This window comes from Cebidichthys violaceus, unplaced genomic scaffold (assembly GCF_023349555.1).
Source record: "Cebidichthys violaceus isolate CVI_PGR_0920_01 unplaced genomic scaffold, fCebVio1.0.p SCAF_4, whole genome shotgun sequence".
Taxonomy (NCBI): domain Eukaryota; kingdom Metazoa; phylum Chordata; class Actinopteri; order Perciformes; family Stichaeidae; genus Cebidichthys; species Cebidichthys violaceus.
In genome coordinates this window covers 8612406-8756584 of record NW_027176594.1, presented here as the reverse complement: position 1 = coordinate 8756584, position 144179 = coordinate 8612406, and the positions used below count along the sequence as shown (strand labels likewise).

Below are 144179 nucleotides of genomic sequence, written 5' to 3'. Positions count from 1 at the left end.
TGCGAGAGCCGGTCCTGACAGTCTTCCAAAGTAATGAAAATCATGGTTTGGTTGCACACACAGTCAAGGTGACTTGACACTTTTTGAAACACCTTGATGCACAAACATACTCAACCTACATTTTCTCTTCTGAGTAGTTCCAGGATGGTCAGTGAATTTATAAGTGGCTGGACTAATGTGGTGAGATGGCTTTTCATTTACACTTCCTGCTCTCCATATCTCTGCATGACAGAATTCCTCTCTCCTTTTGACTGATGGTTTCCCCCCAGTTTCTCTTCTGTCTAATTCATAGGTCTAGTTTTTCAGCAGCTGTGCTACAAACCTCATCTGCAGGTGCAAGCTAGCGCTAATGGACAGAAGAACTGGGGTTGATATAAAATAATAAGTTGTGTTGGAACCATCATGACGCTAACCTGTGCCCTATAAGAGTTGCACACTGGCCAAACAAACATACTCTAGTTTCTTCAGATCTATTATTTATTTCATCCTGCCAGCACAATGAACGTGTATAGTTCTAGTTGTGTAGTTAAGCTAGGTTGCCAATGACCCTTTCTTGTGTCGCTAGGAATGTTAGCAAAAGTTAAAAAAGAGCACATGTGGACTTTATCATGCTAACTACTTTATAATGCATACTGACATCATTCACATGTGTTAATGAAATAACCACATGCATTTGTCACACAATTCACATAATAATACATTCAGTTTCAATTAATGTATTAGTTATATTCCGTTATCAAAATGTTTGCCGTAGTAATTATTACCTGCAGGTTTAGGTCCAGACTGTCAAACAGTCAGGTGGAAAGACATTTTATTTTACCGTAAATTCCGGTATATAAGCCGCTACTTTTTTTCACACGCTTTGAGACTGCGACTTTTACAACGATGCGGCTAATTGATGGATTTCCACAGGCTAACTAGCTTCCCGCCGCCAACACATTTAACCTCATCATATCAGACCAATGAAATTACCGAACAGGTCACAGTGGACCAATGAAATTGTTTCGGCAAACTCACTCACACTTAATTCTTCAGATCACCCATTTTGCGCTTCGTGCACGCACCCTCATCATGGAAAAGACACGAAGAAATGCATATGATGCGGCTTTCAAGTTAAAAGCGATCCGTTTGGCTGTCGAAGAAGGAAATAGAGCTGCTGCACGTACGCTCGGCATCAATGAATCGATGGTGAGACGCTGGAGACGGCAGCATGAAGAACTGACTTGCTGCAAAAAGACGACAAATGCTTCCTGTATTTTCGCCGAGAAAATGTGTGACAAAGTAATTACATACCTTCAGGCTGTTCAATTCCGATACTGAAGAAGACAACTTTAGTACTGTTAAAAGCACTGTTCTGAAAAAAAGCATTTGCGGTATGTATGTAGTTGTGGATGTTACTGGCATTTATTTAATTAAAAGTTTTAAAAAATCTTTCCTGTAACATCTTGCCGCGTTAATATCTCATGTTTCAACGGGGACACCTGCGGCTTATAGACAAGTGCTGAGATAGCATGTTGTCTGTGTCACAACAGGTGGACAGGAGAGGCATCAGCCCGTAAAGCGGTTTTCCAACAATGATCGACAAATAATCCCAAAATGTCCACGAAGACATTGTTGCAGAGGGAAGAACATTTTATGAAAGATGGGAAAGCGAATACATGTTTGTGCTTCAAGGAGAAAAAACAGTCTGTCTGCTATGAGGCAGTGTCGGTGATGAAGGAATACAATTTACGTCGGCATTTTGACACCATACACGGAGCTAAATTTTACCTCTAAAAAAAACATAAAACTGTCCAAGAATTAAAAGGCAGACTGCAATCACAGCAGAATATATTTACAAAAGTTACAACCCACTGCATGCTAAAAGGTATGTGAGCAGGTGTGCTCCGACCAGATACAGACTTTTAAAGTTTGTGAAGAAACACCATCGCAGACCGAGTTCAGGAACTAGCAGGCAATCTAACAACACAGCTAGCCGAAGAGACGAGCAGGTATTTGTCTTCTTCATTAGCTGTTGATGAAAGCAGACAACATGGATACATCATACATCTATCAGTGTTTATAAGAGGCTGAAGGCAGACTTGACCATCAGTGAGGAGCTCTTAGATGTAGCTGCATGAATGGGACGACGACGGGGAGGAACATTAGTGATGCAGAGAGAGGACAAAAATAGCTTTGAACAAAGTTAATGTAATAACTTGTGTTTGATGATATTTGTTTTTGTTATTTTCTTTAAAAGTTTGATCTTTGATAGAGTAATGTGGGTTTCTTAACCCTAAATTAAAAGGATTTATGTTATAATAACAGAAATGTGCTTAAATATAATTTTACATTTATACAACTGCATGTATCTTTTTACACTTGAATAAACAATAATCAAATGCAGAGACAGTTATTTAACAATATGTTAGGGAGTAGTTACAGTTGTACAGTCTTACAGTTACAACCGGCCCTTTGAGGGCGACCATGATGCTGATGTGGCCCGAGGTGAAAATGAGTTTGACACCCCTGCCATAAAGGATGTAAAGACTTTATAGGACAAAATGAAGAGGCACTTGAGAAATACTGATAGTGTGTTTGTTTTGGGATGGACATTATGCTGGTAGAAAATACCATTAACAAGTCCAAAAAAATATTTTTTGAAGCTCAATATTTATTTACCAGTAGCTAATTTCTTGAAGTCTTATATATGTTTATATTTATGTTGTAGCCTCTCAACAGTGGGTTTATGGCATTTTTCTCATTTCTGTTTTAATTGTCCTCATCCATCTTGATTTTCCCAGCTCAGTTCTGTCCAGAGGTTCCTTAAGTAAATGCTATTTATTTGTCATTTGGCTGTCACAGGTGGTGATGCATAGCCAGAATTCAACACTGTCAGCGCAATTTTCATGACACACCCACATTATGAGTCAAGCAACACGCCATGCTGTAAGAACAAAACAACAGGGCATTATCAGACAATGGCACCAGTTTACCGCCATTATACCATAATGCATGTTGTCTCTTTCAGTCCTTTCATCCCACTTGTCCATTTACTCCCAAAGCAGGGGCTGTGAATTTCCCTGAAACTGGAGCAGAAAATTCTGACTGTCTGCCTTATAGCCCTTATCCCTCCGACTTCACTCTCAAACCTGCACATACTCTTTTCTTGCCCTTGCCCTTTAAGCTGAAAATAGTGTGCGCAACATGAGTGTGATACAGTTTGTGTGTGTATGGCTATGTGTGTGTGTTTGTGTGTGTGTGTAAGATAGAGGGAGGAAAATGAGGACATATGGCTGTAAATTCCCTGAGATCCCACCTAAAACACTGCAGTATTCAACACATAAATCATCCAGACTGCTGAAACACACAGGAAAACTCTGCGCTTATGTTTATGCATCCGTGTGTGTGCACGCACATGCACCTACACACACACACACACACACACACACACACACACACACACACACACACACACACACACACACACACACACATGCACACACATGTGCACCAGCCTGAGAGTATTTCCCCACAAGCACACTTTGGTCAATGTGATGATCACACACATTCATTTGCATTTACGTGCCTGCACACTTGTAGGGACATTATGTAGCGTCTGTGTGTTCATGTTTATACGTGTGCATGATTTACACACCAGTGCACCATAATGGGGCTGCTCTACAAATCCTGGCCTCTAGCTCTGGTCCACCCTACACCCGCTCTCTCCCTCTGTCTCTTTTTCAGGTTCAGCGCAGGTTCTCTAATGCTATCACTCTAACCATATGGTGGGAGCATCAGTTAAATTGCTGCTGTTTCAGCGATGTCTGGCCTGCGTACAGATCAAACACGCACACACACAAACACACACACTCACACATGCGCATACTTTGGCTGGCATGTGCACAGATCCAAACAAAGCCATATGGCCCTTCTCTTTCTTCATTTACCTCATTTACTATATGTAACCTGTATGCAGCTGAAGGACAACAGGAATCAGAGACACCTGTCTTTGAACACAGGAAGAGGGGTGACGTAAAGTGGTGCACACGGGACCTTCCGTTTGGTGCGAAGTCAGCCTAGGTCCCTGCTCTCCTGCTGTCCAAAGCCACTTAAGCTCCAGCTATACAGGAAGACTGTATGAGATTAAATTATGAGACTAAAAAGTGCATCTACAGTGTGCTGCAGATGCACTTTTTAGAAGTAGTTTAGAAGTAGTAGTGTAAGAAAGGTCAGAGTTCTGCCGTCAGAGTTTATCCAAGAGAGGACAGAACAACAGCATATCTAACTGTCTTATCTAATATCTGTGTATGTGTGTGCATGCCTGTATGCATGCATGTGTGTCTGTTTTGTGGGAACATGACTGTGGATGTTTCCTCTCCTCCTAGCCATTAGAAGGGGCTCATATAACCAGCCTCTGGGCCTCAGAGAGACACACACTCTATAAATACACACCACTTAAGGGCCTGTGGGGGACTCGGTACACACATACACACATCACACAAGTACTAGTTCCACGACTCCCTATTAAGCCTTCAAATGGATGTTTATGCTTTTGCTTAATAGGAACAGGCCTCAAAACTATACGCTCTAAAATTCAGCAAGGTAGAAAAAAAACAAAAACGTAATGCCCCTGTTATTGCTTACCTTACCTATTTCACACTGTTCTCATTTGTGGCTTTGATTAACTAAATGAATAAAACTTGTCATTCATAGTGGGCCTAGGGGAGTTGAAACTTTTTTTTTAAAATAAGGTTAGTTGTTTCTCTCTTCATACATCACTGTGCGCCTTTGGAACATTCTGCTAGTAAGGAGATAAAACTGTGGAACAGATGTCCCTGTTGTCCTTCTGCCCTGTGTGTGTGTGTGTGTGTGTGTGTGTGTGTGTGTGTGTGTGTGTGTGTGTGTGTATGTGTGTGACTGTACAAATCCTTTGCCATTAGTATTTTTTGACTTTTAGCACCTTGTTTTGGCAGCATGTTCACTATTTTTATCTGGTATCTCGATAATGGCCCGAGCAGTATCAGGCATGCACAAACACACACATACAGACTACACTACTACACACATTACCACATGTGCACCCCCACACACACACACACACACACACACACACTGGTGTATGAGCTAACACACACACATCTGCATATTGAGTCCTTCCTCATGTCGATGGTCTTCAGAGATACGACGTCCTCTCTTCACCTGGCCCCGGGCACCACAGCCCCATTTCTACATCAGAAAGTCAAGTCTGATCATTTTTTAGCCTGCCCATTTAGTGCATCCCAGTAGAGTTTCTGTCTGTCAGCTTGTCTGTTTGTCCATCTCATCAAAGCTCGCTTTTCCTAATAGAAGCACCATCTGTCTGTCTGTCTGTCTGTTCAAACTGTCTGTCCATCTGTTTGTCCACGCGTATGCATGCCGTCTCTCTTTGTCCTCGCTTTCTCAATCTTTCTCTCCAGTCATCAATCTTGTTGATCTAGTATCTAGATATCTCTGTAGATGCTGTGAATGCACAGGTCATTACACACTGAATGGCTGATATGGTTGGAATGTATAGATGATTTGTCAAAGTAATATCCATAAAATGTTATACAAAATGTGATTTATTTTGAAACTAGATGAAGCTATAAAGATCCCCATGGAAATGTTAGGTTACTGACACCGTTGACAAAATGATCTACGGAATAATGTGGAATATTTGTAATAAAATAATATATTGATTATACCAATAACTTAATCAACATTAACACAACTGGAGATGATAGAAATGTGAGGTCTGCATGTCAGTGTCTTTTTGTTAGATTTTGTAAGTAGATGCTCTGGAATGAATCGCTACCTTTTAACATAGTCAGAAATAGGCCAATATGGAATGTGTAGATATAGCAAAGATATGTAATATTAAAAGGTTGATTATTGATATATAAATAGTGTAAAAATGTGTTTTGATCATTTCCCATAAATCAAAACTAAATACTAAGAAAATGAATTTGTAATGTGAATATTTACTGAAAAACATCCCTATTGTAGCCACTCACTGGTTGGATACACTGAGTGACCAGAGCAAGTAAACCAGGACATTTTTACATACTGGTGTGGATACTGTGCTGTCAGTTACCTGTTTCAGTCTGGCTGGCGTGCGGCCGAGTGTTCTTGGCTGCTCCTCTCTCCCTCTCAGTGAATGCAGCCGTCACCCCAGAGACACAGCCACAGCGAGCACATTGACCTGGAAACTCTCCTCAAGGAAGAAGAAGGCCCAAGTTTATCACTAGGCTTGTTTGCAAAATAAAGTTGCTAAAATCTCAAAATTCAGCACCACTGTTGCTAAGTTGGCAACACTAGTGTATATTCAAGGATGCCCAGTTTGGTTGCCTTGAGACAGTTCCTCATTGTGTGTCAGTTACCCTTTGTGTTAGGTAACGGAAACATTTAAATAAAAAACAAACAAATGGGAAACACCCTGAACCTTTACAACATGCACAATAGCAAAGACGCTCCATCTTCAAACACTATATTTGGCACATTTTCATTCTGTTCATCACTGACAACGTTTTAATCTAGATGAGTCACGATAGAGGAAACGTTATGTATCTGTACTTTAAAAAAAGTATTGATTTAAAATGTGTCCATTAACTTAGAATATAATATCTGTAAATTTGACTTGAATACATTTAAAAGACTTTTCAAGGATTAGCAGACATCCTACTCTCTGTTCAGTACTGTGTAACATTGCATAAGGAGAAAAGATGGCTTACCATTTATTGAATTATGGTTATCACAAAAGGATCTTTCTATACGCAAAGAAATACCACAGCAGTTAAATGAATGTCAAACAATTTAAATTAAAAAAAATGTAGTAAGAACTTAAAGCAAAACATTCAAAGATTCAAAGACAATCTTGCAGTATTCAAGTTACATGTGCACAGATCTATGCACCTTCTAAAACAGACAGAGGAAAGAAGCCTTAACACATGGTGGATGGTATCAGATACCATTATCAGATGGAAGAAGCAGAAACTCAGAGATGTACAAACATACTGTATATCCCCATAAGCATTTGCTTTTTTTTAATATAAGTGTAGTTTGTTGTGTATTGCCTGTGTGCATAAATGCAGTTCAGAAATATTCGAGCACAGCAACAGCACAGAGCCAACAGAAACAGTAATAGCCCAGAGCAGTTTATTGAGACTGTGCAGTACAACCAGGCAGCATTAATTCATTTTCCATATCTGCTTACTCATTTTCAGGGTCACGGGGGTGCTTCAGCCGATCTTAGGGAATGCAAAAAAACACCTTGGACTGTTTGCTTGTGTACCGCAGGCTAATGCATAAACAGACAAACACATTGAAACCTAAAGGGAAATTCAGAATCTTCAATTTGCCTGACTTGGATATGGTGGTGTGGAAACCAATACAAACACAGGAAGAAACATGCAAACTTCACATAAAAGAAACCAGGGATGAGATTTAAAGCTTGCTTTGAGCTGACATCATTGACCACAGAGTTGCAGAGTCAGGTCACACATTAACCCCACCTTTAAGACAACGTAGACGAGGTCCGCTGTGGCAGGAGTCATTGTACACAGGGATAGAAGTAAGCTCTGTCAGGTACACCTTGGGGTGCACCTAAAGGGTATGACACAGAGGTTTAAGGTGCTTTGAGGCTCTATCAGTTTAGAGTTTAGAGATGTTGGTAGGGTGAGTTCCTCTAGATAGATAGACACCATCCACAATAACTCTTCCTGGCTGACAAAATAGAAAATTTAACTTTGTGTGTGTGTGTGTGTGTGTGCGCTAGCCCGATTGTGTAACTCTGCACGTATATGTGTTAGTGTGTTTAATTCGTTTGGCTCATCCATCCAATTCAACAGATGTTAGAGTTTGAAATCCAGCCTGGGACCATTAGCAGTAAATTACCTCATATGTACAACCTGATTACTCACAAACACTGACGCAGATAGGTTACACTTTACAATACGCTACACAAAGGGTCGTAATTACAAGAAAAGAGTACGGAAATCTGATGATTTAATGATTGTTAATAAGTGGTTTGAATATTAAGACTCAAAATCAAGGACTATATAATGAGGAGTTCCTATAGCACAGACTGGGAGACACAATATTGATGAATAATCAGGTAATAATTACTTTATAAATATTTGTGAATTGACATGCTGATCACTATCTCCACCTTTGTGCCCCCTTAAGTAAAGTAAAGTTTTTGCAATTGTACTCTCTCTACCATTGTCTCTTGTGTTTGAAAGTGTGTCTAAGTGTACACATGTGAGTGCATTTTTTCTGAAAGTGGTGATCCATTACTCTGTCAGCTCTTGCCCATGATGGTTAACAGCAACAGGAACATTGTGTCTGGAGAAAATGACTTCATCCTCTAGAAGACAACACTACCTCATTCCTTTATTTCCCCCAGACTGCCTCTCTCTTATTTGTTCCATCATTCTGGCTCCTACAGTCTACTGTATACTGGTGTCTGTATCAGTGTCGCCTCTCTACCTTTTTTGGATCACTTCTGCTCTTGCTATTTCCTGTCTATTACTTCCTTTTCTCTCTTGCTGTTTCTCTCTTTTCCATTCTGGTGCTCACTCTGTCTGCTTTAAAGATACTCAGTGTATTTTTGTCTCAGATGCTGTGGAGATACGTCTCTTGAGTGAGGGATGATCGAGATAGCAGCTTCTACATAATTGTAATGTGACACACACACACACACACACACACACACACACACACACACACACACACACAGTATTCTTTGTGTTTTTCCTCTTACTGAGTCTCTTTTTTCCTTATTTCTCCCTTTCTCTCTCACACATGGAGAAGAACATTTATTTTGGTATGTTAGAGTGATTAGCATCAACCCTCTCACTTTACTATCCCCAAGTTAACTGACCTTGCACACCCATTTTCATGCAAGTGAATACAGCAGAGTGTCCAGGTTTATACCATTCGTACATGTCCCAGTATACGAGCTATTTAATTTTCCAGTATATTTCATCAATACATTTCTTTTTCAACTAAGTGTTTAATTGATATTTTACAAATACACCCGAAAAACTAAAATATCCATGGACGTCATTTCATCATGCAATTGCAATAACCAAAGCAATCAGTGTTAAAATAATGCAAAAGGGGTTGTTAAAGTGGAATACAATTGGGAGGGTGTGGTAATCAATGAAAAACATCCGAGTCAATCATATTACTTACTCTCATGTTGAACAGCTATGCAAAACTCAACAGAGCATGTTGAGAATTGCTCACACAGAAAGTCTGCACCTCCACAAATTGACTGTGCTACACAGGAGACTGTGGCCAAAACATCCTCTCCCTGCTGCAACACATTTTCCCATCCTTAATCTAACCATTCCTTTTTTAATGGAACAATCCATTATTAATGAAATTGTTAATAGTGAGCTTTTGTAAATCATGCCGGATTTCTTAAGTGTTAAAAGTTTCAAATTGTAAGGACACAAATTTCTAAATACTAAATATGTTGATAAGAATTTGTACATACAGTACAAATATTATTCTCAGACTTACAAGCTTGTTTTAAAAAGTTACAATATGCAATCCAATAAAGATGAACGTATAAGTGATTTTCTAATGTAGTCTTTTTTATCGAAATGTCTTTTTTATAATATACAATTGGAGTTTTCCGGTCTACACATAAAAGAAACACTTTTACATTACGTTGGTTTTTTTTGTCAGTCATAGACAGAAAGAGTTTTAGTGATCTACTTTTAAAAAATACGTACAGCAATCCTTTTTAAATGTTTGTTTTCTGATTAATAAAACGTACATTTAGTCAAACACAGGGGATAAGGGGTGTCCCTTGAGAGGACGTAGTGACAAAAGAAAATCGGGACTGTCCCTTGTCAATGGGATATCTAATCACCCTGGCACCCTAAATCTGGGTGATCCCATGGGAAACGGGATACATGATCTACATTCATTAGTCTGCCTTTTGAATGAGCTGTATGACATTCAGCTTTACAACTGCTTCAAGGAAAGAAGGAAATATTGTGTAAGCATGAATTACTTTATCCAAATCTAACAAGGCTGGGAAAGAATGTCTCTTTGAGTTCTCAGTTGATAAAGTATCAATCCTTACTACTCAACCTTTAAAAATAGTAGGTCAAAAAATAGTATTATCCAATATGTTCAGACGTTCACACCATTTCTTAGTATAATTGGCCAAATCTGCCAAAGAATGATAAGAGAAACCATCAATATGAGGGGTATTCTTAAGAGAAAGACAAGTCAGATGGAAAATGCTACCCCTGTCTCATTGTTATCAGGGTGTACACATGTTGTTTTAATGTCCTCTTGTTCAAGAAGCATTTTGGGCAGTCACCCGTGTTAAATTAGTTTTAAAAAGGTTTTTGATTGCATTCTGTCTCAATGGTTAGGGTTGTCATCTGCTTAAATATAGAGCTAGAGGGAGAAACATGGAGTTACCAAATGTCCTGCAAACATTATCTGCTGAAATAGAGGAGTTATTCCTTTATTCTTTAGTCAAATCACTGTCATAATTGTTCTATGTTCATTTAATTTGGCTTTATTATGAAGGGTTGATTGATTATGAGTGAATCCTGTTTTAGCATGCTAGGGGAAGCACCAAATTAGCTCTAGATGCCCTAAGGATAGATATGGTCTTTGGGGGCTCTTGTTGCCATGACTTAATTCACACACAAATATCAACATCTTGCCTTGTAATACCTCATTTATATCCAACTCATTGTATTTGCTGCCTTCCCTCCCAACAGTTGAATAGGACAGTGCATATCAAGTTCCAACATGTCACAGAAATGATGGACTGAAGTCCAAGAGTTTCTGCTACCTTTTGAAGGTTCAAGTGAATGATAAAATAATGGATTGTGACGTGTAATTACTGTGCGTACATCGAATGAAATGAGTAGGAATTAAATGGACCTACATTAATGGATTATAGCTTTCACATATCAAATATATCTCTGGAGAAGCTAATTATAATTTTACATTACAACAGATAAATACAGTTTTTTCTCGTATATCAACTTTGAGAGTCATTACAATCCAACTGAAGCCTCATTTGTTTTTGTATTATTTCTTTACTACAACATCTTTTTTACCTTTTGCTGCATGAAACAGACAAACAGTCTGCAATGATTTGCAGCAAATGAGCTGTATTAACATATGTTCATGGTTCATACGAACCTTTTGAAGTGACACATTTTGTTCCTGCTCCAAGAACGTGGGGTTTGCCAAGTTTGTGGTTTTCTGTGTGTGTGCACACACACATGTGCAACAGTGTCTTCTCTCTACAGTATTTTCCACACAATGACATCCCATTCAAATCCAATTAAATCAACACAGAGGGCTTCACAGCATCATTTATTCATCCGTCACTCATTCTCTCTCACTGTCTCTCTCTCTCTCACACACACACACACTCTCTCTCTCTCTCTCTCTCTTTCTCTGCTGCCTGTGGATGACTGGGTGCTAACTGGGTGGGAGAGCTCTAACTATCACTTCCTCGTTCTCTCTCTGTTTTCTCCTTTATACTTCCTGTTGTGAGCTGACACCTCGGGGTAAATATTTTGTGTCTCGGCATGACGTCAAGATGTTTATTTCACTAGAAAACAATATATGTGCTTCTATGTTTGCAGATGTGTTTGGATTTATCTTCATCCTGTACTGTCATGTTTGGGTAGTACTTAATTTTGAGCTCACTATTAACTGTAGCATTAGTGAGCACTATATCAACAATTAATAAATTATTTGTTACACACTACTACACACTATAATGTAGTTCTTCTTAGATTATTTCTTTTTAACTTGCATTCAAACAGTTTATTCATGCTTGACACACAACATTGAAATTATACATAATGTCGTTAGATAGATAGATAGATAGATACTTTATTCATCCCGCAAGGGGAAATTTGTTCGCTACAGTAGCAAAAAATATACATAAGCAATCAAAGTAACACAGTAAAAAATACAAAATATTAAGTATAAAAATGCACAATATATACAACAAAAATAACAGAGTAAAAAATATGAAATATAAAAAATGCACAGTATATACAATTAAATAGAACAATATTAAATTAACTAACTAAACAGCAGTGCAAAGTTTAAATTAACTAACTAAACAGTAGTGCAAAGATTACCAGCAGCAAACAAACAACAGTGTTATAGTCTTGTGAATTATTTGGCCAGAGGTGATTTATTATAATGTCTTATTGCAGTGGGCAGGAATGATCTCCTGTATCTGTCCTTGTGACAGCGGAGCTGGATCAGTCTGTTGGAGAAAGTGCTCCGCTGTCCCTGCAGTAGGTGGTGGAGAGGGTGGTCCGAGTTATCCAATATGGTTAATAATTTCCTCAGTGTCCTCCTCTCCACCACCTGTTTCAGATAGTCTTGTTTACAGCTGATGATGGAGCCGGCCTTCTTAACCAGTTTGTTAAGTCTGTTGGTGTCTCCGGCTCCAATGCTGCTCCCCCAGCAGACTACGGCGAAGTACAGTGCACTGGCCACAACAGACTGGTAGAACATCTCCAACATCTTGCTGCACACATTGAAGGATCGAAGTTTCCTCAAGAAAAAAAGTCGACTCATCCCCTTCTTGTACACAGCGTTGATGTTGATCTTCCAGTTCAGTCTGTTGTCAATGGAGAAACCCGGGTACTTGTACTCCTCCACCATATCCACATCCTCTCCCAGAACTCTCAGCGGTTGTGGAGCAGTCGTCTTCCTCCTGAAGTCGACCATCATCTCTTTGGTCTTGGCCACTTTCAGAAGCAGGTGATTTCTACCGACCCACTCCACAAAGTCATCCACTACTGCCCTGTACTCCTCCTCCCGTCCGTCCCTTATACACCCGACCACTGCAGAGTCATCAGAGAACTTCTGCAGATGGCGTGACCCGAGTTGTATTGGAAGTCAGTGGTGTACAAGGTGAACAGGAAGGGAGACAGAACAGTTCCCTGTGGAGCTCCAGTACCACTGACCACCGTATCAGACAGCACACACTTTACTAGTTTAAAACACATTTAGAAACACTTTGACAAAAGATATTAACTAAAGGCTCACATAGTGCATTTTCTCAGTTCTTTCAAAACTACCACAAACCAATGTTTCATACATTTATAAACACCTTTTAACTGACCTGTGATTTGTACATGTGTTTAAACAGTTAATACATTCTTTATATAAAAGTAGTTGAAGTTATAACACACTGTAGAATCCCCACAAGTAAATCAATATACACATATTATTATAATTGGTTATTCATAAATCATTAGTCATTTGGAAGCAGTTGACAGCATGTTTGATGATGTATCATCTATGTTGTTATTTTTGTTATAGCAAAGACCCAGCTCCACATCCAGGACTTACCGCTCTCAAAACAACAATGGTAACGTGGCACTGACAGGGTGTCTCTTTTGCAGACAGACTATGAACCGCTCCTTCCAAGGACTGCTACACTATCACCTCAAAACAGAAGAATGCCCTGCTGCCAACTGTCACCTCTCAGCCCACATGTCTTGGAATTACAAACCTTTTTAAGGGCCACAATCACACCATCCATTAGGGTTAGGTACGTTGCGCCACCAGGATGAACATTGACATATGGAGAAATTAATCCCACAGCAACAGCAACGATGAAGCAAATATGTCATCCAAAAAAAAGCCCCAATGAGGCCAAGCAGACACATTTTCTGTGAAAATCCCACTTTTCTGTGAAAATCCCACTCTTCTGTTTCCAACTAAAGGCTGACAATGTTGTGATCAATTCATGCGTTGACCTTTTCTATTTATGTGCTCTTTTTTATTATAGCTTTATATTTAATGCAGTCATGAATACTTATTTTCTATTGTTGATATGCATTTCTCTAAAATATAGAAAGGCTTTAAAGCAATGGTTAACATTTTTTCTATGACTTTACACAACACATAAACAGCTATTGTACTGAAATCACACGTTTCAATTGCGTCGCTTGTGATTTGTGTATGTTAGCATCTGACTGCTTGGTAAGCATTTATTTCACGTGTATTTCGACAGCCGGGTTGATAAAACTGTCTGTGTGTGTGTGTGTGTGTGTGTGTGTGCTGGGGGGTGCACTGCAGGGAGCACTGTTTCCATTAATGTCTGTACTAAGATGCAACTCAGCTTTCTGAATTATGTAAATAAGGTGCTGTAAATTCATGACAGAATCAATGGCTTTCATTTTTATCAAATCAATCAGGCCTCCATCAGTCCACAAACTCCACACTGGAGGACACACAGACACACACAAACACAGCAAGGCCTTATATTAATCTTGCCAAGACAGGCCTTAGAATAATGAGTTTTGGAATGATGTGTATACGGTCATAAATATAATTTTTACTTTTAACCATCAGCTGATTCATGATAGTGATGTGTGTGAGGGAGAGAGAGGGAGAGAGAGCGGTAGTAGTGCGGATTTTGTGATGAGTCAACTATTGGGAAATTACCAAATGGATCTCAGCCTGATTCACTTTAAGTCAAGAAAGATGAAGAGTTTAGACAATTTACAAAAGTACTGCATGCAAACACACACACACACACACACACACACACACACACACACACACACAGTCGTGCTTTTATGATTTTTTAGGACATCACTTTGACTTGCCCTAACCCTGACAATTACGGCAACTGGCCCAATAACCCTTACTCCAACCTTAACCTAACCTCACCCAAACCGTCAATTCTTCACCCTAAAATGTATTGATTTACAATATGGAGTCATGCATTTTTACCACATAGGGAAGGCAAGTCCCCACAATATGAATGTGTAAACAGATTTATGTCCCTACAAGTCATGAAAACAAACCATCCAACATGCACATGCACATGCACACACCACCACACACAGTCAAAACTGCTCCTGTTTCCAGCATAGTACCATAGAATAAGTTAGACTGAGGAAAGAGAAAAACAGCATTAAAACCCTAAAACAGCAGCTGACAACACAATGCTGATGGCCATGTGCAAAAGGCTCCAAAATCTATTTGTCAGTGAGACCCTCGTCTTGTCGGTGCAGCAGTCTCCCACAGTCTGGGCTTTTGTTGACACATCAAGATTGCCACTTGTTCATGGAAAACCAGAGGCTACAACTGCTAGCCTCATCTTTCACATGTCTTCATACCAGCATACACCACAAACCAGGAAGTGGTAGGTCCCCAGACAACAAGAGCTGGCCGTGACTATCGGTACATCCCTCGCTCCTCGATCCTCAGTTGAACTGGAAGTTGTTCTGCGCCGCCATATGATGGCCGTCCCAAAGCTCTCTTTTCTGCACTCAGGAGTGACGATCGAGGAGTGAGGAGGGATCTCTAAGGAGCCATGAGCGAGGATGCAGGAGAGCAGCCTTCCAGGAAGTGTTTTAAGGCCCGACACGCCCCCTTGTTGTTCATCAGTTACTTGAATGGACTCTGCAGCTGATCGGTTTGATCAGATTAATCTCAACATCCCTGGAGTTCAAACCAGAATGATGACAGATTAAAGATCAAACTCAAGTTTTATATTTTATTTGTTTTTTGAAACAAACAACATGTTTTCACCATTTGGTTTAAATATATGTTCATTATAGGTCTGAACAACAAAAGAACCACAAAGAACTTTCTTAATTTCTTAATTTCTTAATTCCCCCAATAAATGTCATTATGGATACAATTAAAGTCAGAGAGAGTGGGAGTGCCAAAAAACTTTTGACATCATTTAATGTCATTTCCATTCAGTCACGTGCGGCTGATAATTCCTGAGTGTCGGGTTTGATGATTATATAATTTCAATTTCCCACAAAACATTGAGCCTAATGAATTAATTCCAGCTAAATTCCAACTCAATGAACAACATTGGACCGCAAAAAGTGAAAAAAGTTCTCGAGGCTGTTGTCTACTATATCAAGGTTTAACCCAAAAGCCTTGTTTAAGGCAGCCCAGTCGCCAGGAATAAAAGGTTGGCATTCGTTTCTACGAGCGACGCAGAGAGCCATGATGTTTTATATCAAGAAGCCGTTGTTGAAAGTTACGGTATAATAATGAGAAGGTAAAGTTTGAGGGATGGTAAAAGGGTCAAACAAAAAATAGGACTTTCAACCAGGAGACTGCTGTTCGTGTCCTGTGACTAAAAGTAACCGTTAACTTTATGTTTCTGACCTAATGTTTTTAAGCTTGTTACATAAGAAAGCCAGTTAAAGGTGGTTGTTATTTAGTTATGGTAGTTACTTAACGTTATTATTTCAACACTAACCAAGATCTTTTTTCTAACCTTAATCAAATAGTTTTGTTGCCTATAGGGGCATCCCGAATAGTCCACTATTTCACAACACGATCTAAGGAGGCTGATTCGACCACCAATCTCACAGTAAAAGTTTCATTTTTGGTTAAACAATATCCAGTTAGGACTCCCTTGTTCAATTTCTCCCCCTTCGTTGCAACAAGAAATAACTTTTACTCTTATCTTCAAAGCTTTTTACACATGCAAACTACAAAAATCTGCCATGCTCAATCATCCAATCATCCAATCATTGGTGTGCTTTCATAGGACAAGCATCTGCCCACATCAGTCAGCCTCTTGTGTTCCACCACGTCACATTCTTCTCCCAAGTCACATCAATATCACATTCCCACTTCCTTCTTATATCAAATAAAGTCCAGTGAGGGTTTTTCAGCACAACCTTGATCTGCCATTGAAGGCTCACTTCACTTGTCTGTCTCATCATGTTACACAAGCATTGCATTTCACTATACCTTACCTCATAATATCAAACTTTATATCTAACTTCACCTTCAAATCTATATCTCTTTTTTAAGATTCTGTGACTCAGTTCTCCCTCTGTGCTACTTGTCATTTGTAATGTTAAGCATTTAAATGTATTTACTGTGAGTGTTACATTCGGAGCCCATCTGTCGGCGCAATGGAAAAAAGTCAAACCAGGTTTAACAATTGCTGCAATGCAACATCATCCAGCAATTACATACTTGTAAGAGCACATTCCTTTTGGATTCATTTATAAAGAGAATTTCTGTTGTACTTCTACTGTTTACCTCGCCATCGTTGTGATGAAAGAAAAAACAACCCGGTCTCACTCCCAACTCGTCAAATACTGACGGCTGGTCCAATGTTAACCCACCCGGGTTATTATTAGACAGCCAGAGCAACTCACGTAGTACAAAGGGCGAGATAGTCCACACAGGGTAGGTGGGATGACAGGTGGATAGGTCAAGCAAACAGAGGACTTTTGTGCAGGAGACTGCTGTCCCTTGCGAAACTAAAAGTACATTTTGTCATTTGTCACTTGCTTGTCTTGTGTGTCATTCGTCACTTTATAGTGACGTGAGTCGTCAACAACACTTGCTTTCCTACACCTAACTAAAACGCAGTGGTGGGCCGTCAGGGCCAGCTAAGCCTTCTCTGCTGGCCTAAACAGAATCACAAAGTTATAGCTATTTTATAATTTAATAATTTTTCACAAATACACTACATCTTATCATTTTTTTCCCATTATCTTATTTTCTCATTGCACAACTCCTGTCTTCCTCTATTGCTCTGCTTCCAGCACAGCTTGTTTTAAGGAGAGCTTTTATCCAATCAGATTTCACCTCTATGCTCTCTCTAGGTAAGAGGAGAGGCCCGATGCCCGCTAGAGAGCCTTTGCAGTTTAAGTGAATGGGGACGTTATTGTTGATCGTCATAGTTATCTTCAACCAATCAGATCATTAGTTTGACATGTTGGCCGTATTCTTTGACGTGCCAGCGTAGCGAGGTAGCCTGCTAAGTACGTCTGCATTAACGTGTGCCGTGATTGGTCAGTAGGCCAGAGTGACTTTAGTCATCAGAAAGCTATCTAGCAGATCTTAGTATTTAGTAAGAGTTCAGGTTGAAACATATATAAGAGAAGTTATGACATTTTTAGCCTTTTGCTTGGTTTAGATTATTTTATTTTTTTACCTAGCTTTGTTTTTTTAACACTCAATCGCTGAAGAAGGAGAAACGGATTTCTCAAGGAGGATTAACCGCAGTATTAAACTCTTTGTTAACAAAGAAAGGAGGATGGACTTTGACTTTAAGTGAAGGCAGCTTTGATAAGTGAACTATTTTTGTTTTTTTACATCTGCAGTAGCGTTACTGAGTTAATTTGTCCATCGTGTCGTTTTTTATGAATAATATGAATGGCTCGTGCTCTAGTGCTGCAGTGTTGCTGGGTTGATTTGTCAAGAACCAATCAACGCAGGTGTCTATATCTTCGTTTACAAACTTATGCGTTTACGACCGTCCATACTAGTTGGTAATCCCAGAGTTTTCAAACTTATCCGTCCTCGGGAGAGTTTTCAAACGTATCTGTTTTTGGTGCTCTAAAACTCCGGCGTAGTGTGGACACTCGTGTAAACGAAGCAAAACATATGCGTTTTCAAATGGAAACGTAGTATTGTGAACATGGCTTAAGTGGTTTTGTTGCTTTAACCTAACTTCCTATGAACCAAAGTGTATTTGTAAAAGACTCTATGCATGTAACAAGTGGAAACTCAAACGCTGCACCTGCCACTTGCCACTTCCAAATGTAACGTAGAGGGGTACCAAGAGCGTCGTAGCTTGAAGCTCAGGGTCACCATGGTTTTTGACAAGTTGGGAGTGAGAATGTGTTGATAAAACAGGTCTGATCTCTGATCACTTTCCAAGGTATTAAAATCATGTCCTATACTTCATTGCCAACGCTGGTCCCTGTGCTGTTTTAATGTTAGCATGGATTCAGACTGAACAGCCTAAGTTTCCAGCTTGGCTGCGTCATTATCAGTGTGGCTCGTTAGTTTAGGGATATGATTCTCCAGGTTTCAGGTGTGAGTGGCGCTGAGTTCTAATGGATGAATTCAGTGATAAGCATGTGTGAGGTCGTGCAGCAGTAGAGTGAAGTTTGTGTAAAATTGTGGCGAAGTACCCAATGTCTCAATGTCTCTAAGGGTCAGCTAAGAGTAGGTTGTCCAATCATTGTTCGATCCCCCATGTTGAAATGTCCTCGATACACTACATGCTAAACTTTCCCTGATGGTTAAGCCAGCACCTTGCACGATAGTTTTGTTGCCATGTGTATGAGTGATGCGTGATTGAAAAGCAAAAGAAAATGAAGTCCTATATAAATGCAGATAATGCTTCAAGGCTACTGTCTACTGCTGTATATCGGATACTCAGACTGAATGGCCATTTCGATACCACTCAATTTAAATGTATTATTTATCATCTTGGCTGTATTATGGTGACTTTCAATGACTTACTTACTTCTCCAATATGGGCAACAGCCATTCACAAGAGCAATAACACACCAGCTGAAATGTGGATGGTGATTCAGAGGTCTGAAACCTGGATAATTGCCATCTCAACTTACCACAGTGTGCAATAAATAAATAAATAAATTAATAGATGGTTTAATTTCATAAACTCAGGAATTGTCTGCATATGTATACTAGCAGAGATTCAATAGAGTAAAGAAGTGGCAGCTGCAGCATTATTAATTAATCAAACATTATTATTTTAGATATGTTGAGATGATCATGTGTTTGCTTCACTAATGTAAATTATACAGCAATTTGACACACAAGGTCCGATTAACTTGCTGTGTTTCCAAAGCTTTCAACTAGAAATCATCGCCATTTTCAATGGCGGGACTTCTCTTGTGTCATGGAAGTGCTTGAGAAACAACAAGGAGGTTGTACCTTGTGGGCTTTTGTTGGTTATTTTTTTGTTTACAAAGTCTAGAATAAATCTTCAAGCCTAAATATGAAAATATGTGTTGATTTTATGAAGTTGTATTTCAAGTGTGTGTGTGTGTGTGTGTGTGTGTGTGTGTGTGTGTGTGTGTGTGTGTGTGTGTGTGTGTGTGTGTGTGTGTGTGTGAAAAGTGCTGTAGGGGTGGAATCATTTCCTGTCTCCTGGTTTAGAAAAGATGTTGGCATGACAACATGACACTTGGGAAGAGTTGGAGGGTAGTAATGCAGGGAAAAGAGGAAAACAGTGCTCTCTCTTACTCACATAAATAGACAACTGGAGGTCTCATGCCAGCTTTGAGAAGGAATGAACTCCATATCTCAACTTGCAACTCAACCTAAAAATATCTCTGAAAAAGTTGGAAAATGTATGTTATTAAAAGCAACTACAACAAGACTATATAAACATCATTTTTTTTTTATTAAACTATACTATAGTGCATATACAGTATATATCGGCATTGCAACCAGCACATTGTACCTCACTTAAGGGAGTCCATGTCTTTGTGACAATGAATGTGTGTTTGTGTGGAGAGTTTTTGTCCTATGTAAATCTACAAATTAGCTTTATGCATTTTCTGTCTCCTCGTTTGTGTGAGGCTAAGCCGAGATCAGCGGTCAGTACGAGACATTCAAGTCATTGAATACTGCTTGCATATTGATCCTGTCTATCTGTCATTCGCTCATATAATATTCATGAGGAGGAACCGTACTTCATTCCTCCATAACCACAGATACCAGCAAATAGCTTTAAACACTCGGGTGTGCCTTTACTGCTTATTTGAGCTCTTTGCTGAAACTTTGTGAAATACGCTTGAAATCTGCTGTATCTTTTGTATGTAGCTGTATTAATGTTTCACTTAGCAAAGAAAACGACCAGTAGAATTTCCACTGTGTGTTGTATTTTGCATTTACCCTGGGATAATAGAAGAAGGCAGATATAATTGTTTATGATACAGTATATGTGTCTGTTTTCTAAAGGCACCTAAAAAAATTAAATTAAAATAAATATACACTGTAAAAGAGAGGAGGAAGAGAAACTGGGGATGTTATCACCTGAATTATTAAACATGATAATTCAACTCCCAATGACATGAATATCTATCCCTGCACCGCATTGCGCACACACATTTGCACATCTACGAATACATGCATACACAAATACACACACGCACACACACACACACTCATTTGTTCTTGCATATGCACAAGACACTTTTATCTAGCCTACTCGACTGTTATCTCTTTAAAATGGGTCAAGACAAAATGAAAATTGAGAAACTTCTCATTGCGTGAAAGAGATAGACAAGGAGAGAGACTGATACACAGGGGAAGAAAGAGAGATAGGGAGGGAGGGAGAGTTGTTTGATAAGAAAAGTTCCCTTCAAAACTCACAAGATTGCAAAGGAAAGTCACCTCATATTTGTAGATTCAGTATAAATTTCACAGTTTTTTTGACACATAGTGCATGTGTGGGTGGCACTATGTTTGTGGGTGCAATCTTGTGTGTGTTTTGCAGAGAAACAATGAACTCTTCCCAAAACTACACAATTTAAAAAGTGCCACTCACTAGTCTAACTGGTGTTTTATGGATTGGCTTATTTTTCCTGTCTGTTACCAAGACAACCAACATATAAAACTAAGGTTTTGTTCAGCTCCAATTTACCCCTGGCTTTTTTCTTCTCCTAGGTCAAAAGGTCTTAAAGCATCCAGTGTAATATTATTATATGGCTAATGATACAGCAACTTTTTAAAATCCTAAACAATGTTTGCCTTATAGACTTAGCAAAGGGAAAAAGCAAAAAGTGTACCCAGACAACACTGAGAGAAGTAGACAAACAGTGCATCTGACTAGGAGAGGAAGCAGAGGAGGATGTCAGAGCATCGCGGCTAACACCCACAGAGACAAATGCGAGACAGATCATGGTGACGATATGATCTAATAAACATTTGCTGTATTTGCATGTCATTTTCTTTTCTGGCAATCAAAGCTGTTTAATAATCACAAGCTGTGAACCTGCTCTATGTTAACACAGCTATTAACATTTATCAAGGCGTCATACAAACATGCCTCAAATGCCTCAATCATTAATTTACCATGCTGTGTTTTGTTTTGTTTTTGCAGTGCATGCATCTTGCCAGTGTTTTTTTTTCCTCCCTTATTGCCATCGGCTTTATAATAATTACATTTTTATTTTTATTTGAATGGAATCAGGTTGACATAACTACATCACAATGAAAACTGACAAACCATGACAGTGTATCAAAATTTGACTATATTGAACTTCAGAAGGCAAACAGCTTCTGCCCACTATATTGAAGCAATATTTTAATCAAGTTGTCAGGCTTTTAGCTTGTATCAAGACATAGCAGATGAAGGTCATTTAGGACCAAAAGTATAACAATGTTGCTTTGATAAAGTGTGTGAAAGCTGTGCCTTTCATACAATCTGTCTTTCAGCATGCTTTTTGAGTCTTCCTGTGTCTGCTTGGTTTCCCCGTAGAAGGCTATTTTTACCACTGCCTATGAAACGTGTGCGTCTGATGTGTCATGTATAGTGTATAAGTCCTATGGTGCGCCTATATTATCTACATGTATCATCACACTGTCAGGCCTGACTGCTAGCTGAAGGATAACAGAAGCAGTGATGTAGGAGAACATAAGCACAGATTGCCAGCTATTTTAAACAGATACACCAGAATATGTATATGCAGTTCACACTCAATAATACAATGCAGAAAGTCATAACTATAAATGAGCTACAGACTTTCATATTTCAATAGCTAGTGACACCATTTTGTATTTTTTGATGCACTTCTGTTCTATCAAACTTTGCCGTCCTTTACACAGAATGTAAAGATATTTAGGTCAAGTGCACACACACGCACACACACACACACACACACACACACACACACACACACACACACACACACATATGCATATACTGTAGATACTGTAGGTTTAATACAAATACACACAGACACTCACACCTAGTGAGATGCTTCACATCGCCTTGTGCACTTTATTTTGCAGTTCAGTTCACTAGTTTTGGGCGTTTCAGCACTTCCAGGAGAGACAGTCTGAAAATGTAAGCACTTATCCCCATTTTTAAACATGTTTATCAGGCTCCTCTGTGTGACAACCGTTTTTTTACTCTGCCTTTGATTGCGGCTGTTCCGAATGACCTGTTAGTGGGCTGTAGGGCAAAATGTACAGTGTAGCCCCTTTTTACCCCCACCCTACACATCTCCCACCCAACATAGTTAATATACCAACCCTATCACCACACAAGAATGTAGATATGTTAGGTTTTACGATTTCTACAATATCTACACATGAGAACTATATTGTTAAGGTCAGGGAAAGATTGTGGTAATGATAAATAAAATATGGGAAGTGGACTGTACTTGTATAGCGCTTTCTAGTCTTCTGAGCACTCAAAGTGTTTTAACACTACATGTCATCATTCCCCCATTCACACCCATTCATACACTGGTGACAGGGGCTCCCATGCAAGGTGCCACGCACCCACCAGGACTATCTAACCATTCATATCCATTCAGGAACAGCCTGTGGGAGCAATTTGGGGTTAAGTGTTTTGCCCAAGGACACATCGACATGGACTAGCGGAAGGATGATCCTGCTCTACCACTGAGCCACAGTCGCCCTAATATGCTTGGGCTATTTTCTGTATTAGCACTGAACCTTGGCATAGACGGCGAGGAGCAGAATCATCGAGTAGGGAGGTAATTTCTGGGGCTGGTTTATGCTTGTCGGCTCCAAGTTCCCCCTACACAACAGGGGCCCGCTATGCCCACTTGCCTCGGATAGAGGAAGAGAAAGAGAGGGAAACAGAGAGATGAGAGGAACAGATTCTTTGAAGTGAGCTGCATTGCATAAATTAGCTGAATGATCATAATAACAGCACTTCAACATATGTGAAATTTGTGATGCATGATTAATTTGCGGTTTAAGCATCTTCTTCAAGCACATTTCATTTAATTGTTTTCCTCTGTGCTAGCAATATCACGGCTATCACGCAGCAGTCTGTGTAAGTCAGTCAGAAGATACTTAATTTGTCAGCCAACTCTCGCTGATAATGGCATTAAACGTGTAGTCTTGCAACAACAACTTTCAAACCCAGTTGCTATGGGACATTTTAAACACCACAAGGGCATGTGTTTCCTAACTTGCTCTGTTTATATTTGTGGATTTTAAGTTATTATTCCAACATTGTCTTACCAGTCAAAGCAAGAGGTGATGATTATTAGCTATGAAAGTGTAATTGTAATCATGATTCTTTTCATGTTGCAGCTAAATAACAATGTAACACAATAGACATATACCTATATCAAACCTACCTATTTTTTTCTAAAATCTTTCAAGTCTGTACTTGTGCTGAAATATTCTTCTAATGATTGTCATGTTCCTTTCTTTTTATGCCTTTTGGCATTTTCCTCTAAATGTGCTTAAATTGTTTCGGATTCATTATTTTTAGCCCTTCACCCATAGTAATCCTGTAGCATGGATTTGCAGGATAAAACGGAGTGGACCATGTGGAAATGTTTAATAAGAAATCCTTTTGGATTCCTTGACAGTATGTAAATGAATGGAAATCATCTCATGCATCATAAGCTGTGGTGTTGAATTCTTGGAAGGCTTTTTACATTGAGACCATATATAATATAGAATGTTTAAGGGTTACACAAATGCAGGGCATACTGTAGTTTTCTTTAAACATCAGGCCTTTTATAACAACCAGAAAGATACATTTTCAACATTTACATTTATAATTTAATTACATTTTAGTATAATTGGGCAGTTATAAGAAACGGTTTGCTGAGGTTTTCTTCACAACTCAGCTCCAGTTACTTTGTGCATAGTTCTGCTGAATGCCACATTTTTGATATCAGAAATTTCTAAGTGGCGGCAGTGATACTTGTGGCCAACACTATGATTAATTGATCAATTTCAGCTGTTCATTTATCTAATGACTTTAAGCATAGAGCTCATAAAGAGAGAGGAAAGTGGAAGCAACAAGTTATGACTGCAAGATGTTTCTGTATCCAGCTAAATGTCTGCGTAGCTTTATGCTTTTGCAAATTAGCAAGAAAATATTTAGCTTATTAAGTACTGCTGTGTCAAACAGTTTATGTAGTACTTCCTGTCTACCACACACTGCATTAAGAAAATAAACTAGAGATGAGGAGGCTGAAAGCAATCAACATTTGAAACGTAAAGATAATGTGAAAATATAATTAAGATATGAAACAATGATTTCACCAGAAAGCGTGATATGTTTAGCACCCTCAGCCTCAGAAAAAGTATAAAGGGGACAAAGAGGGAAGAGGAAAAACCAGATGATTTAAAATGAATTACCTGCATATTTAAAGGCATGTGTGCTTGCAATTTGTAGCTGTCTAACAGCTGTAGAACATTTAAATGTCAAGAGACATGGGTCGGAATTTTCAAAGACGAGAAATAGCAAACCAGCTTTGTGGATTCATGTTTAAAATCTCTATTAATATTCAATAATAATAATGTACAAAAAAGGAAAACCCTTTTGATGTTAAAGTAAGGTTGTTACTGTTGGTGACAACAACAAAGATGAGAGTCTTAACTTCCTTTTTTCTGGTTCATTTTTTCTTTGGTACTTGGTTTGACTTGTCGGTATGAGAGATGCCTGGGTGAATAATGGAAGATTTGGCTTTTTTTCCCATTGCTGAGAAACACACAATTTAATTTCACATTTCCACAACCCCAAAGGCCAAGTAGTATGAAACGTTAATTAGTTTACAGTTTAGTTCATAGGACAAAATGCCAACAAAATGCCCTGCTAACAGACAAACAATGGAAAGTAAATAAGCTCCCTTCCAAGTAATTATGATACATCAAACATCTAGTATTGTGTTTCACTGAAATATCATTTTTTTCAAAGAAAAAACATATTTGGATTCCAATCTTTGCCTGATTGGTACTTAAGTATATAGCTTTTTCTGATTTTTGTTGTTTATTACCAGTTCTTTACAGAAATGTAAGCTATGATGTATATATATATATATATATATATATATATATATATATATATATATATATATATATATATATATATATATATTTTAGTTCTGGGACTACAGATCAAAAATAGCCTCTTGGCTAACTCTGGCGCATTTACAGAAATGTTTGTATTAATGTGCACTGTCCCTTATCAAATAAACCAATAAATAAATAAATAAAAATAAGTTCATAGTCAAGTCAAAGCTTTGAACCACAAAATGCACGCACGTCCCTGGAAAATCACCTTGGGCTCTGTCTCTAATTGCTTGTCAATCACCTTGCTTAGATCTTTAGGAAATATTTATTTACTTCTGAATGATTCTAAATCTCAAAAAAGTAAATTCTGATTCCTAATTGCAGCAAAAAAACTTTAACAGTTATGTTAACATTTTTTTTACTAAAATATAAAATACATAAGCTGGCTCTGTCTAATTCAATTTGAAATGCCAACCCGTTAACATATGTTTGTGTATTGTTTAAAGTAATGAATTAGAACAGATTCATCTTGGTTTTGTTACCTCAACAAAACTAAATTATTTCAATATTTTAGTATATATATTAATATATACATTACATATGTTATATTACTTTAATACATTTTAGCACTTTCAAAGACTTTAGTCCTCTGGCTCAGGCCACTGCTTGAAAATGGCATGCCCAAAATGAATAGAGTGTATCTCTGCAACTACATGGTCTATTTTAATAAGCTTGGTATCATAACAAAGATTGATAAAATATTTAATTTACATCTAACAAAACTATACAATAGAGGGAATATCTCTTTGGAATTCTGCAGTTGCAGCCCGGAACCTTTAAAAAACCACATCACAACATCTAAACACTACCTGTGCACATATTGATGCTAATAAAGTGAAGCCATTTGGGTACATTTGGGTTCCATCTGTGCCATTTAAAATGTTCTCAGTTGGTAAAACTAATTTATTTTACATGTCACTTCATGTATTCATTTCATTTAATTACACCTGTTCTGTGCTTTGTTTTAAAAAATCAATCAATTAATCAGACCTCTGTTCCCATATAAGGAAAAACATAATGGTGTATTTCACAAGCCCACCGGTATTGAAGGCCAATGTCTTTAGGATGAGTACAGTTCCACAATTAATTTATTAAATGGAGACATAGACCGTGTCTCACTCCTCCATGTCATGCAAATGAATGGACAAGGCTGGACTTTACTAAAAAAATATCCAGATGCATTGTAGTAGCAATAACAGATCACTTTTGATCACAAAACTGCTAAGACATCATTTATGGTAATAAAGTTATGTTTATTTATTATTTTTTTCTTCTAAAATTGCCTATTTTAGTGGACTCGTAGATTCTTCAGGTTCTCTAAACAAAGAAAAAACTTATGAGAACCCCTTGCTCTAATCACCTTTACTGTAGAGGACAATACTTTCAGTCAGGTGGGCTCCTCATGTGGTGCTTTGCACAGATGTACAGTATAAGTGCCTTGGTTCAATGATAGTGTAAGGCTATTGTGTGCGCACATGTGTCTGTGTTGTGTGTTGACTAACGGATACAAATACTGATCGTAATTATGACATGGGAAGTCGTATACATGAAATGCTTGTCGTTCAAGGGGTTAAGTGTGAGAACACCACTGCAGCATTGACACTACTGTCAGTGTCTAGAAGCCATGAGGCTAAATCAGTAAGTCAGTGAGGTGGTAGCGCAATTCAGGAAATGCAAAGGCAGATCTTTTACAGATGAAAAAGATGAGGACATTAGAAATATCAATATCAAATATCAATCTTAGACATATTATAAAACTATATGAAGAACAACTCAACTGCTAAAATGTCAATATATTAAGTGCAAAAACGAATGATATGCATGTTTAACTGTGTTTAGTCCAGTGGTGGGCCGTCAGGGCCAGCTAAGCCTTCTCTGCTGGCCTAAACAAAATCACAAAGTTATAGCTATTTTATAATTTAATAATTTTTCACAAATACACTACAAGTATCATAATTGTTTTCCCATTAGCTTATTTTCTCATTGCACAGCTCCTGTCTTCCTCAGTTGCTCTGCTTCCAGCCTGCAGCACTGCTTCCAGTGCAGCTTGTTTTAACCCTCCTGTCATGTTCGTTTCTCCCCCCTTACTTTAGTGTTTCCGGTCAAATTTGACCGGTCTGTTTTAACTGCTCTTACATTAACACAAAAACCATTAATCATCACCAAATTTTATTAACACCTTTTTAAGTTGTAAACAATGTCTCAGACTAGTGGTTTACATGAATAACTTCTATGAATATACAAATACAATACAATATACAAAAAATGTATCGCTAAATTAAACAAAACTGTTGTAAGGACGTTGTTGACCGGAATATAGGCCTCCCGGACTCCGCATCCCACAGACGTTTTGTAGCCTCACTGTTTGACCGATATACTCCTGCTAGAATCAACAGACCCATGTAGGCTTGGAGGTCTACCTGGTCCAATGCTCTCCACGTGTGCCCAAACACACGCCTCCCCTCCAGGTTTGTCATGTCCATAATACCCTCAGAGCTTCCAAACTCTGGTAAAAAGAGTTGGAAGCTGGACTTGATGTCATCCACACGAGATGTTGCATATCGTGTTGGCCCTGGCGTCATTCTTATTATGTTTTCAACTCTCGCTCTGTCCTGGGAGGATGAATACCAGAGAAAGTTGCCACCCTTTGACAGGAATGTCACCTCAGGTGCCTGTTCCTCTGGTGCCACTTCCTCACCATCTGTTGACTGGTCAGTGTCATAATAGTCCGGATTGAAATCAGGATCAATGTTGTCTTGAATTTCTGAGACATCTTCCTCTATCACCGGTTCAATCTCCTCTTCATCTGGTTAAAAAATTAGGTCCAGAGGCTCTCTGACAGAAAATCGCCTAATCAGTCGTCTACTCATTGTGCTCACAGAGTAAAATGAGAGCAAGGCACAAATAAAGGTTTATATTGGGTGAAAGTGAGAAGATATGAAACATTGTTTAGTCTGGAAGGTGTGGTTCACGTGGGGGGGTGGGCACATAAGCGCGGGATAAAGATGGGTTACCATAACAAACACCTGACTTTTTTGTTTGAAGTGAACAGCTGTTCTTACAAGTGTGTGTGTGTGTGTGTGTGTGTGTGTGTGTGGAAAGGGGAGGGGAGGAGGGGAGGTTGTGGATGTGTGGGTGTGTATGGGGCTGTTTTCCATCTGATGAATGGTCATAATCTAGTGTTTCCCATTCATTTTCTATGGCGGTCACACCATGGGTGTTACAAAGTTCACTAAACCACTAAAAATTCATTGAAAGTGATGATCAGCAATTTTATATGTTCAAATGCCTAGTGTGGAGGATATCATAAGGCCTTGAGGCAATCAGATGTAAAACACAATATTTATGATTGATGAAAGACCCGAACACGACAGGAGGGTTAAGTAGAGCTCTTATCCAATCAGATTCAGCCTCTATTTCTCTATGTAAGGAGAGAGGCCCGAGGTCCTCTAGGTAGACCTTGCAGAATAAAGTATATGGGGACGATATTGTTGATTGTCATCGTCTTCAACCAATCAGATCTTTAGTTTGACATGTTGGGCGTATTCTTTGACGTGCCAGAGCTACCCAGGTAGCCTGCTAAGTACGTCAGCATTCAGGTGCACCGTGATTGGTCAGTGGGCCAGCGTGACTTTTGTCAAACAGAAAGGTAGCTAGCAGATCTTAGTGTTTAGTAAGAGTTCAAGTTGAAACATATGTAAGAAGTTATGACATTGACATGATATTTTTAACGTTTTTAAATGGATTTCTGGAGAAGGACATTTCCAGAAAAGCTGGACATCGTATCAAAGGGTCGGTCAAGTCCACAGCTAGCAGCCCTGACCCAGCATGGAAAAGGATTTGTACAAACGGTGTTTCTGGCTGACAGCAGCGGAGAAGCATTGCACATTTTATGGCTAAGAATGCGTTTAATTTGCAACTGAGCTCTTGGTATTTGGAGCTGTTTGGAGCTATGCTACGCTAACCAAGGCAGCTACAGGACAGGACAAGCATAAGCTACGTGCTTTTGAAAACTTTTGGAGAGACCTGAGTGGACTTTGTCTTTTAAGTGAAGAGCAGCTGTGGTAAATTAATAGATCCCGTCATGCGCGGGGTTATTGTCCGGACAATTGAATCCATTCGGGCTCCCCGCTAAGCTAGTTAGCTTAGCCCCCCTGAAGACACACACACGGTGTCGCAGCCTCAGCTGTTTTTTGTTTTTGTAATTACGAAGCATCCCGTCATGCGCGTTACTGTCTGGACAGTTGGTTGTCGGGTTGTTGTTTCCCCGCTAACTTAGCTGCGGTGCCGCAGCCTCAGCTGTTTTTTGTTATTGTTCTGGGTTCAGAGGTCACATAGCCTGTTGTCTGTTACGTGAGCACAGTCCACCGAAAACATTATATTTCCCACAATTTAAGCTTCTGCATTTTCCAAATGCACTAGTATTATTCAAACGTATTGTTCGGTTCTTAAGCCTCGTACCGAACGGTTTAATACGAATACGTGTATTATTACACCCCTAGAAACAAATAACCAAAGCTGTGGCGTCATAATGAGCTTATTGGAGATGGCTCAAGTCTAGTAGGACAGCACAGAAGGCCCAGGAATAAAATGCACGGTCCGTCACTGGTTTAGTCCAATACAAATCTGTGTGTGTGTATATGTGTATGTGTGTTTAACACAGAGAGAATAGTCATGTGATTAACAGGCCACCACCAAACGCCAGAATTTCTGCACTTCTTTTTTCCTGCTTGTCACAACTTCTTAAACTCAGTGATAAGTGGTTTTCACACACAAATGCTCACAAATCCCCCCCCCCCAACACACACGCACACAAATAAAAACTAAGGCATGCGAGTGCACACAAACACAGCCTGTAAAGCTTATAACACACACTTCATTTGCGCTCTGACAGCCCAGTACATGTTCTAGATGAAAGAATTGACAGTTCAAGGTGATGGCTACCTCCAATCAATCCAGTGTTGCGCTGTGTGATGTGAGCTCTGTGTACAAGATGTGTGTGTGTGCATGATTGTGTGTGTAAGCACACATGTGTATGTCTCCTCTTTTGTAATGTTGGTCTCAGTAGGGGGTAGCTGACAGGTGTCCCGTCTTCTTAGGCATGCAATTTATCATCCCACTGGTTGGTAGGGACCTTTTCTTGAGTCCAAATGCCCATAGAACAAAATTCTCTCTCTCTCTCTCTCTCTCTCTCTCTCTCTCTCTCTCAATAACTAAACAACAAGTAAAACAAGCATTTATCAAATCATTTCAAACCAAAGCCTTACTGATATGATAATATTGCTTTGTTATATCATGACCTCACAATTAAATTCCTCTGTCTGCATTCCCATCTCCCTCTTTCGCTCTGTCATTATCGCTCTGTCATGCACTGACAATGGGAGCGAACATATTCTAACCAGGAAAAAGTCAAGGCATGCTGTGCAACCATGGAGTTTTTAAATCTTTTGTTCTTTTTGGCTTGATAATAACAAGGGTTTTAGGGCTTGGTATGAACCAGCTGTCAGAAATAAAACATGGCTATCAATATAGCTCCCCAGATATCATTATTTTAGTTCTTTTCAATTAATTATGAGAGCGTGGTGAGACGGTACTTTAGATCTCATTTCAGGGCCTAAATTGGTTTGTGAGCATAAAAATCTTTATTGTGTATGCCCTGTGGCACACACATACACACACTGAGACACATGCACACACAAAATAGCATGGAGAGTGAGTTTGGATATGGAAGTTAAATGTATAATTTTGTAGCTGAGGATCAGAACATTTTTCTGGATATCGACCAGCTCATCGTCAAGCTTTTATTGGAAGTAGAAATCTCTCTCTTCATAGTTTGTTCCACTTGATGATTTTTTTCTATTGAAATGCACATTCCTTCACTCTCTCCTTGGTAACACTAGCTTTCTCTGTTGGGGGCCCCTTACCACTATTCCACCCATACCACCCCCAACACCCTTCCTATTCTATTCATCCACTGCTGTACCAAATCAGCTGGGGGTGAGGGCTTTAGGGAAAGCAGGGGGTGGGCGTCAGGGTTATAAGGGAAGCATGAACCATGGTGAACAACACAAGCATAAAGACGGGCCTTAAAGCTGTGATACAGATTCAAGTCCTTGTTTTTTCTCTTTATTTTTTCGCCCTCTTATTTCTAACTCTCTCTCTCTCTCTCTCTCTCTCTCTCTCTCTCTCTCCTTGGCAGTGGACAGAAGGAGTCAGGGTGATAAATAGGTGGTGTCCGATGTGCTTCTCCTCTCCTGTCCTTCTTTCTCTCCTTCTCTTCCACTCTCCTCCTCCCTGGTCTCGGCTCACCGCACTCCGAGCCCAACAGCATGTTCATTCCTGTCAGCAAAATGAGAATCACTGGAACAACCAGATCTACGGTGCACATGCGCAAAAACACACATACACACTTTTGCACTTCACACACGCTCAGATAGACCCACACATACATTTACATCACTAGAGAGAACATAGTAGGGTTGATAAAAATGGGATGTTCGAGTTTCAAATGCACTCTGAGATTCACAAGCAGCCAGGCTCACTGAGCTTACAGTACATGCACAAACACACTCACAGCCAAAGTCTATTAGTGTCCACAATGCACACAGTCTGGATGAATTAACATCATGGTCACCACCATCGACACTGCACACACATTTATCACAAGCACTTTCTCCCTACTTACTGCTGTGTGTGTGGGTGTTTGTTTGGATTATGTGCTTGGATAAAAATCCCAATTTAAGAAAAGAAAGAACGAGAGAGAGAAAGAAAGAGGAGAATGAAGCCATAGCAGGAGAAGGTGGTCAATACCTACCTCAGTCATGATGGATAGCGGGCCTGGAGTTAAAGCTGAATGTAGCTTTATTCCTCCTACCCTCTGGTGACATGTGTCCTCCCAGAAAACCATTATCAAAGTAAATGCCTGTATCTCAAGCAGAACCATATATTTGAGCCTATAAGAGCTCGCAATAGAGCAGAACTCCTTCATCCATTTCCAAAATCTCTTGAAACAGACAACCATCCAGATCGTTTCAGTATATCTTAAATGGGAGCAACACATCATACACTGCATTCAAGTTTATAATAACAAAGCCTGCAGCGTCAGTTTTCCCTCTCAAAACATTTTCAATGTAGTGCACTTCCCTTGACCCCCTGCTAGGTAAGTGAGTGTGTCACTGGAGCTTTATTGAGGAACAATTGGTGTAAGCATCCCCTCAATGCTACCATGCATCACCTGTTGTATAATTGAAGAGGCTGAGTGCCTGTTAATGATCCGCTGCTTGACCACGGGCCTGTATTTGCATTGTTTTTAGCTTAGCACGTGGCTAATAGCTAGCCTGGAGGCCCACCGTCCTTGCTAAGGATCGAACACCAATTTCCTCCATGCCAAGGGCGAGCTTCTCACATCATTTGGAACACAAGAAAAAATATGTGCATGCCTTCACACAAACGCAGGCGCTCGTTCTCTATATTTCCTGCCGCAACACAGAGTGTCATGCACACATGCACACAAACACATTGTATTCCTGAACCTAAGTGGCCAGGGGATGAGTTGAATAGGAACAGTGAAAGGTGCTATTTATTTAACTGATGAGAGTGAACCTGTTAGTGGAGGGTCTGAGGGTGAGGCGCTAACACCTTGTGAGAACTGGCTCTTTCCTTAAGCCGGGAAGGCTCTTTTAAAGAGGTCACAGAGGGTAAAGAGCAACGACAGAATGCTACAAAAGAAAATTGAGCCTAAATGGAACACGGTAGCAAACAGACCCATCCTACACCCCCAGACATTTTTCTGAACATGTCTTTAAATTAGGTTGTAAAAATGTGTATCTCTCGGGTTTAGACGAGAATCCAATCTGCAACAAGGAAGGGATGAGCAACAGAGCAAGTGATAAAAACAAATAAATCAATTTAGTTGCTGGGTTTATTTTCCGATCACAGAGAGCAGTGATAAAAACTGTATCACACCACTGTTAAGCTTCGCTTGCATTTTCCTTTACGTGCATAGCATTTGTGTGCGTGTGTGAATATATTTGTGCAAGACAGTTGACTTCGTCAGCGACAACTGCACTTTTGTGTGTGCTTGAGACAGAAATGCAAGTTCCTATTCACCGAACAGCTGCACAATGTCATAACCAATACACAGTAAAAGCCCACTGGGTTCCATTTAACAACGCAGAAATATCAACTATGGTATGTGCGCAGATATAAACAATGTTATAGCCTCATCCCTGGCCCACTGCTGTCCTTATGCTGTGTCTATACTTTCTCTCTTTATGGCACTTATTATTGGAAAGTCAACAAACATAAAAGACTCAGTGTGAGTAGAAAAGCCCAGCCAATGTTGTGGAGTGTCATTTGGCAGGTGTAGTGGGGAGGATATTGGGAGAAGGGCAGCAAAATTGCCTCAAATCGAAAATCTGTACAGGAAATAATTTACTTGGACTGTATGTCTCTAGGCACTCAACATTTAGAATGGGCTCTGCTACTTTAATTGAAAGGGAAAGAGAGAGGAAAGCTGTTACAAACAAGCGCATGATTTATGAAATCCACCCCTCTGTTCGTCAGAGCGAGCTCATTATGTATGCGCAACAGTGAGAGTGTGAGAAGACAGATGAGTCGTACCGGTGGCGGAGGAAGAGGAATGGTGGAGCTAAACTCTGCCGGTAATCAACTGGTGAAATTAAACATAAAAAAACAGGAATGATTGTGTGCGGCAAAGCGATTTGTCTGCAATTAGCGACCGGTCACATAACTCACACCAAGGCACATATAAACACACTCATGCTTAATGGAACAAGACGTTTCACTGGATGTGTATTTGTGCGTGTCTGCAGAAATACGGCACAAGATAACCATTAAAACAGTAAGTTAATAAACTTGAGAGACATTAACAGGACCTAGGGCAGTTGGTGAACAGTTACTTAATTTGTCAACAGCTCTTATTGAACATTTTCTGAGAAGTAGCTGCTTGTATTTATAGGCTTGTCTCTGTCTCTGTTTATGGTAGTTTAGTTAGAAAGAGGGGGGAGTGAAAGGCCAAGGAGGAGAAAAGAGAATTTTTTGTCTACATGGTATTTAAAGTTTATTGGTGTAGTCACAAGTGTAGGTCACTTGTTACATACCACCAGCGAGAAGGTAAATCAGGTCTTCTCTCCCTTTTGAGATCTCATTTTTAAAACAGTTCATAGGATCTATACTAAATGTTTTTGTACGTAAAAATTAAGAAATGTAGATACACCAGAAAATATTCGGATTTATAAAACCTTGCGTACACCTAACACTAGGCAGTTTTCTATTATAAATCCCAAATCAACTTGTCTTTGTCCGCGCATGGATCAGCCTCTTATCCGGCTCTCTGCACACACACATTCAACCATAAACGGTCAATGAAAGAACCTTGTGAATGTTTGCATAAAAATTTGCCAGCTGATCAATTGTTCTTGAAGGTGAATCACAGCAACTCGGCAAGAGGAAGAGCAATTATAGGCATTTGTCTGACACAGAAATCGAGGTGCTTGTGGGTGAGTTGGTCCCTGAACACTCGTTCCAGTGTCTTCAGTGCGCTCTGGAGATACAGTCTGATACATGCATCAGACAGCTGTTTTCAGTTTGTCTATGTATACTGTATCTGTCCCTATCAAATTAACCACAATAAATAAAGTTGAGTTCACCGCAATGATTTTAAACACAAAAACTATGTGAAAAATAAAATCATACTTGGTGATATATGCACAGAAGCCTATTAGAAGATTATTTAAAGCTATCAAAAGTACAAATTACATTACTGGGTTGAATTATTATGATAACGTAGATCTATAAGTAATGTGTGAAATTAAATGTGTCAGAGGCATCATTCACCACCTCACCATCTGCTTTGCCAATTTCCCCTGTCTTCATAGAGCGTATGTATGGGTCAAAGTCAGTGGCGGACCGTGCATTTTATACCTGGGCCTTCTGTGCTGTCTTACTAGACTTGAGCCATCTCCAATAAGCTCATTATGACACCACAGCTATGGTTATTTGTTTCTAGGGGTGTAATAATACACGTATTCGTATTAAACCGTTCGGTACGAGGCTTAAGAACCGAACAATACGTTTGAATAATACTAGTGCTTTTGGAAAATGCAGAAGCTTAAATTGTGGGAAATATAATGTTTTCGGTGGACTGCGCTCACGTAACAGACAACAGGCTTTGTGACCTCTAAACCCGGAACAATAACAAAAAACAGCTGAGGCTGCGGCACCGCATCTAAGCTAGCGGGGAAACAACAACCCGACAATCAACTGTCCGGACAATAACGCGCATGACGGGATGCTTCGTAATTCAATGCATAATAGTCCAAATCAATGTAACACAATGACAAGAATAACTCACAAGAACCAGTCTCATATATTTATATGACAACAAAGCAACAAATCAATCCAGCAACACTGCGGCGCTAGAGCACGAGCCATTCATATTATTCATAAAAACGACACGATAGACAAATGAACACAGTAGAAACGCTACTGCAGATGTAAAGACTCAAAATCTGTTAATTTACCACAGCTGCTCTTCACTTAAAAGACAAAGTCCACTCAGGTCTCTCCAAAAGTTTTCAAAAGCACGTAGCTTGTGCGTGTCCTGTCCTGTAGCTGCCTTGATTAGCGTAGCGTAGCCCCAAACAGCTCCAAACACCAAGAGCTCAGTTGCAAATTAAACGCATTCTTAGCCACAAAATGTGCAACGCATCCCCGCCGCTGTCAGCCAAAAACACCGTTAGTACAAATCCTTTTCCATGCTGGGTCAGGGCTGCTAGCTGTGGACTTGACCGACCCTTTGATACGATGTCCAGCTTTTCTGGAAATGTCCTTCTCCAGAAATCCATTTAAAAACGTTAAAAATATCATGTCAATGTCATAACTTCTTACATATGTTTCAACTTGAACTCTTACTAAACACTAATATCTGTTAGCTAGCTTTCTGTTTGCCAAAAGTCACGCTGGCCCACTGACCAATCATGGCGCACCTTAATGCTGACGTACTTAGCAGGCTACCTGGGTAGCTCTGGCACGTCAAAGAAAACGCCCAACATGTCAAACTAAAGATCGGATTGGCTGAACACTATGACAATCAACAATATCGTCCCCATATACTGTCTGCAAAGTCTACCTAGAGGGCATCGGGCCTCTCTCCTTACATAGAGAAATAGAGGCTGAATCTGATTGGATAAGAGCTCTACTTAAAACAAGCTGCACTGGAAGCAGCGCTGCAGGCTGGAAGCAGAGCAACTGAGGAAAACAGGAGCTGTGCAATGACAAAATAAGCTAATGGGAAAAAAATATATAATATCTGTAGTGTTTTTGTGAAAATCTATTAAATTATAAAATAGCTATAACTTTGTGATTCTGTTTAGGCCAGCAGAGAAGGCTTAGCTGGCCATGACGGCCCACCACTGGTCAAAGTGTCCGTACAGGTGTGAACATTCTTTTATCATGTTTGTTTTTATAGATCACAACTTTTCCGTTGCCCCATTTCATGTATTATAAATGAAACCCCTGATATGAGTTGGCCTCGATAATAGTCCTCCCATGTCCATGATAGTGGAACAATATTCAGTTATGCAACACCTGTTATGACTTTTGCACTATATTCAGTCTCTCTTGTTATCTTTCTTTCTCTATGCTTCATCGCATTGTTGTAGCTTATCCTAAAAAGTTGATGCTATGTGTATGATTTTGTGTTGTTGTGGTTTTATGATGTAATTTTAAAAAAAATGTACATGTGTGTGTATATATATGTATATACATATATATATATATATATACGTATATATATGTATATACATATACGTATATATATATATATATGTATATATATATATATATACGTATATATATATACATATATATATACATATATATATATATACATATATGTATATATTAATGGTGCTGTTGGATTGCTGCTAGATCGCTTTTTCAATGCAGCTGCGTGCGTAAACAGTAAACAGTTTTTGACCACAGAAAAAAGGTTTTTGAAAGGCTAAATGCTAACAAAAATGGATTGAAGCAAAAGATGTTTGCTCTTGTTCACAAAAATAATGCAAATGTGTCTATTTGGCGACACAAGTCTGCCTCTATACACAGAGAGCAGCCGAACGCAAATTTCTCACGGCTAGCAATCAATCCTTTTGCAAAGGCAACTAAATATAAACAGTACAGTCAACGGTGGCAGGACTGTACCAGAGCAGTTATACCAGCTGATTGATTTGATTTATTGATGTCAACATGCCCTTAAAACAGAGTTTGCTGCCTATACATTGTGGCCACTTATGAGTATTGCAACCTGTGTCTTGAATCCATAGATATTTATGGGTATGGACTTTATGACAATTGCATATATTGTTGTTTTTCTTATACCAATATCGTCAACATGGGAATTACAATATTGCCCAACCTTATAGCAGTGTGCAGTAGATAGATAGATGTATACTTTATTTATCCCCAGGACGAAATTTGTTAAAACCAACCAATTAGTAACCAACACAGTAGTTACAGTTTATTGCAGTTTTGCATTTTTTGTAGGCTGTTCACATCCCGAATTTTAAAAACAAATCCTGCTATTAAAATAATAGTAACTACAAAATATATTGTCATGATATATTGTAGAAAAACATCAAACTTCAATGGCAATTTAATGAAAAACATTACACTTTTTTAACATACTACACATTTGTATAGTTGAGTAGGTTTTTAAATCATGAACGTGGCTCACTTGTTGTCAAGGATTAACTTTGCATGTACTTCACACAACATTCAGTGTGTCCGTCATCTAAAAGGGTCCAATTATACAACATGATTTTTTTTGGTTCTACATTTTTATTCTGTCTTGTGAAAATATTTGCAACAGTTAGGGGTACCAAGTGGGGGTCTAGGCTCAATATTACAGGGGACTGCCCCCCTTGCCCTGCACTAGAATTGCTGGAATTTACCAGTAGTGTTTTTATCAGCAGTAGCGTCAAACAGCTAATACCCAGTGTCAATGCTGAGAGTGTAGCAGGACTGTGAAAATCTCCTCAGGTTCTTTCTCAGGGGCTAAGAAGCTGCTCTCATATGTCTTTCCTTCTATCTAATTGAATTCCCTGTGTATCACCGGATTACTTGCTGTCTGAGCTTAAGTTTGTACTCTTCTTAATCTTTAACATGATTGCCTGTGGTTGTCTCTACTGACAGACCTGTGCCATAACAACCCAAGAGCTGCAGACATACACTTGTGTACTTAGCAACGCAGATTACTGAGCAGATGTGGTCACTGTAAACAATTTGATAAATCAGTGTGTGACGCCCCTCCCACTGTCTTGGAGGCAGTCCTGGCCAACCTTTGCAGGCAGTCGACTGACATGGTCGTTTGCTTGATTGAGCGCACCTGGGTCTTTCAGGCTATAAAAGCTGGTCCATATGCTCACTGGCTCCCCCTCTTCCTAAAGCTCACATCTGCCCTTCATCACCTGCTTTTGGTTTTGCACCTTCACATGCTACTATCATTTATTGACGTTGTTGGTTCTGTATTAATATAGTTTAATTAATTGCCAGTTTTTAGTATAACCTTGTGTGAGCTCTCTCCTTGTCACCTTCCCTGAGCCACTTTGTGAAAGAGAGCTCAGGATCTTAAGTCATATCATATATTAGAGGTTCAATGACCAGGGGGAAATCGGTCGGACCTAACGAGTTTTCTAACTGCTTGCTCACTGTCAGTTAGCAAGCTTGTTAGCTTAGTAAAGTTTGGGAGAATGAGTTCAGTCTATTCAAAACACAGATTGCAACATCAAACATTAGCCTCTTTTATTAAGTCTCATAACTTTCTGCAAACCATTCCTCTGCTGTGTGGAGCAGTTTATTCTACGACACAGAAGGTTGAATAAAAGTGATTTGTGAAACAGCACATGATGGTTTTCTTCATTTTGGACTCTCTCCATTCACATTCACGAAAAATGATCAAATCCACTAGATGTGGTAATTCCATCGGAATTACTTGTTTTTGCCATTTAAATGCTGGTGTGACCGGACAATAAGACCATAGTTTAGACTGGACCCCGTCAGACCAAAGTGACATTGAACTCCCCAGAGCTAACTCTTAACCTCTCACCCTAATATGAGTTAGATTAAGACTGGCTGTCAAATGAGTAAAGCACCAAAACTAGTCTCTTTACTGAGATCGGAAATCTGTTTTCTTTCCTCTGTCCTCTGAACAGAAAATTGCCTTATAGCAGCTCACTGGGGGGATCAGGGAGGTTTTAGCTGTAAATGATTTGTGTGAATTGCTCACACATCGTATGTTGGCCTTTCACCTCATGCTACGAAGCAGGTGAAATAGGGTTGACCCTAACCCATGCTTTTTCACAGCATGCAAAGGAAATGGAATCTGATATGATTCACATGGCTTGATAGGGTTCATCAGATCACACAAACTTGAGGGCCCAATACAAAATCCACACCTTCCAGTGTCTCCTCTTGGACAATACTCACACCTCTCAATATGTATGTCCCCCTGCAGTCTTCAATCTATCTTTTCCTCTTTACCTCTGACCTTTTCATTTTTGAGTTCCTCCATACCAATCTGCTCCTCCATCTTGTCATCTACACTCTCCCTCAGTACTGACCTTTCATTTTTATTCTTCTTCCATTTCTCTACCTCTCCTCTCCTCCTGGTCTGGAGTGTAATTCAGCTTGTTTCAGGGCCAGTTAGGCAGCCAGTGGAGTTAATCTGCCTTTTCAGGTCATAAATCACTGCTTGGCATCTCTCTCTCTCTATATATCGTTCCTCTCTCTCCCCTCCTTGCTCTTACCTGCTGCATGAATGTAGCGCAGACTTTGAGGTGATTGCGTCTGACAGTCAAGGCTGGTGTTCTTTGCATGCGTGTTTGTGTGTGGTTATCACTGTTTTAACACCCAACAGATAGGGAGTGAAACTGCATACTCTTGAAATGCCACAGCCAATAAGGAAAGATTGTTGAAATGTCAAGACCAATCAGAAGTGATGCTCCTCTCTGTGGTGCAGTTTGGATCTCTCTCTCTGTGTCTCTGTCTTTCCACAAACACAACAAAGGCTCACAGTCACGCTAGTAACAGATGGAATCTACTGGCTGAAATTAATTCATTAAACAAGCAAATTCTTTGAACTTTTAGAGAATAAATTAAAGTTGAGTGTGTGTGTGTGTGTGTGTGTGTGTGTGTGTGTGTGTGTGTGTGTGTGTGTGTGTGTGTGTGTGTGTGTGTGTGCATTCTGACATATCTAAGACCTAGCAGGTGCATGGGAAACTGTTGGCCCCTACAACAGACAAAACCGCATCAGGAACTAGAATGGCAGAATTGATAGGGGGGGGGGGAGAAATACAGAAGAAAGAAGGGGAAGGAGAGAAAACAGCTTAGCGTAGCAGGAGGGAGGAGAGAGAAAGAGGGAGAGCGCGGGAGGAGAGTAAAGTTGAATAGGAGGAGGGCGGTAGTGGGAGAGTGGGTGAATGAATGTGTTGTGGATCTATTGTGTCCAGCTCCTGAATGGAGTGTTAGTAAGCTAAGTAGTAACTGGTGATTTACAGCTCCGAGGCCATATCAGCTGAAGTGGTCAAACAATACCCTTTCATAAGCAACATTCAGAAACTAGAAGAACCATGTAGAACTGTGCTTTTCTGGATCTAAAGTGGGGTGAAGTGTTTTAGAAGTCTGTGGTTGTGAGCAAGAAGAAACTTCAGCAGAGAGGAACAAGGGAGATGGAGGAAAAGCTTATGATGGGCAGCAAGAGAGGGAGAGTGAAAATTTAACAAGCGGGGAGATGTTATCTGTCTCATTTTAGCTTTAAGTCTTGTATTGTCTCAGTTAAAAACTGAAGAGGATGGCATTTTCAAGCTGTGATTTTTTGTTTTGTTTGTGAGTGTGGATGTGTTTGGGGGTTGGTATTATATATAATCTCCACACTCTCTGGTGGTTGCAGGTTTCCAGAGATTAGTTCCCCTTCTCCCTTTTATAGAGCTTTAAAGCTTGGTTCAGCACCTTAAAGGACTTCCCCACCATTCCAAATGTATAGACACATGATAGACTTTGATAACAAGAAGCTGCATCAACTACAAATGTGGACGTTTGTATTTGTTAACTATGTTTTCAACCAGTTTCTCTGTCAACCTCTCACTTTCTTTGTCAGCTTATCCCCCACAGTCGGTGAGAAATGTTGAGACGCCAGTCATTATGGGCAGAGCCGCCCAGCATGGGGACCCTGAACGCAGACCTATCCATGGCAGTAGAACAACAAGCCCTGTGACGAATTGGAGAAAATAGAGGAGTCACGCTGTGTGTGTGTGTGTGTGTGTGTGTGTGTGTGTGTGTGTGTGTGTGTGTGTGTGTGTGTGTGTGTGTGTGTGTGTGTGTGTGTGTGTGTGTGTCCGCAGCTACACGTTTGCCATTCTGATTTATTGAGAAAGCGGGAGATTCAGTTGACCATTCTGAATGCATTGCACTGCAGAATTGTGATAAGGGCCACACACACATACGGACACACACAATCATATACTTAATCAGCAACTGCATTCCATACTGCAGTGCCCATTCAGCTCTGCATATAGATTACAACAAAGATTGTCCGCAAGGAAGGTTCTGCAAAAGTGTCATGGGAGTAGGACACTCACAAATACTCTCTCTTGCACGTGCACTCTGAAAGACATCACACACAAGTGCCGCAAGAGCAACAGTTGGCTCTAGCTTTGCTCCCCAAACCCACGAGACCTCCTTTCAGAGACCCCAGAGACCTCAACCTCCTTCCTAATGCTTCTCCATCCCTTTCCAATTCATCCTATCCACTATTCTGTTCCTCCCCCTTCTCTGCCCTTCCCGCCCCAGAGAGTTCTCAGTTCTGACAGAACAGTTAATCATACACTCTGCAGGTCTCATCCTAGGTGTGTGTGTGTGTGTGTGTGTGTGTGTGTGTGTGTGTGTGTGTGTGTGTGTGTCTGTGTGTGTGTGTGTGTGTGTGTGTGTGTGTGTGTGTGTGCATGCTTGTCCAGATGTACACCTTCATTTTCAACAAGACAGAGGATCTATCTATCTCACCTCCATTTTTCACTCATTTCATTTTTTTCAAGTCTTCTTCACCTGCCCTTCATCTTTCATATCTTGCCCATGTGAGTATTAAAAACACAAACAAATACACAAAGGAAAATACATATTTCAATCACCAAAACCCCATTGGGGTAATTTGTGATGATGTAGTGATGTAAAAATTTTGTTGGAGGCAGCCTTATTTACCTCTTCTTTGGTAAATGTTTCTTCAATTGGCTATAATCCTTATACTAATTAACATTAGCACAAATATAGCCAGATAGTGAACATCAATGCAATATTTGTCTCCCACAAAATTAAGTTCCAACACAACTAAAATGCAATCCCATTTGCTATTTGAGGGAAACATATTATCTCCTTGCAGTTTTAAACATGTGGTTAACTTTATTTGAAACAAAACAAAACAAACGTAACAAAACCATATAGTTTTGTTAGTAAAACTTCATGGATGGCTTGAAATAAGTATGATTGTTATGTTTTTTAAGTTGCTGACATAATTCCAAATATGTTAACATTGATTTGTTTGGTTTCACACAGAACACAAACAGCAGTGTCCTGGGTGAAAGTCCAGTGTTTCTTCCCACCAATCCACTCCTCTGTATATGAAATTCTGTGGAAAATTATTAGAAACGTATTTGTGATACGTAAAAATCAAATGTGATGCGGGAGCAAACTCGTTTCTTTCAAAGCATAATCGACAATGCAGTTTTGTTGTAGGAGAACGTAATTTTTAAGAGATCAGGTTGGTTCAAAAGGTCTATAATAGAAGTGACAACCCTTCAAGAAATACTCTAGCAATTTAAAGAATAGGTTCACTATTCTTTAAATAATAATCCTGGCACCCATTTAAACATTGAAACAGGTTTTGTTTGCTGTAATAATTCCTCCTCTACATACTGAACATTTAAATGGTAACTCACTCAAAATAGAAGTGATAAGGGACAAAATCCACAGTTCTTGTGCTGTGTAAAAATGCACTGAAGTGTATCTAAAGTTAAAGGAGAAGAAGAAGCAGATCCTTGAAACTCCAACATCCTTCAAGCTCCTGCGCAAATTTTGCAACACTGTTTTGGAAATGAATTTGTTTTCTCCAATTTCAAAACTGAGATAGGCCACAGAGGACATTACACAGCTGTTTGTCACAGTCTGAATATTACTCCCCATGGCGAGTAAATTGGTTCAAATATGTAAAATTGGTGGAGCGGCTCTTTAATCAGAGGTAAAATGTCTTGAACTCTGGTCCGTTGAGGCTGCTGTTGGTGCTGGTAATTCTGTGTCTGCTATTGTGGATTTCTCCATCTATGACTTTTGTTAGTCCAAAAAGAATTGCTGTTGAAAGTTTGAATCTGTAACTCTCTGCACGTTGTTGCCTTTGCGGTCTCCAGCAATGATGACCGTGTTGTTATGGAAGGTTGTGTGGAATCAGCCATTGCAAGACTTGGAAAATATCTCAGCTAGTGAAGTGTGAACGTACTGGGCTTATGCTTGATTTTGATGCGTGAAACCAGAAGTGTAGTGAGAAATGTGTTGTTTTCAGTGTGCTATAGAAGCGAAAATGAAGAGAAGAGATGGAGTTCTTGGAGTAGCAACCAGCGGGAAGTGTTTTAATGAGCACAAGGCAACATTCAACAAAGTCCAACGTATCAGTTATTACAGCTTACCCTTATAGTCTAATTCACCCCCCATAAGTCACTTTCCACCAATCAGATCAGTTGGCCGAATCACATAAACAAAGCATCCCTGATTTCCAATACGGGGCCTTGCATAATACCTAGTTTGGTCATGTTCTTTCAAGAACATTATACCAAAACATGTTGACAGGATGTTCTGCTTGTTAGCCGGGAAATGTTTGGGAGTTCCCAGACGCCTTTATCTATCACTCTCAGGTCGCTGGCACTCATACTTTCTAAGAAACATTTGTTTATTCAACTGGATTGAGATATCAGAATCAGACTATGGCTTTAGTTTAATTCTAAGTTATATGATGATTTTCTTCAACAGTGCTGGCTCAGTTTTAAGTACCATACAGGACAGGAGCAACCTGACAAGTCACAACTATCTGATCAGCTCACTAGCAGACTACAGTCTCCCTCCAGTTAATTTGTCAACTTGTGTGTTTTATAACCGACCATACAAAATGAATATGTTAACAGATTATTATTTTATAAGTATCGTGGAAATCAGTTTTTAGAGACCGATAGATTTGTAAAAACTATGAATTAATTGCCTTTTAAATTACAAGGTCCTTGATGGACTTAAGGCACAAGTGGCCTATTCCAGATGTATGCACATCTGCAACAAACCATTTCAAGAAATTGGAACCAAAGAGAAGTGGCCAGAGAATAAATCAAAATTAAGAGCAAAGTATCTCTCTGTTGTTTCCTGAAGCAAGCAAAAGTGTGACTTAAGAAAGTGTTGCGTTAAGTAATGTTAATGTTGGTGATAATGATGAAGATGACCTGTAACATTCCTTTTACAATGAAAATGAAAAAACCAAGTCCAGCCTGAGGTTACTTCAGGTAAATATAAGGTAAATGCTCCCATCCATAGCCGTCAATGAATGATCATACATGCCCACTCTCCACCTTGACCTCCAAAACCATATTTTTTACTACTCTCTGCACAAATCCAGCTCTTTTCTCTGCATTGGTAATGACAGTAAATCATGTGGTCCAATCCAATATGAACATCATTTCTAGGATACCTCAGTTTATAGTGGAAATTGCCTTTTTATTATGTTGCTTCGACTGGGTGCATATATTTCTTCTGTTACAGATGAAATACGAGATACAAATTGCCCAGAGTATCATGAGATCACAGCCTTCAGGCATCAAGGACATTTACAACATTTTGGAGGCCATAAACATTTCTACAGACCCAACCCACTCTGCTACCTCATCTTTGTTTGCAGATTGCGATTCAGGCACAGTTTTGTCCCTGGACCATCACTTGTCTGAACACTGCCCACCTCAGCTAACTCTCTCATCACATTTGCCACCCAGCCAGACTAACAGTCAAGGCACAGGACAACCCATGCATACAGTGCTGGATTCAAGTACAAGTACTTAAGTAAATATAACATTAGCAACAAAAAGCTGTGGTCTATGTCTGTCTTCACTTCACAGTGTGTTGTTGTAATGTACATGTATAGACCTACTATCTACTTGCACATATTTATATAGTATTTATATGCACAAGATTGGAAGACATACCATCTTTTTTTATTCAGGAAAAGGTTTTCTTAAAAAGTCAAACATTGAAATATATATGCTTACAACTTTTGTCTGTGTCTTTCTTTCTTATGAAATTTAACACGGGGGCCAACAATTTGGTTGCACTTTGTATTGGGTCGGTTATCAGAATTTATTTATTATTTTATTTTGTATCAGTATTTAAGAGTATTTTTCCCCCTTGACATGAATAATTACGTTGGTGCATATAACGTGTGGAATAGAGGATCGCAATGCTAACTTTCAAAACGTCTTCTGCTCATATTCTTATGTTACACATTTTCAATGAAAGCTGCAGATAAATGAATGTTTGTGTCCAACCATCTTGATTCTCCCTCGTGCTGATATGTTATGCTGATGGTCACATACTCTCCCTTTCTTCCTCACACACATTCACACAACCATCAAGTGTGCATGGAAGTGTGGGTGCGAGAGAATATTACAAGTCAGCAATTTTAAGGTGTGAAAGTTGCTCTTGCTCTCCAGGATACTTTTTTATTCCCTATTAAACATCATTACACTCGTATGATTATGCACTAAAACCACACTCATGCACACGTACACACCTGCACACACACGTGCACACACGCATACACACACACATATGCACCGTGTCTCTCTGTCAAAGACAAACTCACCAAGTTCACACTGCGTGACTGCCCATGTGATGCTCATCCTTGTCATCCATTTCATTAGACAGGGGGGCCGAGTAAGCTATTCTGGGAGAGAGCAGTAACTCTTTGTTGGTTGCTCTGCTGAAGAGACGTCTCCAATAGCAACTGAGACCTATGGCCTACCCCCTGTGGCGTCTAGCTCTCATACTTTCACTTGTGAGTGTCCATGTCTGTCTGTGAGTGTGTTTGCATGGGCTCGTCCCCCTGTGTGTGCGGCCTTTAAGTGTGTACCTGTGTTTTGCATGTGTTGTTGTGTGTGTGTACAGACGAAACAGGATGCGATCTATCACTCATGGATCTATAACGGTGGCACACAGCGAGGGATGAACACGTTAGTGTCAGTTGCAGACGAGGGAGATGAGCAGAGGAGAGGAGTGATGTGACTGTTATCGATCCTGCCTGGTAATTACAGTGCGATTTATTACCAGAGAGAGAGGGGGGAGAGAGAGGGGGAGAGAGACAGAGAAGGTATCATATTTAGTTTGGGGTTGTAAGTCAGGTTTTTGGCGAGAGTGAACAAGGTCAGAGAGAGACAGAGATAGATCACTTTACCTCTCCCTCCCTTGAGTGCTGTGCGATCTGATCACTGTTGTGCTTTCTGACATCCTCCCCCGTCCTTTCTCTCTTCACTCATTTCTATTTCCTATTTTCTAAATCCTCATACAACCATATGATCCTGTGAGCACTTCTTTTTTAACACGTGCAGACTCATTTGCAAACACTCTTGCATACATTTATCCTTTCCGTGGTGTCTGTCAGAAGCATCACGGGGATGAAGTGTTGATATGATGTGAAATGGAGGTGCTCTCTGTCACTCCAACAGCAAGCCTGCTAGTGTTTGTGGCTTATAAAAGTGTGGGAGTGTTGGGTTGTTTACAGAGATGTGTGGGCGTTAAGCATGATTTTGTGGGTATGTGTGCACATTTATGTGTGTTTCTGTTTGTGTGGAGGCAATATTGTTCCTGAATAGATCAAAAAGCAATGTTCTTATTGGCCTACCGCATCCTGTCTTTCAATGAGTCACACAGAAATTTACACCCGTACCAAAACACTCTACTACGATCCTACTCACGTAAATGTTTGGTTGAACTGTAGATACGTGGTGATTGTTGTTTTGTCCTGACTACTTACTGTTTTGCTTTCTGGTCTAAATATTGTTGATTTCATTGTATTACCACAACTAAAAATCATGACACATTGAGTTTTCTTTTCTTACTTTGCTTTCATCATCGCACACAAGCATAATGTCTATGACAGTGAAGATTTCAGTGACACTAAAATGATATTAAAATTGTTTGTGGAGTTATACATACATACACACAGAAACAAACACATACAAAGACACAATGAACACAAAGAGAATTTTTTTTCAAACTAACTGATGGAAAAACAAATGACAAAAACTAACCATAGAAGATAAAATTATTTGTTTCTTAAAGTTTTCTCATTCTTATAATAGTTTTTTCTCCTACTATTATTCTTACAGCTGATATGTTTTATGTATAAATTGTCGATAAATTGGCCACTTTTATGTAAATTATATTTTCTTTGTATTTAAGCAAATAGGCTTGCTATATGCGTATCATATTATTCTAAGGGATGGATGAGATTCAAATTAGAAGTTTATCTGGAACTGCTAAATAAAGAATTGATTTGATATTATTCTTAGCAGAGTATAGTTTGGTGGTGTATGTTGCTATGGTAATCCTGCTTTTGGCAACATTCCAATAATAGATTGATTTGGGTCTGGTTATTCTATATACTAGACTCTTTTTTTCTGTGCGTGGGAGTGTGTGCACGTGTACATGTGTACATGTGTGTGCTGTCGTGCATGTCTATCTTTGCCTTATCAATCTGCAAGTGCCGTATTGATTGGCCAAAAGATATTTCCTCTAATATGCTTGGGGATGAGGTGTAGGAGGAGGGGGGAGCTTTCACTTAGCCTCCAAGCTCTTAAGAGAATATCTATCTATCAACATTTCCAGGCATGGGGGGGGGGGTCAGGAGCAGGTAGGTGGTTCGATTACACACAGAGAGAGTAGAGGTAGCAGAAATCATTAAAATAGCAACAGCATCAAGCAGCCAGCACACCTAAGCAAAGCTTGAGCTTGTTGTTGTTTACACTGTGGGAGGCAAAGAGCTGATGCATCTCAGAGAGCTGCTAGTTTGAGCAATAGATCCGGCTCTTTGTGGAAACCGCCAGGAGAGAAGAGTATCATTATTAGTGCTAGGGCTCAGGGTCTAGTATGTGTTCAGTGCGAGCATGCAACAATCTGTCCAATGCTTTCTTTTGTTTTTAATTAGGGGGGTAAAGCGTGACTGTTGCCCAGTCTGGATGCCTGAGTCCTGGGATGATGTGATGCATCGTGATGATAATGTTTTTACACCCGAGCTCAATTTGCTCTCTTCAGGCCTCGAACGGGACTAACAGAGCCACCATTTAACTCTCAGCAGGGAGAGAGAAGAGGGGGAATCAGTCGCTCCTCCTCTCTTATCTCTCACTTAACAAAAGCCTGTGATGAAGACAACAAGCATTCTCCCGCTCTGTCTCTCTTATGCTCTCTCCCATTTGTCTCTTGCTCTCCTCTGTTTAACTGTCAGAGTGCTAGTTGAACATGGCAGCTCCGACACTTTTCACATCTCTAGTCCTTTGTTGTGTGTGCTCACACATGTGTGTGAGCAGCTGCATCCTTGCGTGTTTTGTCATATAAAGCACAGGCTTGCCTGTGTTTCTGCACTTGTTTGCCAATGTTTGTGCTTTGTAAAGTTGCACCTTGGCCTGTGGGTCAGAATAAAGCTTTCCGTTAGAATGACCATATGCTTATTATGTGTGATGTGTGCATTCTCTTCCTCCGCTTTCTCAGCTGCTCTTTTGTTAGCAACAGTGAATGTTTCCGTAATTATTTTTAGGTTTAATACAAACATGTGAAAACACCTACACATTGTAGCCTACAATGTATATGCACAGCTGTATAGTTTTCATTTCTGGCTTATTGTCTCCAACTAGCGCCATTGCAGAATTGGTTCTTCGCTTGCAATGCGGAGGAAATGGGTGAACAGCCTCTCTAATTACACTTCACCCACTGACACTAATTTACATACAAACACAATCGCACTCCAATCCAAACCTTCATTATCTCTGGTTTCCATTCTGTAGGGCATGATATTTTGGCTGTTATGTTTCATTCAAGCACTGTTTCTCCACACCACTGCTTAGTCATTACACTAACCAAGAGCTACAAATTCCAGTGAGATGGTACTTTTTTTCAAACTAAAGGTAACTAAAAGCAACATGATATAAGTATGAACATGGGTTTCTCAACGCTCTGTGTTCATTACGTGCACTGTGTGTGTGTGTGTGTGTGTGTGTGTGCCCCAACATTACCGTCTGAGAGGTGACAGCACAACGGTGTGTCTGTCTTACTTCGGGTTCATACACTTTCTTCATGCTTCGGACTAGTGTTCTCACTCTCAAACACACACCATATGCACACACATACATGCACACACACTAAATAAACTCTATTGTAATGCCATTACAATGTGAATGAGGGGCCCACCAGCTCCACTGAGATGAGTGTAAGTAAGTGTGTGTCAGTGCAAATAGGTTAGAGAGATTGATGGAAAGTGCGAAAGGAGAAGGGAACACCTAATCAAGTTAAACACACGGTGTGATTGACATGCTGTGCTTGGTTGATTGACATTCTATAGAAGTAGGCTTAATGGGGCTGATTCACGTGTGGGTGAACATGCACTATGTAGGCCTATAGTGAAGATCAGAAATGTATTCCTGTATTCTTTCCCATGGTTGTTACCATTCCAGATTATGTGAAGATGCATTTTTTACAAACGGCTGTAGTCTAAGTGTGTTCCACTTCCTTTTATCCTTGAGTACTACAACTTGTGCAAGGAGCGAAGAGAGAATCAGCCAGGCGCGCCATGAACTTGCACCGGTGAGTATCCGCGCGTGACATCCCTCATCCGACAAACACCAACTAACGGGCCGTGAGCTTTTACCGGGGCCAGTGATCGCTGATGCCCGAGAAAACGGCTGTTTGTGTCAATCAAAACCGAGCCCCCTCCCCTTCTTTTCTTTACCCCCCCCACCCCCCCCCCCCCCCCCCCACACACACACACACACACACACACCCTCCTCTCTCTCTCTCTCTCTCTCTCTCTCTCTCTCTCTCTCTCTCTCTCTCTCTCTCTCTTCCTCGATCGCCTCTACTTGTGTAGGCGCTCTTAAACCGGAGCATTTACGCACGGCAGTCAGTCGTTGACGGGCTGGCTGATATCAGTGCTCCTCCGTCTACACTCGCTGGCTGAAGTGAGCAGAGCGGGAGAGAGAGGAGAAGACAGCGGGGGAGACGAGAGAAAGAGAAGAATGATGACAGGGGTAAGGTGAGCCGATCATTCCGGCTGCCCGCATCTGCTGCTCTAGCGGAGGGAAGTGAGTGAGAGAGAGAGCGAGAGAGAGAGAGAGAGAGGGGGGGGAGATGGCACATCGCTTAAGCATCCAAAACACACGGGAGTGGTTCGCCACCGAGACCGGAGCCCCGGACCCACCCGAAGCAGCACCACACTCGCCGCTCTCCCTTCACGTTTCTTCTTCGCACGGCAGCGCCTCAGCCTCGGCAAGAGGTAAGTGGGCGAGTCGGTGCTCTTCTTAACATAAACTTCTACGGCAGAAAGCGGGATGGAAACTCTCTGGAATAATCTCCTGTTAGTTTGAGTTCATCTTTCAGCCTGACAATAGCCAGGGGTATTTATGCTACGGGTTGCTTTCTTTTTCGTTACAGATTTAACCGCACAAATAGCATATTAGACTGGATTGATTGCCATGATTGTTTGTTCCGCCCGTTTTTTAGTGTACACTATACCACCACGACCCTTCATTCACTGTTAATCTAATTTAATAATCGTTGGATGATTTTCCCATGGCTTTCAAAAATGATTGCAGTTATATTATTATTATTATGACCGGACCACTCACTGAAATACAAAAAAGACACTATTCTTTTTGAAATTGAATATATTTGCTTTACAATTTAAATTGTAATTTTAAAATGGTCCCAAACTCTTTTTTCTTCCCATGAGCCATTTAACAAAAAGCACCAACATGACTAGTAGGTCTATAGTTAGCTTTTAATCATTTTTGCATGATTTAGAATACCATTTTAGTTATTAAAATGCCAAAATGAAAACTTCCATGTAAACTCTCATGTGTTAATCCAATTCCAGCGCCCTCCTGTGGGTCCTAATAGTGAGACTCATGCATACCTCCAGTAACAAGTTAAATGGGCACTCAGCTGTGTGTCAAATGTTATGCTTTTCCTCATTTAAAATCTCAAAACACCTGTTTGAATTAACTTAAGAATAAGAGTATGTGCACGCTCTTTTTCTTGGTAGACTCCAAGAGATAATTTCCTCTACACTTGTAAAACTCGTAACACCACAGAAGCTATTTAAGAGAAGTAGTGTAGTCATTGAAGGAACAATTTATCTGTCAAAAAAAATATTATTTTCTCCTCTGTGTTTGCTATAAAGGAAAATACTAAGAGTTATTTTCTGTCTTTCGGTGTCATATTTAAGGGATATAGCTGTCCCTCCTCTATGACCTTCTCTTTGCATTTGTTATCTAAAGGCAAGGAACAAGGAGAGAAGCGTGGGGAACGTGAGGGAAGACTATTGATATTCAAACAGACAGAAGGAGAGAAAGAGGGGGTGTAGACAAGATAGAGAGAGGGGGAGAGTGAGGCGAAGAGGGAAAAGAGAGAAAGAGATGCTGTGGGATCTTTTCTTCTCCCTGGCTCCGGGCACATACATTAAGATGCTAATCCTGGTCTTTTTTGTCTCTTTCTATAATTCATTGCATTTTGTTCCTCTCTGCTCGTTCTCTCTTATTCGTGCACTTTTCTCTTGCTCTCCATTTCCTCTGTACTGTCATGGGCTCCCCCCAGATTAGTCCTCCTAGCGAAAGGATTCCAACTCTAATTTTGTGGTATTTCAGATGATTAGGTTCAGAAATAGGACAGAAGTGCACAGAGTTTCGCGCAATTATAGGAATTCTCTGTAGAGCTTTATGGGACTGATTAGTTGAGCTCCCATCCACCTCCCCACACTATCACATTAACACAGAACCAGCTGTTGTTTATTTGTGAGGATTGACTTTTGTCTTATGTTTATGTTTTTAAATGTGATGTCACTTTGTGTGTGCGCACCAGAGGTTGTATAAGCCCTAAGGATACAAGTTGTTGTTCAATCAGTTCTGTAGTTACCAGCTGTGCCCTCACATTCCCTAGAGTTGCACAACCTAGGTACACGCACACCCGCGAGCACGTTCTCAGGGAACTAATGCATACTATTCAACCTTGCCCAACAAATTCACTCTTTCTTCTTTTCTCCTTGTCCCCATTTTCTGCAGGCATTAATCATCACTCCCTCCTTCTCTGCATGTGATTCCTCCGTGAGGATTGGAAGGAGAGTACCTCGACTGCATTTCCTCAATGAAGACCTTTGTTCCCCTGCATCCGGCACAGCTCCCTTCTCCACCTGCCATGGTGACATGACACACCCCTGAGTGGCTTTGTTCCTTTTTCGAACACAGAGACAATCTCTTAGGCTCCTCAAACCCCCAAACTCGTGCACGCGCTCTCTAGGCTCCAGCAAACTGAAAAAGACATCTCCCCCTCCTGCGCACACCTCCCCACTTCGCGATGACGGTGGCCGTGCGATTCCGTCGCCACTTGCGTAGGCTCCTGCTCCTGCTGGCCTCCTGCTGTCTCCTCTCCCTCCTCCTCTCTGCTTACTTTCTGTTTACAAACTCCTCCCCTTCCATGCAGCTTGGACAATCCCCCGAACCTGCCTGCTCCCAGCCGCTCTCCCCCTACCATCAACTTCCATACCCGTACCCCCCTAACCCTCCTCACACACATATCCACACTGATCCAGTTGTGCTGGTGCTCGTGGAGTCCCAGTACTCCCAGCTGGGTCAGGACATTGTGGCTATATTGGAGTCAGCACACTTCCAGTTTCGTATGGAGATTGCCTCAGGAAAGGGTGACCTTCCGCCGCTGACAGAGAAAGGTCGTGGCCGTTATTCACTCATCATTTATGAAAATCTATTAAAGTATGCACATGCAGACACATGGAACAGACAGCTGTTGCATCAATACTGCACTGAGTACAGAGTGGGCATCATAGGTTTCTACCGCTCCACCGAGAACTCCCCACCTCTCCTCAAACTCAGAGGCCTCCCGGTGGTCCTTCGGACCAACCAGGCACTTTGGGACTGCTGTGTGGTGTCTAGTTCACCTCTCCTCCACCTGACCAAGCCCGGCACAGATCGAGGGGCTTTGCCTGGGGAAGACTGGACCTCCTTCTCCTCCAATCACTCCACCTACCAGGCTGTGCTGCATGCACGGGCCAAGGAGGGAGCAGGGGCAGGTAGTGGTGATAATCCAGGGCCTGGCTTTAGTTTAGGCCTCCAAGCCACTGTGGTGCAGGACATGGGACTCTATGATGGGGTGAGGAGAGTGCTATTTGGCCAGGGACTAGGCTACTGGCTCCACAGACTCATCCTGGTGGATGCCATCTCCTACCTCACAGACAGGAAGCTTACTTTGGGTCTGGACCGGCACATACTGGTGGATATAGATGACATTTTCGTGGGAAAGGAAGGGACACGTATGAACGCCAAGGATGTGAAGGTATTGAGGGTGATGGGTGTGTGATAACGTGCATTAGAGCAAGACAGAGTGGAATATAGAGAATTCATTATTGTGGGGTCAGTGATGTTGGATTATATTTTGCATTCTGCTATCAACTTCTAAAAACAGTAATTGATGGCAGTGCAGTGGTGAAAATAAGGAATGTTCACTTATTACTGTGTAAGTCTGCAGTGTGTCTAATGTCTGTGCGTGTTGTGTGTTGGGGTACAGCGAGAGGCTATTTATCTCAAATGGAGGTTTAGCCAGAAGTAAAGAGGCCATTTAAGGGAACAAAGACGTGAAGTGAAAGAGAGAAAGCGAGGTAGTGAATGAGCCAGTGAAAAGATGAATGGCACTTATTCCTCTTTTCCCACGTTCCTCCTCTTAGGGAAACTAAAGGAGAGTCAGCCATGCAGCCCGCCTCTCAAGACAGCTATTGTTTCAACACACACGCTTGCATGAGCAAACACACACACACACAATGCATAGACATATATACTCAGACGTGCACCTCCGCAAATAGTTTTATTTGCATGCGTTCACATTCATTCATACCGTAATTTCTGTCGGAATTTAAAAATAGAATACATTTCAAAATAGGGGCAAACAAACTTCAGGTTTGCTGTGGCAAACAACAGAATTGGATAAAGCACTTCTGCAAAAAATATTTAGTTTGAAATCGGTGGTCGTATTCTCCCACTGTGTCCTCACTCTGGGCCATTCAAGAGAAACAAATTGTATTTGGTGGGTTTTTAAATATGTGGGAGTCTGTGTGCGTGTGGGACTTTAAGACAGGTGAGATTTATGCTGCTCTGCACTGATGTGCATGAGCTAATCCTGTCCGCCCAATATACATGATAGGGAACTGTGTGTGTGTGTTTGTGTGCTCGCGTGGGTGTTTTCTGAATCACTACTTTAGATTAGAATGTCACTCCCCTCCAATGGTTGACACCTGTCCCATCAGGCGTTAAAAGAAAAAAAGACGAGCCACCTGTCCGTGGCTGAAACTTGGGGAGAAGATGATAGGAATGGGGAGGCTGAGGAAACAGAGGGGCAGTGTGTGGTGAAGTGGAGAGGAATTCCACCTTTGTATATAAAAAAGATGCTTGAATCCAAAAAGGATAAAATAATGCATATTCTCACACACACACACACACATACACACACGCACGCACTCACAAAATGAGCACACAAGTGCTCTCTAGTTGGAGTTTTCATTTTAAGTCTGCCTGACTCTTCAGCTTTGTAGCATAAATATACATGAGGATGAACCAGTGCCTTAACAGAAGGACAGGGAGATGGGGATGGAGGAAGAAGGGAGAGGGAGGTGGAGATATAGAGGGAGAAGGAGAGAGAGAGAGGGGCAGAGAAAAAAAAGACGAAGACGTGATGTCATTTGAAACACTCGCACTTCTTCCACATTTCTTCTTTCTTTTTGCAATCACAGCTAGAAAGACTGGAGGGAGAAGAGGAGGGAGGGGAAGGTGGAGTATGGCTCCAAGGGGAAGAGCTAGCAGCTAATTTCAGAGAAACAAAATACTGAGGGGAAATTGGGAAGCAGAGGAGGGGAGCAGGAATATAGTGATTTGTAGCAGCCCGCAGGTAGAGTTGTCAGATTACTGTTTGAACAAGGCTTATTTACAGTGACAAGTGTGTAAATCTTGTAGGTTCATAATTATGTGCATCAACTAATTTATCTCACTGTTGTCTAAATGTCTTTTATCTTTGTCGTGAGGCAGGGATTGTTTGATTAGTAAATCCATGGTTAGTTTTCAGATTGGCCCTTCAATGGAACTCTTTCCCCTCCAGCAGAGTGCCATTGAAAAGCTGTTGAAAGGATGACTCATAATAGATGAGCAAGTGTCAAATACACATCTAGCTTTGGGTGAAGGTGACAGCTGAAAAGAGGGTTCTTCATTTTATCAAAAATGATTAATGCATGTGGAATCCAGGGAATTATTTAATCATGAAAGCAAGACGCTTGCACCCAGTTAAGTTGAGGTTGTGTAAAATCGGTCTTAGGTTAAATTTAGGTCAAACTGACTGATGGCCATGATGACATTACAAAACAGGTTTATTCCAAAAGTCTACATTTAAGCAAGATACCTCTGCTGTAATTTCTTACTTTATCAAGACATCTAATAACATTCTTTATATTCTAACACTGCAAAAAAAGTATTTTGTAATAAGCAAACAAGACACAAGACACAACAGCACAAACATATCGCGGTGAATCATTAGGAATGACACACAAATTATGTGAAGATGTAAATCCTCTCTCATTCCTGGTGCTTCAAAAACAGCTTATGTCTAACACCCCATCAAAGTATGTAACAGGATGTGTTATTGACCAATTAGTAGGACAAGGCGTCTGCAGTGCCAATGTTAGAAATCCCCTCTTACCTCTGTAAAGCCAACATTCAATCTCCTGTCTCTCCTGGAGTGAGACAGAGAGACAGAGAGAGAGAGAGAGAGAGAGAGAGAGAGAGAGAGAGAGAGAGAGGCCAATTAAAATGCCTCCCTCCTTCTCTCTGCACTCTTCATTAGTCTCACCCCACGAGTTCATCTGGTGACAAACAATACCTACACCCCCTCCTATCTGCACGCACACGCACACTCATACACACAGCTGTATTCCCTCTATTAAAATGATTCACAGTGAGGCACCTCACAGATGACATTTCTCAAAATGAGGGATGATGCCAGTCAAAAACTTCCATCAATGATTTGCGCGTTCCGGTGCTTGTGTTTTTTTTAATTCATGTCTGCAGGTTTTCCCCTCTTCTCTGCCTCGGAATGGTCATTAGGGAGGTGTCCGGTTCTCATCTTCAGATCCCTCTTTATCACCTCATCCTTTCTCCCCTTCCTCCTCCTCCACTCACCTTCCTCACCCCCTCCTTTGCCCGAGTCATTGATCACCATCTCCGGCCTATTTGTATTCCTCCCTAAGCCTCCCTCTCAACTCGTTCTCACTCTTTCCCTCCACAAAGTGTGTTCTGTAGTGGTGTCATCTCAGTTGAGAGGGACACCCACATGTGAACACACATACATGAAGCCAAGACACACACTCTTTTGGGCTTACTTACTTACTTGAACTGAATATATTTAGCATTCATTATATAGCCTTTATGTATCTAAAGGAAGGTAGTCGCTCAGTGATATGCACAGTTACCTCATACTAAGAACCATTCTGTGTAGCTTTGCTATATGCAAATTATCCTCATGTTTGTGTAGTTGTATGTAGTTGATTGTTATCATGTCAAAGGAAATCCCCTGTATTTTGCACATTTTATGTTGCTGCAGTCTCTTTCTCTCCAAGAAAAGGATCATTTGCTAAATACAGTGGGACAGATGCTCCACTTTGATTTTGCAAGTCAAATAATTACTAGGAGGTTGTTATTTTACATATTATTGTGTTGCACTGAGTTTGGGACGTTTGAAATGAAGAGTGTAAAGGCTAAAGTGTTTTTTCATGTTGACATGAACACTTTGGTCAGGCAATGAAATCTAGCATAGGAATTTCACAAAATGGGCAATATTCAGACTTCAAGGAAGGTTTTTAGCACAACAGTCTGTAATTTATTGTGCAGTCCTACTTAGAGTTAATCTTTAGACTAATTAAGTATGATGCCATTGAGTCAATGGAACTGAGCTCATTCCATATCCGACCACTACTTTGCCAAGTAATTAATAAATCTGGAGAAGAGATGTAAACAACTGGAAGCAAAGAAATGTGAGAAAAGGAGATGCTTTTGGTCTTTTGTTACATTAGGCATACAAATATATATATTATGTCATGCAACATCATTTATTTAATACTTGACAAAAATTGGCACCCTTGAGAGGGAATCTTAGGTGGTAGGTCTTAATGGCTTTTAAAGTGACAAAGTTGCAGGTGGGAAAGGGAGAGAAGGAGATGACATATAGGATGGCAGAAAGGAACAGAATATTGTTTCCAGCATGATGCGTCCTGACATCTGCTTTCATCCCCCCCCCCCCCCGATCTGGACTAGTAAAATTAATCTGGTCACAGTCAGCCCTGCAGGAAAGGAAGGACACGTTTTAGTTACACTAGAAAGAGCAAAAGGGCTCATTTTGAACATACAGTACAGAAAAAAGACGTGATGAATACTCTAAAGCAAGCATCTTAATACGTTTTTTTTTGTTTAATGAAATTTGTCCGTGCTCTTGATTTTAGTCAAATTAACTGTGAGAATGTGGCAGTTTGCCATGTATTTTCTTCCTCTAAATGAGGCAGGTTTTGCGGTCACAGCAATCACTGAAACTCAAAATCCTTGAGGGTCTGCCAAGTAGAATTTAGTGTAAATAAAGTGATGCCAAAGCAATCACAAGTACCTTGGATCTGTACATGCAAGGCAGTAGATGATTTTGTAAAATTCTCAAATACAAAAAGCTACACTGACTTAAATCTGACAAGCGAGACTGAAAGTGAGACAGAGAGGGGAAGAGTAAGCAAAAGAGAGACTGACATTAACTGGTAAAGTACTCTCCCTGCTCATCAAATAGAGATGCCTGACCCAGTTAAATGTGCTGGTGTTCACATTACATGCACAGATACACACAAACACTGCACTCATGTAGATGAATCAAGATCTTTGACCTTCTTTTGCACAAAAATGAAACCCCTTCATTTTTGTATTGTTCCTCTCATCACACCTTCAAATCCGTCTGCACATATAATCCCCCTCACAAACATTTATAATTACTTTTGTTCTTTTAGATCTCCCAGCCAGGCTTAAGGTTGTGAAAAGAAAAGAGAAGAAATGGTGCAAAGGCGAGAATGACAGAATGGGGATATGGTGGGGAGGTGGTTGGTGTAAAGGGTTTGTGAAAGGCAGTGAATGCCAGCTGTCCAGATGCCTGTCTCCCATCTGTTTGAACCCCAACATCTAGCTGGCACCTCTTCTAGTACACACACACACATTCAAGAACACACAAACACACACACACCCACTGTCGCTCTCACGCACACAGAAACAAACTGGCATTACTTCTGACACTAGCAGTGTTAGGCAGCTGTGGGATTGGGCACAGAAATGAGGGCTATCGCTAACCGCTAATCCATTTGTGTGTTTACCTTCATCACTAGGATTGTCAAGATTTCTCACATGCTACTAGTCCCACCTCCTGCTAATCTAAATCCCCCCTTCTCTCTTATAAAGTATCTCTTATGGCCCATTTTAAAACCATGTCCAGCTTTGAGCTCAGCATCCAATGGACAGATTGGCTCCATATTGTTCAAATCCCTCCATTCTCCCAAATCTGCTGCCGTTACCCTCAGAAAAACAGCAGGAGGGGACTTCATTCTCCCTCAGAGCCAGAGGTAGGGTTTTGTCATACGCTCAGTGCGAGTGACTCTGTCCAAGAAGTGCACTCCTCTTTATTGCTGGGCAGTTCTGCCTCCCCATGATGATCAATAGCAGTGCTACCATTGCTCTCTATTCTTGAAAGTAGGGTTTCTGAGAACAACATCCTGGTCTTTAGTTTGAGAACAGTAAACTACCACAATTTGCCTAGTTTTACCATTGTTGTGGTTATGGTATCCTGATGATTGTGCTATGAATATTTTGCCAATAATGTGCACTTTATCCCTGTTGTCTGGAGAACCTCTGGATAGGACACACATACACTGAGTTGACAAAAATAAATGTTATTCAAATCACAAAGGCCCTAAAGCAGCCAGTATACTTACTACAGAGATGCTCGTGAGATGGTTAAAAAGCTTCGAGAACCCATCTCCTCGACACCTTTCAGACAATTCATACCCACTTCACACAGTGATTGGCCAGATGTGTGGAAGTTCTCTCTTTGCTCTTGTTTTTGTTATTCTTTCTTTTCACTTTTCACACAAACACTGGAGTGCAACACTATGAATGTATAGCAAGAGAAAATGTGTGCCATTGTTTTCAATATTTAAACAATATCACCTTAAGCTTAAATGGAATCAGTATTCTGTAAAGTTTATGTATTAAATGTAGCCCACTACATTACACATCTTTGGAATCTTCTCTGTAGAGACCTGAAACTTGATTGTGAAGGCTGATCCATCACCGTGAGCAATTTGTTGCCTGTGAAAGTTTCATAATCAGTGTTGCGGTTGGTAAAAGTTTTGAAAACTTTCCTTGTTTGTGTCTTCTCTGTGAGATTTGAGAATTGGCTGCTAAACAACAACTTCCTTGATTCCAGAACTGGCTAAGTTCACATTACCCCTTTTTAAAGTTTGCGGGTTTGCAAAATTAACTTTAGAAATGTTTTGTTGCTCACAATGGCATTACTGCGCAATTAAAACATAACTTTTCCAAGAAAGAAATAAAATGTTCACCGTCAAAGCACAAGGGTTAAAATCAAGCCAACGCATCTGTTATTTGTGGCTCTCAGTCTTAACTGGCAGTTCACAAAAATGGGTCATTTAGGCGTCTGTTCTGTTTTCTACTATGGATGTAAGGAAGCAGAATACAAATGAGGTGTTTAAACTAATACGCTGCACACTTGGACGCACACCTATGCCGACTCTCACAGATACCAGCACACATTAATAATGCATTTCGACCAAGTGCATCGGGGAGTGTATATTGAGTTACAATGCAAAGCATTCAGCTACAAACTTAATTTAAGTCTTATGTCTTTGTATGTATATATATATATGTGTGTGTGTGTGTGTGTGTGTGTGTGTGTGTGTGTGGGGGGGGGGGGATAAGATGTAGAGGATGTCATAACAGAGGAGACATGGGATCAGATTAGGGAGCTGTGCACATCTGTCAGCATGCGGCCTTCTTCAACACCATTAGATTAGAGCTAATGAAGACACTGTGTGCATGTGTTTGTATATTTGTTGGTTTGGGACGTACACACACTGACACACCGAGGAGGAGAGTGGCTGAAAAGAGACACAGAGAGACTGCCTGGAACCAATTCCTTGCTCTGACATCAGCTGCTCAGGTCTCTTAAATCAGGCAGTGTTCCTGGGGATCGATTAAAAGCAGCGTGACAAAGATTGGTAATAGAGATGTGGCGCACAGCCCAACAGAAAGACCCAGCATACTGAAATATACAGGGAATTATATGAGTTTCATAAATAAACAAAACATTTGTGGAAGGGAGAAGTGCAACGATGGCAAGAAGACGGGGTGGGAGAGAGCAAGGGAAAGAGCAAAGGGAGGGGAGAGCGTTATAGAAAGGGAGAGAGAGCGATCTTTCCTCCATGCCGCTCTAGCCTTCCTTTCAAATTAGAACAGCCCCGTCTCCTGAGAATGTGACATTTTCACGGAGCAAGCGAGAGAGAGAGAAGGAGGTTCAGAGAAGGGTGGGTGGAGAGGGGTGGAAGACAAATGGGGAAGGGGGGAGGCAGAGGCGACTGCAGGTTCTCAGAAGCGGAGAGATGGAAGAATAGAAGGAGAATCAGAATCAGAAAAAGAGGCAGCAGCAGAGGAGTGTGTGTGTGAGAGAGAGAGAGAGAGAGAGAGAGAGAGAGAGAGGTGGGGGGTGCAGGATTCTACTTGGTAGTGTTAGGGATGGATGGAGAGAATGATGTGAGGGGAGGAGTGTGTGCGGGGGTTATTAGTCCACCCTCCAGAGGCTACTAATGCACTGACCTTCATTAACTCGCATTACTGTCGGTGTGTGTGACTGTGTGTGTGTGTGTGTGTGTGTGATTGTACAACTCTCTTTAGTTAACACTCATTACAGAGTCTTTGTTTAAAGGCCAGTAAACTAATGAAGTCATTAAATAAGTGGAGAAATTCCTGATTCAAGTATTGAAACCAGAGACGTAGGTAACTTTAGGGACAGGCATGGCCACTGGAAGACTAAGTACACATAGAAAACAGAACACAAAAAAACACACTGTATCTTAGTGACTGCCACCTGAACCTGATATACTGTAGTCTGTGGGGTTGAATGTGATTCTGTCATTAATATCACTTTAATGTATCTATCTATTTCTCTATTTGTCTATCTCTGTCTGTCTGTCTACAGGCTCTCCTTGATACTCAGAAACAGTTGCGTTCTCAAATCTCCAACTTCACCTTCAACCTGGGCTTCTCGGGGAAGTTCTACCACACAGGTGAGTTCTGTTTGTATGCTTTCCATCCAAACATACACACCAGTGCCAGGCTTACTAACTTTAACAAATATAAATATAATGACTATAAAATGTCTTCACAAAAAGCTGTTTTTTTATAGGCTGATGTTTTGTATCAATGATTCATATATTACTTGATTAATTTGAGTGGGTTTTTATGTGGATGCTCTATATGTTACTTGTCAAAATGAGTGGTTAAATTGTTTGCTTTTGTTAAGAGCTATCCATATGTCTCAAACTAAGAAGAGCACACGCAGTAGTTTTATGTAAAAAGCTGTTTTTGTTTTAACCTCTTTGACTTTTGACACTACTGTAAAATATCTTTTTTTTTCACAGGTCATGATCAGATATTGTGGGGCTTAACATGTTTGGTTCATTGATGAAGTATAAGGTTCAAACACATTTTTTTAATTTGATAGCACTAAGCACAATCCATGAACTGAACACACAATGGTCATTCCAATCAATACAACATCTTTATAATTTATATTTAGATCTGGTTCTATAAGTTGCAGTTACGATTCTTCTAACAGAGAGTGAAAATCAGTGCCGTATTTATTTGAACCATGACAAGTTATACTATGCCGTACAAAATGTTGACAAAATATAATTTTGTTTTCACAGAACCAACTTTTAATGTCAATTTCTGTTGCACATCTAGACGTCTACTACATTGTAGGAATGCATCTGCAAACTAACACCTTGATATTAGATAAATAAGAAAGACCTTATTAGTAAGATTGTGCATTGACGTAAAATAATTGTTTTGTTAAGATGAAAGCAAAGGCAGAAATTATTTAATTTAGTTACGAGTTTTGCAGTAAATCTGATTTTTCTATTTACAGTAAAAGTTTCCACAAAGACTGCTACACCACCAAACTACCAAATACAATTTACTAAATAAAGGATGAACTTGCAGTACAGATGGAGTAATCAATCCCACACGGTTGCCAGAGCTTGTAGTGCGTATAAGTGCTATGTTATCCTATTCATCATTAAAAAAATTTATTTCATATCATATGTGTGATGTGCTGACATACTGCTGTGAATTCTAAGCTCTGTTTTGTTTCCAAGGACAGATTTTATTGATTTTCTAGTTAAGTGTCTAAATCTGCAGCAAGAGAACAAAGGAGTAGGATGCACTGGAAAACGAAAAATAGAGGTGGGACAGAACAATTATAATTATAATTAGAACAAATCTGATGCCAAATAGAACATATTGCTATAGCGTCTATTATTGCCATGGCATGATTTTTGTATCGCCATGGTATCAGACCGTCACCTTATTTAGCAACACAACCTTAAAACAACTCAGCGACAATTTGTATATAGCAACTATTTTTAATGTGCCCAGGACCTGCATGAAACATGCATTTATAAATGTTATTATTGTCCTTTTGTCCTTGTGTGTGTGTGTGTGTGTGTGTGTGTGTGCAGGCACAGTGGAGGAGGACGAAGGAGATGATTTACTATTGAAGTATGTGGATGAGTTCTGGTGGTTCCCCCACATGTGGAGCCACATGCAGCCTCACCTCTTCCACAACGAGTCCTCACTGCTGGAGCAGATGGTCCTCAACAAGGAGTTCGCTCTGGTGAGATGGATGCACGCACGCATGCACATGCGCACACACATGCACGCACACACATTTATTGCAGCTGTTTATTTCGTTGTTGCCTTCTTCTTCTTGTGTGTCCTTTTAAATCATGCTCGCTTCCCATGATTGCATTTTCTTCAAGGACATCTTTTGCCGTTAGTAATTGTTATGTTATTGCCACAGCAGATTGCAGAAATTATGTTTGCAGGTCAAAGCGCTGCTCTAACACAAAGAATACACTTTTTGTTAAATACACTACATTATCTACAAGAAACCAAAATAATTGCTGCCTTGTTTACGTTCATTTGTTTCATTTTTTTCCAGCCCCGGGGACATTCCTATACCACAGGGCATAGACACTGTAAACCAGATTATATGTTCTGTGTATTATAGGTGTAGGTTTGAAATGTGTTTTACTTTCTACAAGCCAATAATGTAGCACATTACAATATTGACAGTGAGTGTCTTGCAGAGTACAATATACATGTCTTTGTTATGTTGATTAAAAACATAATCAAGGTAGAATTACACTTCCTGCAGAACAAATTTGCTCATGAACATGTTTTTAAGAGGCAGGGTTGGGGAAATTGTTGTTTTTCTGTCAGCATAAGCAATAACCATCATGAACTAATTTTCTACAGTAAAACAAAAAAAAATGAATGTAATTTTCCTGTTGGGAAGTGATGCTCTTATTTCGATGGGCACAGCTGAGCATGGTTTCATCTGACGTCCATAAAGGTTGAGCGCTTTTGTTGCCCTGCTCTGCCTTGTTGTCCTCTGCTACGCTAGTATTTGTGTGAGTGAGTTGAAATGATTTGTATGACCCTGCTGGTACTGGAGCGCCGTGTCATGCATACAGTACAATGAGGGGGGCTGGTTCATGTTGTTGAAGGTGAATGTGATCATAAAGTGTGATCCCTCACCTCTATTGTACACACACACACACACATACTCCACTCCCTCATCCCCTGACCGCTGATGCTTAGCTTTGACAGTGTGTGTAGGTGTGTGTCAAAGCGAAGGACAACACCATCCGTCTGCAAGATGCACCAAGCAACCATCCACCCTCACTCTCCCACACATACACATGCTCACACAAACTATTTTCAACTTGAAGGCCAGCGTCGTAACAAACACAACACAAACCAATGCGCTTCTTCTACAAGGTCAGCCTGGTCGGTTCTGCGTGTTTATGTCCCACCATGTCCTTTGTCAGAGTTGTAAATGCGCTATAACTTCTGTTTATGTATATAACCCTCACATACCTGTCTGACTCTGCGTATGCATGTTATCCATTTCCAGGAGCACAGCATCCCAGTGGACATGGGCTACGCCGTGGCCCCTCACCACTCAGGTGTCTACCCAGTTCACCTGCAACTGTACAAGGCTTGGAGACATGTGTGGAACATCCAGGTGACCAGCACTGAAGAGTACCCCCACCTTAAACCAGCGCGCTACCGCAAGGGCTTCATCCACAACAGCATCATGGTGAGGAGACAACACGGTTAATCACGTCTGTAAAAATACAAAGAATCGCCGCAAGCACACAACCGTCCAAATGTGCTCATGCACATCCATAACTGCACTTTGATCAGTTCACGCGCTTCTGCACAAGTATAAAAATTGATTTACACCTTCGAAACTGGGCATTCATTATTGAAGATCTATTTTTTTTAGTTTAGCTGAATGGGTAAAGCTCAAATTTTCAAATACATTCTACAGCAAACATCTCTATGATTATTTAATGTGTTTCTTTACTATTTTGTTGTTTTGTTTTTTCCCCACTTGTTTTTTCTTCTGTAGGGCTAGAGATAGTAATAGTTTAGCTAGCTTTTCCACAGCTGGTTTTCGTGGGTATCCTTTGATACAAGTCAGTGCTGGTGCAGTGTATAGACACATTTTCTAAAATATGTTGCCCTGGTAGACAAAGCATAGATGTGTGTGTTATCTGACAAAAAAAGGTGAGTCAGGTGATGAATATCACAATATTTGAAGAAATCCTATATGTGCGACTCTTAACACAACACATTTGGTCATATAGAGGTCATAAATCATACCAACACTCAGGTCAACATTTAAAGTGTGGTATGTTGTGTCCTTGCTTGCCGGAAAACTACTTTCCTAAATCAAATGACTGAAATTAAAACCATGGGTCTCTGAATCAAAGCTTAAGAGCAGAATCATTGTCTCTTTGGATTCTTACTTTGAAAAAACGTTTTGTATCTACTGTCTCTTTGTTAAAGTAAGTGTTTGCTGAATAGTAAATTGTTTGCTGATTGTTTTTTGCGGTCTTAAACGGAAAATCAATGATGCTTTGCGTGGTGTGTAACCCTGGTGTGTGTCTGTGTTTGTTTGTGTGATATGTATTCTTTGACCTCGTCTCACCACATTTCTGTGTTGATTCAATTTTAATGGCGTCACAAGGTGGCTAAAGAAGTTGGCTTTTGTGTGTGTGTGTGTGTGTGTGTAAGTCTGTGTGCATTTCTATATTTGTGTATGTGCAGGGTGTATATCTTGGAATAAGGCTCAAATAATGTGAGCATTTCATGCTCCAATAAATAATTTATCAATCACTGTTTGAGACAGCAATAGAATAAAACTCCCATCGCCCATTCCACCTAAGCAAATTGTCCTCATCCCTCTCTCTGTCTCCACTCCTCCTCCTCCTCCTCCTCCTCCTCCTCCCCTCCTCTTCATTCACTTGTCAGTCAGGCTCTTTGTCAGTGTGCATAACTGCTCCCTTATTGACAAAAGAACCAATCACATCTGACACCAAAATTACCAGTCCATGTTGTTCTGCTGTATTTGGGTCTTGAGCAGACAATTTAAACTGACAGCTATGTCAATTTCCTAATCAGTCCTAGAAGTCTGCTTTTATTTCTTGACATCTTGTCACAGAGTCGTAAAAGACAGCCACTTAATCCTACGTCCTTTCAATACAATAGCAAGCTGACACTTTGACAGGCTATAATGTGTTATTATACATTACCAATAGTAAGGTATTGAGAAGCAATCAGTGAATCACTGAATTAGATAATAAGCCATCAAATAAAACTACATATTCAACATGATACATTGCACATAAAACATAGTTTTTGACACTTTTGTTCTTTTTGTCTTTCAAATAAAACGTCAGATAATAGTTTTTATTGGCTGGAATAAACTTGGAAATTAAAGTTGGAAATTTTGCCAATGCACCAAAATCACATTGGTAGGAGAATAAGGACACATGCAAATCAGATCCATTGTTGAAAGTCGATATTCACATACAGAGTGAGCTTCCATCAGCTGAGCTTTCCTGGTTTCTCAGCTTTGCCCTGCTCTGGAGCAAGCTATAGATGTTTGGCAAAGAGACCACATGTTTGTTCAGTCCAGTCAGACGTCAATTGTTCTCTGAAGAAAGTGTTATGATGAAATGACCTCGAGAAAGCACAGCTGGACCTCAGGTTTATCAATTAGAATTAGCCACCAGTGGTGGTCTCAGTGGTGTCCAGTATATGTTGCATTCACTCCCATCTCCAACAGTGTCCCTCGAAACAAGAGTTGCGCAGGAATTTTTTATGTTCTAATTTTTAATTCTCCATATGTTTGCTTTGAAGACTTTTCCACATTACAAAAACAATCTTCATCCTCATCAGGAGCAGATGAAGCTTATGCGATGTGATCGAAAGTGGACCCGAAAGTACTAAATGGACCTTGAGACCAGAATTTAATTTCTTCAAAACTCAACTTTTAAGCCAACATGACCGAAAAGTGCTCTAAAAAAACTTGAATGAATTAATAGCAATTGTTAAAGATATTTAGAATAGGGAGCAAGGTAAGCAGTGTAGGAAATAATGAAGAGGCCCATCTCTTGCGTCAAGACCTACTGTGTGCTGCACTGACTAAATAGCAAAGGGAGGCTTGGAAAAAGATGATGAATTTGACAGTTAGCTCATGGCCGCAGAACATTTTTTGTGCTGGTTTGTGTCTGCATATGTGCACATGCATGCAGAATTTAAATGTAAAATAATTTCGCCATAAATTGGCAGGTTGGCTTTTAGATTCTGATAATTCATCTAGACTCCTGACCTAACCTCATAAAGTTACTCTGGCACATCACTCACAACCTTCCCCTCTGCCCCTTGCTCCATCTTTGTTTGCTCCGAGGAGGACAGGAAGTTGTCTTAAGGCTGTAAAATTGGTGTTTGTGTGTCTCTGTCAGCAGATTGAGAGCCACCCAGTGGACCCACAGTATCCGAACAAATCAGACTGAAATATGGGATTGTGCTGTGTATGTGTCTGAGTGTGTTTGTGTATGTCGCACAAACACACATACTTGTGTGTGTGGGTGTGTGTGTGTTTGTGTGTGTGTGTGTGTGTGTGTGTGTGTCTGTGTGTGTACGTATTTCTTTTTAAAATATACTATATCAGTTTGAGCTATAGCTCTGTGGATAATTGGTTTGGTGAAATAGTGCTGAGTGTCTGTGGCTCTGGTGGCTCTCACTCTCTCTCTCTCTCTCTCTCTGTCTCTTTTGTGTGTGTGTGTGTGTGTGTGTGTGTGTGTGTGTGTGTGTGTGTGTGTGTATGTGTGTAAGTGTGAACGACTGCAGTGTTTTATAGATAAACCAATATCTGCGCTTCCAGCCTTTACTCTCTATTTCACACAGAGAAGTGCTCCACAAGGAGTTCACAATAAAGACCTTCGTCTTCTCTTCTTCTTTTTTAGTCATTTAATGACCTAATGAAAAGGAGATTAATTCATCCGCTGTTAAACACTTGATCCCGAACTCTGTTAGTCTTGTGTTGGGAACATTATTTTGCTTTTTTTGTAGCATAGATTCATTTAAATATTTAAAACAGCCAATATACTTTTTTACTCACTAACTCTCAGTGGATGCTTTGTCTAATCTTGGACAAATGTAAGTATTACAGATGAGGAAAACTGTAAAGACTTGATGATTCAGATAAGCCAAAAACCTGTAATTTCAACACTGTGAAATCAATTGTTGTCACTCTTAAAACCTTGTCCAACCACAACATTGTTAGTGAGAATCTGAGAATTTGACATATGGGATGATGCTTTCATCAATCAAGGCATGAGTATGTAACTCACACACGGCGTGGCAGGGTTTCGTGATCAAGGATGCACGGGGCACCTGCTCGAGGTGGGATTAAATGTAATCCATTATCTTCTCCTTCCACAACAACGAGTCCCAAAAATACCAAACAGGTGTGGGTGAGGAACGGTGCCCCGGGAAGACTTAACTACACCCGTGCATTTCATACACCTGCATGAAAATGAAGGTCTCTACTACTGTAGGGAAGTAATCTCAGCTGGACCACTCTTTGGGAGTCATGGCTCCATGCACAGCAGTAAATGGTGTGTCCGTGGACAACCCTAATTTGACTCTCATAGATCTTTTTCACAGCAGACATGTTGATTTGTCATTACAGGAAAGGCACAGGTGGAGCAAGTAACATTTAATGTTGGTTCTATTTTATTTAAGTATCCCAGTAAGCTGTAACTGTGAACCAGCATGCACAATACCAGAGTCCTGAAACTCAAACCCCTAAATGGAGCAGAGCCATCTTTTATGTTATTAATTACACCTGTGCTTTTTATTTTATCACAAGTCAAAATGCCAGCTGTGAAAAAAGTGTCTCTTACACTGCAAGAGTTGTGATGTGACTTGAACCATCTGTGGAATGAGCACCAGTGCTTCTTCACAGGTAACATTAACATAATGTTAGATGACACAACACATCAGAATATCCCTGACATGCTCTGCCGTCTGCTCTCATATTTCTTGTGTGGACAACCATGGCCCTATAGTTGTACATTTCACCCTTACATCTGCCATATTCTATGCTGCTAGCTGAATTATTTTTGTTATTTTAAGTCATCTTGGTACCTAGTTTGTTTGTACTTTGACTTTGAAATAGGTGAGTGAGCACTCTCAAAGACCTCAAACAGAGCTGGCTGTTTAATCCCAAATCATTGTATCACAGTAGTTTCATATGCCACTTAAAGGGGAACATTAAAGTGTGTTTACAGATCTTGGGGACTGCATATGTGGAAAAAAATAGTAGAAAGCCATTTGTGGCTCCAGGGGGACCTAAGTCAAACCTGATAGATGTGCTTGAGCTCTTCTACTACAAGCTTGAAAATTAAAATGTGTGTGTGTGTGTGTGTGTGTGTGTGTGTGTGTGTGTGTGTGTGTGTGTGTGTGTGTGTGTGTGGAGTTAAGGCTCAAGGCTACAACAGCCGCTACTAGCATAACCCACCAAAATCTCCGCCTGTATAAAGGCCTGCTGTGGACGACATGCTCGACTCAGTCCACAGAGCCCTGATGTCCTGCCCCAACTGCTGCACAAAAAACGCTGTTCGCTTGCTTTTTCAAAGTTTCTTAATATTGATTGTGTCACATGTTCAGTTTTCTCTAAATTCAACACTGCACATCAAGAAAACCCGCCAAGAGTAAAGTAGAAAGAATGAACGGTTCTCACAATATGCAAAAGACACAGACAGACTGCGTTTCCTTGCTTTATTACTTTTTGTCATATATATTACTTCCTACTGATCATACTTTTCTTGGTTGACTGTTCTCATAAACTATTTGTTCATTTGCACTTCCTGTCTAAACTAAAGAAATGCAAGCTATTTAAAACTCCTCCTTTTATGTGTATGCATAGGTGCTGCCCCGCCAGACGTGTGGCTTGTTTACTCACACCATCTACTATAAGGAATACCCTGGTGGACCTAAAGAACTGGACAAAAGCATCCATGGAGGAGAGCTGTTTCTCACTGTGCTTCTCAACCCAGTGAGTCACAAAACCATACACACATTGAAACACACACACTCTTGCACATGCAAACGGATATACAGAGTGAGAAGCAGCGAGGCCTGTTACTTTCTGTTTTGATTTTTGCACCTTAAAGAGGCCCAGCTGGGTTTTCCGCTCACTCTGTAAAGGTAACTTCCTCTGTCTGGCTCATTCTTTTTAATTTTTGCCTATGTGTGTGTGTGTGTGCGTGCGTGTGTGTGTCTCTCTCTCTCTCTCTTTTCCTGTCAGGGGCTGCTTCTTACTGTGGAGCTGTGTTCATCTCCCCACTTTAAATTAGGTCACACCACAGGGGGAGTTGCTGTCACACATTCACAGACACACACACACACACACACACACACACACACACACAGACACAGACACACACACACACATCCTACCCCTCTTACTTACCCCTGCTGTGTATGTCAGCTTAACTCGATTTTGTTTTGAATTAAGTAAAATAATTTTACTTAGGTTTTGGTGGCATCCAAGATGTTCACACGTGTTAACTGAAGGCATAGAAATTCCCAGGAATTATCTCCAAACAACTTCCTTTGACTCATACCATGCACATGCTCAAACATACACAGAGACAGATCAGCAGGCTGTATTGAAGTGTCAGGTGGGGGATTGCTGAACTAGAGGAGCTGTCAGAACTCCGCGAACATCACAGAGTCAAGTGCAGCTACGCACAACAACCCAATCTAGTTCTTTCTTCTCCTTCACCTTCTTCTTCTTATCCTCTTCTTCTTCTTCTTCTTCTTCTTCTTCTTCTTCTTCTACTTTGTGTCTGCCATTCTTTACTGTTTTATTTATTTGGATGTTTATTATCTTTCGCGCTGTCTGTCTTCTGTGTCTCTGCATGTCAGTGCACCCCTGTTCCGTTTTCATTGTCTGAAAATGATAATGATACATGACAAATATACAGTATAAGCTTGTTGTTTCTCTAGTAGTTGTGAGTTGATATAACAAAATGGGAATCAGGTTGTATACATAAAAACAAAAACTCTCATAATTGCTTTATTTTGCTGCTCCAAAGTTGTCTGTATCAGGCCTTTAGTCCGAATAAAGAGAAATGTTTTACATTTCCAGCAGAAGGGTCCATAATTTAAAAAAAAGAGACAAAGAACTAGATGGTTTGCATTGGGTAAAAAACTAGAGGTAGCAAAATTCACCTTTTTCTATTCAAGGGATTTGTATGAACATAAGAAGGGAAAGTGCAGCCAATGATTAGTCACATCACCGGTGATGTCATCTCAACATGAGCTCACAAACCAAGAGGGATGCCTTTGCACACTCACTGCAACTCCCTGTCCTTCTCTGTCTTTTGCACACACACACACACACACACACACACACACACACACACACACACACATAGGGTTTGACATTCTTACTGAAAGACAGAAACACACAGGCTAATTACATTTTTTCCTGTTTCCACAATCTTTTGTCCTTCTCTTTCACTTCCTTCTTTTTTAATCAGTGTAATAAGAGATGAAACTCTCCTCTTGTTGTGTCTCTTAATGAGGAGAACTATTTTGCATGACGTACGTCCACCCACACATGCACACATGCCCCCACATACAGTACATAAAGACTGATGATTTATTTTTGCTTCTTCCTGCTATGTTTCCATTTGCAGACGCATATGCTTTCATTAGTGTGTGCACTTTGTGTGTATAATCAATAGTGTTCGGTAGCTCACTGCTTTAGTCCCCGGGGGTTTCCTATTGTTTGATGATCTGCACATTGGTAACATTGTCACTTCCCATTCAGCAAATTTAAATCACATTTGGCCTGTGGTGGCAGTTCACCACTGACAACAGCCGACATATTGAATGTGTGCGAGTACATGTGCATTAACTGTATGTGTGTGCACGCGTTTGTGCATGTGTCCATGTGCGTTAGGATACTTTTGCATCATTCCGGGCTGCATCAGCGATCATTGAGCTCCCCGTCTCACATAAGCTCGACAATCGATTGGACGACCTAGACTCTGCAAACAGCCAATAGGGCACAAGTCATTCCCCGATAAATGGCTGGAGAGCTGGTGAGAGAGGGGTGAGAGAGAAGAGAGGAGAGAGGGAGGACAAGAAGAGATGGAGGGGGGGAGAGTCAGGGAGAGAAGGGTGAGAAGGTGGTAGACAGACTGAGATTTAATTTTCAGGTCACGGCATCTTGTGTCACTTGAGAATCCAGACACATACAGGGAGGAAGTGATGCACATACAGGCACACACACACACACACACACACACACACACACACACACAAACAAACACACCCGTCCAAATGTTTGTGTGTCAGCATTCAAATATCTGCGTATGTGTGCATGTGTATTTTTGTACAAATGAGTGTATAGCTGACATAAGCAGAGCTGTAGACATATATCAGGGCTGACATTTAACGCTTAGCTCTGCCACTAAGCTTATTAGCCATATCAGCACAATCTCCCTTCCTCCTAGCCTTCTGTTTTACCCAGTACTCACTTGCACGCCTCTCACCTCTCCTCCAACTCTTTCTGCCTGTAATTTTCTCTATTTTAACAACCTATTCAGGAGGACTTTCACACATGTGAATCTTTTTGTCTCATTTCCACTCCTTACTTCCCTTTCTCCAGAATCCTGCAGATTGCTACTGAAGGCTTTGGCAGCTCGTCAACACATACAGACACTTTCTAACACACACAAACACACTCTCTCAAACACACACACACACACACACACACACACACACACACACACATACACACGCATGCATGCACACATACACACGAAACACTACAATCCAAAAGTAGAAATTATAAAGTGAGAGTAAAGCAGTGGAAGTTGGCAGAATGGAAAGGGGCAGAAGCTGTTGACTGGAGCAGGCAGAATAAATTGAATCGAAATCATTTGGTGTGTTGACGTTCGGATTTCAATTATCCACTGATGAGGAAGAGACACTGCAAGAGCAAGAAGGGGAGAGAGGACGATGACGGTGAAGGGGAAACCGAGAAGGGGGGGGGGGGGGGGGGGGGGGGGTGTAGGCTTCTTTTTAGCAGCAATTCAATCAGGGAGAAAATTTATATGGAACTAAGTGCTATGTAATGGGAAACAGGCTACCTCAGCTACACATTGAAGGAGAGAGAAAGCAGCAGAGAAGGCAGAACAGAAAGAGAGTGAGAGTTGTAGGCATGCATGAAAGGATGGATAGATAGAGAGATAGATTTAAAAAAGAGAGAGAGTAAACTGGATATAAATCCAACCTCATTTAAAACACGTAATTTTCTCAAAAATGCAATCATGTTGACTGGATTGGAGCATGTCACAAACTCAAATACATGGCTGGCGTTCTCTTAATCTTCCAAGACATGGCATGTGTGTGTTAGACTGTTTGTGTGGCTGTGGGTTCATGTGTGCACGGATTTTGAAGAACATCACTCCATATTGGAATGACATGCTTCATCAGAGCATCTAGGTCAGCATGAGACTGGAGAGCGTAGAGAATAAAAAATACACAAAGTGACTTTTTGCAGAAAATGAGAGAGTGAGAACAAGACATTAAAAGCATGAGAAAAGAGGGAGGAAATGAAGCTGCATAGGAGCAATGAGGACCAAGGACAAGGGGAAAAGCTTAAAAGAGGGAAGCTGCAGGGTTGGGTTTATTTCTCTCATTTTTACACTTCCCTCCCAGTCCAGTTCCAAGTATGATTTGAGCCCAATTCTGGTGTTAAATTATTAGAGCTGTATTCTTTATTAAAGGCACATAAGGGACTCAAAGCAATCCAATATTCAAGAAATGAGACATGGCACCAGATACAAAAAAAAGGTTTATATGGTTCAGTTAATTGAATTCTTACCCACAGCGAGTTCTTCGACCAAAAGGGATTGGGGCTTGTACTGTGTCGGGAGAATAACACTCTCTCAAGTGGCTTTTTCTTGTTTTTTAATTCAGACTCACCTGCCAAGGTTACTAGAACCCCCCCCCCCCCACACACACACACACACACACACACACACACACACACACACACATACACACACACTCTGTACTTTGTTTTCTCTTTTCCTGCAGTTCTCCAATTACAAACACAAATCATCTTCTCTCTCCCCCATTGTTTAATTTGGCAGTCAGTGCTTAAGCTCCATAATGAATGTTTCCATGTTCAATAACACCCAGATTCTCTCTCTCTCTCAATCTGTCTCTCTCTCTCTTACTCTCTCTCTGTCTTTCATGCACACACAACCGCACATAAACCGCACACACATACACACACGTACTGGGCCAGATTTCATAGGCTATTGAGTGGTTTGAAAGGAACATAAATCACTTTTTGATCACTTTGCCTGCTTTCAAAAAAGCACAAAACAACACAAGAAGGGAGAGGTGGGACACTTTGAAATGGTTAATGGTTTATTTCATAGTTTATTTACTCAGGTCAGATTTGTCTGCATTCACTGTGTATCAGTCTAAAACCTTTTCATTTTACAATCTTCACCCCCACCCAAACCACTGCAGCGTGCCGTGGGAAATATCCTGTCTCAATCCTAAATGTGAATAGATGTTTCCGGTGAGACGCTGTCGAATTTAATATTACACGTTTCAAAGAGCAGTACTCCAATTTCTCTTTGCATGCTTGGAAGAGAGAGGTTCTTCGTTTTTGACATTACGAATCGTTGGAGAGGAGGAGTAAGCAAACATTTATTACTGGCGTGTGTTTCTGTTGTTCCTAGTTGAGTGCCTGTTGGTGATGCCTTGACAGTGGTTCCACATTATTGCCCTTACATCAACCAGATTGATATGAAGCAGGCACGGCTGGATGGTGCACTGCTGGTTTGCTTTAAGTGAGCACAAGAAAAGAAGGCCGTGGCAGATGCACACACTTGTGCTGGAATACACAAACACACAAATGCATGAACAATTATGCTGATACACACACACACGAAAAATGACTCTGACATGCATACCCTTACTCCTCTCTGTCTGTGTTGCATTCTTTGTCACAGAGACACACACAACTAGCCACACACATCTGGTTCCTCTTTCTCCCTCCCACAGTAGCTCTCACACACACACATCAGTATTCGAAGGTGATCAGTATTCTGAACAGCTTCCCAGGTCGGCCGGACGCTGATCCATCAAACCCCGACACTGTGTCGCTTTGTATCTGCGGCAACCTTCAGCATTAAAGAGGAGCACCGACAGTCCTCTGTCACCAGGAAATTCACTCTGTATGTTTGTGTGTGTCTTTCTATATATGTGTTCACATTCATAGACATTCTCCCAAATATACTGACACAATCATTCATGCACACGCTGACAGACACACACATGCTCACACCCACCAAATAATTAATATCTTAATGGCTGATGTTACTGTTTCATCCAGACACTTCACGTTCCCAAGCTCCCTCCAATCACAAAAGAAGTGTGTGTGTGTGTGTGTGTGTGTGTGTGTGTGTGTGTGTGTGTGTGTGTGTGTGTGTGTGTGTGTGTGTGCATTTGTCTGTAGCAGCTATCTTAGCTTGTCTCTTTGATCAGCCTATAAAAGCAGTGAGGCGTGGACAGATAGCCTGGACCAACACACTATCGCTCCTTCACTCCCTATGAGTGACTCCTTCTCCATCACACACATTAGCCGTCATGAACACACACCGACACACTCGAAAACACTTTCCCGCATGTAGCTGCATCTCTCCCATCACCCAGTGGCTATGAGGAGTATTCTGCTGCCGCTTCAGCTTTATCTATCAGGAATGGTGAATACATCGGCTTCAGTTTATCTGTTTTCCTCTTTAAACTTGAAACTGTATTTTGCTGAAAGTGTATGTATAATCTTACATAACAAAAGTGAGTGTGTCTCTTTGTCATCACTTTGATGGCAAATATTGATACCCGGTGGACAGCTGCTCTGTTCTGAATTGAAAACTACCACACACTGAGAAATAATCTGTTTGATTCCCACTGCAGTCACAACAACATTGATTCGATTTATTGCGCGGCCTCAGTTTTTTCCCACACATGGGAACTTGGGAAATGAGATTTTGACTTTGTCCCAATTTTGCACAATACAATAAGTATGTATTTCCTTCTCTCCACTTCTCTCCCTTTTCCTCTCTACCCCTCTACTCTGTCTCTGTTTCCCCATCTTAGATCAGTATATTCATGACCCACTTGTCTAACTATGGCAATGATCGACTGGGTCTTTACACATTCGTCCACCTGGCCTCCTTCCTTCGCTTGTGGACAAACCTGAAACTCCACACACTCCCACCCCTGCAGCTTGCACAGAAGTACTTCCAGCTTTTTCCTGAACAAAGGAACCCACTCTGGCAGGTGTGTTTGCATGGATATTTGCCCACATGTATGGGCTTGTGTGTTTCAGCATTCTTGTGTAAAAATAGTCTTATGTGGATTTAATGAGAGTTATTTTCCAGTATGCTAACTTTGTCTCAAAAGCCTGGAAAATAATGGGAAAGATGGACTATTTAATTGGTATTTACCCTTATTTATTAGACAAAAAACGCAATTTAGGATTTTTTTTAGCACAAGGGAAATATAAAAAACAAAAAAGGGAATTAATATACAAAGATGATTGATATAATTGAATCAACAATGGTGAAAATAATTGTCCAACAGAGTCTGATACAAACAACAAACCATAGAGGTACCAATATAATACAAATCTATAATAATTTACAAAATGAGAAACAACAAAAAAAGGAAACAATCTGCAAGCAAGAGCAAGGTAAGAGACAATAAAATAGCAAGGACTGAAATATACATGTGTAAAATTGTTTAGCCTTTCTATTAATTTTACCATATTTCAGCAGTTTATAGTAGTTGACAAAATTATACCATTAACACAGTACTGCCATTCCGCTTAAAAGTATGAATATGACATTTGCCTAAAATAATAACAAGGTTAACAGTATCAGGAATTATTGCATCCACGTTGTCCATGAAATAGAAAATATAATTGAAAGCAAATGACAGAACCATTTTTAACAACAGTATGAATATCAGACCAAAACAAATAGAAACAAGAGAACACGATATGCAAGGATCCACTTCAAGTTTAAATCTTTTATGAAGAAAAACACTTACAGGATAGATTGCTGATAATATTTCAAAATAATTAATTTAACTTTATGAGTAATAGGACATGATAGATAAAAGGAAAAGGACTGTCCCCTTAAAGTGAACTCTACATCCCGTACAGAGCATGAGTTAAAGTCCCCCAAATTATTTTTTAAAACCAGACAAACCGTTTTGTTAGCACATTTTGTATCCAACAAATTGACATCACCAACTTTTAGAGAAGGTAAGGAAGGTGCAATCAAAGAAAATTGCATCCTGCTTTGTATAAATTGAGGTAAAGGAATGGGAATAAGTTTATAGATTGTGTCATACTTATTTCTTAAAACAGTAATTTAATATTTGATGGTAACATCTTAAAAAGATAAAAAGGTTCCATCTGAATTTAATAAATCATAGACACATTTTAAACCATTGTCATACCAATCAGCTTTAAAAATGGATTTTCTCTTTATGACAGGAATTTTGTTGTAGACAATGCAGGTCTGAGCATATGATTGTAAAGTTGTTCAAGTAGCTTTTTAAAAAACTTTTATAGTATTGTTTGAAAAATGATATGATGTATTATTTTTTCTGTCTTGGTGTCTTGTAAGTCCATGCTCGCTGGAAATGGTTGTATGCATGACACACCAACAAAAACGTCATTCAGTCATTCAAGTTAGTAAATCCTGTATGTACTGAAGGTATATGGGCATGTGTGTTTTTCTATGTTTTATGTGTACATCATTACTTGAATCACTAATTGTTTGTCTATGCCTTTCATAGAACCCATGTGATGACAAACGACATAAAGACATCTGGTCTAAAGAGAAAACCTGTGACAGGTTACCCAAGTTTATGGTCATAGGCCCACAGAAAACAGGTAAGCTACACACAAACACAAACTCAGACATGCACATACAACAGAGAGACTCCTTCAGTGTGCCCAGGTGTCTATAGATCCTCAACATCAGAGCCCATTCATTCAATCCCCCTAGCTCCTTTGGTCCTGTCAGAGCGAGACAAAGGAGGATGCTCTTGCCTCCTTTCTTCCACCCAGCTACCAGCCTCTCCTTTTCTGAATATCTCTCTCAAAGAGAAAAAAAAGATGAGATTATTAAAAATCTGTATACGCCGGCTTTGTGTGATCACAGGAATTGTAATTGCTGGTGTTTGATGTGAGAGGTGAGGAGGTCCCGTAATGCTGCTGATTAACCTGGTGATAATTTACTAATGGGGTCACTATGGCAACATTAGCAGTCCGACAACAACCATAGTACAATACATTCTCATTTTATTGCAGGGTATGCCTCACATGACAGAGATGTTGGAGCAAATGGAAAAACAGGTTGAGGGAGATGTAGCATGATGTGTGGGAGTAAGTTTTAGGGGACCGGGGTGAAAAGGGAGCTGCTGAGGGTGAAACAGGGCACGACCAAAGCCCCAGGTGCTGATTGGTGTCAAATGGTTTTTGAATCATTTGATAGGGAGGCCAGTGATCATTGCACACTGACGCGCACGCACACATAGTGTATTCTCAGCAAGATATAAATCTTGCGGAGGGTAAAATCATCCAGTATGGATCAGTGGACGACAGCTCTCACACGTACTGATGGACACACACACACACACACACACACACACACACACACAGACTGCTCTCTGCAGAGCTGCATTAACGAGCCGGTTATGAATTATGCCCTTTCTTCCAGGAACGACAGCACTTTATCTCTTCCTACTCATGCATCCCTCCATCTCCAGTAACTTCCCCAGTCCAAAGACTTATGAGGAGGTCCAGTTCTTCAACACCAATAACTACCACAAAGGAATTGACTGGTAAGAACACAAACACACACACACACATCATATCACACTTATCATTCTCTCTCTGGGCCTTTTTATTAGTCAACACTTAAGGTGAAAAGAAATATTATAAACAACCCTTTTCCATTTTGCAAGGTTGTTGTAGATGTCAATGTGTCTTGCAGACTTCAATGATACATTAAGCAGTTCAAAACAGTTTAAAAACATCTTCAAAATGATCTTTTAAGCCTGCAAACATAAGCCAACAGACATATGGGTGCCTAAATTGACCCATAAATGGGTTACTTAGCTGACAGATACACAGCTGGTGCAGTATCCGAAGTCATCCAGAAAAGACTTATCTCTGAAAATGTGTCATTAAACACTGTTCAAATTATATTGTCAAGTTTATTTTAGGCTCCCCGTCTAAACACAGATTATGGCCATAACTTTGACACTGTATCTGACTTTGTAAAAAATGTTGTCGTGCTGCTTGTGTATGAGCTGGTAGCCTTAGTGTGTGTGTATGTGCATTTGCATTTCCGCTTAATTTTCTGTGTGTCTGTCGCCTCAGGTACATGGAGTTTTTCCCTGTGCCCTCTAACGTTAGCACGGACTTCCTGTTTGAGAAGAGTGCAAACTACTTCCCCTCAGAGGAGTCCCCGCGTCGAGCTGCTGCCCTGCTGCCCAAGGCCAAGATCATCACCCTGCTCATCAACCCTTCTGATAGGGCCTACAGCTGGTATCAGGTACATACACAAGCACACCGAATATATTAGATCCCAGTGACTGCACATGTATTATTTTTTAACTCTATACAGCGGCCTGCTTCATCATATGACGTGCTTCGTCTCTGTATTGATTTTAATTGAATTCTGAGTCCAAGATTGAATTTCCAGTGGGATTCCTCACTGTGACTATGGAGTTAATGAGCCGGATTTTTCCATACATCTCAGTGTGGGAAATGTCACAAGATCCTGAAATCTTCCGCTCAAGTCCGTTTGATTAATGAGACATGAATGTCAACAACGTGCCAGCTCAAATGTCATTGTCGACAATAAAAATAGTCTCTTATGCAAAGTTGTGAATATATTACTTGATGTTTAAGACAAGGAATGAGATCCATTGTACATTTAGAGTGTTTCTTTATGTGGCTGTATCTGCTACCCTTCCCAGCATCAAAGAGCTCACGAGGACCACGCGGCCCTGCGGTTCACCTTCTATGATGTCATCAGTGCAAGAGCGGGAGCACCGGCCGAGCTCCGCTCCCTGCAGAGCCGCTGTCTCATCCCCGGTCTCTACTCCTCACACCTAGAGAGGTGGCTTACTTACTACCCTGCTAACCAGGTACGCACAGGCACAGACCCAGTTGCACTCCATTGCACTCTAATACCAAATTCATGCTCAGATAACTCAGTATGTAATGTAAAAGCCTTGTATTGGTTTTGTCAGATGATATTTGTTGTTCACACATTTGGAAGAAAGGGAATGAAATATTTCAGATACAACATTTACTGATTTGTTCTGTGATCAGGAACATTTTTCATGGAATGGTATTGGTAACTATATACATTTTGCATTATTTGAAATCTCCTTCATTTGTGTATAGATGTGAACTACATACAGTAACACTTTGTTCATTGCCTGAAGAAATTAGTTGAAAAACTTCACAAAAAAGAAAAAGACTAAAGTAATATGTTCCAGCTGCTTTCAGAGCTCTGTGTTCCAGCGTTTGTAGCTATCATAAAAGTGGATCAAATTGTACTAAACAAGCTGCTCCCATGCTTTTCACAAACAAGTTAGTAGTAGCCAGTGTTACATTATGAATGTATCTGTGTGTAGGTGATGATCATAGATGGCCATCAGCTGAGAACTGACCCTGCGGCAGTGATGGATGAAGTCCAGAAGTTCCTGGGAGTCACTCCTCACTTCAACTACTCCCAGGCCCTTACGTAAGTCTCTATTGCTTTCTCTCTTACGTCTCCTCCGTCCCTGGCGTCACTTGGTAAGGAGCCTTTCTCCTGGCATGCACCGTGATAGAAATTGTAGTACAGATTCAATCTGGAACAAGACTCCAAACCCAAATCTGTGTGAAGCCTGACATCTATTGGTGAACAGTGGGACGCTAAACTAGTCATCTCCAATTTGCCAGTCTTTGGTGCCAGGTGGTGTCATTCTGGGCAGTGACATCACCTGGCATCAAAGATCAGCCAATAGCATATGGTCCATTCACAGCTTGCTTTGAGCTGTTACATTTATACCTGTATTTAAATTTAGATTTGGACTATTGTCAAGGGGCAAATTGTATGTAGTAGTATGTGGTCCCAATAGAGAGAGCAAAGAGGAAATAGATACAAGACGAAAAAGAGATGATGAGACAAAAACGTGAAAATAAACATCAAGGAATTTTAAGTTCTTTGGTATAATTGCAAGTTAAGGTTGTAAAAAGGAGTAATTTATAAGTGTCAAAAAACGTAGCAGGTGATTTTGTGTAACGTGTAATGACTCGGAAAGCCTTATTTATTCTAATTGCTGATAATCTCCTGACTCACTTACATCTCCTGACACTCATATTCTGGGCATCACTTCCAAACATATTAGGAATATTAACATTTGATTACATTGCTTGTAAATAAATATTGTTTTTATTACATATACACATATACACAAGCAGCAATAAAAAATGTATGCCTGTTCTTGCCAAAAGACAGTTGAGTGTTGAAGTCTCAGCCCCCTGAGCCGCTGGCCAGGGATCAAATCCCAACAGAGCATTGCCTGTCTCACTTACACTGCCTGCCTGTCTGTATTACATCTCTCTGAATAAATAAAAGTACGAAAAGGTTAGTGCACTGCACACTGTCAATCCGAAAGAACTAAAACAGCAAATACACCAGTAACCAAAGTAAATAATAAGTAAAGCGACTTTTACAGTATGAACTAAACATATTACATTGCATTATTTCACAACAGATGAAAAAAGGCAGGTGAAAAGGGAGAAACAATGTTTTTTATTGTGGAAGCGATATATGATGTAGCCTAGAATATGCATATCCACCAAATTAGCTTTGGTCTCTTGATGCTCTCAAGTCATTCTCCTTTAGAGATGTTTCATGTGACCTTCAGGTTTGGTAGGAGTGGTAGCTGGTTCATTTATCTTGAGCACCACTCATCAGAATGCATCTGCTTCAAGCCCTCAAATCTCCAGACAGGGACATCTAGAATATGTAGCTCAGATTGGGACAGAGAGTGCCTCTGTCTTGAATCACAAGCCCACATGCATACAAATAATGTGTGAAGAGATGCATTTTGACAGAATAATAAGGCAGCTGTGTGTGTGTGATTTTTGGGTAAAGACAGAGTTACACAAAAGCCTAATCTTTCTTTTCAACTTCTCATTCTTTTGACATGGCAGCGGTCTGACAGATCCTCAACACTGGAGTCTATTTATTTAATCCCTCTTTCTTTTCTTCCTTCTGTTCTGTCAGAGGAAAGCTGAAGGAGAACCACTTAACTATTTTTTTCTCTTTTATTCACCCACTGATACATGCGGATAAAGAACAATATTTGCATCTTTCAGTCACAACATTATTAGCCTTTACACTCTGACTGCCAAATAGCAGTTGACAGTAATGTATATCTTTTTACATCTTCTTTGGACGTACATTGTACCATTATATTACAAAAGCGAGGTGTATTAATGTAAACATGCGTAGACATTTTCTAAGAAATTTACTGAATGTAGGAGATAAACATGCATACAAATAAACAGTACATGTGCAGGCATACCATACATACCTCATATGCAAATATACACTTAAATATGCTGATACAGTATATGTGCATACATAAATATATATATATATATATATATATATATATATATATATATATATATATATATATATATATATATATATATATATATATATATATATATATATATATATATACATGCCTATGTATTCATGCATATACACAGGACAACAAGCAAACAAGCATGTATTTCCTAGGGTTCTTTGCTTTGAAAGTCACCTACCATCTCCTCGCCTTGTGATAGGTTGTCACATAACCTGTGCTGGGGTGCAACAGTGTTTGCACAATGCTGATATGAGAGGCAAGTTGGCTTCACAAGGGAGTCTCATAGAGCCAATATAGGAACGTTATAGAGATATCAAATGTATTGAAATATTTTTCTCTCACATTTATTTATTTTTTTACATTTAGTAATGAACTGAAGTACCATCTTAGGGCACATACAGAGCATGTACATCTCCAAGTGATTAAACTTTATCTTTCTCATCTCCTTGTTATTATCTCTTTTTGGGAGCCATGTTTTCTGATGTCTGCTCTTTTAATTACTGAATTTATCTGGTCATGTACCTGTAAACTATGGCAGTCTAATCTTCCACTGTGTTTTTTGTCTCGAGTGAGTCTTGATTATAAGACATCTCCTATTTACAAAATACTTTATTGGATAGAGACTTATCGAAGATAAGGCAGGGCGTTGCTGTGCTAGTGGCAGCCTGTTATAGCAACTCTGTGTGTCTTTGTCCTTTTGTTGTGTTTCCATTGTTGGTTTATGTGAACCTGTTTTTTTATTTTTATTGCCTTGTATTTTTTGTCTTGCTGCTATGGTGTTTTAATTTACCTCAGGGGATTAACGAAGCCAACTATCTATATCTATCTATATAAAACAAGGAGGGCATACTGCCGGCGACCTCCAATCAGAGGATCAAATATTCGATCCCCGGCTCTGCTTGTTCATGTCGATGTGTCTTTGGGCAAGACACTTAACCACACCACAAATTGCTCCTGTAGGCTCTTCCTCTATGGATGGGTGTGAATGGGTAACTTAGGTCAAATAATTATTTCAATTTGTATTAAGATTTCTCTTCTTTTTCTCCTCCATCCATCTCTCTCTGTTTCTTTTATCCCAGGTTTGACCCTCAGAAGGGCTTTTGGTGCCAGCTCCTTGAGGGAGGAAAGACAAAATGTTTGGGAAAGAGCAAAGGGAGAAAGTACCCTCCTATGGAGTCAGAGGTAAACATAAACACATTGTAAATAGAATAGATTTCTGTTCACTGAAAGAATGATATGCATTGAATGAAATGTTAGAGAAAAAGAAAAGCAGCAGCCTGAATGGCAGTGATACACAGTCCCCTCCACCGCTGTGGCAAAATTTCCCACAGGACTCAGTGGTGGGGTGGAAACTGTCAGCCAATCAGATCCAGCCAGAAAGTTACAACCTAATTATGAGGACTCAATGGTGACATAGCACCTGTGGGCGGGGGGGGGGGGGGGGGGGGGTTAGAAGGAGAAACGGTGGAAGGAGAAAATCCAATTCATAAATCTTTGTCCTGGCTACTGATTCCACAGAGGAGAGACCAGACGTGCCAACAATGAATCACGTATTTGCTCTCACATGAAGACAAACACACATAGACACAATTTGTCTTCCCTCAAGTTCTCACACATAGCTAATGGCTGCCTCTCAGTGTCACCTGTAATTAAACTGCATTTGAGTTTTCACCAAGGGAACAGAAGGAGAGGACAGATGAGGAGATGGGAAATGGAGGGAACACCGGGGAGGACAGACACAGAGGGGAAAATGAGGGATGCACACAGGAGGGAGAGGGATAATGGATCTCATACATCCTTCATGTAATTTTCTTCCTCTCTCTAACCTCTCTTTTCATACCACATGGCACTTAGTGGCCCTAAAGTCCTATTGAGGCGAAATAAACTAATCTAAAGATGCTGGCACATCATTAATCTCTCTCAATTTCTTGTTTGCCACATATTCTCATGCTGTCTTTTTTTTCTCCTCTAAATATGCGTCCCTCCAACCATTTTCCATTCACCTTTCCTGTCTTCTTCTATAATCCCTTTTTTTCTCCTTGCTCATGTCTCTCCCCCATTTACTGCCTATTTCCATATGTTTTACTATACTTTCTGTCTTCTACCTCTGGCACTTATCGAATACTGACTCACCATCTTTACTCTTTCCCTATATGTTTTATTTCCTCACTCGATCTCCCTCACTCCCCCACCTCCCATGTCTGCTCATCCTCTTACCTATTTTGCACTCACCCTTCCTCTTCTTCCATCTTTTTCCCTCTCTTCAGGCACATGCATACCTCTCCAGGTACTACAGGGAACACAACGTGGAGCTGTCAAAGCTGCTGCATCGCCTCGGACAGCCCCTCCCCTCCTGGCTAAGAGAGGAGCTGCAGAAGGTCAGCGTGCATTAAACTCTGTGACACTTATCTCATCAGCTTATAAATGCAAGTCAACATTTTAAAATGGACTTACTTCAGCAGACTGCAAAACTTGTTCTTGAAGCCCCTGAAAACTTGGTTTCATATCTTAAGTACCTTTTTAGGATTATTTTAGGGCATTTCTGCTTTATTTGATAGTAATAGAGATACACAGGAAAGGCAGGGGAGAGAGAGGGAATGTCATGCAGCAAAATGCCCTGGGCCCTGGTAAACTACCAGAACAATTAGAGATATAGTTTGATTAAAAAAAACAAACTAGTTATTTTTTATTAAGCGTTGCCAGATTTTGATTCAAACTTTTCTCATCTCTGATTGGTTCATGGAAATATATTTGTCATTATCTCTTTCAACAGAGCACGGCTCACTTCAAACCAGTGAGAAAGGAAAGAAAAACACAATACAGAAATCCCCCATGTTAAATAACCCTAATTGTTCTGACAGAAAGATTTATGTTCATGTAGAACCCCATGACTCATAGTAAGCATCTAATTGAATATGTTTTCAGGACCTTTAAGCCCTTAGTTAAACCATACAAAGCAAGCAACAAAAGCGAAAGGGTTGGATAGAGTATCAATGGATGATTCAAAATACAAAGAGAATAAAAATATTGTTGGTTTCAAAAAAAGACATCCTCTGATTACCTCCTAATCCTGTCGAGGTATTCAAAGCATGCACTTAAATGAGGCTTCCTGGTGTAAGTGCTGCTGCTGACAGTCGTCTCACCTTGATCTCTGCAGAGCATTCTTTCTTCTACTGCACTCAACATTGTTTTTCTTTTGTCTGTGAATTTGTTTGTGCTACTGCTTGCCACTGTTTGCGAATTAAAGGAAGCCACTTGACAAGTCTGTTTAGGTTTTTCAGCCCATTCGCAGTAATTGCAGCATGTTTTCTTTCCTTTTTCATGGTTGGCATTTGAATCAGTAGGTAAGCAAAATGGAATTAAATTAACACCTTTTCCTTCCCTTTTCCCTCTTCTCTGTTTCCCTCTGTATCCCCTCCCTCTCTTTACCTCTTTCTGAAGGTTAGATAACCTTTGCATCCATGAACCAGGGTTAAAGGTCAAGGGGTCAAAGACCAGGAGCACCTGACCGTCAGATGATCTATCTGTGGCCTTTTAGTGAACCCTGAGGTGGAGGCAAGGACAAGGTGCCTTGTTTCACCTAGGAGCTGTGACACGGCTGGAGGGAGCAGCGGGCTGAAGCTTGAACTCTTGGAAGGATGAAAGGATGGATGGAGGAATCAGAGCTCCAGGTGACTCTGCCAGCTCTGCAAAATGTGGGACTACCAGGAAGAGCCACATTATAAGGATGAAAAGAACCATGACTGGCAAGTCTCTGATGCTCAAACCCTGTTCTGAAATGTGGTGAACTCTTGTGAAGAGCTGCAGTGACTTTGATTACTTTTTGTTGAATTTTCACCTCTAATTTATGATGCCAGAACAGCGCTGGTCAGCTGTGCGTGGTTCCCATAAAAATGACTTTGCACTAAGTTTCATGCGTTTCCAAGACAAAAAAACAACAACCTCACCCTATGTGGTTCTGTTTTTCTATCTTTTAGTTGTTGTTTTTTGTCACAATGAGTGTGAATAAGCAGGGAGGATAAGTGCATAGACTCAGGGTGAGTAACAAGAGTCCCATGATAGGTTCTCATTGTTTTATGAGTTCATTTTTAAGTTCATTTTTTAAAGTGAAGCTAGTTTTCTGGTAGATCTTGTAGCCTTGTTCACATTTAAAGATGTCCCTTGAGGCTTTCATTGGAAAGTATGGCCTAGAAATGAGTCAAGCAAGATGCGTTGCTCGCTCATTATTTAAGCCATGCAGAAGAACGCTGTGTCCATTTAGCAGAGCATGAGCGCTGATGACTTTAACGCTAAGATCTCAGGGCACATGAGTTTGTGAAAGCTGACCAAAATGAGCCAAATGGATATGACACTCAATTCCAACACTCTTTAAGTAGCTACTGTAACCGCAGGCAGTTTTTGTTTTTTCAGTGTTTCATTTAAATCTCAACCTCCTTTTTCTTTCCTTTTTAAAACCAGTGGCCTACGTTGTTGAGCTTCTATTTGAATGCAAAAAACCCTAAATGTCAAACACAGAAACCGAAATTAAAGAAATGAATATTACTGATGGCATAAGATTTCTTTTTTAATGAGGAAGCAACATGGATGAACCATATTGCGCCAGGACACACCTGAATACACACTTGTGAAGTCTAATCTTTGGCCTGAATGGTTGACAATAGACTCAAGGTAAGTTTAAAATGACATGGAGAAGACACCAGGGACTAACCTACCATACAATAATGTTCAGTTAAAAACAAGGTTGTGTTATTATTCCTGTTTTCACAATACAACACAGAAAAGCACAGATTTACACACTATTACACAATAAAAAGTAAAACAAGAAAGCATGCCAATATGGACAAACAACAAATTTGTAGACATTCACACCATTCACAGTCCTCTTTGTTTGGTAATTTACTGCAGCTGAAGATTCCATGCTATATATTCTGAGAGCCACACTGTTACTATTTGTCACACATGATGCATTGGACCACAATGCATTTACATGCTTATTCAGAAAGGGTAATACTTTAGAATATATCTGCCAACATTTTGTGGTAATGTTAAGGGAAAGGTTCACAGGTTGCTCAACAGGGACAAAACAAATAGTTGGTTTTGAACTAAAAAGACTGGAACTCCGGAAGATATCCACTTGACTTAACTATATTTTGAAAAAATGTGACCGTATACGCTCCAAGGCACCACATGGTAAACACATATTAGTCAGAGTTAGAGGGTGTGGGTAAGTGTTTTGATATCCTGCAGTGAGGTTTGTCAGGTGAGATTGTGTTTTTCAATCTGCTGTTGAGCTTTTTTATTTCTGTACATAAAATGTAGAAATTTGCAATAAACCTTGAATATGATGGAGGGCCTTGACATTTCCAAAGCAACAGGAAACAACGTTTAGCCATGGCGTCACACACTACTGCCCAAACACGTCTGATGGGTCCGACTGTACAGTGTGAGAAATCAATAAAAACCATCCATCACCAGTAAGGCATGTGACAACCCTCCTCCTCCTCCCATCCACTAGGTGTCCCTGTTGCTGTTTTGTTCCTGGTTTTCTGTTGCAGGTGCTGAATGGAGGATCGTCAGCTGCATGAGCCACACCTTGGCCCGTTGCCTGCTCAGGCCATAAATATCTCCCTCATTTGGCAGCTTTGGCCTCTCTAGGGGAGATCCTGTCATCCCTCCGGCATGATGCAACGTTTGTTTTATGTTCTCTTTCTACCACACACCCATACATGCATTCCACCAGTGATTAGCTGATACCTATAAACTGCATTACTTGTATATGTTTTCTTAGCAGCCTGCTCATCTGGTCTGAGCTGAGCTGTGACAGGCAGGAGTAGGCACATTTTACACTCATAGAACCACTTTTGGCAGATATGGATGAAAGTTGAAATATATACAATGGCTTCCCATAAGTCATTATCTTTATTAACGGTAGCTCTGTTCCTGCAGTAGCCCCTTGTGTTTGTAAGGTGCCTGAACTGAGTGAGTGAAGGGGACTGAAATCATTTCAGGTATTCCAGTTGGCTCATTTACTACAGAGTTCCCAGGGGCAGTAATAGCAGGAAGGAGTTAGTGTTTTTACATATTAAGTCTATGAACTGCATACTTTATATATGAAAAAAAGTACTTTTTTGGACATGATATAATGGCTGTAATTTTCTGTTTTTATAGCACTAATTAAACAGATTGTTATTGATTAAAAGAATAGACCTATGATTTGGATGTAGGCATGTAGACCTGATTATAAATAATACACATTTTATAATAGAAAGATAAAGGAAGTACATTACTCAAGTGTTGCACATCTAGATGTAATCAATCTAAAAGTAATCAAAATCCCAAATCCATGAACTTCTTAATCCATCTTTAAAAGCAGCTAGCTGAGGAGGGTACTTTTAGTAGCAAATTTGATGTGTATGATCTCTTATGCAGGTTTAATCATTACCCTCAGATCTTTCCCAACTGGGTTTTCCACATGTTGCCAGAGTTTCAGGGATGGAAACAGATATTAGTAGAAATAAATTATCCGTGTATAATGAAACCTTCTGTTCTGCACCACCTCTGGTGACATTAGGCTCATTATTGCAGAGAGCTATAGCTAAAGGTTCAGTGGGAATAGCAAAAAGAAAAATATATAAGCCAGTCTGGTTCCTCTTTTCATCTCATTTGAATGTTTGTGCATAATACTTTGATACTGATTTGCCTATGTTTAATGATTTAAATAATACTGAAGCTTGGAGGTCCATAAATCTAAATCAGCAGACAAAAACATCAAACATCAAAACCAACACAACAACAATGCAAAATCATATTCAGTTTTATAATTGACATTATGAACATTATGACATTAAATCTTAGATTCAATAAACATTCACATTCATTTAATTAAGATTTGTATTTACTTCTATATCCATGATTTTTTTTTCTTGATTTAATTTATGTTTAATTTGTTAATATTGATATCAGCCCAAAGAATAAAAGGACATTTACAATTTCAAATATATGTATTCTGTGCATAATAATGTTTTACATGTTTTATGTCAAAACACTCATCAAGCAATACAGTGTCTTTAAACAGGAAATATAGGAAGGTTTTTGATGTTTGATTGTTCTTATATTAACCATTAGCCAGTGTTTTGTAATGCATGATAGTGACCACAGGAGGGGGGTCTCAGACAACAAGAACAACTGTGCTCCAGCTGAGAGCAGTTCTTTGAGTTAAGGCAATCGATTCTCAACAAAAGTAAGCCAATACAAATTCTGATGGAGTTGCACAAACATTCCCCTGCAGAATGTTGTCCCCTCTAGCATTATTAGTTAAATTAACTAGCTAGTGTTCTGTGTTCATGTGTGTGGAACCATCCCGTGTGGTTGACTTAAAAACTGTTACTTCTCAATATGCTTCATAAAAAGTCTATGAGGATGAAAAAGGAAAGGTTCACTGATATACAGGCGGTAATGTATAATGACGTTTGCATTTCTTTTTTAGCAACATGGTCATTAATTCATAATTTTAAGTAAAAGTGTATCTAAAAGCAGAGCCAGGGTAGAAATAACAATAGCCACAACTTTCAGAGCTAGACAACTTCATACATTTTTAAGATTCCTTTCAACATCATTTGAAGTATTGTCTTGCCTTATGGTTTTGTGTGTACTTTGAGTTTCAAAGTATTTAACAACAAATAATATATTAGGTATGTTTTGACCCTTTGACCCAATCTGTACTCTTTGCTTGTTGGCTTCTGGTTTGTCTTGCAGGACCTGGGTCATCATTATCATGAGCCACACCTGGGCCAGTGTGGTTCAGAATATAAAGCTCACCACCTTCTCTTAGATGCTCTCTCTTCCCTTGCCGATAAGGCTGCTGGTTTGGTTTGTTTTTGTTTGTTTTGTTTGATGCAGATGCGTCACATATCCATACATGTTTACATGACTAATTACTGACTTCCAAATATGTTTGTTTTTGTTTGTGTTGTGTTGTAAATAAATGTATAAATTAAATTTTAAATTAATTTCTAAACTGATGTGGTCACCCTACTTTGTCACAGCTTTTGAACTGGACTGTCAACAGTGAGAGTGGTCATCGTCTCACTTAGGTCCACAAGTAAACATAAATCGTACAAAAGAAAAGGCCGCTATATGGAGATACAAATTTCAATTATGCAGCTTTTCCAAGCTGAAATAAAGAGTATAAAGTGTATGAGCCATGTATTTGATTTGTGTTGATATGGAATATGCCTCCAAGCACTAGGTGCTGTTTTTGAATAGGCTTGGCCTCAGCCAAGTTAAGTTCATGCCAGTAACCGCAGGTGTTGCAAACAGTTTTTGACTGTTCTCGGTTAATATCAGGTGGTGTTATTCGTTTTAACTATGTGACTAAACTTGGAAGGGACGGACACTTATGGACACTAGAGGGAAAACTAAATGCAAGGAAATAAAGTATTGGTAACGTTGTGTATCGTTTTTCTGAGCACATGTCTAAACAATTCAGCTTAATTAGCAGCCAGTAGTAGTTAAAGTATAGGAATTATAGACACTACAATGACAATATTTGTATGTTTGTTGCCAAGATTTTATGTAGCTTCTCACTGTAGCTGTTGGTCCCAGTTCTTAAATGGGTATTGAGTCAACAAGACTTGTTTGCCTTGCAAATGAAGACAACTCAGAAAATGGCTGCTGTTCCCGTAGCCACTGTGCGATAAACCAGTGACACTGGGTATGCCTCGGTGTGTGTGCATACACATTGTCTGGCATAGTAGTGCTCACTTTGACAGTTTGCAGTCAGATAAAATCCTCAAAGAGCTCTGTTGTTCCAGCAACTATTACCTTTCAGATGTGAGGGAATGACAACAATTTAGAAAGTACATGCAGTGAATGCTTTTACGTAAACAGACTAGCGCCATTATGAATCAAAACTTTACAACTCACTTTTTTCTTTTTTTTACAAAAATGTATAAAGAAATGTTACAGAACATTAAATCATAACACATAGACAGTAAACACAAATAAGAAGGCAGTGTCGTTTTTTCAAGTGTACCAGATTGTCTCCATTCAGTGTTGTCAAATCTGCCACAACACTTAACTACATGAATTAACAGCGTCAATATGACAAATCAACACTGAGAAATGCTGTCATGTGCTTTGATTCAGAGACACTTTAGTCCTTTCCTTTCTCTGCAAATGTCAAGCAGCACTGAGACTAATACTGACTTGATGTAAATTATAGAAATGCCTGAGTAATTACAAAGACCTGACATCTGCTTTTTACACAGCAAACAATGGAGAAACATTACATAAACAATGATGAAATGATGTTGAAACATATATTTCAGTTTGTCAAATGTCAATATGACTAGAATGCTTAACACAAAAGCACTGACTATTATGCATTTAAGTACCTAAAAAGGGGTTCATAGTGCAGGTCTGCAAGGTGATATGCCAAATACTTGCTGTGCACGCATGCATGTATACTGTTTTTCTGTGGTCCCTTTACAACATTTTTAATCACATATTTCACGTCATAAATGACAATATAACAAAAGCAATCGCTGAAAACATTATTATTATGGAAAAAAAACATTTTAGCGTAGTATGCAATGTCAGATAAAACAAAAAGAAGTTTAAGTTACACAGTTGCCGTTTCCTTGAGTTGACATTTAACTCCATTCAAATTCTTGCAGGTCAAGAGAATATTAAATCATTAAAATAAGTGCTAATGACTTAGATTAGAGAAAAGACAGAAGAGCATTCCTCTCTCTCTATTTGGAAAAAGTCCAGCATTGCATTGTGCTCTCAGTTTGGAAGTCAGATTATAATTTACATCAGCTACAACATCATGACATCAGTTAATCATGACTGAATTATATTGTTGTATCAGTTGTCGCCTAACCAGTTGATCGAGTCATTCTTTCTGATCAAAAAGTCAATTGTTTCAACTTCTCATTCACCTTTCATCGCTTGTTCTCTTTTCTGCCATCACGTCCAATCACCTTGCCTATCCAGGAGCTGAAGGCAGAGACTTTTGTGTAGACTCCAGGAGACCGCTGTGTCCTGCAGGCATGACCCCAAGACGTGACCCCGTAAACCACCCAACCCCCTCCCGGACGCTCACACACCAGTGGACCTCCACTGTCACCACGGCAACTGTCCACACGCCTCTCTGACTGGATGCTTCCGGCGCATAGCATGCGGCTTGTGAAGGCACTGTGGAAATGCTGCTGGCAATGACGACGGGGAAGTAAGGAGAGGGGTGCCTGCTGAAGGGTCTTGGAGTATGAGCGGCCTGAAAAAAAGAGGCAAAGCGTAAGAGTTTAGAATGAGAGGTAGAAGGTAGGTGGAAGAGTGTGTGTGTGTGTGTGTGTGTGTGTGTGTGTGTGTGTGTGTGTGTGTGTGTGTGTGTGTGTGTGTGTGTGTGTGTGAGCATCATATTTAGTGTCATTGCACAAAAATTACATAATAACCTCTCAGCATATTTTAATTTAAGTGGTCTGAGAAAAAACTAGACTTCAGAACCTTGTCTTGGCTCTGTTTGTATAGGCTTTAGAAAATCTAGCCTGTGACAGGAGACTTTGGTCAATCACAGGTAATTTCAGAGAGAGGGTTCCTATTGGCTGTTCTCCAAATGCAGGTGCCAGTGCACTTCCCTTCAGGAATAGCGGAAAATCCTGCAGAAAAAGTTACTATTCAAGCATTTGCAACAACTGCCTGGAAAGCAACCAGGACTTAACAAAAGGAGGGTCTAAAAGAGAGCTGACAAGAAACGCAATAAAATATCGGCAAAGGGTTTTAGATATGGACAGTAAATGTTGCTAAGTTTAGCCTTGTGCTAACCGTAGTCAAAGGCTCACAGCTGCAACTATGTAGCTTATTTGAGCCCCAAATCACAGTATGTCATCTCTAAGGGCATTACAGGACCACAACAAGTTTGCAAAGAAAACAGAAAGGTCATTTTCACAGAATTGCTGCTATATAACTGCATCAATCACAATCGTGATGATGTTTGAAATAAATGACTAGTACTCGCACAGATTTACAATATGAAACTTGCATACAAGCCTGTGCTTGTCTGGTGAGAGTGCCTTAGGACAGTTCAAACACATGGTGTTCCCCAAGTGTATGACTTGTTCAAAATATAAATATATTTATTTGCCTTGTCTTGCCGGCCGGCAGCAGTTTCCACTTGCCACGACCTTCTTATCAAAGGCTTTGACTTTTTTCAGGCATATCTTTTTCTGTGTCTCTTAAAACAAAATACAATTCCCTTGCATGCAGACCGTGTCTCCAGTCTCGACTCTTGTCTGTTGTCAACAAAAATGTGCATCCTCTGATGGTGACACATACTGTCACCGGTTGCCTTGTTCAATCACCAGCATGGAACTTCTGTGGCCAGAATATTTCTGTCCTCCAATTTCCTCTTCCCTTCTACTGTAACCCACTCTACAAGGACATGGTCCTTCCATGGCTTTCCACACATGGACGATGGAAGGTACATCCAAGCTGAAGGGAGCTACTGACAAAACTGAACCCAAGCCTCTACACTGTTGGTTCTCTCTATGACCACACAGTGTTATTAACTACCCCTCCCCCCCCCCCCCCACAACACACGCACACAGACACATAGACACCCTAACCTCTCAATAGGGAGAGGTACATGTTTTTTGCATAAGTGTGTACTCTAGCCCTCTGCGACTACGTTGCTGATTGATGACATCTGCATGTTATTAAGAGATCACTAACAGATGTGTGTTGGTTTACACTGTCAAGTGTATGGACAGATACAGAGCGGGAAGTCAAGCAAGTGTAATTACTGGTGGAGGATTCTCTTCTACTTTATATGCATTTGCAGTTGACCTTCAAAATGACTTCCATTTGGTAGGAATACTGTGGTTACAGCACATGGCTGTTTTACTGTCTGTCCAAATGTACAATAGACTTTACCCCAAATAACTAGTCCCAGTGTGATATGACTTCCTACGGCCCTCCATTAACTTACTGATTTCACTTTACAGCATTGTTTATTAATTGATTCCCAGTGCTTTTTTAAACTGTTACATATCTTCTAAAATCAATTGTTCTGGTAAATATTTTAAATTAAGGTTTAGTAAAACAAGTTCTGTTATTCAGTCAGCATCAATATAAAGACAGCATTTGCTTGATTTGAAAGGTTTAAGGCAGATTGGCTCAAGGAAGAGGAATGAACTGTGAAAATATATCCCTGGTCATGGCACATGCTTGTGAAAAATGCTAAAATTAACATTATAGAGATGAAAATAAGCACAAATTAAAATTTCACTGGATCTGTCTTTTAATGTCATCTATATCTTTTCTGCATTTCCCTTAACATAAAATAATTTACATTTGTGAAGGTCCTACACTTTTCCATATACAGTGCCGCTTTCCCGTTAAATACTAGGATGAAATGAAATGATGTCACCTCAAGGCCTCAGTATCCACCTACCCTTTACATACAAACACACACACAAACACACACACACCCTCACCCGTGTCACCCCAGCCAGTAATGTGACAGTTGCTGGCTTGTTTGAGCACTCTCTCTTTCCTCATGGGCAGACAGGCGGGAAGAACATGACGGCTGAATGACACACACTCTCCCAGCATCTGGCCCACTGCCCCCGGCGACAGACGAACCAAGGCCAAGTCGTAATCGTTACTATGGGAGCGGTAGCTTGGGTGGAGGACAATCTGATCGACGCCGTACTCCTCTTCATATTCCTCAGGGACGAGGGTGTGGTAGTCACCCACTCTAACTTTATACTGCTTGGTGCTGTTTCCATACCTGCAGAGATAAATACAGGAATGGATCAAGAGAGGCCATTAGAGAAAGAGTGTGTGTGTGTGTGTGAGCAATCCCAGAGCTGATACATAAACCATGCGCAATAAAATTACAAGCTCTGGCTGGGGTTAGCTCAGAAATAGAAAAGAAATAGTAGAGCTTGAAAAAGAACAAGCACAGGACACACAGGTGTTTTGGCTCAGGTCACCTTTGGAATTATCTTTTCAAGTCTTCCCTTGAAGTATGTATATCTTTTTTCTTTCAAAGAAATATTATTATTTTATACCCCTTGTTTAAAATGGTCTTGTTGTTTTTAGCAACATTTTCAACAATACATATTGTTTGTGTTCCCCCTAAGTCTTATTAATGTTTCATATGCTCAATCATACGGTCCTAAAAGCATTTCCCAAGAAACTTATCAGCTACATGGTTTCTATTTTTCTCAGCTGTACCCCTTTCTTCAACACAACATTATTGAAGTGCTTTTATACATTCTATCAATTCACTATAAATCATGACTAAGGAAGGTTTACACACTCGCTACACTGCTTCTAGGAGCTTAACAAATGAAAGCTTTGACAAAGAGTGAGTATAGGCAAGAATGATAACAAAAAATCTGTCATTGTGTCTGTGTGTTTATGCTTTCAACTGACTCATAGGTTGACATAATTAAGTGTTTCCATGCTTTCAATTTACTTGTTGAAGATGTTTGGCCAAGTGGGAGAGAAGGAGAGGAGAGAGGAGTAGGGTAAGTCAGGGACAAGGGAGAGGGAGGGAGAGGAGGAAGGGGAGAGGAGTGAAGGAAGGAGGCCTTTCAATCGAGCCAACTGTCTGTGTCCAGTTACAACTGGTAGAGTGTTTCCGGAAAGATTTCCTGACCTGGGAATGCCACGGAGTTCCTGGCAGAGCGGAGACTGCTGACCAGTCATTTGCGTACAGTACATACCCACCATGAAGGCAAAATCTCAGGATTAGAATGGAGTTTGAATGTGACATCTACGTTACCTTTTGCACGTTGTTGTTGCTTATAACAGTTCCAAATCTGCTGGTGACGTTACTGTTGGCCCGCCACCAGCTGTACAGCAAGATGGTATAAATAGGTTAAATATGTTGACAGCATGTGACCACTGACCTGAGGTCATTTTTTATGAACCTATTGATGGTAATGGTAGTGTAAGGGATAAGGTAACATGATCGTGTTTGGTGGTTGCACCTTAACGCCATCTGTGCTTGTGTGCAATCTAGAGCAAGAAGAGATGGGTATGCTAACTTGTTGATGTATTTTTTGTATATTGTTTTGACTGCATGGGTGTATATGTGTGTGTGTTGCTGTGTGTACTTGTATGTGTATCACACTATTTTGGTTACCATATATGAAAGGTGACACTGTTAAGTCGGAAGTCCCTATCTTGGTCTGCATGCTCAGGCTTGCATGCAGCAAATTACTTTTCAAAGCTGTCATGGCTGCTAACAGCTCGGACCACTGAAGACTGATATGTGATCAGGCAGGCATGAGAGGTACTTTGTAGTGTCTGACAATTTGTGTCTGCTTACAATGTCTAAAATAACAAATATCTTATATACAGCTAAAAATACCTTTCACGATTTCTGTCATGTAGTGTATAGGTGTGGACTTTGAGTATCCTTTTAGCAAAATAAAAAGTCTACCAGAAATACTTAACTGTTACACTAGGGAAGTTGATTTGCTGTACAAATGTTGTGCTAATCTGCAGCAGTCAGCAAAATGTTTTTAAAGGAGTGTCATCAATCTGAATGTGCATGCGAATTCCAAGAGCTACAATCAATTATTAAAACCGGTTCAATATAAAAAGCAAAGCCTGAGGCAGCAGCTGAGTGAGCACCTGGCACGTTAAGCACAACACTAACATATAATTAATGTGTTTGGATAAAGCCTGTCATTTATTTACTGTAACTGTCATAGAGACATGTAATTGTGTACTTTTGAGTTTATATGGTACCGTATGTGGTGCCTCAAGGCACATCGTAGTTAGTCATGAAATGTCGTAAAGTAACGGGCTACACCCAGAGTTGGCGTGGGCATATGACCGTGGCATTGTGGGTCGTTTGCTGGCACAGAAGCAGAGGAGTGAACGACCCCAGGTTGAACTGATTCTGCACATGGTCCAAGAGGTGCACACGGTAAAGTGTTCATTTGTACATGTATTTGTGTGCATTGTTGTTGACCTGCATTTGTGTTTACATGTTGTTGAAAGATCGTAACCTTTTTGAATCAACGTATAACCTATAAACTTTTTTAATTTTTGATAGAAGTGATTAATTAAACCTATAACTTGTTTTACTTTTTGATAGATGTGATTAAACATATAAACTGCATATATGCCTTATATAAAGTAGTCACTCTAAACTACTTCCTTGTTTGAACAGGATCAAACCGGTTACCTTCTGTGTCTGACTTAGAAAGAGGAGGCTTCATGTGAGTGACGCATGAGCCTGAAGGAGGTGCCAGCTTTTTAGCAGCATAAAAAGGAGCAGAGAATCTGTGAGTTTGGCCTTTTTACCCCAACTAAACTTAGGGGTCTTACCCCCTTAGAATAGAGGACAAGAAGACCCTTCTACTGTCTTACCCCATCAGAAGTGGGGGCAGAAGACACTTATGCTATCTTACCCACTTAGAAAAAAAGAAGAAGAAAAAACTCACAGACAGAGCAAACGGAGAGAGCCTGCAAAACTCCAGAAAAAACATGCAGAGACAGCAGAGCAGAGAGAAGAGAAAGGGGGGAGATTTAGCAGAGAGCAAGGACATTATACCTCATAGCAAAATCAGTGAAAACTGATAAAGAGGCGAACTTCTTATAGTAGGAGTGTTAGAATTAGTTAGTATTGTAGCACTATGACTGTTTCATTGAATTGAAATTGTTGTATGTGATTTTTGTGTGAAAAATTTAAATAAAAATACAGCCTTACATTTTGTAAGTCTGAAGCAAACAAAGTAGTCTGGTCCATTTAAACAATTTGACCCTCTTCTCCTGTCCGTTGATAGTGTGATCAGAAGTGACGACTGAAGCAATCAGAGGAGCTTAAGGTAAGTACCCTGAATGAAGACTTGGCAGTGTTAGTCATAAAATGGTGAGAATGTTCGCAATAGGCAATAGTAAAGTACAGACGATGTACATAACTATTACATACAGGGTGCTAGGATTGCATCCCATTGAGAACACCTAGGGCATTAGCCGTAAAAGAATTTCAAGAAGACAATTAATCCAAAATCCTAACGATTTTAACGATAGCTACGGGGTGAGATAAAATACTGAAGGTTTTAATCCAACACCTCAAAAAGGAACGTATATCCTAACAGGTGGGACAGCTGACGGAGTTACCACCGTGTTAGGGTGTTAGGTGCAAACTACTTCCCCACCTAGAAACAGGGAGGGAGCTGCTTCACGCTACAATGTGTTGCATTTTTTTAGTTTGTAGTTTGTAGTTTATGTAATGTGCTAATATGTGCTAGCCTGTTTGGCAACGGACATTTGCCTGAGAGACTCCAGGAAGAGCTCTCAATTTATGTAAAAATCTTTGTTTTTTTTGTAGTTTTCACATTGTCTGAGATGCAAAAGAGAGAGAGAGAGAGAGAGAGAGAGAGAGAGAGAGAATGCAGAAAATAAAGTGCATCAAATACACCAGTACGAAGCGTCACCATTCTTGCTGGACCAGTGTAGCAACATTTACTCTTGCACTAGCAAGCTATGGCATTCAACGACAAGAAAAAACTGTTAAAGACAGTGTTATGTTTGAGGCTAACTATTGTGGCTACTATAGTGTCTACTGTGCAGTTTTAAATGACTTACCATTGTTAGTAAAGAGTCAGACAGTGAAATTATTTATGTCAGTCTGCAATTACACTGGTGGTCAACTAATTGCAGTGTTTCCGTCGTAGAAGTCCTGATTGCTACATCCCTCGTGGTCTTAATTTGCAGCATAGCACAGATGTCTGTTTCCTGTGCGTGTCGTTTAAAGGAAGGTGTACAAGACACATCGCAGAGTTGAGGTTCCTGCATTAGGAGTACACCTCTGGCAGTGGAAAGGGACTGGGAATGGTTGGAGAAATGGCATTGGAAAGGATTTAGTGAATGACCTCATCCTCTCTTTAATGTGGAAATATCAGGATTTATAATGGTTGAGCTGCTGGAGCCGGTAAAGAGTTCTGTTTTTCCCAAACCCAAATGTTGGAACTAATTCTTGGTAACGTAACACAAAATATATTATTCATAATATACAGTTTGAGAACCGTACAAATATTAAAGGCAGGCTCTAGGATTAGTCAACTTTCTCAGCTTTTTTTTTTTTCCACTGCCTTTTCTGCTCTATGCATTAAGTGATTGATTTCATGTTGGTGGTGCCATGTGGGGGCCCCCAGACCAGATGAATTTCTGGCTGTCTCCCTGCTGCCTGCACCACAACCACAGCCAAACCACCCGCTGATCAATGCTTACATTTTTGAGATTCTCATGCCTCTGTCAGACTTGTTTGTTTAGTTTGGGTGTCGCTCAAGCTGCAGGAAGAGTACATACATATGTACACCCACATTTCGTTGAATAAAGATAACTTCAAACCTCAAAAGTGCAGAAAATCCAAACAGACAATGTAAAAGGTATGTATTTGTGTATGCACGTCAGGAGAGCAGCTTTGAAAGTGGGTTACAGTGGGCTTAGAGCACTCAATTATTGCATGATTTAGTTGTACTTAGTGTATTGAAATAGTATATTTAATTATTACTATATATGGAATGCCACCACACTTAACAAGCCAATCACTGATGCTGACAGAAGAAATTGCTGTCTGTCCAGCATAGTGGGCGTGTGGAAAAGACCAGTGGCCAGGATGAGAGGGAAGACCCATGTTGTGTCGCGTGTATCGAGAGGCCCGTGAACACGTACGTGATGGTGGGTTATTATTTCCTGGACTCCATACTGAACCTGCTGCATGAGATGAATTGGCTGTTAACAACATGGCCTTTGAAATTGTGACACATGCATTTGTGTGTAAGTAGATGTCGATGTGTGTGTGTGTGTTTGACCTTTTGAAGCAGTGTGCCGAGGTGAGGACCCAGCAGGTGTCAATGAGAGTCGCTCCACACACCAACCTCCCGTCTCCTCGAGATCCTCGCAAACGAACCGCAGCCTGCCATGGCCAGCCTCCCCTAAAAACAGACACGCACACGAACACACAAGGAATTATAAAAGTACACAAATATACTATAAAGTACTATGTACTGTAAAGTCAGCTTGTGGTTACTGAAACTTGATTGATAAAAACAGAGCCTGAAACAGGTATAGCCAAAAGGAGTGACAGGAATTCTACCCAAACATGATTTGTGATTGTTTTGGAGGACACTTAAACATTACAATACCTGGCAGGCAGACAGAGTTTACATGCAGCTGCGTGAAGTGTAAGCATGCAGGATGTCATCTAAACATGCACACACACTAACACATAAATGTGACCGTAGACACAAATACGCATAAATGTTGCTTTTCTCTCTGTTGATCCCAACCTCTTTCCGTCTCTCTCTATATCTCTTTCTTACACACAACATAAACACACACACAAAGGAAAACAGAGATGGGAACCATGGGATTTTCTTGTTCAATTCCAGCAAGTTTTTCTGTATTGGCCATGTACGCCTGTTTCTCTTTTATGTGAATTATTTTGATCACTCACTCACTTCCCATCCTTCCACTAAGCCACATATAGTTTGTTTTTGGAAGTACGTACAATTGGATTGACCATTGACTGTGGCTTCACATCAGCTGTTTTCCATCTCAGACCTGTTGACTTGAAAATGTGTCCAATTTTGTTTTTCTATATGTCTCTGGCAGGCGTCCTCTGTTCTGTCATTAATCCCTACTGTCCCTTCCAGCCAGCTTACCTCAGAGAGTTTTCTCCTCCTATGATTCGGCGCTGGCGAGTGTGTATGAGCCGCAAACCACAAATTGAGTTGACAGGATCTGACAGAGACAAAAGAGGAACCATTGGGTGTGTATATTTGAGAGTGTGTGGGAGGGTGATGATTGTTAAACCATACATTTGCTCTAATAATTATTGAAATCTTTCACTACTACATATGAACCTGAAATAAAGTAAATTAAATAAATGGGGGATCATTTTCATAGTCTGTGTGTAGAAGATGTAATTCATCATACTGAAGAGACAAAATACCCTCCTGCACTGGTTTGACTTTCCGCAGTATGTGCATGTGAGAAAGGGAAGTAATAGCATATGTGCAGGTAATGGATAGCATTGTGTGAGTCTGCCCTGATGTGTGACAGACAGGGTGAAGCAATAACATTGCTCTCTCCATTTTACCATCTGGATACGCACAAACTGAAGTGCTGCCCACTTTCCTCTCAGAATTTTACCTCCTGGCTTTTCTTTATTTGTTTCATTCATTTTTCAGTGTATATAAGATAATTGAAATGTTTGCTAAACACACTAGTCTCATGCATGCTCAATGCACACTCATTTGCTCCAAATCAATCACAAGAGCTCCATTTATTTTGAGTAAAAAATAGACCTGACTGACCTTTGATCTCTTTGTAGCTGGGTTGCGATTCACCATAGTCACAGATGACCCCGGCGTCCTCACTATGGCGACAGTTGTGTGTACCGGGTGCCTGTTTGATGCAATCTGCTAACGAACGCTCCTCACCGCTGCACTTCACATTGTCCACGTGGATGGGCCCTGTCCCTTCCCCGAAGTATGCCATCACACGGGCCTTTGCCACACCACTGTGGAGGATGGACAGGACCCAGAAACACAGACATTTCATTGCCATTGCCTTGTACATTTTGTTAAACTGGAAAACTATTAGAACTGCCGAAAAAGTACTTCATCTTAAGGCTGGAGACCAAACGAACTGCAAAATTAGTCTCAGAATAAAAGCATTAAATATCAAAAGACAGGATTGCAACAGATTCAAAAGCAGCAAAATAGAGTTTACAAAACAGAATTATGATCAACAAAAAAGCAAGGGAATATAAGTAAGTCTTGAAAAGCTTTTTTTAAATGGGCCAGTTGAATTGGATGATCTACTGTAAAGACCTAAACTATTCCAAAGTGTTGGGGCAAAGACACCAAATGCTTGGTTTCCCTACAATTCAAGCTTAGCTCTTAGAACATCTAGTTCAGTGGTTCTCAACTGGTCTGGCTGCGGGACCCATCATCACCCTTTAATGACAAGTCGCGACCCAAATTTTCAACTTCTCAAATGCATTTAATGAAAAGATGGTGCAGTTTGAACCTGAGCTGAAAATGTCCTCTGCAGTCGTAGTAGTAGGGAGCTCTCTTGTGCAGAGAAATTGTTCCCGTCAGTCTCCGTCCCACACATGTTTCACGTAAACGAGTAAAACTGCTTTGTTTGTTATGTCTGTAGATTCGCCCATTTGTAATGCAAAATGACCACTTGCCTTAATTTGAGCTGTGGTCTGCTGTTTGATGTCATCCGACATGTCTTCAATTCACCTACTTATAGTGTCATTTGACAGAGGTATAGTTTTCAGTTTATCTGCTGCGGGTTGATTCAACAAATGCCGCTTCAGTTTTGACGGCTTCATGCTTTCTTGTGTCAGAACCTCGCTGCACAAAACACACTGAGGTTTTTGCCCTCTTTTGTCCTCAATGTAAGAAAATCCATATCTCATGTAGTTGGTGTTGTACTTGCATTTCACCCAATTAGCATATGAAAACAAACTTTGTGGGTGTTCTTCTATACTGTGAAATGGGTGCCTATTAGCATTACAAGGCATTAACGCCAAATACTGTTAAGGAGTGTGAATAACTCCGCTGCATAAAAAATCCCCTTCAAAATAAAAGCACAAGATTTTTTTTTTCTCAAGACCAGTTGAGAATCACTGATCTAGTTTATCGTATCTTTTTGTTTTTGTTTTGTTGATTTGATTTTTTTATTCTCTTTTTATGTTTTTTGAAATTATTTAATTCTGTGTATCTTTCTACATTATCTATAATTGTGTCACAAACACTGAATAGTTGAATGCTTGCCTGACACATCTTTCTCTCTGCATGTGTAAGCATATAGGTGATGACATCTTAGTATAGATGTTATGGTTTGACATTCTCTGGCTGTGACGTAAACCAGGTCAAACCACTTTCACAATCTGATAACAACAGTATTTGTGTCACTTTCTCACCTCTGACTTTAATTAGTGAACAGCTAACACACAAGACTGTAGGTCGAGGTGTGCCTGTATAGGATGTAACTGTGATTTTAATTAAGATTGATAGATAACCGACTCAGAGGATCTCATGTTGCCTCCCTGGGGTTTAATGGGTTGCAGGTCTTGTATCCCCACTCATCCAAAGGGAATCTCATGTCACTTATTGAGACATCTAGCATTGTGTCTCTGTCTCCAATGGCTCCCAGAGAGGTACTTAGCATGCAAAGCGTGAACCTCCAAGTCACTTGGAACTAAGCCGAGAGCCTGACATCAAGCCTGCTTGGTGTGTTTCTGTGGCAACACACAGTAACACAACATGAGTCAAAAATGCAACACAATCTGTTTTGGATACTAAATTCTCAACTTAGAAAGGAAAGCCAAGTGTTTTCTTAGTCATCATATTTCATGTACTGTCCATGTACCGTGAATTATCTTCAACATATTGGATAGCCACATTTCTTGACTTGGCTGCATTTTTGTTGGATCAGTTTTAAATGTTGGAAGGGAGGATGGAAGAAAATATGCAGCCAAGGTGACTTGAATGCATCTTGAGCTGCAGGTAACAGGCATTTAATGCAGTTGGATAAACTTCAAACAAGTCCTCAATCTAAGAAACCCCTCTTACGAACATGTTCCTTCGTTGTCACACGGTTGTCACAGTCTGGTTCTATGTCCAGTTTCTGTGAAGACTGGACTGTGCTGCATCTTTAGAAGATGATCAAGTATCTAGAGGATTTCGTGTTCAAGGTTTTAGGTCTTCTGTTTGTTGTTTTTCCCTGTTTCATGTTATTAGGCCCGTTCGAGATGAGCCAGTCCTACACAGAATCGATCACCGGCAATCGCCGCACAATGCATGCCGGTTAGATTTGTGTCCGACTTGATCCTGACTTGCTCTGACGTCATGAGCAAGAGGGCAACGATAACGTCACGAGAGCGAGGCGGCCGCAGTTTTTACTCTCCAGCAACTGCATGACCCAGGGCATAATGGGAAATGCATGGCTGTCACTAGATCAGAGAGCTGATAATCCTATAGAAAATCCTATTTTTCTGTGTAATTGTAATACTTAACGCTAGATTGTTGGTTATTAGTCTCATGTTGTGTGACAAAGGTTTAATCTAACAACATGTCTTGTGTAATTGGAAATAATAAAGCTTATTTATACAAGACATATTAAAATAAGCAGCAAAGTGTTTCACAGGCACACATACCAAATGATAGCAAACAATGCCAGTTACACGCACATTTCCACATAAATATTTATTTACAAACACATAAATAAATCTGAACGAGGTCTTCAAACTACAAGTAGTTTACAGATCGGATCTAACAGGATGTAACTGTGCTTTAAAGGCAGCTGAAAACTGTCTGACTTGACTCGCAGTTTTTTCTCAACGCTCACTGTTGCTGCTGCCTAATCTCATCCACTTTCCAGGTGAGGCGCAGTTCATCTCAAACGAGCCTATTCATTAATGTTTAGAGTTTCCTGTTATATTTTTATGTACTAACGTCTCCTTTTGCTTCAGTTCATGCACTCATACATTTCCCGCCTCCTTGATTATCCTCACCTGCCCTCAATTACTCACCTGCCCCTGATTTTGCCATTGGTCTACCCCTTTATATACTCCCTTGTTTTCCCTGTCCCCTGGCCAGATTGTCTTTATTCTACTCTGTGTGCTCATCGCTTTGGATTTTGCCTATTGTTTACTCTTCTTGGACTGTTGACCTCTATATGACTACCTGCTTTTTAGAACGGATCTAGCCTTTTTGAACATACCTTGTATCCTTTGTCGCACATTTGCGTTTTTGATGATGATCCTTACAGGGCTTTTACACACCTCCAACACGCTTCCCCTCTCTCACGCTTATGTGTTCCAGACTTAAAAGTTGTGTGGTTTTCACACTACATGACTGACTTGCGACAGTGGGGGTCACACATTACAAGATCCTTCATCTGGAATCCTGATGAGGTCTCCAAGCTTGTTTTGTCACAAAATCAGGTGCGAGTAGTGACACGGGCGTAGCCTTGTCATGCTTATTGATGTTTCTGTCAGCACACGTGTTCACATAATAGCCTGTTTCCACACAACTCTACTATTTCCAATATGTAGATCAGTCACTGTGTTATATTTATTGATGCAAACATCCAACACCCTAGGTGCCACAACAACAACAACAACAACAACTTTGATTAGACACAGGTGAGGCGACCACTCCGCCAGGTTTTCCCTCAACCTGTGCCTTGCGCTCTCGTAAGGCTCTGGTTGTTGCTCCTGGACAGATCCAGATATTTAGAATGCTAGATATCTGGAATGCATCTGCGATGCAACCACGAGCTGTTAGAACAGTTCACAGGTATCGCTCAATAGCCAAGACAATAGGGATTTCTCTCTGATCTGGGGCTTTTGTCTGGGAATTCCAAATACGGAAAGTCAGGGTCAAAGTTGTGTAGCATGAACTAAGCATGAGGGAGGAGTGTCCCATGCAGAACAGTGATAAGAGAGAAAATGAAGACAGATTGTTACAGTACAGTTGTCCCTTGCCATCCCATTGCCAATGTTATGGAAATCTGGACAGTGTCTCAGCGAGAAGAGATAATCCCTCAACATGTCTTGTCACTGTGAATGAGTCATATGCACAATTAGCCTGCCCTTTAATTAGATGTTTATCTTGGCTTTGCAAAAGGGCACAGCTAAAACCCCTAATAAAAGCAGCTGGAAGCACACCAGCAGCTATAAGAAGTGCTCAAAAACTTGAGCGCACAATTTGTACAGATTGATTAATAAAATACAGTCATCTTAAATGATTCAAAGCATACTTTAGTTTGTCCATTGTAGGTCTGCTTGAAACTCGAGACGTGCGTGATGATGTGCAAACTGAAAACAGAAGGATTGAGAGATGAAAGACGGACAGAGAAAGCGGGAGCATGTGTATAAAACAAATGCCAAGTTTAGAAGTGGTGATTGATTTTGCAAACAGAGGCCGTCTGGATTCACTGAAGGAAGTATAATGTATAGAGTGATCACATTGCAATGCCACAACTGAGCCTTTCTCCAACATGTTACCTCTATTCCAACATCCGGACCACGACTGAAAATAAAATTATCAGCAGAAAATTGTCAACTGAGTCAACTGTTAAAGTTAATTCACTTTTCATCATTTCAGTTTTGAAGCAAAAAGCACTTTCTCAAAAGTGAATGTTTCCAGGTTTTCTCAGCCATCTATTATAGTAAACTGTACATCTTTGGGTTATTGGGCATTTTCACTTGTTTTCTGACATTTTGTTAGCCAAATGACAAATGGAACATGATAATCAATAATGAAAATAACCGTTGGATCTGTAAAATGCACCCATCTCCAAACTTATTGGTAATATTTCCGAGTCCTAACTGAACCTACATCGGTGAGCAATGTGTGGAAATACACACTTTCAACAACTTTGTCTGCCCATATGGCATTCTTTTTGCTTATGCATGCAAATCAGTGTGCAAGTTGTACATATACATACCTGTATCCTAACTGTCGGCAAACCACCTCGGCGTCACGATCAGTCCATCCGTCATCACACACAGTCCCCCATTGTCCAGACAGATAGAGCTCCACTCTGCCTTCCCTAGGGCTCTCTCCTCCCACAAGTCTTACCAGCACACCTGAAGAACACATGCACACAAACGCAACTTAGACCGACCACATAGACTCATGCTGCTGGCATAGGTTTATTTTTGTTCTCTGATGTTACCCAGAAAAAACCCCAGAAAAAAAAAAGTCCAGAAATACTCAATGACATTACACACATGCTCTCCAAAAAACTGATCCTCCAGGCTAGCATGTCTAGTGAATGGGGCATGTGTGCTCATGTTCCCTACAAAGGAAGTAGCTTGAACACCTGTCTGTTTTCATGCACATAACCACTTTTGTTTTTAGACTCCTGTCGCTATGAAAAGATGTCTTGCCTCTCTGTATTTCACATGCTCCCTTTCTTGTTCTTTCTCTCTCAAATAGTATTCACTCAAACTGTTAAATCAAATAAGTCTGGGCTTAAGGTTTAAACCATCCATCCTCATTTGTCTGCCCACACATGCACACACATACACACACTAATCACATTTACGTGAATGTCGATGTCTTTTCCATGCGTGGATCAGTTTATACTCTTGCCAAGTGTTTGGAATTGTATGCTATGATGTATAAAGTTGGTTGGTGTGTTTTGTAGCTCAAACATTGTATTGCACTGTGTGGAGTTGAATGGCATGCCACCTTCAAACATTTTGTATGTGGCACATAAGAATTTGAAGAGGGAGAAAATAAGGCAGGGAGAGTTAATTGTGGGAATGTTTACCTCTTTGTTGGTGTTTGCTATTGAGGAAATGCTCATCTTTGTCCTCTCCCTTAGAAATACAAAAAATGTTTTCCCTCTCAGCACACACATCATGCACACACACACACACACGTTAAATTGCTGCTCTGATACAACCCTAATGTGATGGTCTCCCACACCAGACTGAGTATGTGTGTGTGTGTGTGTGTGTGTGTGTGTGTGTGTGTGTGTGTGTGTGTGCGTGCGTGTGTGTGCGTGTGTGTGTGTGTGTGTGAGAGAGAGAGAGAGTTCAAAGCAAAGCCTGGCTTATCTGCTTTGTCTCCTTTTCCAAAAACAACATAAACCAATCTGCCTGTAGCATGTTGAGCGGGAAAGAGGGATTTGTGTACACACAAACACTCAAACAAATACACACAAACACACACACACATGCTATGTAGTAATGACACACATTCTTTAGAGGGTGTTTGTGGAACAAGAGTGTCCCTCAGACTCTTCTTCAAAAACATAAACTACTTAAACCCAACTTATCATCACTTAAAGAAAACATGATGTATCCTTTCTGTGACATTCACCAGACTTATCAAACTCATATATGTTAGAGTCAACATTATATAACGTTATATACAGTATGAGGTAAAATCTCAGCCACTACTGGTTCCATCCAGTTCTATGCTCACATATCTTTATTGGTGTCTGAAGGCTTTCAGCAAGTAGTAATACCACTGAACCCTTCTGTCTCTTCTTATAAAGAAGTAAAAGGTGCAGAGTTATGTGTGTCTGGCAACATATTACCCCACTTGGTGCCTGATAGTTATGGTCTTGCAGCTAGGAATAGTGACATGAGGGAGACTTACTTTAGGTATAGGTTTGCAGTAGGTCCATTTAATCATGACGACTTTACAAGAGTCAAAGTAATAAAGGCAGGACAAGCCAACTAACAGCTGTGCCTATTAGAGTTATGACTTACATCATCCTCTATATGTCTGTTGGAGAATGTTGGCTTTACTCATCTACGTAAGATGAGATCAAATTGACTGCAGGTTGAGTTGGCAGAGATCTCAGGAACAGATTTCAGACCAGCTTGCACTTCCATTACCGGGTTTTATGAAGTGAAGGAAATTACATGGAGGCTTTCATCATTTGGTTTCCTGTTCTTCACTGCCTTTAATGTATGAGTGCTCTTAGTGCAAAGTGTATCTTCTACAGTCCTTCTTTTATGCTACCCCTATTACTGATAACAAACTGTTTTTAGTCTCCACCTAGGAACCACTAAAAAGGAAAAACCAGAAGATCTCAGGCAGAGCTCAGCAAAAAAGGGGGATAAAGGTCAGTGGTCTGGAGCTTACCACATATGAGCTATAAAAGTGATGAAAATATTCATTAAAATAGACTCCAAACACATGGGTAACCAGTGCAGAGATTCTAAAAATAGTGATTTATAGTCTCCAACTGGATCTCAAAAAGGAAATGGGCTGCAAGATCCTCAAGTAATAACTTTACTTTAAAAGTATACACTGCGTATATAAAGATAATTTAAGTAATGCAGGTTAAATAGATATAATCTTTTCTTTTTGAATCTCAGGGAAACAGGACTGAAGAGAGAGTTGTACTATTGTAAATACAAGGGATGATGATATTGGAAAACAGTAAAACAAGATATGGGGAGATTCTATATCTGGACCAATGATGATGAATTCGGATTTAACAAAAATAGGTTTTCAGACATCAAAATGTTCAATCTCTTTGTATGTACATTGCGGTTGCTGCAATAGAATGAGGAGAGAAACAGGCTGAGGACTGAACCCTGAGGCACTCCAAATTCAAAGAGGATTGATGAATTGGATTCAGCAATGGCAACATAAAATCAAATGATCAACAATATCAAAAGCCTTAATATGGACTAAAATATGGAAAGTTACGAGTGCCGTTTCTGTGTCAGGATCAACTCTCAAAGCAGAATGGAATTTTTAAAGAAAGATCATTAACATATTCAAAAAGCCCACTCTTTGACTTTCAAAGTCCAAAAACTGTGACACATATGCACATACAATATATGTATCAGTATCTAATTACATACTGTACATGACCAACATTAAAGTTCATAATGAGCCTCTCTCGCCCATTCATGGTTTCTATGCTATCTGTAACCATTTAAGGTCTTATTGTAAGACAAGATTCGATCTTACTCGTTGGAGGACTTTCTCCAATGCGATCAGGGCTGCATGCGATGTTAACATCTTCATGGTGTGTACAGTCATGACGGAGCCACTCCTTCCTGTTGCACAGCAGTAGGCTAGGCTCTTTCCCTGTGCAGCTCACATCATCCAGAAGAATGGGACCTGACCCCACCCCAAAGCGTGGGACTGGTGTGATGTCTAGTCCTTCAGAGAGGAGAGTCTCACCTAATCTGCAAGGTAGACATGTACACACACAGACTCACACATTGTTTTCTTATTAAAAGTTATTATAATATTATTTGCATGTGCATGAATACTTCACATTACCTGTAACCAAGTTGTCGACACACGACTTGTGTGTTAGAGTCTGTCCAGCCATCATCACACACGGTTCCCCAGTGACCACGGTAAAATACTTCTAAACGTCCCTCGTAGCTGCTTGCGCCCCCTACCAACCTAACAGAACCATCTGGAGATGAAGACAGGCAGGCAGAGAGTGAGTCGCTAATGAGGATACATTTGAAAATGTATAAATTTTTTCCTGGCCTTCCATCCACATGTAGCTTTTAAAAAAATCTTAAATCGTTAAATAGTTATTGATCACAATATTGCAACAAAATGCTGCAATTCCTAACAAAACACTATGCAGTCATTGCTGGCTGCAAAGCTCTGGGAGATCCTGATCTGCCTTAAAAGCCAGTGTCTGTAGCCAGAATTTAGTTTTTTAGACTTCTACCTTCACACATTGGTCACCTGGCAACACACCGGACTCCTAATCCTCTACTTGAGCAATAGTCAACCTTCATATTTCAAGGTCTATCCACCATGAGCTCTCTTAAAAGCACCTTTCCCCTTGCACCCTTCTCTTGGGGGTCTTTGATTTGTTTTTCTCTCCTGAGACCAATTGCCATACCTTTTTCAAAGAGAACATTTTAACTAGTCATAATGGGAAAGGCACAGGAGTAACTAATAACTTAAATGATTGCTCTCTTCGGTTTAGGCACCAGAAATGGGTCATGGGTACATGCAAACCCTTTTGCTACAATAAGGTGTGGATTTCTGGAGGGGTTTCCATATCTATATATGTGAAAAAGAAATATGTGAATGTTATGGATTGCTTATAACAAGTCAGGTTCTTGTTCTACCTGTAAGAGGGTTACAGGACACTCCTGCATCTTCGGAGTGCAGACAGTTGTGTTCCCCCCAGGCACTTTTTGGACACTGCTCCAGAGTGAGCTCATTGCCTGTGCAACGCACCTCGTCCAGCCACACACGGCCTGAACCCTTGCCAAAATGTGCCTGGCCCCATGCCCTTGCCACACCGCTACAAAGAACAGAGAAGGTACAGAAGAAAGGTTTGGCTTACAGAAATAGCGATACAATGAAAAAAAAGATGCACTGACTGGCTTACAAGTTATTTACAACATGTTTAATCTGGATATTGAATAGAATAAACCTATTGTATTTCAAATAAACTTTTGGAAAATTGCTTGTTGTGTATATTGCGCATATATGTCAATACATAGACATTGCAACACCAACACCACAGTGGCATACACACAAAATGCACATGCGAACATTTGCGGAGAGTGTAGTGTTGCTAAATATGCATATCTCTGTGGTACTAGAATTCATGCAGGAACAATGAGCCCGATTCATTGTCTGACCCCCAGATGTTCTTTATTGCTCGCTCCTCTCTCTGTGTGTGTCCGAATGGAAAGAATACTTCTCATACTTTTGGAGACAGAGGGAGAGACAGACGGCTGGACACCCACATTAACTCATCTAAGCTTCTATTCTTCACACTTTTTCCTTGTTTTCTCATACTCACAATGTATATAATTTATGCTAACTACTAGTTAGAATTAATCTGAATATGAACAAGATGTGTGTGTTTGTGTGTGTGCCCCTTCACCTCAGCCCCAACTGTCGACACACTACTTCTGCATCACTGTCGTCCCATTGGTCGTCACATATGGAACCCCACTGCCCTGCATGGAAGACCTCCACTGCGCCCTCAGACCCTGATCGACCTCCCACCAGCCGTATAGGAAGCACCACTACCGCTGAAACCAAGCATAAATACACACGTTATCACATATTCTCCCTAAATGACCACTATTTGACGTACAGAGCATTAATATAGCAGCAAATAAACTATTTGCTATGAAAAGATATAGTGGAGTAATGTTTACCTGAGCAGAGAATGAAGTCACTCTTCCTCTGTGTGTGTTGTTATCTGAGCTTCACTGTGCTTTGTTTACATAGTCGGGATGGCCGCGCGTGCATGTTAGTGCATGTGAGCGTGCCCCACTGGTTAGCTCATGGCCACTGCTCTGCACTGGGCTGATATGACGAATACAGTTAATGCCGTTGCGGAAGCTTAGTGCCCACCCTCCGGTTCCCCCCCAGGTATAGCATCTGTCCACTTCACATACATCAACAGATTTGGTGTATCCCCACATTGCCACGTTAAGAGCCGTTGAGAGGCAAGAGATATGCTCTCAATTCTGCTTTTAGTAACTTTAAAGAATCTAAGCAGACTGACAAAAAATGCTGTGACCTTTTAATTTTAAAGCATATATTGAGGATGATTCTAAAACTGAGTAGGAGTTGTAGAATTGTTAAAGGCTTGTAGAGTTATCAGATCTCATTATATTCATTCAAACCTCTATCCATCCATCATAGACCTATAATTCCCTATGAGGAGTGTGTACCTTGCTGCTGTATGCAAGTGATGGCTGCAGCCTGAGGACATTCCCCTCCATTCCAAGTAGTCTTAGGACACTGGAGCAGGTCTGGCTCCTCTCCTTGGCAATGGACTGCCCTCCAATGGAGCTTGGCCATGCTTGGCCGAAACAGGGGAACTTCACGTGCACGACCTGAGATCCTGGAAGGGGATCGATAAGCAAACAATTTACTTTTACTAATTTAAAATGAGTTATGCTTTCTTGGATAGTGTTAGCTTGGAGAGAACCAGGGAAGGCAGGGTGAAAGAGTGGGATGACATGCAGCAAAGGATTCCGGCTGGAATCAAAGCCTTAATAAATGTTGCATGTGGGCTCTACCAGGTGAGCTAGAGAAACACTTTTCTCATCTAATAACATTTTTCAAGATAGATGCAACCTCAGTATAGTTGAGACATCATCTGAGATAAATCCTGCAGCCACGTAAAAGGCGGACCATCTCAGAGGAAAAAGTACAGCAGTCATTAACGTTTGGTAGCAGTAACCTTCAGCCGTCTGTATGTTCATGATCTGCCATTCTAGGGCCAATGCGGTCAGAAGTTTTACACCCAACAGCTTCAATAACTGGCCACGTGAAAATCATCACCAACCATTCCAGTTGACATATGTCTGACATTTGCCCTCTTTCCTTTCCGCTGAGGACTTTCATTGACTCCTGTGTGAATATGCACACAGCGACATGTGTTCCTGTCAGCATGCGTGCCAGCGCTGGCGTGTCAACATGTGTAGTATGTTAACAGAACGTCTCTGTTCTCCAGGGTAGTAAGACGCTCCCCAGCTTATGAACACTGTCGATGTGTATGATCTGTCTGCAGGCTCCCTTGAGACGCTGCAAATCAGTGGCTCCTCTACCATTAAAGCATCTCAAAATTCAAGCCCAGGAGACACAGTCGTACATGTGTATGTATGTATGTGAGAGAGAGACAGAGACAAAGAGAGAGCTGGTAACAAGGTAAATAGCTGAGCACTGAAGGTATTTAAATACCTCTGGGGTTTTTTTTTTTTTTTGGGGGGGGTGGAATGCAAGGGTCACACAAGAAAAGTACAAAGACTGTGGAGAGAATGCATGTATGTCTACGTTGTAAATGTTAAATTCTCTTAAATTCCCACCAAAATTCCATCACACTCTAACCATATGTCAGACCTCTGTGGGCTAATTCACATTGTGAATTTATAAGACAGATGGGGATTGCACTTGCACCTGTGTCTGAATACGTATGTAGAAGCAGGAGGCAGACAGAGATCGGGAAATATTGCATGCCTGAGCGTATGTGTATGCACGTGTGCTCTCTCACCCCTTGCCCAGCTGTCTGCAAACCACTGCAGCGTCTTCGTCCCCCCAGTCATCGCTACAGACAGACCCCCACACTCCTCCAAGATAGACTTCCACCCTGCCATCAAGCTTGAAGCGGCCTCCTTGCAGACGCACAGAGCCTGGGATGGAAAGAGGGTTGGAGAACAGCAGATGTTTAATAATACAGCACATACAAAATGGGGGATAAAAGATGACACGAAAGAGATGTGTCACACCATATGACAATATATAGTCAGGGTGTCAGAGAGAGTAAAGTAGCAGGATGAAAGACAGAAAAGTAATAAAAGGGGCAGAACTGGGTGCAAAGTTGGGAGGCAAAAAAAGAGAAAATGCTCAATAAGAAGTGAAAAAATAAGAGAAAGAAGAAGGCAGTGTGTATTTGATTTTGGGAGATGACAGGAAAGCACATTTACACAGGTAGAACTGTCTTATAAATGAAGCAGTGAGTCGGTCTGTGTCAAAACAGCTGCATATAAAGTTCTCATTGCACTCGATTATGACATGCAGAGACAAAACAGTTCCAGTGTGTCAGCACATCACAACTACTTTATAAAAAGATGAAAAAACAAGACGTGCTTCTGGTTGTCTTTTCCATTTTCACAGCAAGTGACATATTTAGCCATCCACGCATATTTTTCTTTTCCCAGAGAATAAAGGGGATTCCCTCCGTGTGTGGCCCCATCGGCCTACCTTGCTGTCATATAATTGAAGATATCACTTTTAACCACATCCTATTCAGGATTTGGAGTTCAGTCTGCATTTTCTGTACAAGCTGCACTAGAATGGAACTCCAGCCCAGGGACCATTAGAGAACTACAAACATACAGTTCATTAAAAGCTCAATTAAAGAAATGGTTAGTTAGTACCCAGCTCTGTCAGCACTAGAACATAACTGCACCTTACTGTCCTCAATCTTTCCGTGTTGAACTTTCCCTCAATCTGTCTGTTGTCACCTGTCTGTCTGTCTTGAATTTGCTGGTCGACCCTCATCTACCTACATGCATGTCTTTTATTTCTTGTTTAGCTGTGTCTGACTGACTTCTATATTTAACATACTCTGCATGCTTTTAAGTTTTGTTCCTCTGACATGGATGTTTTTAGTGACTAACAATGCAACATAATTTTGTCTTTAGTCCATGTTTCTATTTTAACATCGTTATCCGTCATTTTATTTTGCTTTGTGTGTGTTGAATTTGTCAGCCTCTGTGTTGCATGTCTCCTGGACTACTGCAACTCTCTACTTGCCGGAGCCCCGGCGTCGGCCATCAGACCTCTGGAGCTTGTCCAGAAAGCTGCAGCTCGCCTGGTGTTCAATCGCCCCAAGTTCTCCCACACAACTTCCTTTCTCCGTTCTCTACACTGGCTAACTGTAAGAGCTCGCATCCAGTTTAAGACTCTGGTGCTAGCCTACAGGGCAGTGAAAGGAACAGCTCCTTCCTATCTCCAGGCCATGGTCAAGCCCTACACCCCCGCCCGACCACTTCGCTCTGCCAACTCGGGGCGATTGGTTGCCCCGTCGCTCAGAGGTCCCTGATCGACTCGGTCACGGCTGTTTTCTGTCCTGGCCCCACAGTGGTGGAATTAACTCCCCACTGACTTCAGGACAGCAGAGTCGCTGCCCATCTTTCGGCGCAGGCTGAAAACCCACCTCTTCAGGAAGTGCTACCCTGAGCCTTCCACTTAGCACTTATTGTATTCATACTAGCTTGGTGCACTTATTGTATTCGTATTACTTTTTGCACTTACTGTTTTTGTTTGTTTCTGCACTGTACTTTGGCTCTGAGTTATGCTCTGCTTCATGCTCTTAGATGCTTGTTTGCAAAAGGAAATGTACTTATGACTTCTGGTGACTAGTAGTTCTTTTGATTACCAATGTTGAATGCACTTGTTATAAGTCGCTTTGGATAAAAGTGTCTGCTAAATGACTGTAATGTAATGTAATGTAATGTTGTTAGTACTTGACAATGTAGTAAAAGAGTCTCCTGAACGATGATACTACTTATGTTAATATTCATTCTCACTACTTTCACTGTTTGTGCACGCATTGTAAAGGATCAATCTTGTATAACTGTGTAAATTTAATCTTATATTTTGTTTTTAAGTTTATTTTGTAACATCTGCCTCTTGGGACTACAGATGAAAAATAGCCTCTTGGCTAACTCTGGCGCATTTAAAGCAATGTTATATTAATGTGCACTGTCCCTTATCAAATAAACCAATAAATAAAATAAAGAAGTTTCCACATAAAATACATGGTTCACTGTAACCATGTATTTTATGTGTAAGGGTGCATGCTCTCTATCTCACACATTTACATACACACACACACACACACACACACACACACACACACACACACACACACACACACACACACACATGCGCCTGTTACTGCCATCAGCATATCTGAATTAAATCAGTGTGTGGCTGTATATCATTTCAGTAAAAGGTCATAAACACAAAATTAACAGAATTCAGACTTCAATTTGGCAACCCCTTCGAAAGGCTTGTAATAACTGAAAATCTGTAATAACTGGATCAATGAATGACAATGTTTCAATTACCAAGAGATATTTTACCCATGCTTTGCCGACACTAAACATACCACAGGCTGCTTGTCTTGTGCCAGATGGAAATCACACACTATTCCTCTCACCACACTCTCTCTCTCTCTCTCTCTACTTTTCTACCTTTCATCATTCCAGCGATGTAGGGGCAATCTTTTGCCCAAAACTTTTCGTTTTAGCAACACTTAGCAGTGCAAGCTTGTGTGCTTGATAGGCATCGATAGTGTGGTGTTCCCATGTCAAACTATTTAGAAGAGAGAATTTTATTGAGCTTATTCACTTTATTCTCTTACACATACATATGGTGTGTTATTCCCAAACACACCATATAAGAAAATACCTGTGCACTCATTACAGCACAAATGTGCTTAGACATGCAAATCATCTGCATACAGCTGACTCACACCTGGGACACTTTAGGTGTGTCCTGTCTAATTATTTAAGCATGGGCTTCCTGAGTTTAACACAAGTGGAGTGCGGACATTTGTTAAGACAGTCGCACACCAAACCCAAAACAACTGCACGGTTATCAGCTATTCATCAGCCCCACAGAAATTAATATAGTATAATTACAGGGGCTTACTGTGTGGGGTTTGGGTCGGGTCATTTCAGTTCCTGTGAGCCTAGTTCAAACTGTTTTTGACATATTTCTACAGATGATCATGAAAAGCAACACAACACGGTAGCCTATTGCTGTATGACTATAGGCCTGCGTGTTTACCTTGTTTACAGTCGCAGTACCCCCAGTCCACTCTGCCTTTGTGGTTCCTGAAAAAGCACCAGGGTCGAATCCTACCGTCCGGGTTGCGACAGTGATTGTGCTCCCCTATTCCTTTGCCCGGGTAGCGTTCACTGAAGCCATCCACCTCAGTCCAGTTCATGCACCGGGTGCCGGACTCGGTGACGTCTATCGCTCCCTGGTAGAAACCGCCTTTCCCACGGCCCTGGACGCAGTCAGTGAACGGCAGGATGAATGAAGGGACGCTACTGGAATAACAGAAGCCACTATTCGCAGCAAAAAGCGCGGCTGTCAGAGCAATAAATGCCGCGTTCATGTTTGGTCTCTGGTTGTAAGCAGCTTAGAACGATGCTTCAATCAGCAGCAGCTTCTATCATCATCTGAAGAGACGATTTTTAGTCAGCCTCATCGCCCTACCGTGGGACGAGAGTGAGAACCGGGAAAGGAGGAACGACGCGGATCAATGAAACTCCTATTTGCGTGGGCTACTGGGAAATCAGCCCTCCAACCAAAATCAAATATTCGGAGTAATTGCCCCCCACATTGCGATTGTACACCATTAAATTATATATGGCTATTTTATGAAAAAATATTCTATATTGAATCAAAGAAATTATATGGTGATATTTAGCTATACTGTAAGCAGTCAGTCGTATAGTAATCCACTTAAAGCGCCCAAAACTTTGAGAAGTCGCCTATTGTTGAGGCAAACCAGAGTTTAGCCAGTTGTTTATTTGATAGTTTTGTTGGTCTATATGCTATACGACTTTCTGAAGCTCATTGTCATTCTTAAGTAATGTCCTTCAACACGAACCTACACTACATTAAACCCATGTATCATACCATCGACTCACATAGACCCATAGGTATGCAAGTTAACAAACAAAACGTTGAAAAGAATATTTTTATTTGTAGCCACATCAGTTAAGCACAACTATTAATATGATAGAGTTTGGCGCAGGACGGTCGAATGTGGCGAATGATTTTATGAATACACTCGTTCTATCCCTGTGTGGTTATGTTGTGACCATGTCGATCACAGACAGACTGAAATGGACCACAGTGCGCCTCTACTGACCGGTGTCTCCCTCATGGTATTATCTGATTGGAGGATGAATTTTGAAACGTCAAACTGAAGCGTCCTATATGGTGACATCACCACGCCGCGTCCATTCAACCCCAGACGTATGCACTCCTAATTATGACCGGCGTACGCCGAAACTCGCCCAGGTTGGTGGAGTTGAGACTCGATAAACCTTCGCCTGTTGAACCCTTTCCAATCAGGCTGCCTAGGTCGTTGCGGATGCAAAAAGCCCGTTGAGATGGCAACTATTGAGCAGTCGCAGCCGGATGTCATAAGCATTTATTTTGCCTGCTAACTACATCTAAGGCCCTAAATAGAACCCGAGCACTCCGGTGTAAATAACGAGCACACCCATTTTGATTTTTAGCGGCTATTAGACATTAGCCGATTGTTGTCTTACGTTATAGATAACCAGCCGATTACATTTATATAAAAAGCGTTGTTGTAACAACGACCAAATGTACTAGACAGATAGCATTATTAAGAAAACATTACAACTGAAGATATGAACAGTCGACTGCAAGAGATCCGCGAGCGACAAAAACTTAGGCGGCAGCTTTTAGCTCAACAGGCAAGTGGACAGTTAGCCTCTTGTTGTTAGCACGTAGCTAACAAATTTTTCCAAGTTAACCACTTTACGTTAGCTAACTTAAGCTGTATCTATTGACCATCTTTGGAGCTGGTAGATTACAAAATGTTGAATGGAAAACGCATGCTCGACTATGTGGTGAACACGGGCATAGTTCTGTCGCACATATGGGTGATAATATAGCTAGCTGAATGTAACGTGTACTGAGAAAATCAACATGGTAAAGCTATTCGAGCAAATATAGCTAACACAAATGACGCCATTCAGTTAGAATTACGCTACAAGTGAGTTGCTAAGAAAAATACACTGAGATCCATTTACAGTAACGTAATATGTAACATGAGATAAGAAAGAGCTTAATTTCTGGGAGAATAGTTGAATCTGTAGCTATATAACAGCATGTCAATGGGAAAGAAAACGTTAAGTACAACGACGTTGACAACAATGCATGATATATTAAAGGAGACAATACCAGAATTTGAATATATCTCACTTTACACTGTCTTTTTCATTCTTGTCTAACCACAGTTGGGAGCTGAAAGCGCAGACAGCATCGGAGCTGTGCTAAACAGTAAAGATGAACTGAAGGAGATTGAAGAGACAAGAGAAACATGCAGGTAAGATATGATGTAATACCGCCCAAAAACACATTAAACGTGTTGATTAGCTATTATACACACAGTTTCTTCTGCATATTAACAGACATGTCGGTGAAACGTTTTTAATCACTTAAATCGTCTCGCTCCTCTCCCGAGCTTCATTAAAGTAGATATGTGGCTGCTATGAGGTTGTGATGGAGGTTTTGGGGGGTTTAAAACTGTTGGTGCATCATGACTGAGGGAGCTGATTACAGCGGGTGGAAGTAGGAAATGTGATAATCTATAATTGCCACAGCCTCTAATGCACCCACTTATTATAATGGATTCTTTCTGATCTCTGTAATGGAGTTACCCTACCAAACACCTGAAAGTGGGGGGACAAAAAGTCTCCAGAGTCAACCGAGCCCTCCCTGTCATGATGCACCAACAGTTTGGGATTCCTGTAGAGTTCTCCTCAAAGGAAACTTCTTGATGTCTGGGACTTGGTACGGAAATTATTCTTTAACTTTTGAACCCAAACAATCTCCATCACATCATGTTGCTTATCACAGCCACACATCTACCTCTAGGCTATTCTATATAAAAATGTGGCGCTCCAGACAACATTTTGGCTCGCCTTGTCTAAAAACAGGATGACACTCGCAGCCATTACCTTGGTGTTTTTAAATGGAGATTCTGGGGTAACAGACTGTTTGAAACAGGGGGGGGGGGGGGGGGGGGGGGTTCTAAGCATAGCGAGAAGTTTTAGGTGATTCACAGTTATTTGTGGAGCTGTGTGAACTATTTTCAATGTGTCAGTATTGAATTCACTCATTTTGCTACATTCACAACTTCACCTTTCTGATGTGTGTGATCTGCAGGGCTTCATTTGACAGTTCAGCAGCACCTTCCAAAAGGAAGGCACAGGAGGGAGAGGACATAGAGGAAGATGTGGAAGAACAAAAGGTGATGTATAATTTCTCTGAACAAATGTGATTTAAAGTATAAAAACTAAATTAGAAAGACAATAAAATCAAAATACATGAATAAATCACGAGGAAACAACCAAGCAAGCAGATAAAATAAAAGAGTATGTAATAAATAGAATGACAGAGGAGACAACTAAAATCAGTGGGACAGTTTAGAGGGTCCCTGCCTGAGGATCTCAGACCATTAGCCAGCTCTATTGAAGGTAGTCTGGGCTACAGTAGTAGTAAAACTTTAATCCCACCAGAGGGGTTTTCATTTCTTGATTCATCATAATAATGCACATTTTCTGGTAATTAAAAAAAAAAAAAAAAGGTCTACAGTAAATAACCACATGGTAAGTCCTATTTTTGCATTTTGTTGTGTGAATTAAAAACTTGTCAAATGAAAAGTACAGAATCTACTGATCAGAATGTAAAGGGATGTCCAAATAATTACAATATCACCCTAACGCAGTTCAGCCTCTGGTATTTTGAAATCACGATAGAAAGATATAGTAAAATATAAATGATATACATTTTTATATCTTTTTGATAATATGTTATGTTCTCAATTATTAGCTCCATTCGGCTTTGTCAGCTTGTTGTAGCTGCAGGCAGTCAACGTAAATTTGGCCACCACCCAGAATTGCTTTTCCCTTTTCTTCTTATCCAAAAGAAGCTAATAATGTTTCAGTTGACTCGTTATGGGGCTTAGCGTGTAGGATAAATCAAATGAAATATTTGAGCATAGTGTGAAATATTAGGTTCACCTATGGATGACTTTGGGGTGAATATTTGACTTGTGCAGGATTGACAATCCTGCACGCAGATCAAGGATCTTTTCATTGCCAAAATTCTGAACCTCGTGTTTTTATGTTTTAGGATGAGGTGGAGGTGCAGCAGCTGGATGAAAGCAACCCATATGAGGAAGTGTACAAGGACTCAAGTACTTTCCTTAAGGTTAGACTACTTTCTTTTATACACACAATGTCTCTTTTATATCGTGTCTCACTAATTATGCTGTTGTAGCCTGTCAAGCAGGTAGAAAGTATCTACATTAGAAAATATCAACAGAAATAGTGCCAGTATTTGGCACATTAATTCTGTTTTTGTTTTACCGGTTCTGTGCACGCAAGCCAAGACTTTTTAAGCAATCTACAATTGAACTGGTAATACTGCTCACATTTGAATGAGAGAAGCAGGAAGAAGAGCCTCTTTAATCTCACAGGTGCTCAGATTGAGTTTTATTGCCTGATAACTCAGTCAAAGCATTTCTGGAATGGGAAGTAACTGGAATGAGCTGCTTTTATTTATTTACACGCTGATAATGCTTTTAACTTGAGTGATTTTCTGTCCATTTGTGATTTAATGTGGTGACTGATAGCATTTTACAATTGGTATACTTGAAGATGGTTTAATTTATAGATCTTGGACTGTACAGTTTAAGAAAAAAAAGTGAAGATAGTTTTCTGTGCTTTTATCTTGTTTCAAGTGCAATAACACCGTTATAGTCCCAAAGAAAAACAAGTCAAATTTATCCCTTTTGGACATAATTGTGCATCTTTAATGTCCATCTTTTAAATGTGTTTGTGTAAGTATTGTGTAAGACACCCTGGTTCATGTTTGTCAGGCTGTTAGACAAACTTGTCTGTCGTCGGTGTGACGTATGTCGTCTTTGAGCTAACCTGTGACATTTGGCTGATTTGAAAGACAAGCAGTAAGATAAATATTTTTATATATTCATGTCAAACCACCAAACAGTGAGATAAAGAAGTCTTCTTTTGAACTTGTTATCAAGAACAAGTTTTATTTGGCATGTTGAACTTTACCCAAGCTTGAGCAAAGTCAATGGAATGCTAGGAAAATAGTCACATGAGTCACGTGGATGTAACCTGTTATGTCAGACTTGTCAGAGTGCAAAAAGCCTGTAAATGCAAATTAGAATCAGTTGGTGTAATGATGTACATGAGCGTGTGTGATTTCAGTGTGTGGAAACTATTCATGAATAATCAGTGGCATCACAAATGATACAAATATTTTTTTTTCTGACACAAAGCACACATAACATGTAAGTACAATACACATGATCTGCTTTTAATTTAATTTAATTTGAATCAAGTAAAGAGTGTGTACAACGCATTTTTTCAGTTTGGGATGTAATCAGTCAAGCCCTAGAAATCCAGAGTGGTGTTTATATTATATTATTATTTTGCCTTATATTAAAAAATAAATGTTATAACATTTTTTAGATATTGCAGAAATTGTATTGTATTGGAGTTTTGATTCAACTTTTCCAATTCCAGACATCAAATGTCTGTTAAAATGCTTGAATACACAATCCAGCGATATGTTGTCTGTTTATGCAGATATATTTCTCTTATTACCTTTTCTCCTGCATTTCTTATTTATCTTCATTAATTCTTTTTCAGGGTACCCAGAGTTTGAACCCTCACAATGACTACTGTCAGCACTTTGTTGACACAGGGCACAGGCCACAAAACTTCATCAGAGATGTTGGTGAGTGTGCGCGTGTGTTTTATCTGTTTTATATACATGTACGTGCTTGTGTGTGGTTCTGACCTCGTTGCCTTCTGTGTTTTAGGCTTGGCTGACCGATTTGAAGAATATCCGAAGCTTCGAGAGCTGATCAGACTGAAGGACGAGCTCATCTCCACCACCAACACCCCTCCCATGTATTTTAAATGATGAACGTTAGAGTAGATATTTACCGGAATGTCAATGTGATTACACCTCAAGGAAAAAAAGACCTAATTCAGAAGACCAAATTAATATCAAGTTGGCATTAACTTTAAAAAAAAGTTTTCTCTATTTAAAATGTGTGCGTTTATGTGTTTTAAGGTACCTCCAGGCTGATCCGATGCACTTCGACCTGCAAGATTTGAAGTGCGAGTTTGATGTCATTCTGCTTGAGCCTCCCTTAGAGGAATACTACAGAGAATCAGGCATTAGCCACACTGAACGTTTCTGGACCTGGGATGATGTATGTATGCATGTTATACTGGTTTTACATTTAGCAGTTTGTGCTAGTATGTGAAAAATAGAGAATATTGTTATGACCGGCTCATGGGCCACAGCAATATCAATGTATAACAATTATACACTGAAATTGCTTGAAGCAGGCTATAATTCTAAATGCCATATGGTGTGGAAGTCAGTATTAGTGATGTGTGAACGCACTTTCAAAAAAAGACAATGTTAAGAGCTTGTGAGTGCAAATAAGTTGGAGTATGCTGACCCTTTCCCAGTAGGTGGTGACAAATGTTCAGAATGAGCCTGTCCAGATGTGAAGATGGCATAGCAGAATCACCTGTCCTGTTCTCTCTTTGCCTAAGGAAAGCAATCGTTAAAATGATTAGTGAGTGGTATATTCACCCTGCATGGATGACTATGACATTGTGTTCCCTCACCCCTCTTTCCCGTCTGTTCTTTGCGATTGCAGATCATGAAACTGGAAATTGAGGAGATATCTTCTCTACGTTCCTTTGTCTTTCTCTGGTGTGGCTCTGGTGAAGGCCTGGACTTGGGCAGAATGGTAACATTGTCCCTAAATCAGTCAAAAGCACAAAGTATATTATAGGAAAACTCTTAACTCTTACCTCTTATCTCTCATTCTTTACTGGGTTCACAAGGTTTCGCAACGTGAGGCTTGCAGAGTTATTTTTAAAACTGCGTTTTGCCAGTAACTCCGGAACTCGTTGGTTCAATGTGCTTCTGACAATTGGGCAACTGTTTGTATGATGTTATGACAATAACTGTTAACACCTTATACGTCTGTTCAAACCAGATTAAAGTATTAAGCCCCTCTGCAGACACACCCTGGTTCATGTTTGGTAGGCTGTCAGACAAACAGTATTTTTCACTTTGTTATACTGTTGTCGGTGTGACGTACTGTATGTCGTCTTTGAGCTTGTCAATAACACTACGTCACAGTCAAATATGGAAAATTTAATTGAGGCAAACTGATGTCAAGTTTCACTTTTTTATATATATAAAAAAGTGAAACCCCCTGATATCAGGGGTGTAACAATACACGTATTTGTATTGAACCGTTTGGTACGAGGCTTTCGGTTCGGTACGCATTACAAACCAAACAATTTGTTTGAATAATACTATTGCATTTATGCAACAGCTTAAATTGTGGGAAATATAATGTTCTCTCGGTAGAGCCACTGCGCTCAACATGGCAACCCACCCGACGTATCAGACAACATGCTGTCTGACACTCCCACCACATAACAGACAACGTGCTGTCTGACTGTCTGATTCTGGTGAGGCACGTGTGTTCTGGGAGGCACACTATGCTAAACTAGCTGAGCAGGAAAACAAGAGCTGCACACACGCTACAAACTCTCCCCGCAGCGTTTAGGTAGCTATTCCCAACTGATTCGGACTAAAGGTATATTTGTAGCTGCGGATATGAGACCCTACTCTGGAGCGGAAAACCAGGCTGTAAGAACATGCTTAATGCTATTCGGCCCTGTGACACTACTTCTTCACGAGAACAATTCGCCAGACCATAATTCCTGCTTTGGAAAAGAAAAGAAAAGCCCAAACAGAGTCAAATGTCTGAAGCACCCGCTGTTGCTCTGACAACAGACGGCTGGACGTCACAGACTACACAAAGCCACCAGACTGTAACGACACATTAGATCACTACTGATTGGAGATGAAGAGCCATGTTCTTCAAACACGCCCCCTCAAGAGTCTCACCAGCGAGGATTTGGAATTTCTGCTTTTTTGCTGTGTTGAAAACGTACCGAACCGAACCGTGGCACCACTGTATCATATTGAACCGAACCGGGAATTTTGTGAACCGTTACACCCCTATTTTATATATATATATATATATATATATATATATATATATATATATATACACATACAGAAATTCCTTTAATAGCTTGCAGTCAACAATATTTTGGAATTTTGGTCTGATGTCAAGAGTTTTAATTGTCATTATCAAAAACACCAAAAAGCTAAATGTGGACAATCTTTAAGAAAGGAAGACAGAACATGCTTATTGTAAACTAAATGTTGAACAATAATGCATTGTTATCTCAAATAGCATTCAAGTATTACAACCAAAGAACGAGATGGAGACAAAAGCCAAAACATTGTTTTGTGCAGATTACTCAAACTTGGTGTACGTAAAACTGAAAGAATCACTGGCATTATTGCTCTTTGGACCACAGAGTAGGCCATGCACTTTTCAGCAGTTCAGAAATCAGTTTTCTTGGAAACACTGGATTTTGTGATTCTATTTACAATATTTATGCTACATGCTTTGCCATACAGTAGAAGGGTAGGGGTAGCCCCACTGTGTATGTACTGTGTTAATATCTTAATAATGCATTAATCGTCTCACACTACTTACAACAATATGAACTGTCAATATTATCAGTGTTTGAGGAAGTGGGGCTTTAGGCGGTGTGAGGATATCTGTTGGATCAAGACCAACAAGAATAACCCAGGCAAGACCAAGGCACTGGACCCAAAAGCAGTATTCCAGAGGACCAAGGTACAGCAGAAATGTGAAATACATGTTAATGTCAATTTTACATAATCAAATTGCTTTGGGATTTGTTCCCTTTTTTTAAAATCTGTAAATATAATTTTTGATACCCAATTTAAATTAACTCCTCTACATATGATGACTGTCAAGTAAAGGCAGTTTAAACTGTATATTATGATGTATGCAACCTATTCCCTCCAGGAACACTGCCTAATGGGAATCAAAGGAACAGTTCGTAGGAGTACTGACGGTGACTTCATCCATGCTAATGTGGACATTGACTTGATCATCACTGAGGAGCCGGAGATGGGAAATGTAGAGAAGCCTGTTGAGATCTTCCACATAATTGAGCACTTCTGTTTGGGCCGCAGGAGGTTGCACTTGTTTGGACGAGACTCGACCATCAGACCAGGTGAGCTGGACAATCTCTTTCCATGGTAAATTTAGGTGATAACTGCATATTGTACAGTGGGCTACGTTTGCTTTTAGTGAGTGTCTCGTCTTCCTCTGTGCCTCTGCTTGTTTTCTCAATACCCATGTTGTTGCTTTTTGGTTTTCTCCTCTTTCTAGGCTGGCTGACCGTGGGTCCTACTTTGACAAACAGTAACTTTAACCAAGAGACCTACACCTCGCATTTTGTCAATTCCCACCTATCTGGCTGCACAGAGGATATAGAGAGGCTACGGCCTAAGTCTCCCCCCGCTAAGCTGAAGTCGGAACGTGGTGGTGGAGCAACCAGAGGGGGCCGTGGTGGGCCAAATGCAGGAAGAGGCGGAGACAGAGGCCGTGAAAGAAACCGGCCAAATTTCCGCGGGGACAGGGGAGGGTTCAGGGGCAGGGGAGGGCCACATAGGGGCTTTCCACCTCGCTAGAGCAAAGAGCTCATGCCACCCAGACTGATGCTAGTAATCCCCATCTGCTTAACTTGCAAACACAAGCTTATTTTTAATGCAGTCAGTGTATGCTGTGGTTAGTATGTGACAGCTGAGAAGTTAGTGAATGTGAACAATCTTTTTGAACTTTTTTTTAAAAAAACATTTTTATACATATACTTTAGATTGAATGGGTATTGTCTGAATAAATATTATTTTCACTTTTAATGTTTGTGTGTTGATTTTGGTTGCATGTCTAGTTCATGGAGGTAATGATATCCTAGTTAGCTGATGTGTAGAGGGTGTGGTTGACTGCTATAAAAACACTGATTAAGAGGATTCTCTTATGCAACTGCTATTGTGGCCAAATTATTTGACATTTGTTTTTGCATGGCATGAGTATCAGCTCTATGGAAGCTGTTATCTTTTGTTCACGCTCTACAAACGTGCTGTTGAGCAATGTACGTCATACGTCAATCAGCCAGTTTAGGAGGGGTGCCATTTGAAGAATGCCATTCTACTTCCTCATTCCTTTGAAGAAATAATTCGGCTTTGGGTCTGGCACTGTTGCTGAACAGTAACCCTTTACAAAAGGAAAAAAGTATTCTGTGCTCACCATTTTCAAATATATTTTGTAGGGTGAATCAAGGGTGATTGGAACATTATGTCCAATGGGACAGTATAACAACACATTGTTTATTTATTCAGGTATCTGTGAAAATAACTTCTTTTGTTGCTCCCTAGCTGTGAAACCACGCAATTTAAATTCCATGCCCTCATTGTAGTAACATCACATAGGTGGGAGGGGCAAGCATTAAACTATGTTTAGCCTTGACCTCTTAAACCATCCCTAACTAATCTTGATTAATCTATTGCAGAGTAGAATGGCATCAGTGAGACAGAATTTTGGACCTGAAGCTTTTTTATTATTACCTTAAATAAATGTGTTCGATGAGATTTTGAGGGAGATAATTGCGGTGGGGAGGGAGTTGACACTTAGGAAAGGCAGTTTTGTCCTGTATGAATTGTGGACCTATTTTTAAACCTTCAGTAATAAAGTTTTGCATAAATGAACATGGAGTTTTAATTCATAATAATTAACAGGAAAAGGAAAATGTGCATTTGAAATTAAATCAACATATAAAATAGGTTGTGCAATGAACATGCTTAGCCTAGTCTAAATCAATGATATACTGTATATGCTGTCCCAATCACCCAAATGTTACAAAAAGAAAAGAAAAAAAGTGTCAGTTAACACAAAAGGGTATGCCACACCTTGGAGTATGATATTACCGTCTTTCCTTATCAAATGGATAAGTAACAACTTCAGTATTACAGGAATTATTTTTAAAACAATTTATGGTAAGAAAGCTTACACAAGGCATAAATTCAAAAACTTAACATAACTTCATATCGTGCAGGAGGCTATGTTGCGTTTAGTGATAATGATATGTCGCTCCGACTGTGGCTCAACGGTAGATCAGGGTCGCCATTCAATCAGAGGTTGATAAGTACATGTTAAACACACAAAATTTTAAATGTCTGATTTCTGGTTGGGCCGAGCTAATGATAGCCAATGTGAAATGTGTCCAAAATGATGCGAGCATATGGGTACCAAATATCGCGAAAATCGGCACCATAGAGCTCAAGTCCAATTACAACATCACATTTAAATACAGTGCCTTGCAAAAGTATTGACCCCCCTTGGCGTTTTTCCTATTTTGTTGCCTTACAACTTGAAATTAAAATTGATTTTTATTTGGATTTCATGTAATGGACATACACAAAATAGTCCAAATTGTTGAAGTGAAATGAAAAAAAATAACTTGTTTCAAAAACTTCTAAAAAATAAATAACGGAAAAGTGGTGCGTGCATATGTATTCACCCCCTTTGCTATTAAGCCTCTAAATAAGATCTGGTGCAACCAATTACCTTCAGAAGTCACGTATTTGGTTCAATAAAGTCCACCTGTGTGCAATCTAAGTGTCACATGATCTCAGTATATATATACACCTGTTCTGAAAGGCCCCAGAGTCTACAACACCACTAGCAAGGGGCACCACCAAGCAAGCGGCACCATGAAGACCAAGGAGCTCTCCAAACAGGTCAGGGACAAAGTTGTGGAGAAGTACAGATCAGGGTTGGGTTATAAAAAAATATCCAAAACTTTGAACATCCCACGGAGCACCATTAAAGCCATTATTAAAAAATGGAAAGAATATGGCACCACAACAAACCTGGCAAGAGAGGGCCGCCCACCAAAACTCACGGACCAGGCAAGGAGGGCATTAATCAGAGAGGCAACAAAGAGACCAAAGATAACCCTGAAGGAGCTGCAAAGCTCCACAGCGGAGATTGGAGTTTCTGTCCATAGGACCACTTTAAGCCGTACACTCCACAGAGCTGGGCTAAAAAATAAGCAAACACGTTTGGTGTTCGCCAAAAGGCATGTGGGAGACTCCCCAAACATATGGAAGAAGGTACTCTGGTCAGATGAGACTAAAATTGAGCTTTTTGGCCATCAAGGAAAACGCTATGTCTGGCGCAAACCCAACACCTCTCATCACCCCGAGAACACCATCCCCACAGTGAAGCATGGTGGTGGCAGCATCATGCTGTGGGGATGTTTTTCATCGGCAGGGACTGGGAAACTGGTCAGAATTGAAGGAATGATGGATGGCGCTAAATACAGGGAAATTCTTGAGGGAAACCTGTTTCAGTCTTCCAGAGATTTGCGACTGGGACGGAGGTTCACCTTCCAGCAGGACAATGACCCTAAGCATACTGCTAAAGCAACACTCGAGTGGTTTAAGGGGAAACATTTAAATGTCCTGGAATGGCCTAGTCAAAGCCCAGACCTCAATCCAATTGAGAATCTGTGGTATGACTTAAAGATTGCTGTACACCAGCGGAACCCATCCAACTTGAAAGAGCTGGAGCAGTTTTGCCTTGAAGAATGGGCAAAAATCCCAGTGGCTAGATGTGCCAAGCTTATAGATACATACCCCAAGAGACTTGCAGCTGTAATTGCTGCAAAAGGTGGCTCTACAAAGTATTGACTTTGGGGGGGTGAATAGTTATGCATGCTCAAGTTTTCTGTTTTTTTGTCTTATTTCTTGTTTGTTTCACAATAAAACATATTTTGCATCTTCAAAGTGGTAGGCATGTTGTGTAAATCAAATGATACAACCCCTGAAAAAATCTATTTTAATTCCAGGTTGTAAGGCAACAAAAAAAGAAAAACGCCAAGGGGGGTCAATACTTTTGCAAGGTACTGTAATTACTAGTTTGAATGGATGCAAAGTTTAATGAGTTTTTGAGCATCCAAAATGCACAAAATGGATTGCATTTGGGGACGCTATGGAGCACATTGGCCACACATGAGCCTAATAATGGTAGAATTTTTGCAAATTTCACCAGTTCTGAAGTGGCAATTTTCCTGAGATTTTGACAATCCCAATTCCTTCAAAAATGCTATTGAGCAATGACCTTTGTCACATAAGGCTGGCTCTCTGTTGTCAGTAGGTGGCGCTATGAATAAATGTTGCCGTTTAGATGTCTTCAGACTTACACTCTAAACAATTTTACCATAAAATAACAGTAACTTACTGGCAACAGGGACGCCAGTAATGTACTGTTTTTTACGGTGAAGTTTGATGGTGATTTTGCTGTATATGCTGGAATGTTACCATTTATTTAGCAAGGGTAAATACAACCCAATACTTTTGCATTTAATTCCCTACAAATGAAAGAATAACAATAGACATTCAATACATAATTGTTGCAGTTTAATACATGTTCTCAAGACAAATAATAATGGGACATTTGTATTACATCACAAAACTCACAATGTACTGCATGTTTAGAAGAAAACAAATACAATCATAAAATCTTTAATGACTGGCTTAGCTGAACTCATGAGGATAACCTCAGACCAGTAGCGCCGAGATCGAAAAGTAGCCGATGGTATGCTACTGTTGCTCAATGGTAGGTACCTATACCTGGGGTGTGCCACTGAGCTCAGCGGTATGTACCTGGCTGGTATCTTCATTGATGACATTCTCTGATGACAAGTGACTGTAAAACAAACAAAATAAAAACTTTAGAAACACAATGTTCTGAACTTCTGGAAAGTTCTATGACATCCAGGATAAACACACTTGAATGAAGCTTTGGGTATGCAACTGTGGGTTCGCATGTGCCTCACATATGTTAACATATCAGTGCAAGTCTTTGCAAAAAGCTAATACAACAATATCATACAGTTTAAATCAAGAGACATGCATTTGTGATGAGCTGATTACGTTAGGTGAAGAATTCAGAGAGTCTTTATTTTTTTATAAAGCCTCGTTTTTATTTTTATTTCAGTTAACGAAAAAAAAATTCCCACCTAGTTTTCAATTTTTCCTTAGTTTTCGTTAACGATAATAACCTTGGTCCAAAGTCACATTCAGGAGCAGTCGGTTATGTCTTGTCAGTCAAAAATGACTTGTAGGTAATCAGCAGTTTGAAAAAAGTTTGAAAAATATTCTATCGTCATAACGGACACATTAATATGGAAGCCCATTTCTGCCACTGTGAGGAAAAAATTAAGATCCTGTAAGTCATTATGATGCAATATATTTCGACTTGCTATTTCATAATAATGTGACTTGACTTATTATGAGATAGTAAGTCAAAATAATGAGATTGCATCTCATTATAATGAGATAGTAAGTCAAAATAATGACATAGTATCTCATTATTATGAGATAGTAAGTTGTTTAGTGAATTAATGTGTTAGGATTCTGATGTTTATTTTCTGTCCCTTCATTTCGGATGTGAGTGGGTACGTTTGCTCAAAAGATTTGTGCTTTATAAAAGCATACATTGCTGCTTTTAATAATTGCCACGGTCTCTGAAGATATGAGACATACTGGTTTTGAACTGCCCGCAGGAAGAATGAAGATATGAGTCTGTCCATTCTTGGTTAAAGACTCCGGTTAAGCTGTTAACATTTCTCTTTTTCGAGCACATCATGTGAAATAACTTCTCTGGCTCACATACTATTCCGACTGTTGGGTCTCTCCCCCAGTCTCTCCCTTATGAATATCACACTAAAGTCTAGGGCGACGCTTATTGGAATACACATACAGTATATAATTGGCCCAGTAGCATCACGTGATATGGTTTGCAACGCCGATTAAAAATAGAAGCGCTCCGTGACCATGTCATAATTCTCAATTTTCTATCGGTTATAAGTCCAGGGTTCAGATACAACGGCGTCTGGGTCTGGACTCCGACCGCGGTCCGCCTATTAGTGACCCCTGCTCCAAAGGATGAAGCTGTGTGCAACACAACTTGCTGTTGAAGGCGAGGGTTGCATAACATGGCTGTTTTACCTTCACCTAAAATAGATAGAAATAGATTTGTCAAGTTTGCTTAGAAAGAGTGTTCATTTATCATCGTCCTAGGTTTATCCATTTAGTAAGAAAAGGTGATTCCAAGAGATAGAGGGGGGAATACCCTTCTGGTAACTCAAAGTTATTTTTGGCATGCTGCGTCATCTTAGCTGGCTAGCTAGCTACCAATAAGTTTGACATCAGAAATGTCCTGGCTTTAATTTATAATTGGAGAGTGTATGCTGCTTCTGCAGGAAGTGACCATGGCTAAGCTTCCTGCTGATGATCAGTTAATAGGCTCAAACCAAAGCTTGCTGCTTGTCAAGGCTCAGTGTCTATAGTTTTCTATTTATATACGTGTTCAATTTGTATCAAAACATTTCCATATGATTGGGCCAAATGAAGTTTTAGCTGCTGCAAGCACTTTCTTTAGTTTTCTTTAAATAAATACTCAAACAAGTGATCTTAAACAAGGGTCAATGTTTTAAAGGTTTGTTGTTATTGTGACATTTACTGCCTATTATTGTTTGGACAGTTATTAAAGACTAATACAATTTATCTGTGTTATAGATCCATGTGTCCTAAGCAGGTATACAGAATTAGATCTACTGTATGTAGAATATCTTAGTCATCCGCATTCTGAACTGAAACAATCCACTGGGCTCGTGTGCTGGATGAGAAAGTCAGCCACTTGCTCTGAAACAGGATAAGGCACATAGATGGCTCAACCAGCATATATTTTCATAATCAGCATGATAGCATAGCAATCTATAAGCCATCTACCTACCTAGTTATCTATATAACATTGAAATATACTTGCAGCATAAAGCATGTTAACAGTGATGATTGCTGCTTATAACCTCTTTCATACTGTTGTCCTTTTGTCATCTTTTGCGCAAGACATATTGTTGGTATGACTGGTATGTCCACAATGTCACATCTCAACAGTTAGCATACTTTTGTCTAAAAATAGTTGTTTTTAGGTCTAGAGATACTGGGTTTGGGGGTCTTCTTGATTGTTTTTGAAAACAAAAAAAAGCTAAGAAAATTGTTAATATAGCTCAATAATTATTTTGTTGTTTACGCATATCACAGCCTTCATCTGAACATGTAATTCTACTGAACTCGAGAAACTTCCTCTCTAACCTTTATATTGTGCCTAACAAGTCCTGCAAGTTAGGTCAGAAGTTTGAAAAATATCTGTATTCTTTTACAAAGCCCTTACTCACTGACAAGCCTTCATTTCCACCTTCTCCTGAAGGTGTCTGGCACCTTTTAAGCGTCAGCTTGTACCATTCATTGAAAAAATATATCACAATATTGCTGCATAGTTGGACTCCACTGTGGTAAGAAAGCAAATGTTTATATTTTCATTTAAAACAATTTAACAATTCGTATTTGAATTGATGGTTTTATGTACCACTTTTTGCAACTGTGAATTGAATTTGTGAAGTATTATGTTTGTAACTCATTCAACATTGTACTTAAGTACAATGTTGAATGACTTGTACTTGAGTATATCCATTTATGGTAGTTTAAACTTCCACTCCACTACATCTTGCGTGTCACTTTACTTTGAAATCTGTAGATTTAAATGGAATCCATTTCAACTTTTGACCATGCTCTCTCAGGTGCTGGATGAGATCTCAAAGGGTCTGGTGGTTGTTGTGTTTTTTGCACACTGCATATTCCTGCACAACTTCCCTGATTTGTTTAGCCGTTAACTCCGGACCTTATCGATACTCCGGATATGTACTACTGTCTTATTGGTTCCCATTTAGAACCAGGTATCGGGGATCCCTATGGATGACATTCTTGTGTGGGGCAAGACAGAGAGTCAACAGTTTTGGGAAGCTGTTAAATTGACTGAGAAGGATAAACTTGAAACTTCAGGCACATTTAGGAATTGAGGGATTGTGTGTGTGTGTGTGTGTGTGTGTGTGTGTGTGTGTGTGTGTGTGTGTGTGTGTGTGTGTGTAAAGAACAAGCCAGAGATATCATCAGTGACCTTGAGCCATATGACAGATTTGGGATGAATTTTATTTGGCACTGCATCATCCCCATGAATCTCTGATGTGCTGCTTTATTCTTTGGCTCTGGCATTTTTTTATCGCTTGTACTTCGTCCATGTCAGGTTTCAATCCATCTTTGCTTAGCACATCCCCTGTAACTGATTCCACTAAGTCTGACTCTGCATTTGGCTCTGTTTAGTTTCAAGTTTATCCTTCTCAGTCAATTTAACAGCTCAAAGACTGACAATAAACATGCAGACGTAGGAAGAGAAATCACGTGTTTAAACATGAGCAAAGTCTTTGGTTGTGCTTGATTCTTTGATTGTGCTTGTTGTCTCTCTCTTTTTCCACTTGTTTTTTGCTTATATATTTTCTGAACCAGCACTTTGGTTTCTTCATGAAGCTTTTTAAACTGGATTTGGATCACTATGCTAGAAAGGCAAATGTCTACTGCTCTTTGTAGCTCTTTATCCAACTCTCTAAGCAGTCTGCCTCAAATCTGATCACTTGTTATCCGACACACAATTCTTACTCTTATCAGTGACTTGTGTATGCCTCCAAACTCCCATTCTGTAGCTTTGTCATATTAATTAACAATAAATATTCCATTAAATTCTAGGCAAAGCCAATTCTCCACCTGCAACTGCAAATTATGAGATAATAATGAAATATTAATGTCCTGAGGTGACAGAGTCAGATCACAATCCAGTCGAGACAAGATAATGTCTCTTTATAATTATCTTGAATTTGGTATCACAAATCAGGTGTGACAAAGACCTGACTGACTCTTCTTTCTCATTTTGGCCTGTATAAAAATGCTCAACTGTTGACAAAATGTATGAATGCCTTTGAAAGCAACACAGTCTATGGTTACAACATAAATTATTTCCTTTTATGCTGTGCACACATTCTGTAGTCTTATTGATGGAGCACAGACCTGCAGTTGGAATTTTCAACAGCCCCAGAGGTGTGACACTATCTGACAAAGTGAGGTCAATGCAATACAACAGCACCGCAAACATTAAACTGGCCATTCGGTTGAATCAACATCTCTCTATAGCAGAGGTCTTCAACAGGGAATCCGCGACCGCTAGGGTGTCCGCGGAGGTACTGCAGGGTCTGCGAAATTTTTTATTGATTAGACAATTTTAGTTTATTTTTATTCACAAATTGAAATGTCTTTAAATACACATTAACATGGATAAATGGAGGCAGAAGATGTTATCTTTCAGTCAGAAATGCACACATTCAGCGACACAGGAGCTCTCTCAAGCTAGGCACCGGTTCACTCACAGCGCGAGACTAGCCTGGACCTGTCCCTCCAAGCCTCCTTCACACAAAGAGGACCCGCCCCTATCACTGCTGTGCCAATCACGAAGCCACATGTTACATGTGATTGACCGAGGGCCTATTCATTCCCCAGCTGACTAAGATCCCAGACACAAGGACGCACGCTGCAATATTATTTGAAAAGAAGATACTGTTGTAAAAAATGTTTTTTTTTTAATTAAAAACAACATTTACTTTACTTTATTTACCCACTAATCCTTGTGCAATCATTTTTGCATGATATTCCTGGCTAAAACACTGCAGCTCCGATCCACAACAGCCAACTACTGAGGCCAGTATATTATTGTGTCAAGTGTATGGACATTGTCATGAGCAAAAATGGATAGTTTTGTAACTCGACCAAAAAACATGAATCTGTCCATTATTTGAATAGTTCAGTATTGTATGCAAGATAACAGGTATGTTTATGCATGGCAGTGGCACCAAGGTTATTATAGTTTTGCATTTTTCACTAGTTTTTATTTTTATTTCATTTTGACTTTTGTGATGTCTTGAGAGGTGGGATTCGGCTTCTGAGGCCTGGGTGCACAAATTAGGACAACAAGCGGTAGTTTCCAACTCAAAACTACCTAAGTAGTAGTAGTACCTAAGTTTCCTTATAGGCCTCTGGCACTCTATGGCGACTCTTGTCGTTGCTGGGGGGACAGATCAGGGCCCACCTTTACGACCTCTCTTGGTGGTGCTCCTGTGTCGTTTGGGGGTAAACAGCTTAATAGGACCTCTGCAGAGTGCCATTTCTTCAACAGGTTCACGTGGTACAGCTGTTCTGGTTTTCTTCCTGGTTGCTTTACTCTGTAGTTCACTTCTCCCACTCGTTCAATAATTTCATAGGGCCCCTGCCAAGTTGCTAAAAACTTACATTCAGCGGTGGGTACCAGTACCAGGACCCGGTCTCCTGGCCTGAACTCTCTGGGCTGCGCAGGGCGGTTGTAGGATGCTTGCTGTTCTTTCTGAGCTTTTTCCATGTTTTCTCAATAACCGTGCGGTGAGGACAAGGCTGTTTTTCCCAGGATTCTTTCGCCAGGTCCAGGATCCCCCTGGGTTTGTAAGAGTACAGGAGCTCAAAGGGTGAGAAACCTGTAGAAGCTTGGGGAACCTCCCTAACTGCAAACATCAGGTAGGGGAGGAGCTGGTCCCAGTTGCGCCCGTCTCTTTCAATTGACTTCCTTAGCATCATTTTGAGAGTCTTGTTGAACCTCTCGACTAGCCCGTCCATTTGAGGTTGGTATATATAATCATATATGTATTTTGCTGGTTACGCTTTCTTTTTAGACTTAAACGCAAAGCAGGATTGTTAGGAGATCTGTAAGACATTAGCTTTTTTGTTTTGAGGTGTTTGATCTTCAGGAGGGAGCACGGACCTTTGGTGACACGAGACATAAAAGGGGTCCCCTGGTCTGTCAGTATCTCTTTTGGAAGTCCTACTCTACTGCATAGGAGGAACAGTTCTTTGGAGATCTGCGGGGCTGTAGCCTTTCTAAGGGGTATAGCCTCGGGATACCGGGTAGCATAGTCCACTAGGACAAGAATATACTGATGCCCCCGAGCACTCTTGGGTAGGGGCCCCACAATAGCTAACCAAATTCTTTCAAAGGCGACTTCAATACTGGAGAGGGGGATCAGTGGATTTCTAAATGAGGGCTGAGGGGCCATGAGCTGTCACTCTGGACAACTTCTGCAATCATTTTCGACTTCTTTGTGAATGCCTGGCCAAAAGAACCGCTGTAAAATCCTGTCTTTAGTCTTTTCCACTCCTAGATGTACTCCAAGCAGGTGTGTATGGGCCAAACCAGCACCAACAACTGCTCTGTTACCCCCTCCTGCACTTGTATCATTCGGTACAGTAGACCATTCTTCACCGCAAAATGAGGGTACATTAAAACTCTTCTCTGGTCTTGGTCCACCCCTTCTATTACTCTCACATTTCGCAAAGCATTTATCAATGTCGGGTCATTGAGTTGAGCAGTACTATACTGGCCTGAAAGTGGGGCCGGTCCGTCCGCAGCTGTCTGTCTGCTATCCTCGCTTGATGACGGCTGGTGGCTTCCTTGGGGCTCCTCCTCTTCGCCCTCCAAGGCCGGGCCCACATCGCTGGCTGATTCTGCAGTGCTGAGGAAAGCATTCACTGGAAAAGAGGTATGTGTAGGGCTGCAACTAACGATTATTTTAATAATCGATTAATCTGTTGATTATTTTTTCGATTAATCGATAAATCGGCGGGGTAAAGGCGAGTGAATAAAAACGTGTCTTTAGTCTTGCAAACTATACCACCCCTGCTTTACTACTGTTATTAACGAGCTAACGCTAACTTGTCATGCTTGTCAAGCAGGATAACGAGTAAACACCAGCACCAGGGAAGCTACTGGAGGGACGTTACGTTCCTCACTTCAAAACGGAACAACAGTAGGATTCTGTAGTGACTTGCCCTGCTGTTGAACTCCCTTCCTCCTCATCAAGGACTCCAACATGTTTATGTTTTAGGTGCTGAATCATCACCGTGGTTCTCCCGTGCCATGCCATGTCGCTTTTGCATATCTTGCAATTAACACACTTTTTCGATTTATTTAGTGTGAAATGCTCCCACATCTTGAATGACTTAGGTCGTACTGATTTCTCTGCCTCCGCCGTGTGTTTCAGAACAACATTACGGGTCTCTCAGATGGTCTTTCCTCTACCTCCGCCCTGCTCCACGCTCAGCTCAACTTTTTTTTTTTTATACTCAAACATCTCCGCGATGAAATTTGTTGCCAACGCTTTTAATAATCGATTTTAATCGATTTTATCGTTTCGTTGTTGCAGCCCTAGGTATGTGTTAAACCAGTTCTGGACACATTCTTTGGTCTGTATTTCAGTTTACTCTTACTGCGGGGCTGTCCTGACTCCCTAGACCGTCTCTCCTGTATCTCTCTCCAGAGCTTGAGGAACAGGGGACAATCTCTTCCAATTAAAAGTGAGACTGGTAGGGAATCTAGCACCCCCGCCTTGACTTCACACATGCCTTGCGTTGTGATTAGCTTCACTGTACAAGTAGAATACCGCCGTGTATCACCATGGACACAAGAAACTGGTCGTGTCTCTTCCTGAAGCCAGTCTGTTCCCTCTATCAAAGGTTTGTGAACTAGTATATAATTACTCCCTGAGTCCAGCAAAGCTTCCACATCCTGATTATTAAGCTTCACAGGGCAAAAGCTTGGTGCGCTGTACCCTTCATCAAGGAGGCGTAGAGGTGTGTAGGCTGGCTGCCAGCGGACTCTGCTGTCGGCATTAGTTCGTCCCCTTTTTCGCATTGCCATGAGATATGTTCCAGCTACCCACACCTGTAGCATCTCCGAGTATCCCCCTCTGGAATTTGTTTTCTTTGCTCACACTCACGCTTTGCCGGGTTGTGTTACTTTGAGTGGGTCTTTGGGGCTGGGGACGTGGATTTACTGGGCGTCCTTGAGACATGGGTTGCTCCTTTTTCCCCATGCGGAGCATTTCATTAGTGGCCTGGTACTGTTCAACTGCCTCCACCAAGGCAACGGCTGTACTTGGAGCACCGTGGCTAATAACCCTCTTTGCATCATAGGGCAGTGCTCGTAAGTATCGATCTACAACAATGGCTTCCACTATAGCTGCTGCAGGCTTTTTATCCGGATCAAGCCATTTCTTTGTGATACGTATTAGCTCATGCATCTGTGCCCGGGGGGGGGGGGGGGGGGTCATTCCTAAAGCCCCAATTGTGGAACCGTGGGCCATTCCAAACTTAGTAAGTCCTATTCTACTTAACATTTCATCTTTCAGGACATTATAGTCATTGGCTATTGTGCTATCCAGGTCTTGAAAAGCTTTCTGTGACTCACCGGACAGGAACGGGGCAAGGATACCAACCTACTGGTCTTTCTGGCATTTTTCCTCTGGTTGCCGTATTTTCAAATGCATGAAGATAGGCTTCTGGGTCATCGGTGGGTCCCATTTTAGGGAGTACAGGGTTGGGGTTTGGTAGCCCTGCTGTTAGAAGCTGACTTTTCTGTAGCCTGAGTTCCTCCTCCTTCAACATGTTGACTCTTCTTTGCTCCTCAACCAGAGCCTGGTTAGCCTCCATCTGGAGCTGGGTGCTTTGCGCCAGCAGCTTAAGCATTTCCTCCATTGCGTTGTCACTGGTTCTCAATTGTGCAAAGCGAATGGTCAAATCACTGATGGACATTGGCTCTCACCCACCCCTCCGTATTTGGCATTCTCCACCACTGTGATGTCTTGAGAGGTCGGGTTCGGCTTCTGAGGCGTGGGTGGACAAATTAGGACAACAAGGGGTAGTTTCCAACTCAAAATGCTGTATTTTCAAAGTATTTTAGCAAAAAGGTAAACTTAATTCCAGCAGAAAGCCGCTACAAAAAACAAACATAAGTATCTTCAGTTAATTCTGATTCATTGTCTTTAACATAACAAAACTCTCTCTTTTCGTCTGCTGTCGTTCTCCTTTCTCCTTCCAAACGTTTTCCCTTTGTTCTCTACCTGATGATTTCGCCAACTTCTTTGACAAGAAGGTAAACGATATCAGATCCTCCTTCTCTCAGCCCCTCTCTCCCTGTCCAATCCTGCCCCCACAGCTCTCCCTCCCATCTCCACGCCCCATCTTACCCTATCTGGCTCCTCTCTCACCTAACGAGGTCCTCAACCTTGTTACATCTAACCGCCCTACCACGTGCTCCCTTGACCCGATCCCTTCCCCTCTTTTTCAGTCTATTGCGACTGAACTCCTTCCTTTCCTCACCCACCTCATCAACACATCTCTTGTTTCAGGATGCTTTCCCACAGCTTTCAAGACTGCCAGAGTCACCCCCCTTCTGAAGAAACCATCACTTGACCAAAACCCTTGAATGTGCTGTCTTTAACCAAATGTCTTCCTATCTCCACCAGAACAGCCTTTTGGACCCCCACCAGTCCGGGTTCAAAGTGGGTCACTTGACAGAGACGGCCCTCCTTGCAGTGACAGAGTCGCTTCACGCCGCGAGAGCTAACTCTCTCTCCTCTGTCCTGATTCTCCTGGACCTGTCTGCGGCGTTTGACACTGTGAACCATCAGATCCTCCTCTCCACCCTCGAGGAGATGGGTGTCTCAGGCTCTGCACTCTCCCTGTTTGCATCCTACCTGACGGGTCGATCCTACCAGGTGACCTGGAGGGGGGCCGTGTCGGAACCACGCATGCTGACTACAGGGGTTCCGCAAGGTTCAGTCCTGGGCCCCCTTCTCTTCTCGCTCTACACAACATCTCTGGGTTCTGTTATTCGCTCGCATGACTTCTCCTACCATTGTTATGCCGGTGACACCCAAGTGGAGATGCGCATCGCTACGTGCTTGGCTGACATCTCGAAGTGGATGACGACACACCACCTCAAGCTCAACCTAGACAAAACCGAGCTACTGTTCCTCCCGGGGAAGGGTTGCCCGCACCGGGACCTGTCCATCACCATTGATGATACCGTGGTGATGCCAACTCAGACTGCAAGGAACCTGGGTGTGACCCTGGATGACCAACTGTCATTCTCAGCAAACATTTTATCCGTTACACGCTCCTGCAGATTCCTGCTCTACAACATCAGGAGGATTCGTCCCTTCCTCACTGACGAGACGGCGCAGGTGCTCATCCAGGCTCTTGTCATCTCCCGCCTGGACTACTGCAACTCTCTACTCGCCGGAGCCCCGGCAACGGCCATCAAACCTCTGGAGCTTGTCCAGAAAGCCGCAGCTCGCCTGGTGTTCAATCCCCCCAAGTTCTCCCACACAACTTCCTTTCTCTGTTCTCTACACTGGCTACCTGTAAGAGCTTGCATCCAGTTTAAGACTCTGGTGCTAGCCCACAGGGCAGTGAAAGGAACAGCTCCTTCCTATCTCCAGGCCATGGTCAAGCCCTACACCCCCGCCCGACCACTTCGCTCTGCTGCCTCGGGGCGATTGGTTGCCCCGTCGCTCAGAGGTCCTGGCGGCCGATCGACCCGGTCACGGCTGTTTTCTGTCCTGGCCCCACAGTGGTGGAATGAACTTCCCACTGACGTCAGGACAGCAGAGTCGCTGCCCATCTTTCAGTGCAGGCTGAAAACCCACCTCTTCAGGAAGTGCTACCCTGAGCCTTCCACTTAGCACTTATTGTATTCATACTAGCTTGTTGCTCTTATTGTATTCGTATTACTTATAGCACTAACTGTTTTTCTTGTTTCTGCACTGTACTTTGGCTCTGAGTTATGCTCTGCTTCATGCTCTTAGATGCTTGTTTGCAAAAGGAAATGTACTTATGACTTCTGGTGACTAGTAGTGCTTTTGATTACCAATGTTGAATGCACTTATTGTAAGTCGCTTTGGATAAAAGTGTCTGCTAAATGACTGTAATGTAATGTAATGTAATGTTCTCCACACCAGCACCTCCAGGGTAATCAGCCACCCCTCTTTCAGCTGGGCAGCACCCTTGGCCCCGGCTGCCCTGCTGACTTATAGAGGGGCAGATAAAAGCAATTTTTATAAGAAAAAAGATAAGAATCGTGCAAATTATGATACAAGCATAAAATTTGGTGGAGTTGTTCTCCAGAGGTATCTGGTCAAATCTGCCCGATTGGCCATTCAAAAATCCAAGATGGCGGCTATTTTTCAAGATGGCCAACAATTGGGCCTCCCTAAATTTGTTTTCTTCATAAAACTGTTTGTATTTCCCAAATTTGAATGATCTTGGTGTCTATTCCTATGGTTGTAAGTACTCTGAAGCTAAATATGCTATTTGTTTAGCCTTCTGACTAAACATTTTCAAAATTTTGCACAATTTTGATGATTTAAAGAAAAAAAACTTCTAAGTTGTTGATATTTGTGGCAGTAACCACTGACACATGGGGTGTATGGGTGTGGTGGTAGAAGTAGTACCTTTGTTTCAGCAGTCAGCCACATCCCTTGGATGAACTACTGGCACTGGTCTTCATCACTGGCCCAACTCTCATCTATGGCTCCAAGAATTGCCAATGTACCGTAGCGGCAATGGCCACACCCCGGTAAACCCAGTGATCTCAGTGCGGCCATCTCTATGTGAAGTCCACCAAACATGATTACCAACTTGTCCTCTCCATAATCAGGCCACTGCCATTGGATTTGTTTACCCAGAGCATACAACGGTTGATCAGCAGTAACAA

The 144179-nt window shown here is 40.7% G+C and overlaps 4 protein-coding genes across 6 annotated transcripts; 3 read left to right on the top strand and 1 right to left on the bottom strand.

The window, feature by feature from the left end:
* The first annotated feature begins 51117 nt into the window (after window positions 1-51117).
* ndst3 (N-deacetylase/N-sulfotransferase (heparan glucosaminyl) 3) lies at window positions 51118-88334 on the top strand. 2 transcript variants are annotated; one of them, XM_068727222.1, is made up of 15 exons: window positions 51118-51496; window positions 53280-54564; window positions 62560-62647; window positions 64103-64257; window positions 65563-65748; window positions 70936-71064; window positions 77208-77390; window positions 78918-79014; window positions 79844-79967; window positions 80509-80683; window positions 81111-81281; window positions 81777-81886; window positions 84872-84974; window positions 86060-86170; window positions 87239-88334. In XM_068727222.1, exons 2-15 carry the CDS (start codon window positions 53572-53574, stop codon window positions 87266-87268), a joined length of 2655 nt encoding a protein of 884 aa, XP_068583323.1. In that variant the 5' UTR covers window positions 51118-51496; window positions 53280-53571; the 3' UTR covers window positions 87269-88334. The 2 variants fall into 2 exon arrangements, with proteins under 2 accessions (XP_068583323.1, XP_068583324.1); XM_068727223.1 differs by having other exon boundaries at window positions 87234-88334.
* Window positions 88335-91236: 2902 nt separating this feature from the next.
* prss12 (serine protease 12) lies at window positions 91237-119070 on the bottom strand. 2 transcript variants are annotated; one of them, XM_068727580.1, is made up of 13 exons: window positions 118643-119070; window positions 115335-115473; window positions 114010-114182; window positions 113208-113358; window positions 112438-112616; window positions 111620-111761; window positions 111302-111522; window positions 108303-108444; window positions 103145-103350; window positions 102491-102569; window positions 101639-101761; window positions 96284-96585; window positions 91237-94071 (listed from the first exon to the last, which is right to left on the bottom strand). In XM_068727580.1, the coding sequence occupies exons 1-13, from the start codon at window positions 118974-118976 to the stop codon at window positions 93740-93742; spliced, it is 2523 nt and encodes an 840-aa protein (XP_068583681.1). In that variant the 5' UTR covers window positions 118977-119070; the 3' UTR covers window positions 91237-93739. The 2 variants fall into 2 exon arrangements, with proteins under 2 accessions (XP_068583681.1, XP_068583682.1); XM_068727581.1 differs by having other exon boundaries at window positions 96290-96585.
* A 1030-nt stretch (window positions 119071-120100) lies between these two features.
* On the top strand, window positions 120101-128512 carry mettl14 (methyltransferase 14, N6-adenosine-methyltransferase non-catalytic subunit). Its single transcript, XM_068727336.1, has 11 exons — window positions 120101-120315; window positions 120862-120950; window positions 121793-121877; window positions 122762-122839; window positions 124309-124396; window positions 124482-124572; window positions 124739-124880; window positions 125340-125432; window positions 127302-127418; window positions 127614-127824; window positions 127983-128512. Exons 1-11 carry the CDS (start codon window positions 120250-120252, stop codon window positions 128282-128284), a joined length of 1362 nt encoding a protein of 453 aa, XP_068583437.1. The 5' UTR covers window positions 120101-120249; the 3' UTR covers window positions 128285-128512.
* A 13535-nt stretch (window positions 128513-142047) lies between these two features.
* On the top strand, window positions 142048-143115 carry LOC137885143 (uncharacterized; the record flags this gene model as incomplete). Its single annotated transcript, XM_068727295.1, has 2 exons — window positions 142048-142197; window positions 142348-143115. Coding segments are annotated over 2 exons (918 nt in total), but the record flags the coding sequence as incomplete, so codon positions are not given.
* Window positions 143116-144179: the final 1064 nt, after the last annotated feature.

Bases quoted from the DNA above. Each gene is read 5' to 3' on its own strand.
- ndst3 (XM_068727222.1), top strand. From the start codon at position 53,572: ATGACGGTGGCCGTGCGATTCCGTCGCCACTTGCGTAGGCTCCTGCTC. The intron at 79,968-80,508 runs GTAAGAACACAA...CTGTCGCCTCAG, and splicing joins TACCACAAAGGAATTGACTG to GTACATGGAGTTTTTCCCTG. The intron at 81,887-84,871 runs GTAAGTCTCTAT...CTTTTATCCCAG, and splicing joins AACTACTCCCAGGCCCTTAC to GTTTGACCCTCAGAAGGGCT.
- mettl14 (XM_068727336.1), top strand. From the start codon at position 120,250: ATGAACAGTCGACTGCAAGAGATCCGCGAGCGACAAAAACTTAGGCGG. The intron at 121,878-122,761 runs GTGATGTATAAT...TTTATGTTTTAG, and splicing joins AAGATGTGGAAGAACAAAAG to GATGAGGTGGAGGTGCAGCA. The intron at 125,433-127,301 runs GTAACATTGTCC...CAATATTATCAG, and splicing joins GCCTGGACTTGGGCAGAATG to TGTTTGAGGAAGTGGGGCTT.
- prss12 (XM_068727580.1), bottom strand. From the start codon at position 118,976: ATGAACGCGGCATTTATTGCTCTGACAGCCGCGCTTTTTGCTGCGAAT. The intron at 115,474-118,642 runs GTAAACACGCAG...TTTCCATCCCAG, and splicing joins GTACTGCGACTGTAAACAAG to GCTCTGTGCGTCTGCAAGGA. The intron at 108,445-111,301 runs GTAAGATCGAAT...TGTGTTCTTCAG, and splicing joins TGGAGAAAGTCCTCCAACGA to GTGTGCTGGTAAGACTTGTG.